At 44.0% G+C, this 122320-nt stretch overlaps 4 protein-coding genes across 5 annotated transcripts; 2 read left to right on the plus strand and 2 right to left on the minus strand.

Moving 5' to 3' along the window:
- Window positions 1-27736: 27736 nt before the first annotated feature.
- Window positions 27737-71258, plus strand: MRPS5 (mitochondrial ribosomal protein S5). The gene is made up of 11 exons (XM_048937741.1): window positions 27737-27867; window positions 31853-31990; window positions 41351-41476; window positions 41778-42011; window positions 46897-46931; window positions 57750-57840; window positions 61585-61631; window positions 62141-62198; window positions 63460-63522; window positions 70017-70153; window positions 70676-71258. The coding sequence occupies exons 1-11, from the start codon at window positions 27798-27800 to the stop codon at window positions 70898-70900; spliced, it is 1224 nt and encodes a 407-aa protein (XP_048793698.1). The 5' UTR covers window positions 27737-27797; the 3' UTR covers window positions 70901-71258.
- A 3107-nt stretch (window positions 71259-74365) lies between these two features.
- Window positions 74366-80682, minus strand: MAL (mal, T cell differentiation protein). Its single transcript, XM_048937744.1, has 4 exons — window positions 78583-80682; window positions 75791-75958; window positions 75490-75609; window positions 74366-75277 (listed from the first exon to the last, which is right to left on the minus strand). The coding sequence occupies exons 1-4, from the start codon at window positions 79027-79029 to the stop codon at window positions 75203-75205; spliced, it is 810 nt and encodes a 269-aa protein (XP_048793701.1). The 5' UTR covers window positions 79030-80682; the 3' UTR covers window positions 74366-75202.
- A 4014-nt stretch (window positions 80683-84696) lies between these two features.
- ENTPD6 (ectonucleoside triphosphate diphosphohydrolase 6) lies at window positions 84697-99606 on the minus strand. 2 transcript variants are annotated; one of them, XM_048937740.1, is made up of 14 exons: window positions 99497-99606; window positions 96869-97206; window positions 95998-96074; window positions 95141-95284; window positions 93919-93994; window positions 92323-92358; window positions 91131-91219; window positions 89740-89819; window positions 89032-89096; window positions 88586-88687; window positions 87480-87620; window positions 86878-86934; window positions 85714-85826; window positions 84697-85487 (listed from the first exon to the last, which is right to left on the minus strand). In XM_048937740.1, the coding sequence occupies exons 2-14, from the start codon at window positions 97125-97127 to the stop codon at window positions 85398-85400; spliced, it is 1329 nt and encodes a 442-aa protein (XP_048793697.1). In that variant the 5' UTR covers window positions 97128-97206; window positions 99497-99606; the 3' UTR covers window positions 84697-85397. The 2 variants fall into 2 exon arrangements, with proteins under 2 accessions (XP_048793697.1, XP_048793696.1); XM_048937739.1 differs by lacking the exon at window positions 99497-99606 and adding an exon at window positions 98579-98707.
- Window positions 99607-118067: 18461 nt separating this feature from the next.
- Window positions 118068-121594, plus strand: VSX1 (visual system homeobox 1). Its single transcript, XM_048937742.1, has 5 exons — window positions 118068-118470; window positions 118596-118674; window positions 118815-118938; window positions 119748-119928; window positions 120423-121594. The coding sequence occupies exons 1-5, from the start codon at window positions 118068-118070 to the stop codon at window positions 120686-120688; spliced, it is 1053 nt and encodes a 350-aa protein (XP_048793699.1). The 3' UTR covers window positions 120689-121594.
- The last annotated feature ends 726 nt before the right edge of the window (window positions 121595-122320 follow it).

A 122320-nucleotide genomic window follows, 5' to 3' on the forward strand; every position in this document is an offset into this window, starting at 1 on the left:
AGCCTTGTCAATGCAGCAGATTTATCTCCTGCTATTGAAAGCATGCTCACCATCTACTGGAGATACTCTTCTGTGCACCCATGAGGTGGTGGGTGCACTCTGCACCCACTCTGCACCTCATATGGGAGTTGGTCAGATACTGCTGCAGAGTTCCACAATAGCCTGTGCCCATTACATTATTTTCCCATTATTTCCCACAGCCTTAACAAGCCTACAGAGGAGAAAATCCCATCTGATTTTGTCTCCATGGGTAATGTTTTTACTCAGCAGCATTTTCAATAGAGTGAGAGAGATCAAGCAAAGGCCTCGGTCAGTGAATCAGAAAATGAATATCTTCAGCTCTGTATATCTTAGATTTTCATCTTAGTGTTTTGCTGTTAGCATTTTTCCATGCTGACAACCATGTTGCTGGAACACTCCTAGCAGATACCTGAGCACTTTGGAAAAACCCTCCTGGCCACATAGTTCTTAAAATATGTCCTAACTAGTGGAGTGATTCATTAAAGTGGATGGAGAATTTCTTTAAAGAGCAGAGAAGGAAATAATAATCGTGGGGGAAAAGCCTTAGAATGTGCCAAGGTCAGACCGTAATGACCTGACCGAATCTGACCTTGGGTAAGACATGGAAATATCAGTATTAGAAAGATAAAAGAGTTCAAACACCTGGGGCAAATCACTCTTGCTATGCCTCTCCTGTAATTCTCCCCAAGAATGGAAAAAATGTGTGAACCTAAGTTACCTGATATTTAATTTCATAGCATACTGGAATCCAGAGGAATCTCTGGTTGCTTTCTTACATGTCCTGATATATGACTCTTGGTGAAAGTGTCTAGAATACACAGGTCACTACTCATCCATGCTTAGGGTAGGCTATGCCCAGAGCTCAGAGACCTTCAGAGCAGAAATTGTTTATAGGTGGAATGAGTCCTGTGTGACATGTAGTGATCTAGATAAGGTTGTGCATCATAAGCACATGCCAACATGAGCAATTTGCATCAGTGAACTGTCCAGAGCCTCAGTGGAGCTTGAATATGATCTCTTTGGTTAGGAGAAGCAGTGCTGGACCCTAGACAGCAGCCGGAGGAGCCAAATGACCTATGGCTGCCTAGTAAAAACTTCTGCACATCACAGCCTTTTTGCACACATCGGGCATGACTGTTTCCAATGAGATGCCATCTGGAATAAGAACAGGCAACTTCAAGCATGTATTTGAGCATTCAAACAAGTTCAGAAAGCAGACAGGAATGAAGTTAGCATTCATATATTTCCCAGGCTCATATACCTAGAAGCCAAATGTTCCAGCTAAACAGATTGTGCCCTATTAAAACAGCACAGCGACAATCACTTAGCCCACAAGATGTCATCTGGCTCATCGTTACACAACAGTGTGTCCATTGGCTATGCATACTTTCCTTGCATTCTTAATAAAAACGCTTACGCCTTGCTACCTTCCTTGCTCGCCCCATCAAGGGGAAGAGGGATTACTTTCACAGGAGGACAAACTGATTTCTACAAATAATAACAACACCAACTTTCCTTTTTTCAGAACAAAACAAAGGAAATGCCAACTAATATAGCTGATATTTTGCAGCACTCTCAGATTAGAACTGGAGCATAGTTAAAAAAAAAAAAGAAAGAAAGCCATGTTCACATGACATTTATAAACCCCACTTATTCACTGAATTCTTTATTCTTGTGATAGGTAGGTCACACTGGAGATCAGTCAAACTGTGACGAATGACATAAACTAACATCTCTAGTCAGGGAAAAGACACACATTGCATAGCAGCCAAAGGGAGTGCTCAAAAGAAAGGAACCCGCAAGCAAGATCAGGTGTCTGCTGAACAGCTGTGTAAGGTGCTTCTGTACGACCAGTGTTCAGCACTGAATATCTGAAATTTCAGACTGCAACTCCATCCCATCAGCTGGTGCTTAACACTGAAGAGGCCACACTTCCAAGAGTTTGTTTCCGTACATTCCTGCTGTCCTGCTGAGAAGTGCTAGGGGTGATATGGAACATCAGCTTCTGACAGCAAACCCTGAGGACAGCAGTGTCCACTGGGCATCCCATCAGAGCAGGCTGACTGTTACAGTAGAAGCGTCACTGAGTCCTGTTAGTGCTTGACACGCAAATCATGATGAGATAGGCTGGGTTTTGCTTAAATATAGGCAAGATGATAATGACATGAAAGTGCTAGAACAGGACTCTAGAGACCCAGATTAATTTTCTAGATGTGCACAGATACCCCTTGTATTTGTTCTTTGCACTCTGGCTGCTTCATCAGCTCTGCAGACAGAGGAACAATCCCTTTTTTTTTTTAAAGAATGCTCTTGGCAAGGGCCTGGCTGCTGCTGTGGCCAACGTTATCTGTCCATCCAGTTCTCTATGTACTCTGTGTCTGTATCTCTCCTTTCCATTTGCACTGAGACTCTTTAGATCAGGACTGATCTTTTGCTCTGGGATGTGTCTGTGTTCTTCAGATAGCAACAAGAATGCTGTAGTCCTCATCCATCTCTGGGCAACACTGATAAGTAGCTATGATAATCCACCACATTTCTGAAAATAAATTTGCAATGACACCTTGCTTAGAACAGGAATATTGTCTTAGTGTATTCATACAAATATACAATGCACTTATCATCATGGTATCTGGATGACACAATGGGTTTAAAACAAGAGAAGAGGCCTGGGGCAGTCATTTAAATTTATGTTTTGAAGGCTGAGATGGGATGACAGAGAGATGCCAGAGGTTTAGAAGTGGCATTCAGAAACCAAGGAGCCACTTTTAAGTAATTCACAGCCAAATGTTGCCACTATTTTGCCAAAAGGGTTGCTTGCACCACTGAATACCATGTGGTCCTTCCTCCAATGTCTGAGCCAGTAGACCAGGGTGGCTCTGACTGAGCCATGCCAGGAAGGAACAGGCATGAACTGCGATATATTCCCATGTGAACACACAGGGGAACTCCCTAATCCCCTACTCACTCACCAAGTTCACCATGGCATGAGGGGATTTGTCAAACCAAGAGAACCAACTTAAGCCTTTTTCTACTATGATAAAATGCTTGGGAAGAGGGAAACAAAAAAAGCCAACCCATGACAGCTTTTGTTGCTGCTGTTCCAGATGAAGAGATTTTTGCATATATCCATGGTTAAAAGACTGGCTCACAGCAGGGGACCCCCAGCACCCCAGCTAGAGCAAATACAAGAGCATGGTGTATCAGCCATGCCTGAGGAAGATTTATCTGAGAAAATGTATATACTGGAGCATGAACTGGCAACCCAATTGTCATGGGCCTGATTTTCTGAGGCTCAAATCACAGCTACCTCTTGGAAGCCTCCCCAGAAGGCTTCTGCTTCTGTGCACCGAGATGTGCCGTGTGTTTCTTGTGATGAGCACTGCTCAGGGTGCCTCTGGGTGCGCTGCATCTGGAGGGAGAGGGGCAGGCTTCCATAGTCCCTTGGCTCCTTCTTCATGGCTGCAGGGCTGCAGACAGCCCCACAATGACACCTATTTTCCCTGTAGTGCTTGGCCAGCCAAGTGCATCCTTTCACTCCTGTCCTGTGGCCTCAAGAGTTTGCAGTTGTGTAGAGCAAAGCAAAGCCCAAGATGCTATCAGAAACATTAGCCTTTTCTTCACCCATTCATTTAAAAACGCCTCTTAACATTTATACCCCCTGAAGGCTGCTGCACTAAATCCAGTCACCTCACTCTCCTCAATAACTGGAGCAGAAAAGGCTCTCTTTCTCTGTGAAGTATCATGTCCAGCTGCTGGCGGAGTTTTATTGTCCTTTTCTCTGGTTTTTCAGCTGTCCTTGAAGGAGCACAGCCCCCAGACAGGCACAGAAGCTGCTCAGCACAGGCCCCTTGCCACGGCTCACCCTCTGCACACTGTCCCTGGCACAGACAGAGGCTGCAATGTCCCTCCTGATCATAGTATCCCAGTAAGGCCCCCTCACCCTTCCTTTTCTTGTGTCCCACAACATGACTTATAGGTATCCATGCTTTCAGAACAATTGAAAGATCTGGAGTGGAAGGGAGAATTCCTCTTCCAGAAGCAATGTTGAAGGATTGCCTTTTCTTCCCACTGTGTGCTTCCCTGAAGTACTGAAGCATCAGCAACTACTGCAGAGTGGAAATTCACTGCCTGACTTAAAATGCAAATCTTTGAATGTGATGCACTTGCTCTGTTAGGTAAATAAATTGCCCGTCACCATTACTACGTATTGTATTGTATGTTTATTACATTGACCTGTGCTTGATCCAGAGGTCAACAACTCTGTCTGCAGCAAGGGGTTGGAACTACATGATCCTTAATGTCCCTTCCAACCCAAGACATTCTATGATTTTATGATTCACGTAGTTCCTTGTTGTCTCCTGTTCACTTGAAACATACATCAGCATAACACTAACACTAACCAACACTGATTCAGTCACATAGGTAAGTCGTAATCCTTCCAGCATGGTGTTTGTATTCTCAGCCATCTGACCCATTCTGCCCCATTCCTGTTCCTCTGCTTGGCCACCCTGCAGTGCAGTACCTCAGCCTGGCTTTCTGGCCTTTGATGGGCAGCAGGAAGGGATGGAGAGTGCTCATCAAATGCCGAAGTTCTGGGTTTGCTGGACAAAATACCAGTGCCCCTCTGCTGCCCAGAAGCATGACACATGCCATGCCTTCTCCATCCCCTGGTTCCTCGTGCACCTGCTCACCACCCAAATCTGCCCCAAGACCCCCACATCCTGACTGGCACCACAGCACAGGGCAGGGCTGTACTTTCTATGTTTGGCTGCACTGCCTGGGAGAAGTGATTTAGTGCCTTGATTTTTTGTTTCTTTGTGTTCTTCCTAGGCAGTGCTTAAGATTGAAATTGGAAGTGCAGAGCTAACATTGTAGAGGAAAAATTCAAATGCCAGCATTTTAATAGTATGGATTATTTTTCCATTTTATTGTTCACATCAGAGCCTTGCTCTGAACCTCCATACCTGTTCTCCTGTGAATACTGATCAGGTTTAATATGAAACATCAATCATTGCAGAGCTCTACAAATGTGTCAGGGTAGAATAATAAGTAGCCTTTTGGCTAAGGCAGTGCAGTATGTGCTTAGTCTTTATCACCATCATCAGAAGGGCACACTGCTGGCTTGTACTGGTGACTGGGGTTTTTACACACACAAAAGCAAAGGACAGGGCTCTGCAGCAGTAAAGCTAGTCCCGGGTACAGTGTTATGTGCACTCTCTTCCTCCAGAACAATCCCCACATGAGATGACACCAAGAAGAAGCTGTGGGACACCGCAATGAAGTGGGGTGGCTCACTGCAGTTCCTTTTTCTGTTTTGATTGGAAACATTTGTTTTCAATCTTTCTAGACAGAGAGCAGATGGGGAGTCCAGCAGGGCGTATTTCCAGTTTCCTAATGCAGTGTTGTGTTCTCATCTGTGGTGACAAGGCTTTGCAGACAGGAGAAGCGTGTCTGCTTCAAATACCCAGCCACGGCTGCTAATTAGCTCCTCATAGATCTGCAAGGAAGATGACTGAATCACAGAGCTGTAGGGACTGGAAGGGACCTCTAGAGATCTTCAAGTCCAACCCCCTGCTAAAGCAGGTTCCCTACAGCAGGTCACACAGGTAGGTATCCAGGTATGTCTGAGTATCTCCAGAGAACAAGACTCCACAATCTCTCTGGGCAGGTATGTTGGTGGTACGGCAGCAGAGGTTGAACCTTCCCACCAATATCCTGTTACATTCTGTTGCTGTGTGACAGATGGCAGTGGAGGGGCAGTCTGACACAACGGTGTCTGACATGGAAGTGTGTCTGGAGCAAAGGTGTGAAATTGAATTCCTCAACAACACTATCAAAGCAGCTGTGAAACAGTGGATCGCTTCTGTTGGTGCAGATTGTTACAAGCATAGTGTGCAGGCTCTTGTTCAGCATTGTCAAAAATGCATAGCTAATGGTGGTAACTGTGTTGAAAAACAGTGTTCATAGCTGAGAACTTGTTCTATCAGAAAGTGTTACTGTATCTATGGTAGTTTTTGTGGAAATAAATAGGAGGCATTACTTTCAGAGTGACCTACATATCTAAAAAACAAATGATGCACAAGCAATTGCTCACCACCCGCTGACCAATGCCCAGCCAGTCTCCAGGCAGTGGCTGCCTGCCCTGGCCAACTCCGCACTGTTTTCAAGGTTTTACCACATGCTATCATACAGTTATGTGACATAGTTGGCCAGTTCAGGCAGTCCTGGTCCTGCCCCCTCCCAGTTCCTTGTGTCCCTCACAGCCCCCCTCACCAGCAGGACAGTACCAGAAGCTGAAAAACTGCAGTGTCCTTGGTTCAGTACAGCACTGCTCCGCAAAAACTAAACCATTGGTGTGCTATCTACATTGTTTTTTTCCTAAAGCCAAAAGATAGCATCATTCCAGACACTGTGAAGGGAAAATCTACTCCATCCCAGCTGAAAGCAGACAAATTGTTGTAAGCATTGATAAGATCCCCTCTCAGCTTTCTCTTCTCCAGGCTGAATAGTTCCAAGGCTCTCAGCTTTTCTTCCTACAGGAGCTGCTCCAGGCCCTTCATCATCTCTGTGGCCCTCCACTGCACTCTCTTTAGGAGATCCCTGTCTTTTCTGACCTGAGGAACCCAGAACTAGACTCCAGATGTGGACTCCAGAGCAGAGCAGAGGGTGAGGATCACCTCCATTGACCTGCTGGTCACACTCTTTAATGCACCCTAGGATCCCATTGGCATTCTTGGCCACCATTCCACACTGTCAGTTCATGGCCGACTACTCCTGTGAAGGGCTCCTTTCTAGCAGGCCAGCCCCTAAGCTATACTGGTGCATGCAGTTATTCCTCTCCAGGTGCAAGACCCTACACTTACTCTTGTTGAATCTCATTAGGTTCCTCTTTGCCCAATTCTCCAGTTTGTCCAGCTCTTGTTGAATGGTGGCACAGCCTTCAGTGTGCCAGCCACTTGTTTCAGCTTTATATCATCAGCAAACCTGCTGACGATAGATTATCCCTCCATCCTCATCACTGATGAAGATGTTCATGTGATCATTTTTCTTTCATGAGTGGAGTGGGTTAATATGATCTCTCACAACAAAAAAGGGAGTATTAAATAACTGAGATGAGAGTGTGGTCAAATCAGAAGGGGGAAGAGCAGAGAGGTGTTGCAGCCATGTGGGATGACATTCTGTTTGCAGCTTGAAATACAGAAAAGGAGGAGGGCATAGGCAGCCCTGTTTTCTCTCTTAGCTGGAGAAGTTACTGCTTTAGATAGTACCATGGCCTAAATTAAAGAGACTTGCTCTTCTTAGTGTGGTATTATTTGGTGTTGTTGCTTTGCTAATTACTTAGGGTTATTATTTTTTTTTTACAATGTGGTTGTTGTTGTTTTATTTTTGTTTTCTTTTGCCAGGTTTGGTTTATTTATTTATTTTTAAAATCAGATTATTGGTTTTGTGTAGTAGGGAGTTGGGTGAGCTGTGAGTTGAATGAAATTCTTGTACTAGGTGGAATGAACTCAACACAGAGAAAAAGAAAGAAAATAAGCAGCTGTGAATACTGCGCAGCAAACAGTCCTGCATGCTTTCAGGCATACTCACACTTTAAATGGACACATTTTATAAAGTTCAGTCACATGAAAAGACTGATTTTTTTGTTCTTCTCCCCAAGTAACAGTGACAAGATGAATTATCTCTCCCGAGGTTAGCAGCAAAAAATCATCTTCATCTTTTTCTACCTTCATTTTAGAAACCACCTGTGGAAGTCGGAAATTCCAGTTTCCACCAGCATGTAAGGAGCCTTAATGTGCCATTTGCCCTGAGAGAATATGGTCTCTCTACATGCCAAAAGGATCTGGGTGTGATTTCCCAGCGTTCTACTTAACCACATGGCCACAGGATAAAACAGAGCCCTTAGAGAAAAGAAAAAAAGAAAGGCAATCATAGAAGCATAGAATCATTGAAGTTGGAAGGGACCTTTAAAGGTCATCTAGTTCAACTCCCCTGCAATGAACAGGGACACCTATAGCTTGATCAGGTGTGCAGAGCACTGTCCAGTCTGACCTTGAGTGTCCCCAGGGATGGGGCATCCACCTTCTTGCTCTGCAGTTTGACCATCAGGTCCCGATTCAGCCATGCTGGTCTCTTGCCTTCCTTTCCTGACTACACCACCCCGATGTCACCAATCAGTTCACTTACACTGATGAGCAACAGATCCAGTACTGCATCCCCCCTGGGGGAGAGTTATCTATTACTTGACTCAGGAAGTAAAACTTAATGCATTCCAGGAGCCTCTTGGATTGCCCACAGCTTGCAATGCTACTTCTCCAGCAGCTGTCAGGGTGGTTGAAGTCCCCCAGCAGGACAAGCACTTGCTATTGCGATGCTTCCTGCAGCTGGAGGTAGAAGTCCTCATCATTAGGCTCTGCCTGATCTAGTGGCCTGTTGTAGACACTGATCGCAGGGCTCCCTTTGCTGCCTTGGTCTCTAACTGTCACCCACAGGTTTTCTAGTAGCACAGTGGCATCCAACACCTCCTGTTTGTTTCCCAAGTTGTGTGTGTTGGTGTAAAGGCACTTCAGCTGAGAAGCCCACCTGGTCACTTTCTTGGAGGATAACCCCTTCATTCCTTTAAAGTATTTTCCTTGAGTTTCCCTGTTTCCTTCTCCTATTGCTGTTAGGATACTGGCAGATCACTAAGGTTAATTATAGTATCCCTATGCAATGGTTTGGAAGGTAGCAGAACATGACACTCAGCTGTTTAGTTAGTGGATCTTACATGGTATTACATAGTGCAACACCATGCAATTGCTCAAACGAGACAGGCTGTTAAACTAGAAGCCACCTGTACTAAGCAAATGCTACCATTAGCAGCATTTTCTCTTTAAAAAAAAGACCAGCTCTTTAAAACGGCTACTTTGGGCCCTCCTTGTCATGTAAGCATGCATTCTGATAGTCTCCACAAGAGCCCTTCCCGTATCTAACAAGTCCTTGCAGATGGAGTGTTTGTGTCTTATCTCAGTGCCTGCTTGTGAAGGATTTTTTCAGTTACCTAGATTTGCTTTGAAGCTAAGATTTTCAAGCCATAATCATAAAGGAAATGGAAAGGCTTGATGGGGGTCAGCAACTACTTCTGCCAATCTTCTCTTACCAAATGTTTCTCAAAATGACATCTGCTCTCCAGTGTTATTTGGAAGGGAGGCAGTTAAAAAAGAAAGAAAAGAAGAAAGAAACAACTTTCAAATTTTCAGTAAAAAAATTAATGAAAAAGACTACATTTCAAAATTATTTTCAAAAAATAGTAATTTATTACTGGAACAAGGAAAAATTACTGGCATTTCAGGAGCAGATGAAAGCAGATGTAAAGTCATATAACAGGGACAGAAAGCTCCTATCTTCATGTACAGAATGATGGGTTGTGAGCTGGTTGTTACCTTTTGAAAGGGAGGGACTGATGGACATGATACAAACAAGTCTTGGGAGTGCCACAGCTCAGTGCATGGTAGCTGAAAGAGCAAATCAAAAGGTTGTAATTAAATGGAAAGGAACAGAGATAAAATAAAGGATATTTGCTGTGCTTCTCAGAACAATCCATGGACTGCAATCAGGCTGCATACAGCATTCAGTCCTGATCCCAATCTCCAAAAGGATGGAACAGAATGGGAAAAATATAGAGATCTGTAACAGCCTCCCTAAGAACAGTGATAAGTCACGTAGGCTGGGATTCTTCAGCCTGGAAAAGCAAAGCTTTGGGAGGACATGTGGTAGAGCTCTACCAGATCTTGAGTGGTCTGAAAGATATTAATAGTGATTGACAGGGTAAGAGCCTGCAGTCATAAAATCATTCTCCTTGAGATCAAGTCCAGAATAAGTCAAAGGAGGCAAGTCAGTACACTTTGGTTGTAAACTTGCAGAACTCCTTTCCAAAGGGCACTCTGGGTGCGGGGCTGCACTTGGAAGGTGTTTCTGTTTGGTCTATTAAAAAATAAATTGCAGCTTCAGGAAACCCTCTGGGTTAAAAGCAGCTGTCCAGAAGTATGAACAGTGAAGGTATTGCGTACGTTTGTCCTCTTGTTGTTTTGAAGAAGGTCTGTGCTGGATGTGGAAAACTCAGCTGACACGGAATGGCATCACTGTGTTCTTTATGGAAGTAATATCTGAGGGCCATAGTATTTCTGAGTAAAAAAACATGTGGCCAGTAAGAAAAATATAATGCTGTGTCTTGTTGAGTTATGTCACTGTTAGGACCTTTGTGTGCTTGCAATGAAACGAGTGTCCTCTGAAATAAGACAGGTAAATCAGGAAAGAAAATCACTGAGCCTCAGTCATGCCAAGATCAGTGGCAAGTCCCCTGACTATAAATTTGGCACTTCCTTCGTGACATACCGAAGCAACCAGAGGCAAGAACAGAGGCACTCAAGAGAAACCCTGCTATTTGCAATCGAGTTGCTTTCACCAGGCAAGGATGAGGAGAACGAGTTGTCCTAGGGCCCCAGCTGCCTTCAGCAGGGCAGGATGAGCAATTTTAGGGTATGGCAGTGTTTTCCTGTGAAGGAGAGGTACCCTTCTCTTCAGTGCTCCCAGAAGTGCTGGTGGGAGAGGATTCCAAGATCTTCCAGTCCCATCCCCTGCTGTCACCGACACCAGATCTGAATAAATTCTGAAAACCTCCAGGAACAGAGAACCTGGCTCTCTGATAGGTTGTCCCAGAGTTGAATTACAAACCCTACAGCAAAGCAGGGCTATCCAGTTCTTACCTATAGCACAAGACCAACCTTAGATGAATGCACTGAGAGAAGAAAAACTCTCAGGAATTGTGATTGAGATATTTTGGATATTAGCTGCCACAATTTGAAAGAAAAAAAAAACCCAATCTGGTAGGGTTGACTTTGCAGTTTTGGTGAGTTTTACTTGCAGCCAATTTCAGACTCAATTCCAGGTCTCTTTCCACCCTAAGAACAAAGTAATACTAGATGCTTAACAGGGGGGACTTGAGATTTGAGGTTGTGAACAGGCTGATTTTAAGAGCATGCAGATGCACCTGGGCCTGGGGCTCTGTGTCTGCTTTGTACAGTCAGCCCCACCTCAACGTGCCAGCTCTTTCAGGAACTTTTCTCCCCACAAATGGAGACTTTTTTGCTTGTGCATGGCACTGCCACAAGAGCTTGTAGAAAACAGCCATCCCCACAGAAATCCCAGTCCCCTTGGCCTGCGGGCAGCAGGCAATGTCCTTCTGGATGTGAATGGGACTTCTGACTGCTGCCCAGCCATTGACTACCACCTATATCACTTGTGCTGGAAAACCACATGAGGTTTGAGGGTCCAGGTGTTTCAGCATACTGACTGCTTCACCAGCACTCTTCTGGCAGTAGCATGCTCTGCTAGGCACAGCCAGCCCAACCCTCTTCCTTTCCACTGGTCTGTGCAGAATGGTTTTTTAATTTGTGCTGTGATGCTGCCTAGTGCTGGGCTGGTGAGGCAGAAAAGCTCCTGACTTACTACAGGGAACCTGTCAAAGAAGTATTTCTCTATCTGGGAATGAAACCATTGTGGAAGCTTATCAGCCTGCGAACTCAAGGCAGGGTTATCAGCACTTCAAGCTTCTCCCAGTGCGGGGAATGCTCTGAACTCCATGCTTCCAGAATAAGCCCCTGGCTCATTCTATAAGCTGTGACAAGCCACGTCCCATATCCCATTCCTGACTGCTGCTTGCTGGGAAAATCTTCTGAGAAAATGCAAGATGGTGAAAGCTGTCAGTTAGCTGCCAGCTTTGCTGCATTCTCAAAGTTGTGGAGGCCAGGACTGGGGGTTACCCTGCAACCACGATTCCTTCAAGTTGATTTGTAGGTGTTGTGGTTTAAATCAGCAAGCAGCTAAACAGCACACAGCCGTTTGCTCACTCCCATCACAAGTGGGATTGGAAACAAAAAAGTTTTATCTCAAGTCACGTCAGCAATCCATCTCAGCCACAGCTAAGTCATCGGTGTGCTATTAATGCTGTTCCAGCTGAGGACATCCTACCAGGACAGTAGGATAGGGGCACAAAAACACTCAGATAGATGCTAAACCCATGAGGGTGAGTGTGGCCAGATGGGGCTGTCCGACCCTCCCTGCTGAACGGCTCTGGAAGCAGCACTGTTTCCATAGCCAGCCTCCCTTCCAAGGAAGGCAAGCTGGGGAAATGCGTGTTTCCATTTGTTCATTCAGCAGTGAATACATTAGAGGAAATGCAGTCTATTCGTGGCTTTTGTCAGCTGGGAAAGCGATTGAATTCATGCAACAAATTATTCAGGAGTTATTTGCCAGAGTCTCATTATGAGCTCTATAGAACAGAGGAGTTGAAACATCAGATGTAATTAACTTCATGTTATAAAACCCTTTTGGGATGTAAAGCCTAGATCCTGCCAGCCCTACCCTACTATAAGGGCCTGGCTGCTGATGCTTTTAACAGGAACCTATGTCTATCTGGCCTGCATATTTCTGCATGTAGCAACATCCATGAAAATCCCATGAGATCTCATCCAGAATATGTCTAGAGAACAAAGCGACACTTCAGACCAACACAAGCAGAATTCAAATGTGAGTTTTGAGTAGGAGTAAGCATCCCTTGAAGGAGTGAAATATCAAGCCTATAAGCATTAGTACTGAAAAGGAGGTTCAAAATGAGTTGCAGTTAGCAGGATTTCACTGAGGGCGAAGATAGACCGGCACCAGTGTTCTCTCCTCACCTGCTCCTTAGTGCCAAGGCCTTAATAAGTCTCTCTGGGACAAGACACTGCAAGAATATGCCTTCTGCTCAGCACAACGTGGGGTCTGTGGCCAGAGCAGCAGCTGACGGTCTGTAAAGCAAAGAAAGCACAACTGCTTCATAAACATGCAAAAGCAACACATCAGATTCAGCTGACACTACAATGTCCTACCGAGTCTGTGCCATTTTCACCAGATTGCTCACAGCAACTCAGAAAATGTTGATCTTGCCTTTTTCAGTGCACCGCATTGGGCTCTAAATGCAAATTTATACTCTTGTCAACTTCTATTTTTAAGTTGTGTTCCAGCTAAAATTCACTGGCCAATGTGAATGCATGTTTAGTTTTTAGGGACCTCGCTTAAAAAACAAAAAGGGTAATGGAAGCTTTATCTTTAACTGTTAAGGAAATGAAAAATCAGTTGGTTGCACAGCTCTGGATAGAAGCAATGGGAGAAAAAAGGGAGAGTGGGCCCTGCAACTGTGTAGAAAGCATTTATTGAAGCATTAGAGAGGTTAGGTTCATTGTAAGTGCTCAAAGGCAAATACTGTCTGTTCCTAAGGAAAAGTCACATCAAGCATTGCCAGTATTTATGGCTGACATTTCTTCAGAAATAAGATTTTAGTGCTTTTAAGGAAAATGTTGATTTTAGAATAATCAACAAAGCTCAAAACAATGCTTCCATTAGCATCTAGTTAAACAGTGACTCAAATCTCTGTGCTTATCCCCCCAAATCTCACACAATAACATCTTCCACCTCCTCCTCCTTAGAAAGGGGGGAAAAAAGCAATAAAGGAGAAAAGCCCTGAAGGAACCTGCTGAACTGCAGGCCTTAAGAATAGTTTTCTAGACTTGTGTTTGTTTTTTTTTCTACAACAGCATCTGTTACATTGACCCTTAAAATAAGCCATGGTGATGATTCAGCTGTACAAACAACTTTAAGCAGCAAGGATTGGATTTATTTCCCATCTCTGCACATTGCTATGTGGGACAAACCCTCTGTAAAACATCACCTATACCTACTGTTAATAAACACCCATCATTTCGCTTTCAGCAGTGAGCTTGTTTAAGAAAAAGTTGAGACCTTGGCTGTGATGGAACTGCACCCAACTGCCTTAGATAAAGGAAGGTTCCTAAAGGGAGCTATGAGTACCCAACAAGGAAATCTGTGTGGAACAGTGTGCTAAAATAAGGAGTCAGGGTGGCTTGGACCAACCTGGGCTGGGACCAGTGCATCCTCAAGCCATGAAGGGATTTTAGGAATAAAATCAGCTCTCAAGAGGGGTCCAGTTCTTGCAGTTTTGGCAAATGCAAACTAGATTTTGCAGCCAAGAATTCTGTGAACATGGCAGCCAGAAGACTGTAATTCTCAAAAGTGAATTATTTGTTCTGCATAAAAATGAGGAATGTAAATGTTGCTCTGCATTGGACAGGTTGAAAGTGGAACGGAAGCTAGCAGCCACATTTCTTGGGCACCTAAAGCGTTCCTAAGAAGCTCCTGTGGGTGTGCATGTGGGGAATATTTGTGCTGTGTTTGGGCAGCTGTTGAAAAGAAAGCAGAAAACACTGAACACCATGTTAAAAGGTTGAAATAGTTTTTGGAGCAAGGTCAAAGCAGATGGAAGGAAAAAAAACACAAAGTCCCCATGACTGATAAAGAAGGCAAGAGCAGAGCATATCAAGAGTTAGGCTGGTTTCCTTGATCTTGCCAAGATGCCCTTTTTCCTGTGGAAAGTCTCTATGATGCTTTTAAACAGGGATAGGAAAGCAAAGGGAAATATGGTGACTTTCACTGAGATGCCCTGTAATGGCAGCTGCATCCTGGGCTGCCTGCTTTCATGATGATTTGCTGTGTTCTAATGGGTACAAAGGTACCAGGCTGAAGCAAGTGTCCGTCCTCCTGCTCTGGGCAGGTCCAGTTGTATCAAGATGGTCAGGCACATGTTATGCTGAGTTCTGAATACCTGCAAGAATGGAGATTCCACAACAGCTCTGATTTCTGTTCAGGTGTGCATTGTGAAAAATCCATTTTCCTCTAACATGGAGAGTCTCAGAAATACTGATTTTGGACCATGGCATTTTCCTGTACTAATAATGAATCCATATTTTTCCTCACAGTGTCAGAATAGTAAAAAACAGTTCAACAAATAATAACACATGAGACAAAATATTCCAAAATGATTTTTTTCTCATTTTCACTCTACAGTGTATGTCAGAACCACACCATTCTCACAAGACATTTCTACTTTAGCAGGAAGGAGAGAGAGCCAGAGATACTAAAACTAGTGCATCAGCCCATCTGACCTGGAGAAACATGTATAAAATTAGTGCCAGGGGAGGCTCAGGTTGGATATTAGGAAAAAAAAAATTCTCAGAAAGAGTGGTAATGCATTGACACAGGCTGCCCAGGGAGGTGGTGACTCCACCATCCTTGGAGGTGTTCTAGAAACGTGGAGATGTGGCTCTGAGGGATGTGGTTAGTGGGTATGGTGGGGGTGGGTTGGCAGTTGGACATGATGATCTCAGTGGTCGTTTCCAGCCTTAATGATTCTGCAATTCTGTGAAAATTATGACTCTGAAGAGGGCAGACAGCCATCTCCTCTCTGCTCAGTCTAGCGCTTCATGTGTGCTGTGTGCCCAGAGGAAAACCTGCACTGAGCCATGGGTATAGCAGAGGAAACAAGACCTTTACATTGGGTATGAAGGATGAGAGCAACTTGTTGCTTTGTGGAGCTAAATGCTCTTTGCCACTTTGTAAGTGCCATGCAAATTCAAGCCCTGGGCTTCTAAAGGACTTAAGGAATCACAGTTGGCAGAGTCAGGGAGCAGCTGCTTCTCTTTGTTCTTTTCTGTGTTCTGTGCAAGAGGCTGTTGCTTGTGGTAGTAATAGCACAGAAAAGTGAGATGAAGAGCTTGATTCAGCCCCGGCATCAGTCCAAAGGGTACTACATCTGCCTTTGCAACTATACTGCTCTTAGAGCAGCGTCACAGCAGCCTTTCCACCTCCTCTTGGGGACAAAATCTCATGGTTGTGCCTTGAACCCACCTGATGCATTAGTGTCACAAAAAACAAGACCACATATCCCACTGGTTCTGTGCTTTTCTTACCCTCTTTTTTTTTTTTTTAAATAAAAATATAAAGATAAAATAAGGTTTTTTTTTAACTTATATACACTATCAAATTTTTATGAGAACTGCTCTGAAAGTAATGCCTCTTATTTCGTTACATTGGCCCACAACACCCACAACATCAGAGGAAGATGGTGGTGGTACGGCAGCAGAGGTTGAGCCAATATCCCATTACATTCTGCTGCTGTGTGACAGATGGCAGCAGAGGGGCAGCCTGACTGTGCTGTGTCTGACATGGAAGTGTGTGTGGAGCAAAGGTGTGGAGCTGAATTCCTCCATGTGGAGAAAATTGCACCCATTGACATTCGTCAACACTTGCTGTACATTTATGGACACCAAACAGTGGGTGTGAGCACCATGAGGAAGTGGGTGGTGTGTTTCAGCTGGTGCAGATTGTTATGAGCGCAGCACACAGGCACTTGTTCTTCACTGGTGAAAATGGTGGTGACAGTGTTGAAAAGCAGTGTTCATAGCTAAGAATTTGCTCTATTAAACAGTGTTATTGTTCTCTTTACATCTGCTGTAGTTTCCATAGAAATAAATTGGCGGTATTACTGTTGGTGCCACCTATGTATATGCGGCCCCAGTTCAGCCAATTCCTCTTCAGCCAACGCAGCACAAGCAAGCCAAAACGTTGGACACTAATGCCGTAAATATTGCCTCTTCCTCCCTCCATGGGTTGATGAGGGACAGACTCTCATCCTTCATCTCCTTTCAGTTTAGCTCTTGTATGACAAAGATTTGGCTGACCTCAGTTTTGCTGTCCTCTTCCCTAATCTGCGTCTCCCTTTTTTAAGACAAATCAGTCTGTGCCCAGAAGGCAAAATGCTTCAATAGCAGAAAAAAGGGAGAAAAAAACACTGTTCTCTTTAGCCTGGCAGTAACCAGGAAGAGCTGTAAGTCTCTTGGGAGGTCTTGTTACTGAAGATCAAAGAGGCTCAGAGGAGATTGCCTGCATTGGAAAAAATCTCAAGAAAGCTCTCAGCTCGATCCACGAGTCGTTTCCCATCCAGCAACTAAGCCAGTAAAATATCTTGTGAGCCTCCTTTAAAGTCATGAATCGAAAAGAGCAGAGGATGAAGTGGGATTTTATGGCCCTACGTATATTTCCAAAATATGCTTGTACTTCTTCTGGAGGCTCAGCATGAAATTTTAATGCAGAGTGTAGATGATATAAAAGGCAAGGTGGGGAAGCTTCTGGCTTGGATGGAAGCTGCTGAACTCATGCTATGCTCTGCTTCCCAGGCGACAGAGGTTGCAGTTTTGGGCAGCCATTGAAGCAGTGCGTGAAGCTGTAAGCACTGACATTCATAGCCCTTCCTCGCAGGTGAGCGATAGAAACCTGAGCAGAGAGCCATAAAGCTGAACCAGCTCGTAACGAGAACATTCATCAAGAGATGGAGCTAACAGGCCTGGCCACCACTGCTGAGCAAGCCAAGTCTGGATTTTCCTGGCACACAGGTGCTTTATTTCTTTTTGAGCATAATTCCACAGAAAACACTCTCTCCCCCAGGCATTAATGGCTGATGACAGGACATAAGTGTAATTGCATAGTTAAGATGTAGCTCCTGCTGCAGCTAATGGTTTCTGTCCTGAAGAAATGATACAGGCAAAACGTTTGCAGTCGGCCCTTCTCAAGTATTCTGAAAATCAGAAAAGACTAAAACGTTTTCTGTGTGGGGAATTTAATAATGTATTCACAGTTTATATTCAGAGCACTGGTACTTTATTCTGAATGAGGAAGCAAATAGCAGGAAGGCAGAGTATCCATCAGCCTAATCATGCAGAATGTGCTTATGCCGGTATTTGTAACGCAAGGCAGTCTCCACATCTCCACAGTCAAAATATTTGGCTTTGTTTATAGATGTTTAAAACATCTCTGGAACTCGGCTTCCCAAGTGACTGGGTTTCTTCTCAGAAAAGGTAAACAAATGCTTCTCAAGGTGTTCTCAGATCTCTGAGTAATTCAGGTTGTCTCAATCCATCAGGATACAGAAAGTCAGTGTGTGGCAGCACAGACTCCTGGGGCAAGTTTTCAGAAAAACACTGTCAGTGAGGTGCCCCTCTCTGCCAGGCAGCTGGACCCATAAATTGACAATTTTCCAACTGCAGCGAGATACAGAACTGTGACTGCAGACCGTCTTCAAAGCTTAAATCACCCAACCCAGCAGGCAGCAGGACTGTCTGACCACCTGCAGAGGTACACCGGAGGTGTGCAGGACTGGGAGCGCTCCAAACCTGACACGGGGTGAGGTGCTGGCAGGCAGCGTGATGAGGAAAAGCAGCCCTCGGATCCATCTCAAGTGCCTGAATGTGGAATGTGCATGCAGTCTGGGAAGCCAAGGATTGGAGGAGAAACGCTCGGGAAGTGGGAGCGTGCCAAAACCGGAGGAGCACATCCCAAAGGCATCGGGGCATTGGCTGCCTGCAGTCAGCAGCTGCCGCTTTGAAGGAAGCTCCAATAATCTCTCCCTTGGGCACTCTGAGACTAACAGCCTGCCTCTGCACTGCTCATTTCCCATTTCCTGTGGCCACATGCTCACAGCGTGCTTAGGAAGTGACATGGTGCTTAAGGTGAGCTAATCAGCACGTGTGCTGGTCTGTACAAACTCTGAGGGTGGTACAGCCTTCTACTCTGCAAAGCAGATCTCCTAGGTCTACTCAATCGGTCCAGAAGCACGAGGTGGTTTCCAGAGCTGAGGCTCAGGAAATGCACGCTATGACAGAAAGCTAAAAGAAGCAGAGGTCGACTTTGCTCTCCTGCTCTATTTAACCTACCCTGGAATTGCCTTCCCTGTCACCAGCACAGCTGGGCTCGCAGTCTGCCCTGAAGGCTGCACACTAGAGATAAGCATAAATATTTTAACATTTCATACTAATGAAAATGACTGTGTGCCCTAAAGATAATAGCCGTTGAACTGTCACTCACAACATTTTAGGTGTGAACAGATACATTTTCCCCTGCAGCAGTTTTCCTCTGTGAGAGCAACGATATTATTAAAGTTTGCCCAGCGAACACTTTAGCAGCTCATTAAACACAGCTGCATATTTTGTATAGCATTAAAGCAATTCGCTTAGTAATTAACTAAATGCAGGATAAGACTTTTCAACTAATATTCCTTTTCTTGTGCAACTGCCTTCCATTCATCTCGTTCTACGGGTGGCACTGGGGAGGATTCCCTGCCTTGTGGAAGAGGGACAAACTCGGCAGCCACAATTCCTACGAATATTTGGGATATTCCCTCAATTTAAAATGGACCCCACCACACCTCAGGACAGGATTGAGCATGTGTTGCTCTGTAACCAGTCTTTTTTCCTTATGATGTTTGCACTGTTCATTCCTGAGAGGTCATGGTTTTTCCCCACGTTTTTCTGGTTTTTCACCAGCATTAAAAACATTCTGGCAGTTCCAAATGGGAGGCCTATACATTAAAAACCCCTTGAGTGCCTGCTATAGATCAGCACCTGCCATTCTCACCATGTTTGCAGCAGGTTTTTACTAGCAGCTTGGATAACCCATTTTTGTACTAAATTTCTCCTGGCTGGCCTAATGATTAAAGCTTTCCTAAAAATGAATTCTCTTCCAGATAAATTTAAACAGAGGAATGGTTTAACTTCTCAGCGATGGTTTCTTCTTATTGTTATTTGAAGTTATCAACTTCTGGTGATAGAGCAGGTAGCACACTGGTTGTTAATTGGGTTCGAAGCTGGTGATATTTTCAGGCAATCCTTCTAGTCTTTCAATGTTAAGTCTCCAGCATTAACCTATTACTGCATTTTGATTCTTTATACTACAATAGATTTTTTATTTATAAGAGGCAGAGGAACAGTCTCAAAACAATTTTTGATACACAGTTTTCACAGATGGTCAACAGGACTGGGGCATCTGGGTTCTTGTGAAGCATTTGAGATCTCCACAATCAATCCTGATCTCCATCTCCCAGCAGTGTTTATCTTTCACTCTAAGGGCTCATCCTTGCCTCTCCTAGTAGGGAACACATATTTCTCCATAGGCCTTTTATTCACACACTGAAGACAATATATCAGGCAAATAAGAAAAGTAAAATAAAAATGCAGAAAGCTTCAGACTCTGGCAAGGGTGATACGATATCAACATCTTCTCAACGGCCTTTCAAAACAAAAGAACAAAATCGCTTTGAGCTGAGTGGCTTAGCTGAGTTTGTTCTGGAAATGGGAATAACTGTGCTCTCCGTTCTGGAGCCTGACCACACAATGAGTAGGGCTTTGTACCACAGTGCTTGTTCCTTCCAGGAATCCTCTCAAATGCACTGGAGATGGAGAATATACAGAGGTACCTGGCACAGAGCTGCTGTTGTTTGGAAATGAAGTGCGTGAGGACATGATACGCCTTAGTAAACAAAGACCTCTGTTTTCTGCCTAATGACTACAGGTGATCTGGCATGAAGACCATAGCTTCTTCTAAAGTTTTATACTTCAAGCCTCAAAGCTCCCCAGATGTCAAACTCCAGTTAATGGCCTTGAATGTTCCCTGCCTTGGGACTCCACGGGCAATTAATCCCTCTGCCCCGATTCCTCCCTTGTAAAACAGAAGTGTTTATGCCCCCTGACTGGCTGCAAAGCCCAGCACTGACTGAAGACAGCTTACATACTGACCTTGACTCGGTTGTCAGTAACGTCGAGGTTTCCCCTCTCAGGCTGAAATGTCCTTTGTTGGGCCAACCAGGCTGGGTCTGACCAGGAGCAGAGAGGAGAAATAAAGAAGTGTCGTCAAAATAACCTGTGGAGTCAGTAGGGCCATTCCCTTTCCCACGGTGAAAGATGTAGTCCTCTGTGCTAAAAGCAATTCATGGATGGAGTTCTGGAGTGGGGCAACCAAAAGGTGCTATTGAAAACCATCCCTGTCAGTGATATGCAATGACTCAAGCAACTTTCTACGCAACATTATTTAAGTGATTCACTGTTCCTTATTTAAACTGCATTGCTTTACTTGAGGTGGAGAGAGAAGGAAAAGCTACAATAAGTAGTGATTCTATTACCAATTCTAGACACACTGCAATAGCAACAACAAGTATCACTTTTACTGGAGTTCCAGTCAAGTTTCACAGCATCATTTACAAAGGCAGACAAATGACATGAGAAATAGATTTCACACTCTGACTCCAAAACCTGGGAAACATGTCTTGGTTGAAGTCCTTAGATTCCACCCCATTCTTGGGGTCAGCAACATTCAACAATCAACTCCAAGAGATTTTTGAGGGTAGCTCTTGTTCCTATTCAGCTCTCAGTCAGCTTTTTAGTCAGCTTTTGTAGCCAATTTGAAGGCCAGTTGCCTGGAAGAAAGTATAAATTCACATATGTTGTGCCCCCTGCTCTCAGGTACAGCTTTGTTACCTCCAACTTCACTCTCCTGCCATCATCCTGGCTCAGGAACACACGTCTGTGGCTGCTGCATATAGAGTACTTGTTTTGCTATTTGTCTGTTCTCTGGGAGATTTTGGGAGCTTGTTTTGTGTCCTGGAATGTAGCACTTTGTAACAGAGCTGGTAAAGTAGCTCAGGAACACAGGAACACCACTGCCTGTGTTTTTTTCTGTGTTAAAGCTTCAGAGAGTTGTGCAACGTGAACACGAACAATGCTACATGCTACAACCTCCATTGTTGTGGCACCCGAAACCATGCATATCAGAGCTTGAAAGCAAATTTTCTTATTAGTACTAACAGAGAAGCGTGCTGAATTACTGTCAGTGCTTGTTGAGATGAAGCATTGCTGGAACCAAGCACTGCTGCAGACTCCAAAACTTTTGGATGCTTTCCATCTTCGGCACCTGCAGCAAGTGAGGATGTGGTGTAAGGTGAACGCAGTAAAGCTGTAGGTCAGAGTCTGCCACCTGAAATACTTTGATTTTTTCTCCTTTAGTATGTTTCCACAGGCTGGTGCAATCTTCATCTCTATATGGAATATTTCAACAGCTTCTTTTGAAGGATGCTATGCAAGCAAAAAAATACGGGGGCTGCTCTGAAAGTAATGCTTCCTATTTTATTATGTTGGCTCATGACATCAGAGGCAGATGTTGGTGGTTGTATAATCAAGGAATATATAGATGTTATAATTAAGAAATATACAGGAAAGTTAGGCTAAGTAAGATTATTGCAACAGGAAGATAATAAGTGGAAAATGCTTACTGATGTTGTAGGCTCAGAATATTCTCCTGTGGCTGACTCATTGCTTGCCTCAGGTGGTCAATCAGAGGTTCAGGCCATGATTCAGCAGTTCCCATACACTGGTACAACAGCAGAGGCTGAGCCTTCCCACCACTGTCCCATTACATTTTGATGGCATGTGACAGACGGCAGCAGAGGGGCAGTCTGACAAAATGCCACGTTCTGGATGGCCATGCACGGCTGTCACAGCACCAAATGAAGAATGTCTCAATCAGCTAATCCACACAAATGAGCTAACGGTGCGGGCTATGTTGAAAAACAGTGTTTTGTAGTTGAGAATTTGCTTTACCAAATAGTGTCACTGTGCTCTTTGTATATGTTGTCATTTTCATGCAATTAAGTAGGAGGCATTACATTCAGAGCAAGCTACATATTACATATATGACTATAATCATTTTTAATTTTTTTAAACTGCTCGAAGAAACCTTGACAAGATGTGGCTATGAGGCTGTTCCACTGATTTCCAGTCAGCCTTTACATTCCTTGAGGTCTCAGCCAGGGTACCTTCAGGAGTGCTGCCTTGTCTTTTGAGTAAACCTGCACTGGAGACAAAATGTGGAAAACACAGATAAGTGGGGAGCAGTGAAAAGGAGGAACAAATAAGCAGAATGTGATGGAATTTCTTCTAAGTATTTCTTAGCCACATTTCCCATCCAGGCTGCATCGAGAACATCTCCTAGAGTGATGCGGGTGGCAGAATCCCAGAGGCACCCAACACTGAAAGCTACTCTTGGCTTTAGTGCTTTCTCTTGGTGCTCCCAGGAGCAGGAGACAGAAAGGGTCTTTGACTGCTCTGCACAGAGCTGGGGGTGCTGCAGCGAGCACTGGCAGTTCTCCACACCCTTTTCTACAGCTTGCTTATTGTGCCCAGGGGAGAAGGGCTTGTTATTCCTCTCCAGATGCTGGGATGTCTGAGGCAGAAAGCAGAGAGCAGTCTCAAATGTATTCCATTCATGTGAGCTCTGTATTTCAGACATGGCAAGAAGCAGCTCAGCTGGCCCTGATAACCTCCACCAGCTCACAGGACCTGCAGACCGAGCTTTCATGAATTGCTGAGTGTTGCCTTAATTTTAAATTTCCTCATTTTATAACGTCAGGGAGAAAAGGAAGGAAATCTCATCAACTCTTTTCTCTAGAAATGTAGATTAAAGAGGAGATGACAGTATGTTTTAATTTTTTAAAAGCTCTCTCAAGCAAAATGAATATTTGCTTTGTGCCTGAAAGCATCCATTTTCTGTGCCATAACTTCTAGGCTCTGTTATAAGCTGTCCTTCAGTTTCTAGACATTCCTTAGGGATATCCTGCTCCCTGGCAACATGTTACTTACAAGGACCGGCTTCCACAGACCTTGAGGGGCTTCTGGGAGGGCACCCGGGGGAGTCTCCAGGAGGACAAGAGAACCTGGCTCCAACTGCTGTGGGGGAAGCAGTCTCTCAGCACCAGGCTTTAGTGCTACTGCCTCTTTCATTGCATGGGAAAAGGGAGCAGCAGACACAAGAGCAGACATTTTGCTTGACTGTTCACTGTGCTTATTTCATGAAATATCCATGACCACAAAACAAGCTGGGTGTTGCTCAGCCGAGTCATGAGGAGAGCAAGGAACTAAATATACAATGCTTGGTTGCCAGATGGCAAGACAGCACTGGACAGCAGTCCAAAAGACAATGACTTCTGAGTCACTAAGTTGCTCACACCATAACGGGTAGGATGACCAGTATCCAAGCTGCCTATTCTGTTCTTTGCTGCTTACACTTATACAGGGTCAAGGCTGGGATCTGAGCATGTGAACAAGAGCTTGCAGCTTTATTTCATTTCCTACTGATAGGTGACAGTGGATCTCGCAAGACAATCTTTGCAAGAGGAAACTTGTAGATGTGAGCCTCAGCTTAATCCCAGCCACCATTCCTACAGGATTTCTAACTGTGCCTTCCCTTTGGCCATCAGCTCTTGGAAGAGCGAGCAGCTGCATGGCAGCAGTGGAGGCTGGTCCAAAGACCCCTTGTGATCTCCTGCTGTTGGCATCTGCTCATGCCGGCACAATGCTGGGGATGGATTTGTGCCAAGAGCTGGGATAGGCTGCACTTGCTGTCACTGCAGCTAGTGCTACCAGGATAGGTATCCAGCTCCCCCAACCATGCTGCTGGAAGGAGCACAGCAGCAGCTTCTTGGAGCCTGAGTGTTAGCAGGTGGGTTTTACAGATAGCAGCTTGCTGGCTAGCAAATGATCCATGCCAGACAGGTGGAGCATGGTTTGTTACTGCCAGCAGTGGGAAGGAGAACACATAAATATCACAAAGTGTTGAATAGTTGTTTTGTTTATTACTCCAGTATCTCTGGCTACTGCCAAGCAGAAATCAACCGTGATGCATTTGATGCAGGGTGGCAACAATATTTAGATCTCACTAGAAATGCATTTCTCCTTCAAAGATGGAAAAGTGCTGTCAGATGAATGCTAACCTGGCTGAGAGATATATTTGACCATCCATCTGGTCCTGTCAGACCCTGTTTTACATATATGCTTATTGATAGTCTTCTCTTCTGATTGTACAGCCTTCAAACTAGGTGCCTGGCAGTAACCACCTATTTCAAGGGGCATACAAATGATGTTCTGTCCTGCTTGCCATTCAGTGTACCTTAACAGAGCTGTCCACATGAAATCTTCAATTTCCAGTTTTCTCTTTGGCTGATTACTGATGTGCACATTATAACACTGTACCTCAGCAACACTAGAGGAATGATGGCAGCAATCACATTAACCGTTCCCCCTGTGCATAATCAGCTACATGCCAGTTTCACGTGGCTAAGAGTCTGGCAGTGGCTTTGGGGACTCACAGATGCCATCTCAAAACAATTAAATACTGAGGAACATCATTGCTGAAAGACTCGTAACAGCAATACATAGAGAAGGCAGAAATGCACACACACCTTCCAAATTGCAAGTCTGTTTATGACCTTTTTCTGCCTTCATTAGCAGTACTGCTGTGCAGTTGCATGCTAACTGGATGGCCAGTGCACCTGCTCATTTCCCTGCTTGACTCTGAGCACAACCAGTAGTTGCAAGGCCCATGCAGACCTATGTGTCAGGAGTGGAAGAGCAACCAAGCAGAGCAAACAGCAATTGCTCTAGATGAGTGTGTTGATGTAATTTCATATTTGGTCATTGGTCGCAGAGATGCAGTGATATCAAGCATTGGAACAGCTGCCCAGGGCAGTGGTAGAGTCCTCATTCCTGGAGGTATTTAAGAGATGGGTGGATGTGGCACTTCACAACATAGTTTGGTCAAGGATGATGGCTGGACTTGGTGATTTTGCAGGTCTTTTCCTACATAGGTTATTCTGTGATTCTTTTTCTTTTTTTTTCCCAGCATGATAGCCTTCATGCCTAGCAGAAGAGGAAATGAAACACCATGCAAACTGCAGGCAGGAGCAGCATTTGTGAAGGGAATAGCTGATTTCCCTAGAAGAAGGCTAAGGAGTGACTGGGGAGATAGCATACTACAGTCACTCATTCTTAGCTTAGGAGAAACATGAGGTTTTGGCAGAAACCCCAAAAGCACTCTTGTACTAAAAGGCAGCAGCAATCTGGCAGGTATGCCCTCGTGGATACTGCTGATGGCTTCAATCCAGTCTCTTTAACAATCTCTCCAACAATCTCTTCCTCAATGGTGCCCATCAGCCCCCAACATGCATCAAAGCAAACTGTGGGAGCGCAGGTTTCCATGGAGAATATATTATGCTTTCTCCTGGCAACCCTTCACTAGGCAACAAAGGGAGCCAGTGACTGTGTGTGCAGAATGGAGCTGGATGCAGCCCATCAGTAAGGAGCTGGAAATGGGGTCTCGTGCACGTGCACCCATAGCCTGGGGTAAAGGAGGGCCTCAGGGATGACAGTTGACTGGTCCCTTACTGCACAGTGGCTCTGTCTCACTCACCTTCAGTCCCAGCAGCCCTGGGGAGTGCCTGCCCAAAACATCCACCTTTGCTTCTAGAGCTTCTGATATTTTGGAAGGTTTGGTTTTTTTTTTTCAATCAAAAGCCGTTGAAGGCACTATCCTCTCTCCTGCTGACCCATCATTCTGATTATACCAAGTCTCCACTCTCACATTTAGCTTTCGTTGTTCTTGTTGTTGTTTGCTGCAAATATGCTGTGCTGTTTCTTTTTGCACATCTGAAGTTCCTAGCCAAGGGGAGCCAAAGTAGTAGAATGTACTTATTTGTCATTGATGCTATGATAGGAAAGTATACATTGGAGAATAACTTTAAATAATAGAGATTTACGGGCAAAACAACTAGGGCAAAAAATAGTGTCTGTATTGCCAGTTGTTAGAAATTATCAGTCTTGCTGAAACAAATGAGCTAGATTGGGACTTCGCTATTATCCAAAGATAGGAAAACCCTAATTGAAATCACATCTCTGAAACTTATGTCTGCTCCTATTAGATCACACTATTTATCCTTCAGTGGAGCAGGCAGCCTACCCTGGAACAGTCTGTTATCAGCCTGCATCGCTGTTCCTCCCAGTGGCAGTACTGTTCACACATCAATGACTGTTACTGGTTTAAATCTGTTCTACTGCCAAGGCATTCACTTGACACTCATGAAAAAAAAAATAGGCCAAATAAAGTCATAAATGACCGTATGCCCAAATAATTGCCTCACCTGCTTTCAGTCCTGGGGTGACAGGATTTTCCCCTGTGAAATCCCTATGACAGGATTTTACCCTGGGACAGCAAAGAAACAGCTGATAACAGCACACAGCTAGAAGCACTATGGTGCAAGACAGGTCAGGACTGTGTTCTAGGGGGGTGCAGCAGGGCATGGAAAGCTCACGCTGGCTGAGCCCTGGGAATAGGGCCTCTCCCACTTCTGCCCCTCCCCACAGGGAGAACTGCGTGGAAAACAACTGGTTGTTTTCAGCCAGTCACTCCTTCCTTTCAACCTGAGAAAATAATGGTTGAGAACAGATGGAAACAATTTTAAGGAGGGTCAGATGACACAAAATACCCTAAAATCATACAGGGTCAGTTCACAAGTTCTTTGTATTTCTTTATTCCATGGAATGTACAGGAATGAGCCAGGAATGGGCCTTCAGGACTGCGAGTCACTTTTCTTCCTTCCGTCTCCTGCAGCCCATGCAGAGCACTCAGTGCACTCAATGCACACAGCCTGACCTTCACCATCAGGCAGCCCTGCCACAAGGCTTTGGTGCTAAGCAGCCCTTCTTGCATGGCAAAGTTCTCTTCTCAAATCACCGTCCAGCAAGGGACACGGCCAAAGCACGAGGGCGGCCACCAGCACCACCCTAACCCAGTAGCAAACAAGATGGCGGCTCTCCTCCCATACCCGTCGGCGAACAAGATGGCGGCGCGAAGCCCCGGCCCGCCGCCTGGTGGCCCCGCCCCATCCACGTGACCACCTGTCGCTGGAAAAAGCCCCATGCCGAGGTTGTGCACTCGGTGGGGTCCTGCGGAGCGTTCCAAGCTTGGGGCTGTTCAGAATATGCCTGTCGGGAGGATAACAGTGCAGCAGCTTGTGGTAAGGGCGGGGAGGAGAATTTCAGCGTGGCTTCAGCCTGGAAATAGGCGCTACTTTCCAGTATTCCTCTTTGGTCTTTCCGTCGCGAGCAGCTCTCTCGTCGCCCTCGCTTACCCATCAGGCAGAGCGTTGGACAGCTAAGTACGGTGGCCGGCTGCGGAGGCGGGAAGTCAGCATGGCGGCGGCGGTGGTGGCGGCGGCCGGCCGGGCGTGCGCCTATGGTGTCGTGCGAGCGGCCTGGCGAGGTGCGGGGGCAGGGCGGGGGGTAACGTATTTGCGCCTATGGGGGGCTGAGCTGCCGGCCGGGGGGCGGCTGAGGAACTGGCACGGGGGCGGTGCGGCTCTGGTTGTCCGTGCGCCTGTGTGGCGGGAACCCAGTTGTTCTCACAGGTATTCGTGATGAGTCCCGTAGATCGTGCTCTGCAGCTGCAGACTCTGGCTGCATGGCTGACGATTCGGAGACGTGTAATTCTGCTGTAGGTTCTGCGCTGCGTTTCGCTGTGCAGCAGTCGTGCTTCTCGTCAGATGCTAACGCTGTTACGCAGCGCTATTAATCAGCGAGCGCTGCCGGATCTGTGGGAAGCGAATGTGAAGCGGTGTGGGCTCAGAGACAGCGCGGTGCTGAGGGTCCTTGCGCTTTTTATGTTGCTGAAGACCCTTCGTCTCTGTCACCGCTGCGTGCCCTTCTGCAGCTCTGTCTCCATTTGCTCAAGCTGCTCTGGCCTGGGGCAGAGCCCTGGGGGCAGTTTTTCCCCCTCTCATTGTTATCTTTAAGGCTTGGCAGCAGTGAATCCCGTGGTGGATCCTCCAGTTGGCAGCAGTGAAAGATTCTCATCTCCCGCCCTTTGTGTTCTTTGGGATTCCTTAGGGGCTGCGATAATGTGTCTCCATAGAGTTTAACAGCAAACACCATGCATGCACACAGTCTTAAAGGGAAATCTTAAAAGAGTCTTAATGTAAAGTATATACATACTATGGGATATTTATGTGAGGGGAAATCATCTCTTGTATTGGAAACTACCTTGACATCCACATTCTGTCTTCCTGGTTCTTTCTGTTTTCCCTTTTCTCCAGAAGGGACTTCTGTCACAGCAGTCCATGTGTGGTACCAGTCACAAATCCTGCTAATAAATTTTTACAATCTGCTGTCAGAACCCTTTATGGAACTTAAGTAACTTGATGAACTGAAGTCCTAGGCACGGCTGTCCTACAGGGAAAGCCTCTGAATAATAAATATTGCTGGAGACTGAGGTGGGAAGAAAGGCCAGAGTAATTTCCTAAAAATATATTCAAGTCTGGTGTTAGAACACTTGGAAGCTGAATGTGTTGGGTTGTTTGTGTTTTTTTGTTTTTTTGTTTGTTTGTTTTTAACTTTTGACAGACTTTCCTTCTTTCTCCCTTGCCTTCAGAGCCAAAAGGATGTTTGTTAGTATTTATTTATTTTTTCAGCGTCCAGGAGCTTCCTTACCTTCCTTTTCTCTGTTTCTAAAAGGAACAGCTAAGTAGTTAATACATTCCTGGCCTCCTTCTTCAGGGTAACGTATAATGAAGTGATGTTCGTTCTTTAGCCAATAAACAATTACAGCTTGCACGTTCAAGAATGTTTGAAAGCAGTTTTTGCATACAAAATTTTTCAAAGTAGATGGAGGTGGTTTTGTTTTGTTTTGTTTTCTGAGAATCACTTAGTGCAGAGATTTCATTACTACGTGAGCTCTTGTGAGATGACATGAGAAAATAGTAATAACTCCAAAATATTTTCCCACTGGAGATTATTTGTATGAGTGTGTAATTTCTGTGCATAACGATTTCATTTGAATAAAAAGCAGCAAGCAAAATATAAAACAAAAACTCCATGCAAGAAAAAAGTTCATTGCCCATTAGAGATTAACTTGACAGCACTTGATATCTTCAGAACTGCAATTTGGAATTTAAATAGACACACCTCTGTTTTTTTGGATATATATATATATATAGATATATAATATATATATATATTTTAAAATTTTTTTTTCTTAAGAATGATGTGATTATTTCAATCTAGAGCCTCCCATGTGTATGCCTGTACCTGTACTCAGGCAGTTTCTGCGAAGTTCTAATTATAATGCTGCCATAAGCATTTCAATGGCTGTTTTTTTTTTTTTTTTTTTTTTTTTTAATAGGCTTTCTTTTGTGTGTGTGGTTGGTTGTTTCTTTATTATTTAACAGAGCAGTTCTCATGGCTGAAACCAACTTCTTGCAGTGTTCCTTTCTCTCAAGTACAGAACTAAGAACAGTTCTCCGTATTTAACTCCTGTGGAAAATAGTTACAGAAGCAGAGGGGTTTACTGAGTAGTTGCCATTTGTTTAAGAAAAAAAAAAAGCTGGGCTCAGGTTTACTGAACAGTGCTTTCATGATGAAAATGCACGGGTGTTTGGGCTGCTTGCTGCCTTTCAGGATGTGGGTGATGTAGAAATCAAATGCAGTGCGTGCCAGTTCAGGGCCCTGAGCATGGGGAAAGGGAGTGTGCACTGTGTGTAAGTCTATGAAAGGTGATTTAACCAATGTGTCACTTCAGTGGAGGGTAACAAGGTTTGGATGAAATGGGCACATCAAATTACTTGTATTGTGGTTGCTGTGTAGGAAATGGAGGACGTGGTGCATTAACTGCATGCGTGTGGGTACCACAGTGCAGTTTGATTGAGATAGAGCCATAGAATTTTTAACATGGGAAGTGACCTCTAGGATCATCTACTGATGTTTTCCACTGTTGACCTTCCATAAATATATATTTTTTGCTCTGCTTTTAGAGTGTTTATTCCCTTTGTAGCAATGTGCGCAGAGGTATGTGGGTATGCTTCCTTAAATACCAGCACTCAGGGTTTCATGCACTGGGAATTGTGGAGGTTTCTTGTGGGTGCTTTTTTTTGTTTGTTTTATTTTTCTCCAAGCGTTTTCCTGCTCCTCTTGTCCTATTGCAATTTGGACCAAACCAGTTATATGTCCAAGCATCTAGAATAATGTAACACAGCTCTTAGGATTTGTTATACATAAAAGCTGGATTTCCTGCTCAGCTGGAATTCTCATGCTTCCAGTCTTCAAAGTGTGAGTTCGTAATGTATGGTATTTTAAAGAAGACTTAATCCTTAAAGAAAATGTTGCTAGGAGATTTTTCTCTTTGATTTCAGAGAAACAGGGATCTCACCCTGCACTTCAAGAGCTTATGTTACAAATCATAATTGTCAGATGTTGTAGCACTTCTATAAAGCTACTTTGAATCGTTACACTTCTTGAGATCAGTTGGAGATGTCATCTCCTTTCTGTAACACTGGTGTTTGTTTGGCTTTGGTTTTTTGACATCTGACCTCTTCTGTGCCCTGACCACTGTCAGAAATGTTTTTCCGCAGCAGTTGATGTGATTTTACTGCCTAGTGATTCTTCTCTGTTGTCACTTTGTTCTGATTCTGTTGCCTCTGTAGGCTTTTCCTTGTATTGCTGTCAGAATCTTAGAAGGTGATGGTATTTAAGTTATGGAACTCTTCTTGGCCCGTTTTGTTTTTGTGTGTGGAGCCAGGAGTTGGTCTCAGTGATTCTTATGGGTCCCTTCCAACTCAGGATATCCCGAGTTTGGATTTGTTCTGTTTTCGGAGAGGCCCAGGAGGGTGATCCAGTTGATGGGCTCTGCATGATTCCCAGCTGGCTTTTTAGTGGAGTCCCTCCCCACAGGCTTCTGAAAAGTTCAGCAGGTATGGGATGTGAGAGGTGATTTGGATGTGGATAAGTAATTGGCTGCAAGGAGAAGTGGGGCTCCATTAGGAGGGAGGTCGGCTGTGGAGCTCCACAAACATCTGTGTTGTTGAGCATGTTCATGAGCACTCAAGGCATATGGGTGATACAGTGCTGTATTTATGTCTTCCTGTTGACATGTTTTAGAACATTATTGCAAGTTCTGTTACCAAGACAATTTATACCTTCTGAGGGTGCAGTCTCACTCTATCAGCAACTTGTTAGAAGCCTCCTAGCTTCCTTCTCTCTGTGACACTTCCTATTACAGTGGTCCCACCCCACCTCCCTCTGCAACTTAGTGCTTCAAGGCAGAGGCTTCACATCTGATTCCCTTTAGTTTCTAAATCATAGGAGTAAATGTTACTGGGAGTTATTTGTGTTTATATGGTGTGTATACTTGAGGGAAATGCTGTTTTCAAATTAAAATGTCCTTTATCTAAACACTTTTTTTCTGTTTTTATCCCCAGGGTTTGCTTCTGTACCAGTGAAAGGGAATTGCTGTTCCTATTCTAGCTTGGCATGGGCTTTCCAGGTGCGGTGTTCCATCTCTGTCCCCCAGAATGTGACAGTACAGCAATGCAGGCAAAGCAGTTTCTTCAATACGTGTAAGTCTTGAATTGGATTAAAATTACTGTCTGTAGCAAACAGAAAGAAAGAAGTTTGCTTTGGGAAGATCACAAAAATCTATAGTAATTTTTTTGTATCTCATAAGATTATGGTCACACCTACATTTCTTGATGGAACTGCATGCATAAAGTTCATTTCAATAGCAAGCAAGTATTTGATTTGCATCACAATGAATCCATTCAAAATACTTAATTGTATGGGAGGGAAAGACACCTTCCCCTCTATTTCTTAGTCCTTTACTGACAGCGTGAGCTATGTGTTTATTTTCCAAATGGTTTTTGAGCCACAGACAAGATGTACTATTTAAGCTGTTGTGTCTCAAAAATGAAATAATTAAAACACAATAATATGCTTAACAGAAACCGTTGATAATGTCTTGCTGATTGTCAGCCCAGCTACAGTATTGTCCTCCAATCCTGGAAGGAATTAAATGCATGGTTGATGTAACTGAGGAATGATGGCTGTTATCCTATTTTGTGGTTCCTTGTCTGTGGCATTATCCCACAGCGCAACAGGGGGAATAGTAAGAACATAATTTCTGGAGGAGATAACTGAAGTTTCAGAGTCATGTTGGCACTTTATAACCCACGAGCTAAAGAACAATGGTGTTTTCCAATCTTTATGACATAAATGTGGTAGAGTCGTGTATGTATTTTAAATACAACAGAGGTTTAAGTGATCATGCTGTCTGTCTGTTCTTATTCAGTATATTTTGGCTGTTGGCGGATTTTATTATTTTTTTTCTTTCCAAACAAATGATGGTAGAAGGGGCTTGAAAGACCTGCCAAGGGCTGCAGTGTGGAAGCTGATGGGGAAGGTTTTTGAGGATGCCAGCTGCTTAGAGCTTAGGCACTAATGGCAAGATAAAGCTATCTGTGAAGCTAAGCACTCTTTTTGTTTTCATAGACTCACAGAATGGCTCAGGTTGGAGAGGACCTTAAAGCCCCAAATCCCTGGCTGTGGGAAGGGCTGCCCTCCTCCCCAGCTCAGGCTGCTCAACATGGCCTGGAGCCCCTCCAGGGATGGGGAACCCACAGCTTTTGTGGGCAAGTGATTTTGTGAATCTTAAATTTAAAAATATAACTCCACAAGGTATTTCCCTGTGATTATTTGTAGGGTAGATGTTACCCTAATTTGTGTTTGTATTCATAACATCTAGATGAGGTCTGTTTTATGAGAAATTCTGCCAGCTGCCTTTTAGGTGACTTAATCAAAAGCATTTATTGTAATGGCATCGTTACTGTTTGACTTAATAAAATTTTAAGGAAGTTATATTTAGGCAAGCTACATAAAATTGAACTTTAATAAGATACAAGAAATTGGAATAATTGAAGTACTTCTTGTATGTATTCAGCAGAGATGGAAGCTGGAATACTGAGAGTTTCAAAGTATGGTTGTTTTAAGAACAGTTTTTATTCAAGAGGTCAGTCTGTAGGGTTCTTCACTTTTAAGAACCAGACTGGATAAAATCATATTACACTATCATTTGGAAGTAATGTGCTACCTTACTTTGTAGGCTCTTTTGTTAGAAAGGCAGGTTACAAATGTGGGTTGAACATGATAAAATAGTACTTGGTGCTTAAGAACAGTTTTATGCATTTTTTCAAAGCAATCAGAAAGGCTGGATAAATGAGGTGATCCCATAGGAACCTAGAGAATATAGTAATTGCTTTTTCTTTGTGCAATTCATCATGCTGTTTGTTAGGAAGCGTAAAATTTTATGCTATTGATTTCAAACATGAGCCAAATCTGCTGAGTTCCCATACAAATAAGATAATGATAGATGAGGTGTACAGTGCTAATCTTGGCATTACGATTACTCTCAAATGTTCTGTTCTTTTTCTGCTTAGATGCATGCAGTGGAAAGATAAGCCATTGAGTTAAAACTGCAGCAAAACTTGGTGCAATTCATTTGTTCAATTTGTGAATGTAGCTGTGAGTCTTAAGACCTGTTGTTTTCTAACCCTGTCTATACTGGGCTTAGGATACAGCACCAACCTGTTTTATTTTGTGCACCGTTTCTTGAAACTCATTTGGGATCACCTATTCCTGGAACTGAGAAATGGGTGTCAGGAACAGCTGTATCTGGCAATGTTTTTAGAAGGAAAATGCTGAGGGAAGCAATGGACAGTGGAAACTCAGAAAGTTCTGTGTGTACATAAAGAAATGCTACTGTGGTGGAGATTGAGAACTGGCATAGGCTTTCCAGGGAGCCTGTGGAGTCTCTATATTTGGAGATGTTCAGCAGCTGCTGGATCTGGGCAGCCCTTCTGGAGGAGGAGTTCGAGGGGTGCCTTCCCACCTGAGCCATCCTGTGAGTCCACGTGGGATTGCTGCAAAGCGCTGACTCACATCTGAGGGCATCAGGTGGGTGGGAAGCTCTGGGACCTTACTGATCTGAAGAGCTGACTAGAGTGGGGCTCAGTGGGTCTTGTTTATTGTGGGTGTGGAGCAGAGATCAGTTGAAGCTTAGCTACTAGATCCTTCTTGACATGGTTTTGTGTTCTGCTGTGGTGGTGTAAATGAAGAATTGGTAAAAGGAAAACGACACTTGTCAAGTGCAGAGTACTTTGAAGAGCTGCCCTGGTGGCTGTTCAAACACCTTAGCTGGGTGCATGAATTTGCTCTGCCGTGAATGGACAATGTGTGGCTGTCTGCATGCTTCCTTTTAGTAACACCTGTGAGAAACATTGGCTTTTCATGCTGTTCAGTCTCCTTGCACACTAACTACTGCATCTCTGGGTTCCATCAGGGTTTTAGAAACATGCCTTCATATGTTGCTTTTACTTCTCTGAAGCATCATTCTTCTCTAGATTCTCTAGAAATACTTCTAAACCAAGAAGGTTGGTTTTGGTTTTCCTGCCTGGTTTGGTCTGGTTTTGTTTTTGTGGAAGGCTGCTGGTTTTGGGGCAGGTCTTCTTGCTGAGTTGTTGTTTCCACTTTCTTTTCTCCCTGGTAATTAACAGCTGGAGTTTAATAGTTCAACATCTTCAAAATTCAAATGAAGTATGATATTAACAGTATAAATCACATTATGGCACTCATATCCTTTAGTAATGTGGTTGTTTCAGTAGAGCGGTAACATGGAATGATCGTATCTGCATTTTTAATGTGAAATATAATTTTCAAATGAAATGTCAAATGACAGTTCTTCGTGACTGAGAAAGTGATGGTACTTTTGTGTCTCATTAATGAAGGCTTACTTCTCTTCCATCATACTCTAAAAATTGTTGGCATGCTCTTGTTAGCAGGGTCACCTGTACCCTTCAGCTTGATCTTTAGTTTAACTCATTTGAATTGGAGGAATTGCAGTTATCCTAGGCAGTCTGTGGTCCTGGTCTGTATAGCTGGCTGCTGCACTTTGAAAGGGGCATATGTTGGGATTTGGTTTTGTTTGGTGATATACTTCAGTGAGTTTGTGATGAAGTAATTTAAAATGCTCTTGTTATTTCAGGATTAAATGCTGCCCATCCCTCCCCTTTCCACCCACCCCATATGAAAAGCAATTATGTTTGTATTTACTTAACGATTTCATGTGCAGGAAGGACCTGATTTTGTTTCCTTCAGATGATGATTGGAAAATGAATACCTCCCTCTGAAAAGCTGTATCTTAACAAACCTGGCATAACAGATAGTATTGCTTGTGCCTGTTTCCATCCAGCTTTTGTGTGAGAAGATAGAGCACTCTTCCTTCCCTACCTCTTTTCACATTTACGTGCTCTTATGAGCAAGCAGGCAGACTGGAGAGTGTATGTGTGGGTTGGAAATGACCTTCAAGATCACCAAGTCTGACCATCAACAAACCAGCATCTGCACATCTCTTAAATCCCCCCCAGGATGCAAACACCTCCACGCTCCTTAGCTTTCTGTTCCAGTGCTTGGCCACCTTCTCCTTGAAAAAATTCTTCCTAATGTCCCACCTAAACCTGCCCAGTGCAACTTGAGGGCTTTAAATTCCAGTGCTTCTGGCTTTTCCCACGCAGGTGCTTGAGCTTGTAGTTGTTGAGAAACGTGGCTTAAAAAGTGCTGTATACTTCATGGGAGAAGTATGTATCTGTGTGAGCAAAATGTGAAGTAAAGACCTTTACACTACGGAATTGAGTTGAAATATGTAAGCTGCCATTTCTGAAGGCAGCAGAGGCACACAGATGTGTCACAAATACCGAAAGGAATTGTCCCCCATCATCCAAACCTTTTGGCAATAACAGTAAGCAAAATTTCTCCAAAATCTGTTCTGTATCCAAGAGTATACGAGACTAAAGATCTTTTATTTGAGCCTGCAGTTGTACCACAATTATGCTTTCCCTGTCAGTGTTAATTCCATTAGTTACTGTTGGGAAAAAATGAAAAGAACTTGATTTCTCTGTTGCTAGGTGATGTTTCCTTATAGGTTAGAATACAGAGTGAGAAACACAACTATCTTTCAGAGCTCATAGAATAGATTGTAGCAATGAAGAGAGAATCGTATTTAGACCAACAATATAAAATTGTACTCAGAGTAACATGTGTTGTCTTTGGAGACTCTCCTTACTGCAAGCAATTACACTCTGTGTAAATCTCTGCATTTGTGTTCTTTATTGGAAGCATCAGTTCCTGAAAGCCTACGTGTTAATTAAATTTGATATTAAATTTTCCCAGTCCTATGTGAATTGTCTTCAGATTAAGTAGTTCATTTTCCTGCCTTGCCTACTTGAGAATCAGAGGAAAAGAGATCGTTTTTCAGGTTTTAGTTTTTTTATTTAATGAAGTATGACCACTCAGAAAAACAACTAATGAGTTACCACTTGTCACTGTCAGTAGCAGCATATGGAGAGGTTCCTTGTTTCCGCATTGAGGATGTCAAGATCTCCAAAATACACATTGCTCAGTTTTATTTCCTCTTGTGAGGGCAATGCCTCATGTATTTATGTGTATGTTGAAGACATGTGAAGCTATGAAATCAGACTTCTCCTTATGTTTCACTTATTGTATATGAAATGCCTAGTTCTACAGCAATTATAAGGCTGTCTCCAGCCTTGGTAAGTATTGTGCTTGGAAGTAGAAGTTAACATGTGCAATCTGAAGTGACACCTAAATCATTCACCTCATGTTTGCTTGGTGTTCAGCCACTGAAATGAGTTGTAGCTTTTGTTCTTACCACAACTTACCTATGTGGGTTTTTTGCCCAGCCACTTCTATGTTAACTGCTTTGGTTGTTGTTATTAAGCAGCCTTTGAAAGTTTGAAACGTTGTTTCAGCGTCTTTGTCTTTTATATGTTATGCTGCCCATATGCTGCTTTGTTTCTTAATAAAAGTTCTTTGGCTAATTATACAGGTAAAATTGAAGCATTGGGAACGTATACTTACATGAAAACAGAGGAGAACTAATGGAAGACGAATTAAATGTATATTGTTTAAGACTGTGCATAGTCTTGATTTTTTTTTATTTTTTATTTTTTTATTATTTTTTTTTTCAGGCTTTGTATCTCACTAAAGCTTAAGATCAGAGGCTTAGAAATCAGGAGTCCCTACTGAGTCCATACCATTGTTTCAGAAATGTCTTCCAAAAAAACCAACAGATTTCAAATATGAAAACTGATCCATTAGACATTACTGTAAGGCAATCTAGGAGTTAAAATGGACCTTTTACAACATGACGAAATTCTTGCCTCATTAGACCAAATGTCTGTCTGAGCATCCCATCTCCAGCAGTGGCATGTGCTATGGGAAGAAAATGAGAATTGGATGAGCACGTGGGGATGGACAGCTGCTCAGAAAATTGTAGAATGGCCTGGGTTGAAAAGGACCTCAGAGATCATCTGGTTTCAACCCCCCTGCTGTGTGCAGGGTCGCCAACCTCCAGACCAGGCTGCCCAGAGCCACATCCATCCTGGCCTTGAATACCTCTGGGGATGGGGCATCCACAGCCTCCTTGGGCAGCCTGTTCCAGTGTGCCACCACCCTCTGTGTGAAAAGCTTCCTCCTAATATCTAACCTAAACCTCCCCTGTCTCAGTTTGAAACCATTCCCCCTTGTCCTGTCACTATGCACCCTCGTAAACAGTTGTTCCCCCTCCTGTTATATGTTCCTTTCAAATATTGGAAGGCAAAAAATCCTCGCAACATTCAGTGATTTACAGTGTGCAACTTCTGTGTTTTGCATATTTGAGTGTTTTTTCTTCTGTGAATTTGTTCACTGCTTTTCACCCCTGTAACACAGCAGTGGTACATTCTCTTTTCTGGAGATGGAGAAGCTTGTCTTTACAATAGAAGACAAGGTCAAGGAAATGTCCTCCGCGCTTGGGCGCATCGAGGTCTGTGATGTGTTGGGTTCCCAGAGGAGCTGGAAAGCCTTCAACGTGCCTCTGAGGAAAAGAAAAATTACGTTTTTCATTAAGCATCTGAGTCTAGGCTCTGTAATTTATCTTGTCACTTGTAATAGAATATGTAAGCATTCCCTTTTGAGATGCTTTCTCATATTTCACGTGTGGAGAATTTTTTTTCCAAATTTTGTTTTCCTTTTGATTGGAAAAAGGAAATGGCTGAAATATCATACCAATTTAGAATTCATCTGCGTACAGAAGTTGCGTTTTAATCCAAGCTGAAGCCTGAAAATGAATGTTAGTGATTGGAAAGACCTTACAAAGTTCCTTAAGAGAATATGGATGCACAGTTGTAATGGCACTGACAGGCAACAACGTACTAAAATAATTGTGTTTGTTATAACACATTCCTTTTTTAATGTTGTTAATATTAATGTGGATTTGTGGTGTTCTGCTGCTGGACTGTTTGTCATCAAAAAATTGAAACAGAAGTTGCTTGTCATGTGGAAAAAATGAGCGTTCGCTCACAAAGTTAATCCTTTCTTCTCTTTTTGTTCCCTTCCATTTCCCAATTTACTGCTATTTGTATTTCCTTTCTTTTGGTAGTAAGCAAGCTCAAAACTCTCATCTTTCTTGAGGCAAAGAAATCTACTTTTAATCTCAGTTGATCAGATCTTGATTCTGTTTTCAGTATGGTTTACACCAAGCTGTTTTGGTAATGCTTGCGAGTTACTGAGGTGTGACCTGAAACGCGTCTTCTGAAGCAAGCTCTGATCTGAAATCGGAGAACAGCATAGAAGGGCACAAAACCAAATCCTTTTCAAACATTACAAGAACCTTTTATGTAAATTGAGTAAAACAGTGGCATCTTCACTGTTGGTAGTTGTTGATGATCAGCTTACCAGCAAACATGCTTTCAGCAGTGGATCGGTTTTTTTGGCCATACAATAAAATCTTAGATATCACATATTTCCCTTGTTTGTAGCTTTGTGCTCTTCAGTAGCTGGCTAGATCTGTGTGGTGAGTTTGGTTTTACAACTTGGGCTATTTCAGCAGTAATGGAGTGCATGCAGCTTCCCATTTCACTGAACTGGCGCTGAGGCAAAGGAAAGATAAAACCACAAATCATTGATTGCAGACCTAGCTGTGCTGTCTTCATTTCAGAGCATTTTCTCCAATGTGAAAAATAATAAGGTTACTGGCATTACTATTACCTCTGTGAGATATTTTTCCTGCAGATGTATTATGTATATGCTCTCCAGTCACGTTAGTGCTTTGCTGCCAAGTCAGATCGACCTTTCTATGATCAGATTTTGATTTTCTTAGTTGCTGTGTTGTCTGTTGTAAGCTGTGTCCTCACCATTGTAATCTTCTTGACTGCCCCTATCCTCTCTGTATTCTACTCCTGTCACTGTCTTAAAATCACTTTGGTATCTGACATCTTATAAAGAGCTCTCAGCTCTGAAGCCTGTAGGCTTCTGATATTGCATTAAATACAATTGCTTTCCAAGCAAGTGATGATACTGCTAGAGATTGATTAGATAGCTACACTTTGGTACCAAGTGTGGTGTTTCCCTCTTGTTCTGATATTATCAGATCCTGCTGTGTGATTGAGGCCAAAACGAGGTTTGTTCTGACCTCATCTTGCTGGATCTGTTGACATTGACTTGTATCCTTTGCTGCAGTACAACCTATTTGTTCTGTGACTTCTGCTGCTTTCCTTGTATTGTCAAGAAGCAGTGTTATGATGTAGACATTTAGATGCTAAAAGGCTCAGTGGGAGCAATGTTCAACCACTGAATTCATGCCAACTATCATAGTCTACATGAACGTGAGAAGTCACATCATACTTTACCTGCTTACCAGCAGTCTTTGTGTGGGTCTGTAACACAGTATAATCTTAGGGTATTATTAGTATTCATGTGCAAAAAAATCAGGTATCAATCAGCATGTATTTTATTAGAAGTAAGGAGAGCATCACATTTGGTAGCGTCTTGTACTTCGCAGTGTTTTGTTTCTTCCTCTGTGCTTGCTTTGTAGTGTTCTGAGTGCCAACTATGGGATTCAGGATTGGCCTTCGCAAAAAAGAGTTGTAGTCAAACATCCCAGTTGCGTTAAGGACTTTTGCCTGGAAAGGTGGGCATTATCCTTTGAATAAAGCCCCCTTGACCCCGTATTTGAACTTACCCAATGCAAGGAAAGCTAAGTACTGAACAGTAGCTCTGGAAATAGTGGCTAGCTCCTCATTCTCACCTTGATGTCAACATAGCAGGGCTCCCCAGCAGCGTAAAGTTTACTATCAAATCCGTACCTCCTCAGCCTCCTCCAGCAATTCTGTATGTTAGATGAAAAATCATGCAGTGGGTGAGGCTGGAAGGGAACTCTGGTGGTCAACTGATCCAAACATGTGCAGGCAGTGAATGTTCTGCATGATCACCAAGTGAGAAGGCCAGCTGAGTTCTGTGAGGAAGCAGTTTGGTTGTTTAGCGCACTGCGTTCCTTCCTCCACCCACCATTTCCATAAGCAATAACAGAGTGCTTTGTGTTTAATTGGAACATGAAAGTATCTGCAGGTTTATGTTGGTGGTGATTTGTATTTTGTGGGTTTTTTTTAAGCTTAAATATTTTTTAGAAAAAAGATGTTGACTCTCATGAATGCGTGACCTTGGTCAGGTGCTTAAAGGTATTGCTGATCTGAGCTCCTAATGAGTGATTGTCTTTATTTACCTAAGAGTTAGTACCTTACTGGTACTGGTTGGGATTGTCTGCCCTTAAATTGTTTCTGAAAATCCTTTTAAGAATGATGTACCTAGCTGTGTGCATGTCTGATGGCAGTCATCAGTGGCAGAGGCACATCTACCTCTGCAGCAAATACACGTGTATGTAGTAGGAAATTTCTTTCTCAGCAAGGCACTAATCCTACAGTTTAAATCCCAGTCATGGTAGGGTTAACTCTGTTTTATTGTGGGTTTTTTTTGGTTCAGTTTCCAATATATGAGGTAATTGTACATTACTTACAAAAACTTTCCTATTTCAGCGACAGCTGAGGAGCTATGGAAAGGAGCTTTGGCAGAAACTGGTGTGGGAGTAAAGAAAGGAAGAGGAAAGAGAAGGAAGAAAAAGCTGAAAAAGAATCTCAACAGAGGCCAGGAGATTGGGGAAGGTAGGTTCAGAAATAAAGGGTTGCAGAATATGTCAACCTTTTCACATGCAGTGTCTTTTGATTTAGCATACAGATAAGTTGCTGTTAATTTCTGTGATGTCTGAGCAGCTTGAGGTATCTCTGTTTTCTGAAAACTAAAAATCCTTGTGCAGTTGTTTAACGCAGTTCTTTGATTTTTAAACACAAATTGTGTCACAGGAAGCACTTCAAATGTGTGAGTACTTTGTGTTTTATTGCACTTTTCCAATGCACGGATTTCAGTCCTTGCTTGACATAAAACTTTTTTCCTCTTATTTTCAAGGACGTTCCGGTTTCCTCTGGCCAGGTCTTAATGCTCCTCTGATACAAGGTGGGAGAGTACAGGCACTTAGTCAACGGAAAAAAGAAGAACGAGACAGAATTCAGTCTGAGATTATTCAGCAGAGAGATACATGGGAGAAGAAGAGAAAGATAAAAATGAAGAGAGAGGGAGGATGGAGTGGAAAGTGCTGGGGAGGTGTTCTTCTGGATCCTCCTGATCCAGGTCCTAACGGAGGTAAGAAGACTGAATTCATAGCTTTCTTAGTCTTATTAGCCTTTTTGTCAAGGGGCTGGGTGAAAGGGAGATCCAGGCTTCCTGTGATTTGAAAATCCAGTTTGTACTTAGGTCTTGGATGCCTTTGTGTCTGTACATATGCTGATATGTTAATTAAGACAGCTGACTCAGAACAAGTTGCATTAACTCAAGCAAAATTTGTTAAATCTCTGCTGTTAGGTGAATGTGTTATGGACTATCTGATGTTATACTTCACTGTGGAGTAGTGTGTCATGTTACAGCCTGTTACAGAGGCTTTGGAGTGTGGAAATATTTTTGTGTTTTTGGCATCATTTGTCTTGAGTATGAAATGCAGCTGTGTTTTTGCATTGTTTCTTAAAGGATCTGTCCTGTTAAATCAACTTTTTCTTTCTAGTAATGTAGTGAAATATGGTTTAAGATGATGCAGTTTGAGTGTGGCTACTAAGTTCTTTATGTGCTAGAGAAATACCATAGTGAAACTAGAGATCTTAGAGTGGACAAGTAAACTGTTTTTTTTTTTTTTTTTTTAAATCATGCTGTTCCTCAGACCACTAGGGAATTTTCGTTAGCTTTAACATCTAAAACTGTAGCCCTCTTCAATTAAGCATAAAAAGAAGTTGCTACATTCAGCTGAGTTTTCCTTGTGAAGCACTTTATGGTGCTTGAGGATGATGTTTGTTACTGTTTTTCTGTAGTCTTGTATGTCACATGAGGTAAGAATGACAGCTGATTTCTCTCTAGCACTTGTTTGTGACAAGTTTCAGTCCCTAGTTCTCTTAACTGTTAAGCTTGGTTCATATCTTCATTACCCAGAGAAAGCTGTGATCTTGGAACACATGTTGCAGAAAGTCTTTATAAATAGGACTTGCTGCATAAATGGAAATCCCCAAATGAGTGAGAAACTATGTATGTGGAGTGCAGTAACTTTTTTTCTGTTCTCCTTGCAGTCAGCTTTGTTGCTCAGTCTGTCTACCTGCTGTGTGGTTTATGAATTATTCTACCTGCTTATTTTCTGGTGATGTTCTATTGGACCTTAATTCAACATTCAGGCATGCTTTGCACCAAGCCATAAGTCAGCGAGAGCGTTGTCTTTCCAGAGCAGCATAATGCTGTTGTCCATGCAGAATGAAGCTTTGTTGTTGTTGTTTTAATAGTTTTTTGTCTTGTAAATCCAACAGCACATAAATGTGTCCCACACTGCTGTCTTACGTTTCTCTGCTCCCTTGCCAGGCCTTCAATTCCTGTAGCTGGAATAGGTAATTCTGTGGCTTGTGTTGCTATGGTGTCGCAGATATCTTGTTTCCCTCAGACTTTCCTTATAAACTGGTGGAGCTCTTACCTTCTGATCTCATCAGAAGCTAAGAGATCAGAGCTTTTTTTTTCTATACTTGATTATAAGAGTAACTTGTTCTATTTCAATATCAGCCTAATACCATAGAGTATAAATGAAAAAATTCCTTTATTCACTTATCTGTGTTTCATTTTCTTACCTTGAGAGCACATGTACTGTGGAAGGCAGCAACTTAACAATGGAGGAGGCAGCCTGTCTTTCAAGTACAAACCAGAAATTTGAGAAGTTAATGAATTGTTCCAAATTCCTCTAAGCTATTGTTGGAATATGGAGGAAAGTCAAGAGAATGTCATGGTTTGAGTTCTGTGCTTTAAGTACAACACTGCGTTACTTTTAAAATCAAGTGTGTTGTCAAGTAGTTTATTCTGTCAGAAGTAGCAGCTGCAAATAGTGTTAATGTATGAGCAAATGGCACTCTTTGGTATTTCTCTACATTTCAGTGTGATTACTGATTACAGAATCATAAAAGTAGGAAAAGACCTCCAAGATCATCCAGTCCAGCCATCCACCTACCACCAGTTATTTCTCCCACTAAACCAAGACCCTTACTACAACATCTAAATGTTTCTTGAATACCTCCAGGGACAGTGACTCCACCACCTCCCTGGGCAGCCTGTGCCAGTGCCTCACCACTCTTTTGGAGAAGAAATGTTTCCTAATATCCAGCCTGAACCAATCCTGATGCAACTTCCAGGCCATTCTGTCTCGTCCTTTCACTGTGTGTTATAAGTGTGCTTGAGAAGAGCAGTTTCTGATTAGCATACGCCAATTCCCTCTTAGTTCATTAAAAACTGTGGGGATTTGCAGATCCCCACATTTCAATCTCCATCTCTTTATTCAGAAGAATAATGAAATGACTTCATAGGACATTGTGTGTGAGAGGACGTTGGCTGTGTTCAAAGCCCTGTCAGGGTGGTAGAAGAAGCAGACTTGAAACTGTCAAACCTTATGAGTCTGTTTGTCCTGAGACTGGCATGGACAGATTCCATGGTGTCCAGCCAGGTGTGAGCTGTGGTTTGAGATGCTACCATTCAACCCTGCCTACCTGGTATTCTGGGAGGCTTCCTCTGAATTGTACTGAGATGATGACGTTTATAACAGTCCATATAAATGATAAAGCAACACCTGAGTCCCTGTTTTGTTTTTTTTCTCCCCCACCATTATGCTGTTTTAAGCTCTTTTGTGACTATGCCAAATGCAAGAAGTGTTTAACACTAGTCTTCTAAATGGTGACATTAACACTAGTGTTGTAAATGGTGAAAGCTCTAGTTCATAAAGTAAACGGAAGAAGCAGGAGGTTGGTAAGATCTCCTGTTTATCCTGCCTCTTATACTGAGATGCTGCATTTTACCCTGTTGCCCATCGATTTCTAAGGCAGTTATTTTTCTTTTTTCTGGAATAAAGCAGTGTGTGTCAGGGTGAAGGTCTGTGGATTAGATAAGATCTTGAGGTGCTTTTGTTGGCATGGTTTTGTGCTCTCTCTTATTACTTGCCAGCTTTGGAGTTGGTACTTACAGATGGTATGTTGTGCCCAGAGCTCTGTGCTGTTCTAGCTCTTTCCTACCTTTGTGATTTTTATAGGACACTTCAAAAATTTCTTGTTCCTTTCAAGCCCCTTTTAATGACAGAGCAGAAACACACTGATTTTAGTGCAGTGAAAAGGATGTGTTCACCATGCAGAGCTGAATAGGTAACATATACCTGAACATAGCTCCTCTTATCATCATGATGACATGAATTGAACTCCATGTGACGTGGAAGCAATGCGTAACACTTTAACTGTAACTGGACAAAATGAATGATGCTTTAGTTGTCTTTAATTGCAAAGACTTTTTCAGGAAGCATTTGAAATTGGAAGAGATTGAAAGAAGTTTGACTGTGTTGTTGTTGGTTATTTGATGTGGCTATGTTTTGTTTTTTCTCTTCTCTTGAATTTCACAGGAATATGTATTAAGAAAAGCAGTTTGAGTCTTGTTGATTGTCTAGCATGTGTTTCAGAATGTTCTGAACAGTACTGGCTGATAGTATTGCTATGATGGAAGCTGACCCATTTGATGTTTTTAACCGTTTGCAGCTTTAGCATGTTGTGCATTAAATGTGGTGGTTTGTTCTCTTTGTTGTCGTTTCTTTCACAGTTTTAGAGCAGTGTTTTTCTTTAATCGTACTGTAGACTTGTTTTTCATAGTATTTCTGCAACAGGAGAGAATTAGGAAGAATATCGGATATAATTTAATAAAAATGCTTCAATATAAGTGCTGGCTTGCTCTGATTTCCCAGAGAGTATTTCAGGTTTAATTTAGAAAGACTGTATAGCTTAACTTGTGGTTAAAATATTGAAGAGATTCTGAGGTCAGTTCAGGTTTTCATCAGCTCTGTTATTACGTACTGTGTGACGTTCAGACAAAGCTGTCGAATTGAAGTCTTGCTTTACCATTAAAAGAAGTATTATTTTTCTTCCTGTGTGCTACGCTGATTATTTAGATTGGACAATCTTTAGAGACTGTTTGCATCTTAATTCTCTTGCAACCACAATACCTAAAAAGATAATGTATAGATTCCAGTTGGAAGCAGGGGTAGCTAATAGAGCACAGTGGATGCGTATAGGTTTTCATCTCTTTCATTATGACAGGAACTGTACTGTACTTACAACAAGAGTGGTGTTACACTTTCTAGGAAGTTACCACTTGAACTGGATTTTTTTAAAGCTGGATTTCTTAATAGATGCTGATTTTTACGAAAGAAGTAGTAATAAAATTATGCATTATAAATAAAGAGTTACACATTGCTTTGTCTGTTTTAAAAAGAACGAACTGGACTCGTGTTACAAAGCACAAAGCCTGCTCCAAAATAATGCCTCCTGTTTCTTCACGTTAGCCCGTGATGTCAGAGCAGATGGGGTTTGGCAGCAGGGTTTGAACCCTCTGACAGCAGAGGGGCAGTCTGACACAATGGCATCTGACATGGAGTTGCATGTGGAGCAGAGGTGTGGAACTGAGTCCTTCCATGCAGAAAAAGCAGCACTCATTGATGCTTGCTGAGCACTTATGGAAACCAAACAGTGGATGTGAGCACAGTGAAAGCTAGGCTGTGTGGGCAACGTTCTAGCAATGGCTCTGCATGGATTGGTCTGAGTGCAGCATGCAGACTCTTGTTCATCACTGGTGAAAATGCTTAGCTAGTGGTGGTGACTATGTTGGAAAATAGAATTTGGAAGCAGAGAGTTTGTTCTATCAGATGTTTTGTTGTGCCCTTTGTATCTGTTGCAGTTTCTGTAGAAACAAGTAGGAGGCGTTACTTTTGGAAGAACCTGTATTTGAGGCCTATTTGTAAGGAAGCTGCTAATAATCTTCATTTTTAGATGTGTTCAAATCATTTTCTGCTTACTGCTGAGATGGATTTATAAATTACAGCTACATAAAATTGTGTTCGTCTTTAAATTATGTTAACTGCAGGGAGTTGTGCTGATATGTAATTAATACAAGGAAATGTAATACACTGCTTTTTCCCCAACAGAAACTTACGAAGATTTTGAAACAAGAGTCATTGAGGTAAGCATTACAAAACTTTTCAAAGACTTTAATTATAATTATTTTATATTGAACTTGTAATTATTTAACAGTCTTCACTAAGTCAGTGATACAGAAATTAGTCTGTTGTTTCAGCTGCATGACACAATCTGGCATTCTGTTCATGGAGACTTCTCTGTTGAAGAAATAATATCTGATTGGAACGAGTGGCTATGAAATGGGAAGTGCTTTCAGATAAAGCTTTAACAGTTCCCACGCAACTGTAATGCAAGCAGTGTAGATTCTAAAATACTGATCTCTCCATTGCATGTCCTTGTCATCTTTTTTCCAGCGCAGAGTAGCGCTGCTGATGTGTAACTGGTTGTGTGCGATCCCTTGGCTGGTGTGATGTGATTGTCTGGTTACTAAATCCAAGTAACTGAAGATATTTGCTCACTGTTGGCGATGCTTCAGGCTAAAAGTCAAGGTCTTCAACACTGCCAATAGAAGTTGTTTTGAAGGCCCAAATTTTTCGTGATGATTTCAACAGAAATGCCACTCAGAATGTGGTCAGAGAAAGTGCTTTTTAAAAATGAGAAAGGTGAATTTTGTTTTGAAAACAAGATAAACTATTAGTAATAGATTTTGAATAGTGAACTGTAAAGTGTCAGTAGTGCAAATGTGTGTTGTTGCTTCTCAATGGAAAAGCCATTTCTGGAGAATATAATTCATTCCAGAACAGACCATTAACAATTAGAACTATGCATGCTCATGCTGTTGCAAGTTCTTTTGTCTACCATTTATGTTATTAGTTTTTCTAACTTCAAACACGTTTGTTACTATGGAAACCATGGAATTACTTGAAGCCTTGTTGGGGCAAGTCCTGGCTTCAGAAATAAGCTCATTTCTTGTGACTCATTTGCTATCAGTCTGGAACCAAATGATGCTGAGCATCCAGAAAAGGCAGTAGCTCTGGAAGTCAGAGCACTATTTGCATTCCCTTCTCTTCTACTCATGTCCTAACTCTGTGAGATTTGTGGTAGCTGTGGCCAGCTAATTTCTAGCTCTATCAGTGTTGTATACAGCTTGAAGCTTGAAATCTCAATCTGTTGTAGCTTTTCTTGTCAGTTTATTAATACTTGATGTGCTAGAAAGGACTCAATATTTTGCTGAACTGACTGAGCTATTAGAAAGCAGAACTCAGCAAGGTGTAGCAAATTGACCACTTCCAGCTGGGTGCATCAAATTGGTAAGTTTGGCCAAGTCTGTCTTGTTTATAAGCACAGATCTTATTGGTGAAGGAGAAAGAGCTGGGAGAAATTCAGTGTTCCTTTGCAGCCCTCTTTGATTGGGTTGAAATCTTAGAGCTGCTTTTGTCTCTTGGAGCCCTGAAGCCAACTACAGGAGCACAAAGCAGGGTGAATACCTAAGAACTTGTGAGATCCTGGATTGTGCTTTTAATAAATTAAATTAAACCCTGCTATACAAATATCAGGGGCATAAATCAATCCAGTGGCTTTGTGTTGAAAGTAATTGCATAAACTTGTTTCTTCAGAGTATTCTCATGTTGCTTACTTCGGATGAAATTGCTTATAAGATTTGTCTCAGAGTTATCATCGAAATCTTATTTGCAATTAATATTTAACTACTTTATTATTGGAAAAAGTATACATGTCTAGCTGCTGCATTGAAAAGACTGCTTTAATTTCTAACCATGATCTTAGAGCTGAGATATTAACCTGGAGCTGTGCACGTTCTCTGACAGAAACATAACAGATCTCTGCTTCATACAAACGTTGTCGTCTTTCTATCACTGTGAAAAAGAGTGACTGTCCAATGGGTTGCTGCACAGTTTTAAATAAGTAGTGCTGACTGTTCATCACTTTCCCCCTTGTCATTATTACACTTTTGCTTATTAGCCAGTTATGTGAAATACTGCCTGTATTTTTAGCCAGTGTTGTGTTATACCACTGTCTAGACACGGTGTTTATACCACTCTGACTTTGAATTTCTGCTTAGTTTCACTCTGAGCATTTCATCTCCTGTTCTGCTACCAAAGCTGACTTGCAATGCCTGTTTTGGAAGGCATCATCCATTCTCTGTACCACTACCAGATACTGTCCTGTATCAATCTGTGTTTATCTTAAAAACTAAGTTGCTATTTAAGATCGACTTTGATTTGAATGAGCGAGGTGGTAGTGGTATGTACAAGTACAGATGAAATAACACACGTGTGAAAATTAATGTGCAATGTTTTTTTAGATGAATGTTTGATCACAATTCAATACATTCCATATGAAAATTCACTGGTAATGTACTTATGTGGACTGAAAAAGGAGTTGCAGGCATACCAAAAACACTGGTTATTTTTTCAGCAATCTTAAAACCTGTTTTCTTTATCAAAATGTAAAGCACAACTGTATTCTTTATGCTGTTTCCAGGGCCATGTTCAGCCAGTCTATCACAGTGCACACAACCATTTGCCGTAACAGTCAGCCTGTGCCCTTCCCCCCCTCTCCTCCCACGTGCCAGTTTCAGCCCATACCAATGGCACATGGCTGGTGGTTGTTGGGAGCAATGGGTGTGTGCCCATGGCTGTGCTGAGGGTTGGACACTGCTGTCTGTATTTGCAAATTGGTTGAAGGCTGAAGGGAGCACAATGATGAATCTTTCCTCCCTTTTCACCTTGGGCACGCTACAGGTACCTTACTAACAGTGTGTCTTTAGCCAGTGAAACACATTCCCCATAATTTAAAGGAAGGGAGGGAATTGTCAACTGTAATCTTCATCCCAAATGTAACAACAAAATGGATTTCACCTTTCTCATGTCTATCCACTTCCCAAGTGTCCCAGCTTCAAAGGGCTTGAAAACCATTTGAAGTGTTCTGCTGTCTTGGAACTTGCCATGTAGCTTACTGATTCTGACATTCCTTTTTCATACTTAAGTTAATGTGGAATAAGAATTGATTTTTAGATCATACTTCTGCTACAGTTAGTGTTACAGTAAGTGTTACAACCTTAACAAGCCTTGCAGGTCACAGTGTTTTCAATTAATTGAAAGGTCATATTGGAGAGTAGTGGCTGTTCCTTTGTCACTGTGACAAAGCAGCCAGTTTGGATTCTACATTAGGTATTTACTGAATTGGGCTGTTCTGTATCTCTGTAATTATTTACAGTTAAATATATTAAATAACAAAAAACTGAGTGCTATGCAGCACTTCCATGTGCTGTAGAAATCTTTCACTGCTTCATTATATCTGAATAATAAAAAAACACTTGAAAGGCAGGCTGGGGAGGTACTGTTATGATGTTGTGAGAAAATAGGAATGTATTTTGCAGCAAAATACAGCTGCAAAAATACAGGGGCTGCTCCAAAAGTAATGCCTCTGAAGTTACTATGTTGTGCCAGGCTATCAGAGGTTGATATTGGTGGTATGGCAGTAGAGGCGGAACCTTCCTGCCACTGTTCCATTACATTTTATTGCTGTGTGACAGATGGTAGCAGAGGGGCAGTCTGACAAAAATACCATCGAGCATGGAAGTGCATGTAGAGCAAACGTGTGGAACTGAATTCCTCCGTGTGGGGAAAAAAATGACACCCATTGACATTCATTGGTGCTTGCTGAACGTTTATGGAGACCAAATAGTGGATGTGAGCACAGTGAGTTGATTGCTGATACATTTCAGCAGTGATGGTAGCAATATGAAAGATGAGCCGTGTTCTGGATGGCCATGAAACAAGCTGTCACACCATGAAAGGAAGAGCATCCCAACGTGCTCATCCATGGGAAGTCGGCAGATTGCAACCAGGGAGCTGCGTTTGCAGTTAGATATCAGTTTTGATGCATTGGAAACAATTGTGGCAATGTTACAATATGGCAAACGCACAGGATCAGAAAGAACACCACGTGCACCTTTTTCAGTGCCTTATTGAACCAATACGAGGCTGAAGGTGACAACTTCCTTGATCACATCATTATCAAGGATTCTGTTTTCCCGGAAGCCAAACAAACCATCAGCTCTGACCATCACATTACTGATGCTGACTAAGCTGAAGGCTTCAAATTCTCAAGTTAGACCAGGGAAGAAGACAACTTGCAGTACAATAACACCAGGCCCTATATCAGTGTGAAGAGCATGGAGGATATTGCCCATCTTGGCAGGACTGCCTACCGTAGCCACTGTATAGTCTGGATTTTGTGATTTGACTTCCATCTGACCAGTGAAACAATAGCAGGGACTGTATGTAGGTTTTGGTTTTGTATTAACTTGTGCTACTTGAAGCAGGTTGCTTGTGCTATCTTTTCCACTTAATCACAGAATGGTGGAGTTGGGAAAGCATCTCTGGGGGTCCATTTGCTCCAGACCCCTGCTTCAGTAGGGCCACTTAGAGTTACTTGCCCAGGTAGATATTGTCAAATAAATTCTTATATTTTGGTCTAAAATCACAGAGGTGGCATTAAAAAATATAAATAAAAAATAAAGCCTACACGATAGCTTGTGTTATGATACCATTTACCTTGTAATGTGTTCAAAATTGGAAATGAAACCTCGTAGTCAAAAAGGCTGGGAAGCATATAAGTGTAGTGCCCCCTTTGAATTGTTCACGAATGTGAGCTTTCTAAGGATGAAGATAGAGCACTAAATGTATTTTGGACCTGACAGGTATGTTTTTTGTTGTCTGATACTGAAGTTGCCAGGTGCAAAAAGTCTGTCTGTAGAGAGCTTATTTTTTGTATTCATATTTTTTCTTTATGCCACTTCTTTCTAGTAAAGATCAGTTTACTTGAAATTGTACCTGGGATTGTACCTAGGCTACTGCAGCCTTTTAAGTGGCAGAATAATTGCATTTTCAGTCAGACAGTTGTGTTGTGTCCTGCCTTTTTTAAACCAAGGAAACACTGGTGTTTAAGTATTTAATGACGGAAAGGCAAAGACTTTAAAAAAAATAATAAAATAAAATAAATCAGGTCAGGCAATAGATTGTTTACATAGGCCACAGCATATATATGCTGGTACTGTCCTTAAAGCAAAAGCTACTTTCTGCAGATAAATGTATGTGGATCCTTGTGTTTGCGGATAGAGCGTGGTATGATGTTGAGCTGGGTACTGAGAATGAATGTTGGCATTACCCATGGCCTTGCTCTTGAAATCCAAAATGATTTCTTGTTCTTTTCAAGGCTATCTCTTTCCTATGTTGTAGGTAAAACTTCATATGGACTTTATTCTTTTATCTGTAGTTGTTTTTTTGTTTGCTTGTTTAATTATTTGGCTTGGGTAGCTTTGTTTTTTCTTTTTTGTGTGTGCTCTTTTTCTTTCTTTCAGAGTCTGTAGAAAGGGATGGAAGATGATAGGACAGAAAAATGTTTTTAACGCTTGCATACTGAAAATTACTTAACTGGTTCTTCCTAAGATGAAATCAATCCAAGTAAATTGCATTGAGTGGATTATGGGTGGATATTCTGAAAAGCATCTGAATGGTATTTTCCCAGGAGTCAAGTTATTGATGAGCTCTGCTGGAGGCTTTGAGAAGAAATAGTTTTATCCTGTAATCAATATAGTGTGCAGTAAACAAAGCCAGATTTAGAGCTTTTGCCTGAATCTTGTCTTTTTCTGTATTATCTCCAGTGGCAGGCTTTTATGACTTAATTCTCAGTTGAACTGACTCAAGATTAGGCGTACTTTGCAGAGTTGTATCATAGTATTGGCAGTTCATAACTGAGTTGGTGTAGTGAGAATTGATTCAAAACCTGTAATTTTGTAAAGGTGGCATTTTTTGTCAAGTGAGGTTGGTTGGATGGTGGTTATTTCTGTACTTTCTCCAAATGCCAAACTGTATTCAGGCATGGTTTTTCTTGATTACATGAGACCTGTTTCGATGCAGCGTTTTGCCTCTGCTGTTGCATGGCACTTTAGCAGGACTGAAGGGAACAGTCAGAACTCTGAGAGTATGGTCTGCTCGTAACTGGTGTGGGGTATGGTCTGCTCATTTGCAAGGCAGGGATAGAAGTGCCTAATCAGAAAAACATAGGAATAGCAGCAGCCAAATTGCTGGAGGTTTTTGCAATGGAATTAAATGTTTTGCATGTTTTCCATGCAATAGGATGTCACCTGAATTTACTGACTCATTCTGAATGTAGTCCTTGGCAATTATTAATGGGGACAGTGCAAGCAGCTTGGTTACCTGGAGACTCTTGACTTGGGCCACTTTAGGAATGGAGACACTGGAAACCACAAGGCTTTCTGTACCAAACTACAGAGAATTGTCTTACCTTAGGAACAGTAGGTTGGTTTTGTTTTGTATGATGAAAGTAATGTCAAAGTCAGAAATAAAGGTTTGGTGGGCCAAAGTGAAAGAACCATGTCTTCGGTGTGTCAGTATGGATTGTTACAAAAGGTACCTGGAACTGTGCAGGAATATCTGTAGGTAGTATGAACACAGAAGATTCTGTCTCATGCTACAGTAATATGTTTTGCATCCACTGAGCAGCTAAGAATTGCCTAGATGTAGCAGGGAATCATAAGTGGAATATAAGCCATAGTTTCAATTTTCTATGAAGTAGCAAGGAAACACATTCATACATGTTTGCTTTAGGAGCACAGAATTATTCTCGGTAGACTTAACACTTGTGACCAAAAGAACATTCCTTAAGACACGGTCAAAAGCCTTTATAAATCAATGGAAATAGTTTTTTAGCTGTTGTTTTTGCAAAGGGCACAACCAAAAAGGCTTGTTATGAAAGGAAATGCTGCTTGAAATTACAGTGTCTGAGATCTGTTGCTTGACATCCTTGACTGAAAAATTATATGGTATAAGTGATACTCTGAGTAATAGTTTACTTAAAATGAGATGTTGGCACATATGTATTTTGGGGTTGTAGAGATGTAGATTTTGATTTTAGAACTGCAGGCAAATTTTATGCTCCAAGTGATGATACCAGTGATGTCTTTTGACGGATAATGAAAGTTACCTGATGGTTTCTATGATGATAACATGTGAAGCAAGCTGTTATAGGACAGAACGAGAGCTCAGACAGGAAATGTAAACGTGTGCTATAATGTCTTCAGGTTGGATTTCTTCAGGAGAAAGTTTAACCACCAAGAGGGTAGTGAAGCACTGTATCGGGCTGCCCAGGGCAGTGACCACGGCACTGAGCTTGCCTGAGCTCAAGAAGCATCTAGATGAAGCTCTCGGTCATGTGGTCTGATTTTTTGGATGGCCCTATATGAAGCCAGAGCTTGGATTTGGTGTTCCTTGTGGGTCCTTTCTAACACAGGATATCCTGTGATTATTTTTTTTCTGATGTTCTAGGAGTTTGTCACGCTGCCTGCAACTGCCGTCATCCTCTGAAAAGGAAGCGAAGCCATCTCAGATGTGATGTGGCTTCAGGAATTGTGCTCAGATATGTGCTGTAGCATGAAACCACATTTAGGCCTACTCTATGTCAGTAGGGTATTTGGATTGCATCATTTTACATAGTGAGCTATGAAGGAGGATTTTATGCACGTCACGGGACAATTATCAGCACTAACCTGAGCTTTATCTATAGTTTCTCTGCAAATTGAACTTATTTCTAACTTGGATGAGAATTGTGCCTGGGATTTATCCCAAAGCTGTGATGAGTCAGCCTTTGTGACAAACCCCTCAAGTGTCTGATCAGAAACTTTCATTCGATTTGTTCAGTGAGGGGTGGAGGAATCTATTTCTGTGTAATGGTTCTTTTGCTTACTGTATGCAGTCAGCACACAGGGGATGGATGCAGAGTGAACAGGATGACTGAGGCTTCCTCTTAGCCTCCTCTTGTCTAGGCTTACAAACCCAGGGACCTCAGCTGCTCCTTGTTCATCTTCCTCTCTGGACCTTTCACCATCTTCATAGCCCTCCTTTGGATGCTCTCTAATAGTTCTGTGTCCTCCTTCTATTTTGCTTTGCTACTGATTGAATCTGGATACAAGAAAGCAGCAGTCATATCCCTCAGCCCAGCTTCAGAAGCTGGACCCAGAGCTGCAGGACCTGGTGGCCACTCCTTATATCTCTAACACTGTTCTACTTGGTGGATCTGGAAGCATAGCAGCCTGGCCTTAGTTGGGCTACTAGATTCATCTCTATCTCCTTATCAGGCCGTGCTGATATTTAATATGAATCCACTAACTTCTCCTTGAGAAGAGTAGCAGAAGACAAACTAATTTACCTTTTGATGCACTTCCCCTGCCACTGTCGACCATGTGCATGCTTTCAAGGAAAATATCTCACTGTCCTGTCACTTGTCAGCAGGACTAGTTTTGCCCTACAGCTAGCTTGTGCAATTTAAATCATGGAATGATAGAATTGCTTAGGTTGGAAAAGGCTTTTAAGATCATCAGTCCAACCACAACCTAAGCAGACTACCCTAACTCTTAACAACCAACCCATTGCCAAATCATGACCCTGAGAACCACATCCAGATGTTTTTTTGATACTGTAGTTTTATGTTATATCTGAGAGAAGCTCTGTCACTGTGGTATGCATCTACTCTGTCCCTAGTGCTTTTCACAGAGAAGAGAAGGCTGATACAGACACAATCTAGCTAACAGGAATTTGATTTTGTTTATAAGACATGCAGTTTTATTACTTTATTCTCTCAAGTGTACTGACTTCAGCCTTTTAGCTGCGTCCCTCTCTAGGATCACTTGCATGAAAAGGATTTTCTTTTAGCACCCTTCTCTTGTTTTATTTTCTATCACCTTGTACCATAGTATTGGGCCAGAGAATCTTCTGCCATGAGGTGTTCAACCTGCGTGGATGCTCTCATCAGAAGCAAGTGAGTAGCAGTGGTCACAGGTGTGGCCCAGAGGTGCCCAGATTGTGCTTTGTAGAAAGGAGGGGTTCCCATGGACAGTCAGTCGTGTATTGTTATTTTTTCTTTTTCACAAGAGGAAAACTAACAAAGTATTGGGTTTTTTTCGTGTTTCTAGCACATTACAACAAGCTGTTAAGTGCTTGGAATAACAGTGGAAGGACTGCAGCATCCTTGCAGGCTTCTAACTCCACCTTTGAAGCTTTGCTATTCCTTCTCTTAAGGAAGGTTTGAAGTGGTTTCGTTCTGCATTTCAGATGGAAGAACAGTATCTCTGTGCTTGAAAGCAAGCTTAATCTGCGTTGTTGGGCACTGAATAATAGAAACGGAGACAGTCAATTTGAGACACTGTGATTAAGGTTGAGCATGTGTGTTTTGGAATTGAAAAAATTGACTTCAAATCTAGCTTGAATTGCAGTCTAGCAAATAAGGGTAATTGTGTCTTAGTTTCAGTCACAATTTCAGAGGTCATGCTGTTTTAAAAGTGGCAAGCTGTTACATTGTGTATTAATTAATTCCAGTGCTGCTTAATGATACGCTTTCAGTTGAATTGCTTTAACTGCAAAATGGAAGGGAAGCACTTCTGAACGCACTCCAGCAGAGCGCTGATCACTTTGATGTAAGGAGGCACGGGGGTGTGCAGGGAGAATCTAAGGACACAGTTGTTCCAGCAGCCATGGCTGCCTGGGCACATTATCAATCTCGAAAAACCTTTACAGCATTTCAGGAGAGATGCAATAGCACTGATTGTGATGGGTGACTGAACACATTTTCCTTCAAAGCTGTTCAGAAACAGCTGACAAGTGCAGTTTTAAGAAGAGGCTACTGGAGAAGCTCATTGCGTGTGTCTTTCCTGCCACCTTCTGGGTAGGGTAAAGAATAATCTTGAGTTGACTTCTGCACACATCACGTTATTTGTTCTTGGCAATATGTATGTCAACCTTTCATTATGTAAAGTATGTATCTAGATTGCTCTGCACAAACTTTTGTCTTCCACCGCAAAATAGCGTTCTTTCAGTGCTCCTGGAGAGAGCGTCGCTCTGCTTCAGTCTCTTCCTTTCATCATTCTTTTGCATTTCCTGTAAATAACCTATTTCCACAGGTACTTTCATTGTAGAGTGCTTGTGTTTTAGCTTGCTCTTGTGAGCAGTGAGATTGCAGAAGGAGTAAAAGCTTGGAGTAAGCAATTAGTAAAGCTGATTATTCTTTGAAGCCCTCTACAGAGCACGTACATTGAATTTAGCAACATCTTTAATAAAAGGATGAGTGGAATTTTTCAGAAGTACTTAGTTCTAATCTGTACCCTGTGTTGTCAGTAGGTTTTGTCTTATTGTGAATTTCAGTTAAACTATTGAAGTCATATTGGAATAATTTCCTTTCAAATAAGGAGATACAACCAGAGTAGCTTACTGAATTATATATGGGGAAAAGTGGGAAGTGCTGTTTAATTTCTACACTAACAATGAATATTTAAATTAGCTCTTATTATAACATGGAAAAACCATATTGGAGCTTCAGAAAAGTAGAAAACAAGATTTTCTTGATTATAGATGTACACACACAAACACATGCATATAGACATACGAAGAAACAAGAAATAAAAATGTTCAGCACATACATACCTCAGAACAGGACAAAGGATCTCTGATAAGATGTTAGACCATGGCTGTCCAAACTTTTGGTTTGCCTGGGCCTCATTGAGTGAGGAGGAGTTGGCTTGTGCTGCGTATAAAATATAGTTAGTGTAATGTTGAACTGTTATCTGTTGCACAGCTAAACACAACAGAAGTAGTGAAATAACTTCTTGTGTGTCTGAGTACAGATTTTTAACAGCTGCTATTGAATGTCTTCAAGCCAGTGTCCTGCTGCAGTTGATGTTCACTGGCAAAGGTGGTTTATATTGAAACACTGCACTGCAAACTTCTAATTCCTCTCTAGTAAGCAGAATCTCTTTAAGAATAAAAAAGATATAAAATACAGATGGGTTGTGCTGTAACAAGATGCTTTGTGTTTCTTTCTTCAGGTGAAAAATGTGTTTTGTATGAAGGCGAAGGAAGGCAGAAAAAAATCAATACGTGCTTTAGTGGCTGTTGGAAATGGGAAAGGGGCTGCAGGTACGTGTGATTGCTGTGTCTGAAAGATTCCAAATTAATCATTGCTCGTAACAGAGCTTTTGAAGATGTGAGGAAACATTGTATGCCAGAAAAAAAAATTATGCTTTTTTCCATTTATTTCATTTATTATGTCCTCCTTAGACATGAGGATACTTCTTTGTAAGTATTACTGCTTTTAGTTACAAAGTAAGGACTGACTTACTGGTACTCCCAGGTAACACGGACTGCCTTGATTCAGAAGTTTGTCATTAATCTGTTAAGTCAGAAGACCATGAATTTCCTTCAGACTCCTCAGGAAGCTCTCTTTATTGAAGTTAATCGTAGAGAAAAGCCAGCAAACCACATTTTCCTACAGATTTTGTGTTTGTACTTTTAAGGGAAAAGAGCACTTGTGACTATTCGAGTCTATTCCTGTAGTCACTTCAGTGATTTGCAGTTTGACCCATTTATAGGTTTTCTCCATTACAGTTTTTATAAAGGTCTTTTCAGCAAGCAATTTAAAGTCCAACCTTGGAAATGCTCTTTATGACATAAAGGAAATGGGACAAATCAAAAGAGATGGGATGTTATGAAAGATCCAATAATACAAGCTATGAGCAGAGCTCTTTTCTTTCTCAGCAGAAGCTGGAGAAAGAATACTGATCAGAGGGATTCAGTTCAGTTTTATTCTCCTTGTAACAGGAGTAATTAAGCACAATTATGCTGAACAGTAGCACTTGCCAAGCTATCTCTAGAAGTAATCATACTGAGAGGATCCCATCTAATATTATGGTACTGCTTCATACGTTAGTAAGATCAATTAGAGCAAAGACGTATGACTGAGAACTGGCATGTTGTGCCATGTTCCTCTCCTCAGAAGCTAAGAATATGTTCTAAAGTAATTGTAATTCCTACTTCAAGTAAAGAGCTTAACAATCTTGGCCAGAAGAGCCTTTTTGCTGATCAGAGTTGGACTTCACAAAATAAGGATAACAAGAATTCCACTCTTCTGCAGCTTCTTACGGGATTGTATGCAGAGTAGATTTGCCGGAAAAAATCCCCAATGGTTTATCTCAGTCAGTGATCACTGCTGATGATATGGTTACAGGTTTTATAAAGGAGGAGATATCATTGTAAAACAAAACAACAAAAACAGCAAACAGAACAAAAGGGGGAAAAGAAAACAAAACTGAAATTTGCCCAAACGTTTATGTGCCTTCTGGGTCCTGCTGATATGTCTGTTGGATGGATAGGATCCAATGCTTTCATAGTAGACAGATGCAATTCAAGACATGGGTAGGTTTGGCCTTTTATTTCTTAGAACATCACTTATTGGATGTCGTTTGAGCCTTAGGAATTGTTAACTGATGTTTGTAATACATGCGCTCTTTGTGCCAGTGATACGCCTGCCCAATCATAGTGCTGCCCTCCTTGTTCTTGTTTATGTGCCACTTCTATGATTCCTGCTGCATATGCTATGTGCACTTTTATGTGCTCGTGAGGCCAGGCAAGGCTGATAAGCAGATATTAGTACTTCAGCACAGTCACACAGCAAAGCCTTTGTACATGGGATGCTTCTGGATAAATAATATTTAACAATATTACGTACTGGTAAAGCAAAAAGAGATGTTCTGTAATGTGGTGGTATTTAAACTTGTTGCTTTTTTAAAATCTCTAAAGGCTAGCAAGTGCTCACTGGAGATAGGAGGCAGCACACCTGGGAAGTGTGCTGTTTCTTACAGGCTTTCTGATCCTTTTTGTCAATTACAGAGACTATCAAGCATTCGTCATCTTTTGAGAAATGCTTTGTTTTAGTAGCCAGCATTTGAGAAGGGTCAGAATCTAAGCCTGTGGGATAAATTGTCAGGACTGCTTATAAAAGCTGTGCTGGAACCATCTAATTGTAATATTGTTTAATTGTAAAGGAATCCTTAAAAGAACTGCAAAACCACAGTGTACTACAGTGAGTTTCCAGTTGCGTTGCTTAGGAAATAGCATACATCTTCAACTGATTTTTTTCATGTAATTTTTTTTCCCCCCCAGGCTATGTTTTATTTAAGAAGGTTCCTTGAATCTGTTAAGTTTTTCTCCCTGAGGAGGTAGACTTCTTTATGTAAATACAAACTAATGTACATTAAAATTCCTATTAGATGTCAAATAAGCTTGCAGATAAGAAGTCTGTGCAGAATTAAAAGAAGACTGCTTAAAAGAAAAAAGTGAATAGCTATAAAGTAAATAATCCAAATAATAGAGGCAGGAATATGGGATGGTGACAGAGTATAGGAAATTAAATTTGCATTGTTATATGGATGTACTAAAGAAAATTCTATTTTCAGTGTATGTGCAGAGCTTCCAACTGTTGGAAGTAAGTAGTCTCTTTTTATGACGAGCTTGATAGATATCTCTGATGAGATGTACGTAGGAGCTTTATTAAAACAGCCTTATTTCCAGTTGAGTATATTTCTTCAGAACTTCATCTATTTGAAATATTCAAATCTGGATGGGCTCCTCAAGGTGAACGTTAGCTACAATTTAGAGGGGAAGAAAGGAATGTATACACAGAGCAAGGTGTCTCCAGCAGAACGCAGTTGCTCTGAAAAGCTCTGCTTATCTTTTCTTTGAAACTTTTTTTTGTGAAACATTATCATGTCCTTGAGGGCGTACTTTAATCTCAAGTGAAGATTGATTGAATTGAGCTTGACCAAGCGATCTCACTTCTGGAGTTTTCTAATGCTGTGTGTGACTTCATTGTTGATACGTTATTAGTGAGCTGTGTGTGCATAAAAGGATAGCACAGTTTGCTTGCATTTCCTTCTGCAGGAGTTAAAAAGTGATGGAGAGGTCCTGGGTACGTAGTGTGTGCATAGGGAAAACTATCAAGTGTTAACCTTGACCTTCTGCTTCTTATGATATTAATTTCCAGAATTGTGGTGATGTCCTCTATTGCTTGCAGCAGCACAATAGTTGGGATGCTTTCTTAGATCTCTCCCAGTCCATTTCTCCTGTAATATCTGAAAGAAATTAGTGAGTTGATATTGGCCAACGAGTCCAACTGCATTGATTTTCTTTTTGTATGGGGCGCCGTGATACAGAAACCCTGAGCCTCAGCTGACACAACAGAATCATTAAGAGACCAGAAAAAGCTTAAAAAAAAAAAAAAGTAAATATTTTTAACTCAATCTGTCTTGACAGCAGTGGATTTGAGAGTTCATAAAAAACAGTTGTCAATCCTCCTATTCGTTCCATAAGCTCAGTTGATGCCCCACTTTCTTTCTCTGTTCTGTTGGAATATATATTTTGCAAATACACAGTTCTGTTTATAAAACATGTTTTTAATGTTTTCTATTTTGCTGATATAAACCCAGCCTCCTTTGTTTTTAGGGCTTTCAAGGTGTCATTTGTACAGATGTAGTTCATACATCTGTCAGCTTCGTTATTTCCTTCTTTCATTTACTTCCTTTTAATCAGAAGACTGATTTTTTTATTAGATGAAGCAGCCATCTCTATTCAGTTGTTTGAAACATGTGTAGAGCAAATAAAAGAAATAAGCCTTATTTATCTTTGTTTAACAACAAGATATTCATAGCTCTAAAGTTTTTACTTTCTGAATGTGGTTTTCTCTGGGGCTTTTTCTTGATATCATCTATGTAATGGATTGGAAATAACTGGTAGTAGTCTTGGTTGTGAAATTCACTGTTTTTTCCCCCTCTTCTAAAGACACTGCTTCACTCATTTCACAGTAATAAAATACTTTTTGTCTTTCAGGTTTTGCACTGGGGAAAGCAGGCGACAGGATGAATGCTTTACGGAAAGTATGTTGATTAAAAGCAAGTACAAATATTTCATAACAAAATATAAGATGTTATATATTTTTTAATTATTGGTATATTTTTAGTCTACACAAACACGTAAGGCCATGCGTACATACAGTCTGCTTATAGAGTGCTGTGTAGGACTTTCTTTTCCATGTGTATAACGGCCTTAAGGAGGCTTCTTTAGGCTTCAAGTGTTTATTTATCCATCTACCTTAATCTAGTTTCTGTTTCAGTGGTCAACAAAACATCAAAATGGCAATGCTAAAATGCACAGTTCAGTTGTTAGTACCCTGTGAAGTCTTTTGAAATGTTCAGTGATCAGGAGGGTACAGTTATTAACTTGAATGTTTTCATTTCCGTAAGTGGATCAGATCTGTCAGGCCAGCTTCTGAAGTTTTCTTTCTTGCTTTTGTTTTTTTTTTTTCCATCAGGATAACTAAACAGTGGTAAATTTCCAATGCTTGCCATAAAAATTCACAACAAAACTTTTTTTTTTTTTTTTTTAGGCAAAGAACAAAGCCATACGCAGCTTACATTTCATAGAGACATATCAGAACCATACAAGTAAGCACTGTCCTTTTTGACTCTTCAGCTTTCAGCAAGCGATGAATGCACTATTAAAAGCTGATTGAAACTAGTTGCAAAGTGTAAAAAGATAACTAAAACCTTTAATTTTAGAATAATTTAATTTTTACTTTTAAAAAAAGGTTTAATTCATTGTATTTTAATTTGTGTATTACTTAGTTTCTTCAGCATGCTTTATGAGATACTAGCCCCAGATTGTTTTAGCTAGACAGTAGTTGTCTACTGATCCCTGTGCAAAATAAACTGCTATTAACTGCAGTGAATATGATTTGGCTCTTCTCTTTCACTCAGGTTTGTATCAACAGATGTAGGATGGTCCGTGAAGAAGAGTTCTGTTAAGATTTCATAATATAAGCAGATGTTGCTAAAATATTGTAGAGAGATTTGTCTTCCTTCTGTTCTCCTATTCTTCAGTTCTTTTTGAATGCTTAATGCATAGTATTTCAGGGGTTTTAAAAACATGTGGCAGTAATAGCAAGAGCTGATCTCTGCTGTATGGATGTCAGCTATGGCTGGACATCTTTTCTCTGTAGTGGACCCCACTGTGCTTTTTCCCTTTTGCCATTCAAACGTGATTCCCTGTTCACTCAATCCATGTATACAGAAAAGTCCCAGAAGGGCTAGAGAACACCGTGGTGTGTTCCATGGTAGCTTTTTGTGAGTTTGGTTTAATGGCATACAAGTCTGTCTGATACCAGGTGTGATACCACTATACCACATACTGTGTTATCTTTTGGAAAAAAAGATAATTTGAAGATGGTACCTTACAATGAACATCTTTAACCGTGTTATTTACGTAGATAAATGTTCAGAATAGTACAGCTTTGTCTTACAAATATGAAATTGCAGTTATCCTTATGAGTCTGTCCCCGACCATTAATATTTCACATTAATAAATTTGGGATTTGATTTAAAAACTAGTGGTGTTTTCCCCATGCTTTCTGGTCTGCTTAATGTGAGCCATCTTGTCTGCAGTGTAAGAATTCAGTGTGCACAGGCCGAGTCACTGAATCAGATGTGAACAGCAACCACCAGAGGAAATCAGTTTGGGGTTCCTTTTGAAACAGGAAGACTGAGATGGCAAATTTCTGTACAGAAAAATCTAAGAACACCAAGGCCTAATGGAGCAATTTTAAGTTAAAAGCTGAGTTATCAAGAAAATCTAAATATAAAGAGGAAGATAAAATTGCATCACAGAACTTAGGTGTAATGCCTTTGTTTTTTTCTTTCCCTCCTTTAGTTTATCATGACATTACTGTGAAATTTAAACGCACAAACATCCGCATGAAGAAGCAAAACAAAGGTAATTAAGTTGCTTGGAAATGTTGAAGTTTTATTAATGGGCAACTGATATTTATTTGATGGAGTTAAATCTGTGCAATATTCATTTACTTCAGCAGTTGGTAGATGGAAATGAATGATGTATCTCTGAAGATAACCAGTGATAACCAGCTGTCTTTCACTAGAAATACCTGCTGTTGATGACATGGCTTTATTTTTGTGAATCAGGATTTGTTCCTTATGCACTGGTGGGAGCTTTGCTGGCTTTCTGCTGCCCTTCATGCTTCCCATTGCAATTCAAAATACTTGTACTCTACAGTAGTAGTAAATTGCTGTCAGTAGTTTGAAATTTGCAACTCAGCATGTCTGATGTCAACAGTTCAGCACAAGAGAAGGCAGGCAACTTCACCCAGGCTTCTCTGATCAGTATACTGGTAAAATATGTCACTGAGTCACAGTAAATGCTCAGATATTTATTTTCTGATAGGGCTGTCTCCTGGTCAGTGATAATAAGCAGTATTTCATTCCGTCCTAAATGATGGCACTTGTGTGGTTTATATTACATGGTGATGAAGAAAGTGTACTTGCTCACAGACGGGTTTCTGCCTTTGCCATTGCTCATACTCCAAAGAAACAAACAAAAAAATAGAACCCTGACTGCAACAGTACAGTTTTTTATTTGGAGAAGTTCTACTGTATTGTCAGACTGGAAGTTGAGAGGTGGACATGGCTGCATTCTCCTCACAGCTTTAGCCAAAGGAGATGCGCAGCTTACCACGCATCATCTCTGTCTGCTGTCACTGATAGCTTCCAGCTGAATGCTGAACTTTTGAAGAGGCATTACTGACTTTCTGCCATCCCTTTCCTCCTCATCTCCAGAGCTGTTGCAGTGTATGCTTTACCAGCTGTTGAAAATGATGGGGATATATCCAGAGCAACCTTGTATCTTGATGTCACCTTCCTCAGGATTGCAGTATAGGAATTCTTACCATATGAAGTAGTTCAGTGAAGTAATAGTTAGCTTATTTCCAATACACTGCAGTTTTCAGTGTGACCTTTTTTTTTTACCTTCTAGATTCTTCCCGTTTTTAAGTCATTAATGGTGATACGAGGTCATTTCTTTGCATGAATATTGGAGTTAAACATTTGTATGTAGAGTCATAGAATAGTTTGGGTAGGAAGGGACCTCAAAGATCATCAAGTTCCAGGCTCCCTGCCACAGGCAGGATTTCCAGGTGCTAGATCAAGTACTAGAAAAAGATTTGATTCTACTTGTTTAGCTTAACTTTGCTTTCAAGATGGATAAAGCTGCTATTTCATAGAAAGTGGGTGAAGTTTGCTACTGAGTGCTCTTAATTGGCACTCTAATATTAATATACAAACAGGAAGCAAATTAATCTACATGACTAGTTGTAATTCACTTCAGATTCGTTATGATAAGACCTAAATTGCAGGAAAATGTAATGATTAACTCATTTATGAGAAACAGGATTGCTTTCCAGTTAGAGAACTGTTATTGTGTTCTCCTACTTTAATTCATTAATTCCCGTAGCTGAATAAGCTGAAACACTGACATTTTTTACATACTCCTTGATTTTTTTGTGTGTATCTGGTATTCTTCTGCACTGTCACATTAGTAATACGAGAAGATCATAACTCTGAACATTACTGATGTATTTCAAAAACGTCTAAAATTTTGGTGAATTTTCAACAATTTTTATTAGATGACGTCTTGATTCTGAGATGAGGGGTTTTTGTTCAGTATGACAGTAAAATTTAGCACAGGCTTAGAAAAATCTTTACAGGTCAACAAGAACAGCGTTGGCTGTATGCTTATCTGCAGTTCTGCATTTAAGGAGCACTCAGTTGAAAATTGGCTAATTTGGCCTGTAATTTTTTTTAGGGTAACTGCTTTGAACTAAAGACTTACCTGCTATCTAAACTAGACTAATCTAAAAACTACACTGCAATTTAGTCTTTAATATGAGGGAAAAACATGCAAGGAGCAGGAATAACACAACTGAGCTACGCATTTAACTATGCACTTATAAATAATGCTGTCACTGTTCAGTGGAAAGGAAGATTCTCATTAAATGCTGTTATTTTCTTTCAGTAATACACAGAATAAGACATACCTTCCAGTCTCATCTAGTGTGGCACTCCTGAGCCTCAGAAGCAAGAACAGTCCAGTAGTGCTACCTTCTAATTAATATTACATAATCAGACTGCTGTCCTCTTTTATTTCCATTTTATTAGTACTTTTGAGAAGCACAGTGCCTTCTCACTGCTTTTTGTTTTTTCTAGGGGGCATCTTTCTGTAGCTCGCGTGTTATTACTGCCCTGTTCAGTGAGGCTTTTCCATTCTTAGAATCATAGAATTGATTGAGTTGGAAGGGCCTTTTTAAAGGTCATCAACTTGCTTACAGTGAACAGTGACACCTACAGCTAGATCAGGTTGCACATAGTTTGTCCAGCCTGACTTTGAGTGTCTCCATGGACAGGGATTCCACCACCTCTCTGGGCAACCTGTTCCAGTACCTCAATACTCTTATCACATAAAGAACGTTTTTTCCTCATATTCAGTCTAAATCTCCCTCCTTTTAGTTTGAATCCATTTCTCCTTGTCCTTTCACAACAGACCCTGCTAAAGAGTCTGTCCCCTTCTTTCTTATTGCTCCCTTTATATATTGGAAGGCCGCTGCTCTCAGGTCTCCCTGGAGCCTTCTCTTCTCCTGGCTGAACAGCCCCAGCTCTCTCAGCCTGCCCTTACAGGGAGATGTTCCATCTCTTGGATTATTTTCGTGGCCCTCCTCTGACTATGCTCCAGCAGTCTCTCCTGCACTGAGGACTCCACATCTGGATACAGTATTCCAAGTGAGGTCTCACAGTTTCAGTGTGTGCTCACTGCTTCTTGTTCTGGCACTGGGCACCCCTGCCAAGAGCCCAGCTCCATCTTCTTTGTATTTCCCCTTCATGTGTTTATGTACATTGCTAAGATCTCCCCATACCCCCTCTTCCCCAGCCTGCGCAGCTCTGGCTCTCTCAACATCTCATAGAAGAGATACTGAAGGGACTGAAGCACGTTGGTGACCCTACGTTGGACTTTCTCAAGTAGCTCTTTCATACCAGGGAGCCCAGAATACAATGTGCTTACTCCAAGTGTGACCTCACCTCTCTCAACCTGCTGGTAGCAGTACTTCAGAATAGAATAATTTAATCCCAGTCGAAAGGTACTTACAAAGTACAACTTCAGGGCTAACCAAAAGTTAAAGCATATTACTGAGGGCATTATCCAAATGCTCCTTGAGTACTTACAGGTATGGGGCATAAACCACCTCTCTGATAAGCCTGTTCCAAAGTTGACTACCTTGACAATGAAGAAGTTTTTCCTAACATCTTGTCTGAACTCCTGGCACAACTTTCAACCATCTGCATGTTTCCTGTCACTGGATACCAGGGAGAAGAGATCATCTCCTTCTGCACTTTCCGTCCTCAGGAAGCTGTGGAGAGCAGTGAGGTTGGAGAAAAGGAGGCTAAGGGGCAAACTAGACACTAAAACCAGACCTCAGCCACTCTTCACAGCAGATGCATTCCAACTCTTCTGCCAGCTTTGCAGTATTCAAGATGAGGCCACATCAAGTGCTACTCCTCATCCTTGGTGGCAGCACATTTATTTTGTGGTTGTCTTTAGGTGGAGCCAGAGCTCTATCCAACCTGGCCTTGTGTGCTTCCAGAATGGGGTATCCACAGCTTCATTGGGCAGCCTGTGCCAAAGCCTCACCACCCTCACTGTACAGAATTTCTCTTTAATGTCTAATATAAGCCAGCTCCCTTTTAAACTGTTGCCCCTTGTCCTATCTCTGCTTGCCCTGATGAAGACTCTCCCAGTTTTTTTGAAGACCCTTTTATGTACTGGAAGGCTGCAGTGATGAATCCTGTGGATTCCAGGAGCCATCTTTTCTCCAGTCTGAACAATTCCAGCTCTCTCAGTTGATCAATGTGCTTATGTGGCTATAAAGCCCAGCACTGATACCCCATAGCTGTAATTAATATGCATGAAAAATATACAGTTATTCATAGTTTTCACAGTAGACCATCTTTTATAAGATTCCTTCTGCTTGCTGATGACATTACAATTATATGGTTATATATGCTGAAGCCTCCCACTTTGCATGATATCAGCTGGCAAATTCAGTATGTTCCCAATTCCTGCACATAGGACTCAGTCAATGACCACAACAAAGCTTAATGTTTTAAGAAAAAAATAATTAAAAAAAAAAAGTCATCACTATAATTAAATGTCCTTTTCTTTGTTCCTAATCCCTGCAAAATGTAGAAAACCTCTGTCAGATAATCAGGATTACATATTAAACAAGTAGAAATCCAAGTTTCAAGAGTTAGGTAGTATGAATATCTGAATGTGAGCTTAACTCAGCATAGTGTCTTAGTGTGGGCTGGAGTAGGTTTTCTTTCCAAGCTCTTGTTAGGGGCTGCCCAGAAAGGCTAATGTAGGTTGCCCATCACAGCTTGTATTAGTTAGGAGGACTGCATTTTAAATGCTTTTCTTGATTACCTTTTTATCAAAATTCAATGTGAGAAGATTAGTTATGTTTTAAATGACCTTATCCTCTTACATAGACCCTCCTGAATTAAACTGCAGTACTGCAGCTGGAGTGCCACAGGCAAGTTAGAAAATGTCTGAGCACACTTCTACTCCAGCTAGAATTTGCAATTGGAATCTTGTGCTTTTGTGTTTGGCATAAATTTTGTTCAGTAACTGATGGAGCAATTTGCTGGCTTCTGAGTTTCGTGAATTAGCAATCTGCAGAAACCTGGTTGAATGGTGTAGGAGAGAAGCAGTGATGCAAAACACTAGCAATAAAATGCTTTTTGTCACTGAAAATGAAAGTTTGACAAACAGCTTTCCAGAAATCATTCACATGTGTCTACATTTTTACTTTTATTGTAGCATGGAAAGCAGTATTTTTTTGAAAGACAGAACAAATGACTTTGAATGGTTATAGTTTATTTTCCAATTACAGGTTAGAAAAAAGAAAGGAAATATTAGTGCTGTAAAACATGTGCCATTAGAATAGGGTTTGGTTTTTTTCCTCATTTACTCCAGCAGCAAAACTGTTCTGTAGAGAGGATTAATCGATAAACTGGCTTTTCAGCTTTTAAATAAAATACATTAGAACTATCAGAAACCAATTTGTGAAGATTAATAGAGCTAGGCCGCATGAAACAAGTCTCTTGGGGAACCAGAGAACAAAATTGGATGCCTCAAAAAGTAAGTCCTTCATTAAAATCTGGCAAGTGTAAGAAGCCATTTGTAATTAATGCTAATACACTGTAATTATACCTTTGAGATAATATAACACTCTCAACTGAAGATGGAGCAAACTTCTGTTTTTTGTGGACTCTGGAATTTGTTTGTCTCTCCCTCCCACTCGCCCAGGTTTGACCTGTGGATTGCACTTGTGCCCACGTGTTCTTTCAGTGATCTTCACTGCCCTCAAGAAGAAGAAAGCAATTGAGGACCATAGTGCTCATTTGTCCTTTAACCTTGATAAATTCATGCCACTTTTTGAGCCGAGGTGGAGTCTGTGTTTAAACCACATTTTCCTGTTGGAGCATTACTGACTTCCCTTTACCTTGCTGGCCCTTCCCAGTTTCTCTACCTATGCTGGGTTGGAAAGGGGTGGGAGATTCTGACCTTGCTGCTTCTGTACCTGTGGGCAGCAAGTCCAGGAGGCGGCAGTGTTTGAAGCACACCAGTTGTTTTCAGCTGTACCTTCACAGTAGGAAATGAGTTCAAATCTCTATAGATGAACTGAGACTTAAAGTCAGATTTATCATCGTTAAGATTTAGTTGTTGAAACTGCAAAGGAAGCAGTTTTGAAACTATTGTAGGTATTATTTTTTAGAAGGTGTGGTGTGGTTCTTGTTTAGGCATCTCCCCTTGCAATGGCTTCATTTTAATACTCTTTTAAGTAACCTTAAGTGATCTTGCTTCTCTGCTAATCATCCATATTTTTTTAATCTGGGGAAGTCATTTATTTCCTGAGTGGCAGAAAAGGATTACCTTTTCTTTGCTGAATGTTCTTGGGAGAGGTAAGGAAGTTGTCTGTAGAAGACTTCTTAGTATGTTAATGGCACTTCTAGGAAAGTAGAATGCTACTTAAACCTGAGGTATTAAAACAAACAAACAAAAAAACCCAAGAATGGTTTTATGGTTTGAGTTTAAAGGTGGTGATGTTTTCATTCAGTTTTGTATATTAATAAGTGGAATGTATTTACTACAAAAAGAATGTGATCTTTGTTAACATGCCAGCAAAAATTGGGAAGAATAGTCTTCCCAGATTGGTTTGACCATTTTTAAGATACTAGTATGTTGTAACTTAATAGGTAACAGACACAGATGTGAGAAAGTCTTGGTTCTATTTTTCCTTAGCTAAGTTATTATATGCTTACAAGTAATCATGTAATACTAATTTATACTTTCTTTCTTTACAGGGTATGGTCTTCGTTGCCACCGAGCTATTATTACCATCTGCAAACTAATTGGCATTAAAGACATGTATGCCAAGGTTACTGGATCTAAAAACTTGATTAATATTACTAGAGCTCTCTTTAAAGGATTGACAGAACAGGTAGATTACATTCCTTGTGGTTCTGTTAATTAAATCAGAGGACAGGATGGGATTGATATTGTAGTAGTCTGTGATTTAAAAATGTTATATTCTGCATTAATGCATGTTACTAACATATCAGTGTGCATCCTTATTAGCAAGATGCACTTTTTCTGGCAGCCAGACCTCTTCCAGAATCAATTTCCTGTAGAATAACATGGTAATGCTAATTACCTGAATCCCTGCTGCTTATTATTAGCTTATTTGAAATCCACAAGGATCCTTCTGATGAGTCTTTCAGTTTATGCAGCGTTGAAAATGTCTGTTGGTAAACATTTTTCCTACCCCATATACTGTGTATGTATTTGACCTCAAGTAAGCCAACATCATGCATCATTGCTCCTGAAGTTAATGTTTTCTTAGGGATGATTTAAATTGGAATCGGCCAGAAGCAGGAAGCAAAACAGCCTTTCTTGTAATATTAATTAGCCTGAGACTTTTAAAAATAGTTTTGTCTTTTTCCTGCTCCCTCTCTGCCCCCAGGAGACTCACCAGCAGTTAGCAAACCAGAAAAACCTCTACGTGGTGGAGTTCCGGGAGGAGCAAGGCCCACTGCCCATCGTCGTGGCACTGCCCGAGGGCACCATCCGTGAGGATCCTGAGCCTGAGGATGAGGTTCCAGACACTAAACTGGAGTGGTGTGAGGTTAAAGAAGCTCAGGGAATGAAGAAATCGCCCTGGGCAAATGTTAGGCGGACAGTATGGTAAAAAATAAAATAAAATCAGTACCTATATCTCTTCTGCTCAGAGATGCGGCTGTGAAAGCCCAGCCCAAATGGGCAGGCTTACATTTCAGAAGATGCCTACAGTAGATTTCATACCGTTCGTGTTGCTGCTCTCATTGCTACCATTCAGTAGCAGTTTGCTTTCCCACAACTCTTCTGATCACTGTTCAGCTAGGAACATACAGGAGAAAGCAGCCAATGGACATGACATTGACTTCAAGCATGCGTTTACTTGATTCCTGCAGATGTGTAATCAACAGATCCCGTGTTTCCTTCATAAATTCTTGGGAAACGACTGAAAATACAAGATTGTGGAAGCAATAAAAAATCCTCAGAATGAATTTGCTGGAGGAGTTGTCGTCTTTTTTGCAGCGTAGTGGGGCAACTGAAATCAAGAAGGTAGAAGATTTGTAGCTCAAAGGAGATAGGCAGTGATGAAGGGCAACAGCTGAATCTGTGCGAACACTAGTTGTGAAAGTTGGGGGAGTTCCCCAATTGAAGCAGAGCCCAAATATCTGAAGACAGTAATCTCTCAATCTCCTATTTTAGCTGGTGTTGGAAGCGCAATCCAAAACCTGCAATCACATCTTTCTTACAGAACTTGACTTTCCTTTGCATATGTGCTGGGATAGGACTTGGCTTTCGTCACTGCCAATTTGGTTCTGAGAAAAGCAGTATCTTGAGCTCTGTCCAAGACTTAGAAAGTGTTACAGCTGTTGAGATGAAAGAAAAAAGAGAAAGTTTGTGATGTGCTTATTCTCAGAGAAGGAGTAAACCACTTCATGTAGTGGATCTCCAACTGAAGCATGCAGAGGTAGGTGCTAGAAGCTAGAATAGCTCAGTGGTTGGGAGATCTATCACCCAAGAGCTGGAGGAGGTTTAAGGCCCTCCTTGAGCCCACAAGATAGTCACTCATGGTTGACTCTGCAATGCATCTGAAGCAGTGCTTTGTCATTGCTGTCCTCAGAGTTAATGGGGTTTTGATGCTTAATTAACTATGAGAGAGAGAGCAGAGTGGGGCTGATGGCATCCATGTGATGATCGGAAGTGGGGAATGGTCCAAAAGTTTGGCTAAGGAGGGAGAGAAGCAGACACAAATCAGGCTCTGCTCCAGACCCACGTAAAACCTTGATACTTTCACAGAAGTTAGCTTTTGTGGGTTTTCCATTTTCCAAGATTATTCATCTTAATACAGATGATTGTATAGGTGTCTTTACCTAGCATACAATTTGCTCATCGCTCACTGACAAAGCTCGCTGTAAAATGAGAAACAGCAGGCTCTCCTGCACTTTTTCATGGTGCTAATTGTAATTCTCTGTTCAATTTCTTTGCTTTCAGACAAAGCAAATTCTGCAATTTGGGAGAAAATGTAAGTGCTTCTAACTCAGTGCATCCCTGGAGGCAAGGTAATTGAGGTACCTGTATGCAAACATTTGGGTAACCACTAACATTACAGCTAAGGCATTCTTCAATTTAGCAAGAACAACCGAGATAACAATCTGGACATAGTTAATGAATGATATACGCCTGTAATCTTGTTTGCATCAAAAGACCTGAAGTTTTACATACCTTCAAGTGGCTGGTTTGTTTTTAACTACAGTATAGTTGCCTGATCTCTACAGTGCATGCTTGCAGACCCTTGTTTTGCTTAGGAAACTGGATTTTAAATGCTCCCCGAGAAGGCTGGTTTATGGCTTTTTAAATGGGCTCTTACTGACTTAGGTCTTCAAGGGAATTCTGCAGATGGAGAGGATGCTAGAGATCAGGTGCTAGGGGTCCAGAAATACCTGACTTTTGCTTTTTAGGAACTTATCTTTGTCTATACAGATATCCAGATCCCAAATGGATGTGGTCCAAGTGGCCTGGTGAAGCTTTGGGTGAACTCTGTTGTGAGCTGCCCAGCTTAGAGGGCATGACAGACCTCATACTGGACAGGGAGGATGGAAGGGCTGGGTGTGACAGGCAGTGGAAATCTTTGAGTGCTTTTTTCTGTTTTTCTTTGCATGGAATATGCCTGTTGCTGCAACTCACCTGCAGCTCTGCTGCATCTCCCTCTCACCCAGCTGTTCCTGGTGTAGGAACACTCATTAGCCTCCAAGCTGGTTGGCTGCATGGGGTTCAGTTTGGTGCCACACAGGGGGTTTCAAAGCCCTGTGCTTTTGAAGTGCTTTGAAGTGCTGCTTCGTAAGATGTTTGTATGGATGCTCTTGACCCCATGGTGGTCCTAGGCAGAGGCTTCCCCAGGTTTCCCAATCCCAAGCCTGCACCCTCAGGCAGGCTGAAAGGAAGGGCATGGACAAATGAACCAGCACAGACTGGTGCAAACTGGTGTGTTGCAGGGAAAAGAACAGTAAGGCAAAGTGAGGTGGGGAGGGGACAGACTAAGTGACAAGATGCTGGCTGCAAATGGGATAGTTGTAGTGCATAGGGATGCAGAGGTGAGGGAGACATAAGGCAGCACTTGGAGCTATGGTGTCGGCCGTGCCTGGATGTGAATATAACACAGGCACTGTGTTCCAGGCTGCAGAGTGTGACCCCCAAATATTTGCAGAAAGATATTTCTGTGCTACGTTCAGAGCAGTGCAAATTGTGACATCAGCACCTTCCCCATGACGATGTGATGTTGAAATAAGTTTCAGCAGGTGCCTTGAATTGAGTAGTGCCGTCATACACAGCTCCTGAGTTGCCTCCCTGCTCTGAAAAAGGATTTTTTTTTCCTACATCTGTTGCAATCAGCTCATTTTTGTTACTAGCGTGAAAAAACAGGTCAGGCTGGTTTTCAGCAAGGACAAAAAAATGAATCCAGTGTTTTCTCCATACTGCAGTTTAAAAGTTTCAACCCTCAAAACCCTCAGGACATGAAACAACAGAGGTGTTTCTATGTCCAGTTCTGCTTCCCTTCCCTTCCGCAGTCCTTGTTGTTATTCATGAGTTTCAGACTGAAGGTAGCCCCACAAGCTTAGAGGACTAATCTGCTACCACTGCATTTTAGGTTTCTATTAAAAAAAAGCACCCTTTTTTGGGTATAATTCCCCCATTTAAAATAACTCACTTGACATAATACTCTGGAGTAAATTATGTGATCAGATGAACATCATCGCTGACGCTAGCTTGTGCCTGTAGCAATTGGATAAGAGGTAATGATTAAACTAAAAGAGGGGAGATTTGTAAGACACGAGGAAGAAATTTTTCACTAACAAGGCAGTGAGGCACTGGGGCTGCTGCCCATAGAAGCTGTGGGTGCACCATCCCTGGAGGTGCTGGAGGCCAGGTTGGATGGGGCCCTGAGCAGCCTGAACTGGGGGGGCAGCCCTGCCCACAATGGAACCAGTTGGTCTTTGAGGTCCAACCCATGTTATTGTAGGATTCTTTTATTCATGCCTGGATTTGTGCCTCGTTCTTGGGCACTGCCCTGCTACTGTATGCATCAACTGTAAGGGGAAGTTAGTGACAGTGGCCTTTGTCTGGTTGTAAAATCATAGGAAATCCATCTTTATTAATGACATAGTGCCAGTATATGTGAGAACAGTCACATGCTGAAGACAAGAGCTAATTGCCTCTGCTTATCTGAGATGTTATTCTAATTATCCATATAATTCTGCTGTAGTATCTATAGTACGTTTCCTTAGTTGTGTTTCATGGGGGAATCTGTGGCAGCAATAATTCCTGGGGTTGTAGTTGTGTCTTGTAATTCAGCAGTACCTTTCAGGTGTTGCAGGGAATTCATTGCACCTGAGGCAAATTAAATGCTGCCTTTACTCCTTCTCACAAGTCACAAGTGGCATTTTCAAAAATGGCATGGAAAGTTCTTTTGGCACAGCAAATGAGGAAGGCAAAGAGGTTTACACAGATGCATGTCAACCAAAATGACCAGGTTTCATTCTTCTGCTGTGTAGCACCAGTTGTTCAGGCTTCCTCTGACAGTTTGGAGTCAGAGACTCCACTAAGACTGTGAAGTCATAGGGGTACATAAAGGGTTCAGGGAGATTTTGACATTTTAAATCCAACTGTATTGTTCTAATTTAAGCTGGGTTTTCTGCTGAGGCCCTGGTTACCAGCATCAAGCTGAACCCAACCAGGAGACTGAAGAAAAATAGATCGTGTCAGCAAACAGGTTTCTCTGACAGGCTCTTGGTCTTCATTGCCATGGTTCCACATAAAAAGCTGCTTGTTTATGGTATGTACATTAAAAACCAAGCCCTAATTCCAGCCTGGAAACTGCGGTCATTGGATAACTTCTGTGTTTGTAGGGTGACCACAAGATAGAACATGCAAGGACAGATCATTAGGATGATTTCCATCGGCGGAGAGAGTATATAATGTGGATCACATACAACAGAGTAGCTATGAATGCAAATACCTACAAAGGAAAAAAAACATCAGGCAGTTATTTTTTATTTATTGCATCAGTTCCTGATCTGTGCAAATACATTGTAATGCATTATATTTTTGTTAACTTTTTGCGCATTTCAAGACATTTGAGTGTAATAGAACTGGTCTGATTTCCTCCTCCCTCCTCCAAAAGGTTTGTGTGAGTCAAGATTGGCCCAGGGGGCCACCCACAGCACTCACCGCGGCAGAAATATTCTCCCGGTGAAACAGAGTTGCAGCCGGCATGTTTTTGGTAGCAATGGCTTCCAACACAGAAGCACTGAAGTAGAACAGAGCTGCTGTCTCCTGACAGATGACATCCTAAGAAAATAAAGATTACATGCAGTTATTCCCAAGACGGGATCACGCTGCAGAGGAGAAAGCAAAAGGAACCCACATGAACAAATCCCAGGCTGTGATTCAGAGTGCAGTAGGAAAAAAAGGAGACAATCATTACCAGTGATAAAAGGAACAGGTCCTGAGGTTTGCTACATGCACTTACCAAAGTGACCCAGGAGCTACTGCCCCTATGCGCCCCGCACATGTAGAGGAACAGGAGTACAGCAGTCAAGACAAAGCAGAACACAGAGACAAACATCACCCAGCCCTGCAGTGAATCATCTGGAACCTTCGAGGAGGCAACAAGGATCCAGACAAGGCCCCCAAATATCTGCAAACAAAAGTGAGAGAAAGGTGAGTGTGGAATGCCTTGCCTACTCCACAGCTAAGCAAAAAGCCATACACGCTTCTGGTACTAGCACTGTATGTGGCAATAGTCTGGCAAGGCCTTTGAGTTCTTCCCAGCATCTACTTGAATGTGAGTACATAGCTGGGAACATCTGCCTCTGATCTGGGCCCCAAAAAGCACCATCACCTCTGGGGTTCACTGTTCATTGCCCCCCTCCCCACCTTGCTGTGCTCAGCAGTCTGCTTCAGGCTATTAGCAAAGGCTGGTTTTGAAAACAAAGGTTTATTTTAGGGCACATCTGTTTCACACCCAGAGTCCCTGAAAGGAGTGGAGACAAGCCCAGCCCACTGACGCAAGCAGCACAGACATGTGGCCTCATGATCACCTTCTGATGAGGTGGTCATCACCTTTGAGCTGAGTGCCTTAAGAATGTGATTCAGGGGTGGAGTTGGTAGAGTTGATGGTTGCATGGGATGAGTCTTTTCCAAACTAAATGATGCTGATTCTATATAACCAGTGCTGCCATGCATGCTTGTGCCTGAACATCAGTTGCTCTTAATTTTCCTGGCTAACCTTCAGAGCTAAGATTGTTCCCATCTCTTGGCATACCCTCCTCAAGCCTTTGGCAGCCTCCAAGTGTCAACTCATCCCAATCATGGCATTTTCATTTCCTTGGGGTACTTCTGCACGTCGAAAAGAAGTTTGTGATTTATGGCACTCAGAAAGCACTGCATCAATCATGTCACCCCAGCTTTATAGAGGAAAGTTCCCTGGAGACTTCTCATTTCTCATGGTTTCCCATCCCTCCTTTCTCTGGGATGTGATTACTCACTCGGGTAAATGTTTGACATGATTTGATTGCTGGCTTTCTGATTTTATGGTGTTGCTGTTCCGTTGACTCGTAAAAAATCAAGACTGGACCAAGAGGCTTTCAGCAAAAATTCACAGCGCATTGGTGACTGCAGTCTGAGAAAAACTTAACTTTAAATAGCCTTTTAAAATACAAGCAAATCTGTTTTCAGTTTATTCCATTTTCTTCACTCCACAGACACAAGTGCAAGATTTTGTCCAGATATACAGAAAACTTCAAATACAATAGATGCTAAGAATTAAACCCAACCTCTCAGAATACAGATGAGAGGTCAACACCCAGGTGTAGTCATCTGAGCTGCGGGCAGAACCTTCTGCAGCAGCTGTAGGACCATTCAAAATGCTTCCCCCCCACACCCTGCAGTTGCACTGTAGGCAACCTCGGATTCTGGGATTGAGAACTCTTCATCCTTCTCCTGAATGCTATGATTTAAGGAGCCACCTCCTTTGTACACAGTGGAAAAAATACACCTGCACAGCCCAGAACCCTCTACCCCACTGACAGAGGACCCAGTTCTGCTGCATTCCTCTTTCCCTGGGTGGTGCCAAGCCTTTAGGACATAAGTTTCCAGACGTCCCCAAGCCATGAGATGGGCTATTTCCTTATGGCTCATTAAACAAGCTGCATGCCAAATCCCCTGCAGTCAGGAATTACAAGCAAACAGCTCAAGGTACAGCCAGTACCATAAGCACGCCTCAGTGGGCATCAAGCTCAGCACCAGAACAGCCTCGCCACTGTCAGCCTAGCCAGAACCTCCACAGGACTTTGTGTACTCCATGCAGCTGCAGGAAACCCGGACCTTGTTCTCAGAGAGGGACCGAGTCTTCAGAGCACATCTAGGTGGCCAGAGGGAAAGCCTTTCTCTGCACGGTAATGCCTGCTTTAGCCCAATTCCTTTTTGCTTGCCTGATATCCCTAGGAGAAAATCAGTGCTCTAAATCCCAGGGATGTGAACTGGGTAGAACTTTGGTTCCAGATGGCAAAATTGAATTTAGGGTGTGAAATCATGAGCTCTGTCCTACGGTATGCAGCCAAACCACTCAGTGCTGAATGAAAGTGTTCAGACATAGGAGAAAGCCTCTTGAACTGATGTGAGAAGAGCAAATTTCATCAGCAGGAAACAGGAAAAGGTTTCTCCTTGAAACTTTCAGTCAGTGCTCACAGCAACAGCATTTAATTACCTATGCCAAATCCTTTAATATACTGATCTTCTTCCACTCAGTGAGAATAGAAGGAGCGAGCAAGGTGCTCACTCACCCTTCATTTAGCCCCATGCCTAGCTCCAATGCTTCACCTCCAGCCCAGGAAAACTGTAGCTTCAGCAGCTGAAGCTTTTTGCTGATGCAGTTATCTCCCTGCTTTAAAAAAGCATTTTATCCTTTGTGTGCATCTGTTGCTAAAAATCACCTACCAGTTGGGTCAATCTGACTATCTACCTTAAAACCACCAGCAACCCCTGCAAATCTGTTAAGCAACAAATTACAGAAGGTTTTTAAAGGTGCCACGACCACCCCCCACAGACTGAAGGGAGTTATAGAGCCCCCAGTTAGGGCTTGTGACTTTCTTTAAGGGAGAGCTGCGGGCTGCCCCCAGATGCTTGCAGCTCAGGGCCCTGTCTGGGCCCCTGGACCACATGCTGTCTGCTGAGAGTCATCCCTTGGACGCCCACAGCACCAAGTGTGCTGGGGGACCCGTGAGCAGCATCTGCCCTTCCCAGGGAAAAGCTGGCACTCACCATTTCGGGGATGAAGAGAACATCTGGAAAAGTTGTGAAGACGGACAGGCCGCTGGGTAAAGAGCTCCTGGAAGTTGCTGAAGACATTGTGAAGCTCTCCCGCATTGATGGTTGGTCTCCCTGGAGGCAGCTGCCAAATACAGTCTCCTTCCCTCCCTCTCTCTCTTCCTTCTTCCCTCCCCTCCTTCTTGCTCTTCCCTCCCTCCTTCTCAGTGGCAGGCAAAGACAGCTTCGAGAGCCACAGACGTGGCCAGAGCCTGTGATCAGGTATAGCTCTGTGACTGGTCGTGGCCCGCAGGAGGTTTTCAAGAGCTGTGGGCAGCCCTGGGGCGTTTCAGTCACAAGCAGGGACACACCATGCAGGGCAAGTCCTTGGGCGGTGGCGGGTGGCACTGGTTTACATCCAAGGCCAACAAGGGTGATCTGTGCTGAGCCTGCTTGCAGCATCTCTCATTCCCTCTGTTTGCACAGCACTTCAGCTTGTCCTCCACCCTCATGAGCTGGCCACAGAAAGCACAGTGGCAGATGGCAGAGCAAACCAAGGCGTACCAGCTCAGGGCTGGGAGATATCCCATGGAGGGATCATGCATCCTGGGATGGTCAGGGGTAGTTGTAAGGCCACCATCTTTGTTGTCTCAGGTCAACATAACGAAAATGGACTAAAATAATGAGATTTACCAAAACATTTGGCTTCGTCTGTTCTACTTTTTTAGCCTGGAGTTCATGGGAGTGAGTCATTTCCCCTTCCCTTTATATGGAGCATTAACTTCTTATTACCATGCTCAAGTCATGCCCAGCAAAATCACAGCATTGGAGACATTAAACATCAATAAATGGAAAGGAACAATGTGGTCATTGTGGCCATCCATTGCCAGAAACCAACAACCCATAAAAGAAATGCCTGTCAGCTTGTGAATGCTGCTCATACTGCGGCAGCTGCTCCCAGCCACGGGTCTTTGGTGTGGGCTCTAGAGCAGGAGGTAGGACTGATTGCCTCTGAGAACATGCTGTCGGATCCCCATGCAGCCCCACCAGCCTCCTTGCAGTGGCAGTGAGGGACACATTCAGTTGTTCACATTTTGTTTCTTGTGACAGCAGCAGTAGCTGCTCTCTAGCCCTTGGACTGAACAGGTATCCTGAGCAGCCCTCAGCATGGTGGTGAGGCTGCAGGAGGTGTAATTGTGGTGTCTGTGAGTTGGTTGCAGATCTTTTGAATCATAGAATGATCTAGGATGAAAGAGCCTTCACCATCATCAAGTGCAGTTGTCACCTTGACTTACTTAGTCCCATCATCAAACCATGTCCCTAAGGGCTTCATCCATACGTCTCCTAATACCACCAGGGACACCACTTCCCTTGGCAGCCTTTTCCAGTTCTCCATGTAGAAATTCTTCCTGATATCCAATCTATAGCCTTCCTGGCACAACTTGAGGCCATTGCCTCACGTCCTTTCACTTGTCGCCTGTGAAAAGAGGCTGACATTCTCCACACTGCAACATTCTTTCAGGAATTTAAAGGGAGTGATGGGATCTCGTCCAGACTCAACAACAGTTGAGCAGTTTGCTCAGCCACTCCTCAAGTTCCTTCCAGACCCTACACCAGCTCTGTTGCTCTCCTGTTTACAACTTGGGCAACTCGATACTCTAGTTGCTTTTGTAGCAGGTTGGCGGTCAGGTGGGAATGGAGAGAGCTCAGCAGGGATGGAGTAAATGCCTGTCCTGTACTACAGGACACAGATTTGGGGTGAAGAGTACAAAAAGTGCTGCCTGATGGCCAGGGGTCACCCCTGTGTTCCAGTTTGTGCCTCTGGCTTCTTGTCCTTGCACTGAGCACCGCTGAAAAGAGCCTGGCTCTGCCTGCACCCTTCCTTCAGGTATTTATAGACATAAATGAATGTACAATGCTGGCCCTAGCACACACCCAGGGGTGAGACTGCGAAACTGCCCTCAAAACACAACTTGAACCCAGGGCAGCTTAGTGGGAAGAGCTGGACCAGTCCAGCCACCTGCCAAGGAGGAGCCTTAAAGGTCTGAAAAAAGCTGCATTCCCCTGGGGATTCCTGAAGAACAACGAAGAAGCTGACATGACAACAGCAAAAAATCTGTGTTTCAACCAGCAGAGCCTTAGCATGGAGGAGTGCAGGGCTTGGCACAAGGGAGGTGGCCAGGCTCAGAGCTAGTGCGGATGGGTGTCAGCTGCTCCTTTGACCTGAGTCTTCCATGGCTGAGGGAAAAGCCCAAGGACTATGCATGGGGCTGCTGTGTCTGGAGGGAACAGCTGCCCTGGGCACTACATGGAGCTTTTCTTGAAGCTGAGTCCTAGTGCTCCACTTTAACAGTGTACTCAAAGGGAGTACTGGACAGCTTTCTGAGTGCTCACTACTTAAGGACACAGAGAGAGATAGGATATTAGGTAACAGAGGAACGGTATTAAGTCTGGAAACATCAGTGGACAAATCTACGCTTACCAAAATATTCCTTTCTAAATTCTGGAATGGCAGGCAAGACCACTTGGCTTCCCTGGCTGTTGGAAAGCACCAATGAAACCCACTTGAAAAGAGTTCTGACACTAAAGACATGACAATCTCTTACTGTGTATTATCACACACCAATGTCCTCAGGAAATCTCTCTCTTTTTCTGTGTTTTCAAACTGAGCAAATCTAAAGCTGAATAGCTGAAAGGAGATTTTCCATGTTGTAGAATCAACGACACAAAATCTGCAGAAGATCTCAAGTGAAGTAGCCTGAAGGAAATGAAACTGTCTTCAGATGACTACCTAAAAAGACCCAAAAAATCCCAACAAAAAACAAGGCTGATGGTATGCATGGGTGTGAAAATAGTTATGTCTTCTTGAAGGTATTGTTGCCACCCACTCAAGAATGACATCAAGTCACAGTGACTTTCCAGTCTCCCACTGCTACAGCCAGCTTTGCTGTGCTCTAACTACTGCACAACCAGCCGCTCTGTGAGACTGTGCAGTTAATGTTCCAGCAGTTGCTTTTGCTTTATTTACACAGAGCTAATCCATGTAGAGCTTGGCGTTTTAAGAAAGAACTAGATATGAGATTATCACTCAGAAATTACCATCTTCTTTCTCTGTCAACAGAGCCTTGACTGAGGCTGCCCACACAGCTATAGGTGGGGTGAGGTGGGGTTAAATGGGGCTAGTTGGTGTTGCAGATTGAGTCCTTGGCTTTCAACCTCATGTTCCCTTACTTGACCTCTGGTAAATCTGCTGAATGTAGAGGCAGTGCTGCTGCAAAGTTCTCCTTAGCTGGGCATTCCATAGCATGACCAAAAGCAGAAGAAACGTCATTGTACTTTGATACCTTCCTCCAATAATGATTAGATAAATTCATGGGCCAGTCCAACTGCAGGCATACAAGAAGAGGTTTAGAGCAGTCCCATTAAGGTTTCCCCCAGACCTCCTGCAGAATAGGGTGCTAGCGTTAGTGTTTCATTTGTTCAGCAGTCAGCTAGTCCACAAGCAAAACTTTTGTGTCACAAATAGCGGAGTGAAAGATCATGTAAACCCACAAGATGGCAGGAGATACTCAGAAATTTACCATCAGCTAGAAGGGCTTGTAGGCTTTTGTATTTCTCCTTTGACATGCCATTGATTTGGGAGAAGTTAAATGAAACCATATTTTTAAATAAAATAGAAGAAGCCTGGTAAAGGTATGTCAGCAAGTGTTCATGGATCTCTTAGGAGCAGTGGGATGCTAAGCCTGGCAGGACTAACAGACCCATGTGAGTTATAATTAATGTGGAAACAAGAAGCATACAACTAAGTTATCCTGTGATGGCAGGGTAACCATTTATAGGTCAAAACTCCCCACTTTGATGGCCAAAGGATCCCCAGCCCTAACCTGCCACAGTCACCATTTCAGCCTGGATGAAGCTTGCTGCCTGCAGAGGTGCCAACCAGGCAATGTGACAGGGACACCAGTCCTTCCATTCTGAAGTAGACAACAGTTTCTCATTATGCAGTCCTGCAGTGTGTCTGCAAGATGTAATGTTAAAAAGAAAATCTTTACGCTCAAAAGGTTTTAGCTGCTTGCCATTAAGTCTGCATGGTCCAAATCTATGAACATGACCGAGAGGCCCCACAGCACATTTTTTATTTCTGCTCTGTCAAGCCTTCCCTTTCAAGTTATCTCTTCCAAGTTTTTTGTAGGGCTGAAGCCCCTCGCAGGCACTAGATGCTACTTTATACATTGCTTCAATCTCCTAACTTAAAGTACATTTTAAAAATATGAACACTACAATAATGACTTTTTTTTTTTTTTTCCTGTGCTGCATCTGGAACATAGGCATGTATTTACTCTGATCTCCTCTGCGCTACTTCAGTGGATATATTTTTGTATCTGATTTGTACCGAGTAGGATTAATTTTTATCCTTAGACTTTCCAGAGACAGATAATAGTATGGTGCTGAGCGTCTTTGATTAACTCATTCCACATAGGACTGAGTGCATTATTTGATGAATACTGTCTGTCCCCATGTGGCCAGAAACCAGAGCACATTCAGCCTTCAGATTTCTATAGTTCACTTGCCTTGATTAAGAAGGAACAGCTCATTTTGCTGAAAGGGGAAGTTATCACATAGCATACCAGTCCCTAGAAAGCCTTAGATTTAATTAACACGGAAATAATTTTCATATTCAAAAGTCAGATCTTCAAATATCCTGAAAACCAGTTACACTCACATCTGAACTCTGAGTTGTGTTATCAACCATTTTCAAGAGAACTCTGGATCCAGGACTGAAATTCAAGTAACTTCAATGCCTGAATCACTATAAAGGGACAAGCAAAGTCAAAACTAAAGGTTCTGTTTCACAGATCCTCATTCAGAGTGGAAAACCCACAAAGTTTGATTTACACATCCTGGCCTCTAGTTCTCTTGTCCTCTGTCACTCAAAGACTCATCACCTCCCACAGATATGTAAGCATACAGGCCTCCGGGGCCACCTTTGTGCCTGAATGCCTCTGGGACTCAGCCTGAAGGCTGCTGGGCATGTGTGCCTCTAGGTTGGCCTCTTGGCCTTCCTCTCACATGGTGAGAGGCCATTCATTCTCCTGGACTCTAGGCCTCCCTCTGGATCTCGAGTCTCCTACGCTAGTCTCTAAGTCTGTAGGCCTTCAGGCATCCTTTTGGGCCTCAGGACATCTGGGCTGATGTGTTAGCCCTTTGGCTGCTCGCAGTCTAGCTCAGGTGGCATCCTACCCTCACAGACGACCGGCACCGAGGCCTCCCGGTAGGCCACAAGGCTTGTAAACCTACCTCAGGCCTCCTGATGTCCAGTCTTCCCTTTTGGGCCTCAAGGCCTCCAGGCATCCCCCTTGACCTCTTGATCTCTAGGTCTCCCTCTAGGCCTCAAGGCCTTCTGGGCCCACAGCCAGCCTCTGGGCCTGTAGATGTCTTTGCCCCCAGATATTTGTCTTGGCCAATAACTCTCTTGCCCTCCAAGCCTGCCTTTTAATTGAAAAAAATGATTTCAAGGTCTCTAGCCGTCTTGGCCAGCTTCTCGTTTTCCCTCTTGGTCTCTTGGCCCCTACGCCTCAAGGCCTCTAGGCCAGCCTCTAGTTCAGGCATGTCCAATCCACAGCCATGCTTTCTATTTTAATAAGGAATGCAGGTTTTAAGATTGCTGAAAAGATGATCAATTTTTTGGCGTATTCATGACTCCATTTTCAGTTGACATAAATACATTACCTGTGAATTTTCAAATGCAATGTACAGAGTTGCAAGCCGATACTCAACTCAGATTTTCATCATGTCTCTCTACCAGACCTCTGTTGGTCAGACCTCTTCCTCTTGCCAGAGAGAAATACCCTTCCCTTCACAGTCACACCTTATCCATGCCATCACTTTTTGGCAGTACGTACATCTGTGAACAATGGACAAAGCACAGGAGGAGTAAAACTTCCATCAAAAATCTCTGACAAACACCAGTGAGCTCATTATGAATTGCAACCATTGCCATCAAACCTGACTGATGTGTTTATGTCACAAAAACAAGGTCAAACATCCCACTGGTTCTATGGTTTTATTACTTTTTTTTCAATGTTTTAATTAAAAAAAAAAAAACATATATTAAGTATATTATTTATTTTATATGTGGCTCAAGGCAATTCATCTTCACTCAGTGTGGCTCACATAAGCCAAAAGGTTGGACACCCATACTTTAGTCCTACAGCAGATATAGGCTCTGATTCATGCCTGTCTGTATCCTGCTTCTACAGCGCTCCCAAACTTTGCTGCTTCATCAATTGAAAACCAGAGCTGAGACTTCCACACTGCATTTCAAAGCTGCTGCCTGTCCGCAGCACATCTGCGTAAATGTATTGTATTCACATGCACACTTAAGTTCTTTTTCAAACATCCAAGTAGCAAAATAAAAATTATCACTGGAAACTGCTGACAAACAGGAAAAAACACCTTGAAAAGAGCATAAAGAGTTCCCTCTGTATTGACCATTTACTACGTTGATTTCAGCACAGTACAAGTGAATAGTACAGGCACATTTCAAAAAGGTGTGGTTTTCTCATAGAGATCATAGGTGTCCTGCAGAGTGCTGGTTCTCCTTCAGTGATGATCAAGTTTTACAGGAATTTGACAACAGATCTGTACAATCAAGGCTTATTCCATAGAAACTGCACTATGCACTGTAAGAAAAGAGCTTGTGATGGATGGGACTTGGCAGGGAAGGAGCTGAGCTTCTGAGAACCTCCCAAGGGATTCAGGAAGCCAAAAACCCTTCCCGTGTTGTGCTTCCAAAACCCGACATCCCCAAAAGTCACCTTCAAGGAGCTTTAGTACTGCAGTCTATTGAGTGAGTCAATGTAATGAAAGGTGGCTCCCAATGCCCAGCTCGTCTCAACATTGTTGATTTTCCGGGCAAGCTGGAAAAAAAAAAATAAAAAAAAAGAAGTTTAAATATAATTTTCTGTGAGAACAAAAACGTAAGGTGAATATAGTGCTGAAGGTTATGACAACTAGTTAGCACCATTATAGTGTCACTCCACCCTAATCATAAAGCGTGTTGTAGCAAGAAGGGAAATCCGAACTACTGGCATGATGGCTTGGCCATCTTCTGCCCACTCTCAGTGATCTGTTTTTGTGCACTACCTTAAAGACTTGGGTCTTTGGGAAGCCCAGTTCTTGCAGGAGGAAGGTGATGTATGTGAGGTCCATGCAGAGAAAGGGGCTGCTTCCAGGGCTGATTTCCATGGTCTTGCACACTAAATAAAAAGAAAGAGGTGTCAGAATGTTCATGGTGAGCTCAGGCCTAGCGTCAGCCAGCTCTGAAAAACCTCAAACAAATCCTTAGACCACTTCTTGTAACTTGTGTTCCACATCTATGAAACCTGTTAAAATAGCATTCCAACGACATCCTTGTGTTTGCAGATGCCCAGGAACTTGGGCACACAAGAAGAAAGAGTAAAGCATTGCCTCTCTTACCCAAAGACAGCTGAGTTTACTGTACTTCCAAGGGCAAGTAGAAAAATGGGCCTCCAACTGTTCTCATGTTTACTGTAAAACTTTAAAATATCAACAATTTCAAGTGTGCCTACATCTGCTTTGTGCTGAAAAAAAGTTGTCAGCAACTTGGAAAAACAAACATTGTGAAAACTCTCCACCCTATCCCAATAAAGCTTGAATGCTGAGCAGTTTGTTTTCTTCCCATTAGAAAGTTCCTCAATCGTATGCATTCAACAGCTGATGAAAAAAAATAACAAAGAAACTTAAAATAAAAAGCAGTTCCTTTCTCAAGATGGATCATACAAAAAGTAGTTCAGAAGTTAGAACTGCAACAATTGCTCAGTGATTCATAAAGTTTACCAAAAAGTCCCAACCCAGTTTGATCAAAGCCTGTGCAGTAAAAAAGGAATGATTACGTTTGTAAATCTGAGGCAATTCTCTCTACAGCCAATGAAGCAAAAGAGGCTACGAATCAGCTTCCTCTTGTTTCCAACTAGCAACCAAACACATGAACAAATCATGAGAAAAAAGAAAAAATACACAAGATTATTAGAACAGGTTACTTGCATGCAGTGTTAACTGGCAAGTTTACTAGTAATTATCAAGAGAGCCTTTAAATGTGTTACAAGAAAACTAAATCTCAAAAATAAAAAGTTGAGATTTTCAGAAACAAGCAGAAATAAGCACAGATTCTCCAAAAAGAGGTGCTCAGTATTTACTTAAAAAAAAAAGAGAGGCTTCTTTGCATTTCAGACATTTGTCACGTAAATCTGCACACAATTACTAGTCCTGTTTGTGTCTTTTACTTACCATACTTAGCTGCAACTTCAAAATCATTGGCTGTTAAGCTTCCTCCCTTTTCTTTATCTAAAAGAAAAAGAGTCATAAGTTTGCTTTGTGTAAAGGCAATAGTAGGTTCAAGTTGTAAAAAGAGGTCATAAAAGTTGTTTGGAAGTAAGCCTGAAATCGATGACAAAATTCACAGTTGCTTTAAAGGTACAAGAACCTTTATTAAAGATTTTTAGACTGAAAACCTCATTTTATGAAGAATTTAGTTTCCTAAAACTGGTTTCCTAAAGAAACAGTTTAAAGACTTTTCACACTTCCACGTCTTTACTACCCTGTCCTGTGATGCTTGCGCACTGTTAACACCTTTGGCCAGATCTAATATATTAAATCTGAAATTATCCATGAAACAAAGAGGAGGGGTTAAGTTTGTCCCTCCTAGTCAGAGGTCCTATTTCACAACCTCAGTTTCTTCTATAAAGAAATGCAATAGCATTCAATATCCACTTGAGATCAGTGTACCTCAGTACCCATGACAGCTCAGGACAGCATCGTGATGTGTATCATTACTACCGTCTGTTCCAGAACCTGTCATTTTAAATGAAATGAAATGAAAACAGACATACCTATGAGACCAACCTCTGCTGCACAGTCATAGTAGTAGGAGAAAGCATAAAAGTCCAAGTCCTTCACTTCCTCAGCTTTATGTACTTTCTTGTAGAGCATCTTTGCCACTTTGTTAGAACAAGATTCATACAGAGGCTCACCTAAAAGAATGCAAAGAATGCAATGACAGGTAGGGTAAACAAACACAATTGCTGTAGGAACTACAAAAAGACAGGCTCCCTTTCACACAGTAGCACTTCTTGAATTCTTACAGGTTCTTAACAGAGAACTGAAACAACACACCTGCATCTTCTCCCAGTGTTAACTCTGACCGTCCTCAGGTTGGAACCATATACGTGACACGTATATTGGGCCCCTCACTGCAAGAAAGACATTGAGGCCCTGGAACGTGTTCAAAGAAGGGCAACAGAGCTGGTGAGGGGTCTGGAACACAGGCCATATGAGGAGAGGCTGAAGGAGCTGGGAATGTTCAGCCTGGAGAAGAGGAGGCTCAGGGGAGACCTTATTGCTCTCTATAACTTCCTGAAGGGAGGTTGTAGTGAGCTGGGGGTCGGCCTCTTCTCTCGTGTCATTGGTGATAGGACCAGAGGGAATGGCTTCAAGCTACAGCAGGGGAGATTCAGGCTGGACATGAGGAAGTATTACTTTTCAGAAAGGGTGGTCAGGCACTGGAATGGACTGCCCAGGGAGCTGGTGGAGTCACCGAGCCTGGGGGTGTTCAAGGAAAGGCTGGATGTTGTGTTGAGGGACATGGTTTAGTGGGAGCTATTGGGAATAGGTGAACGGTTGGACTGGATGATCTTGAAGGTCTTTTCCAACCTTGGTGATTCTATGATTCTATGATTCTATGACATCAGGGATGAACAACACAATTTGAGGCAGATGGATATCAAAAGGGAGTGCCCAGCTCCAACTGCATTACTACTAACAGCTTTACTGACTGGACAGACATACCACAGCATGAGAGGCAACATTTGTAGAATGCATATCAAGAAAGTTGGACAGAAGAGTACACAGACAGATAATTTCCAAGAAGCTGAAAATATATAATTTACTTTGCTACTAGCTGGCCTAGACAGGAAGAGAGAATGATAAAGCACTATACCTGCCTTCTGTCCTTTAATTTTGTACAATATCTCAGCATGTTGCCACTCAGATTTGAAGCCAGGTGGTAAACAAGGGCTGATCAGTTCCTCACCTTCTCCTACTGCAGAAGTAAAATAAAGGCACTTTAAAGAAAAACACAGGGAGTTAATTTTAGCATCCTCATCCCCAGCCCTGCTTTTTTCTGAACCACATGCTTAGTAATGCATCTCTAAGCACCAGTCGTGGCTTTAGGGCCCCACAGCCTCTAAGGTTGTCAAGAATCCATGTCTTCTGGGATCCGTGTCACCTTGTACATTTGTCTCAAATACAGTCAGCCATGGCGACAGGAATTTGCCACCACTCAGGCACCTGCACTTCAGTGGGAAGGGGACAGGTGACCTTTTTCTCTACAACACAGCAGTGCACTCTCTACCCAGAGCCAAGACTTGAGTGCCTGTAACTTACAGGGTTTTCCTTCAACTCCTCCTAAAATGGCGAGCCTTGCTGACATCAGCCCAAGTCCCAGGTAACTGCAAAGGGAAGAAAAGCCTCTGTGAACAACAAACATCCTTCCTCTGATACTCCACTGACAGCTTAGGTAGGACATGCCTGTTTCCTCTATGTGGTCCCAGCAAAACAGCTCAAGTCGGTTGCTAATGTCCATAAGGGGAATGGTGTGACAGCCCACTGTCATATTATCCTTACCCAGAAGGATAATCTGTCCTTGTAAAAGCACAGTGAATAGCTGTCAACTATAATCTGTCTCCTGAAAGACTGGGAATGCTTCAGGCATTCTTCTAACCTTTCTCTTACCCTCCTCAAAGTCAGCACAACCTCCAGCACGTAGCATTGACTTTTTCTAAGCCCCAAAACATTTCACAGCAAACACAGGTGGGAAGGAGCTGCTTCCCTCTACCCAAAACAGCAGGTACAGAGGCAGTTTCAAAGCAAGAGGTGGAGCTACAGCCCCTCACTTTCTCAGCCATCAGACTGCTTGCCTGCCAGTTGATCTGCACAGCTCCCTCCCTACTCCAAGAGCTTGTGTGGACAGTGACCTGACTCAGGTTTCTCCACTTCTCAGGACTCATCTGAACTTCAGCAAAATGCCTGGGTCTCACTGGCTTCACTGAAAGTAACCTATTTTTACAGTATGGCCTCTTTCTCACAACTGACCTGTAGGAATACAGCTTGTAGGTGCTGTTAAACATCTGAAATGAAGTTGTATGGCCAGCTGGTGATGTCTGGAGAGTTGCCTGAGGGAGAAAAAGATGGCATGGCAAGGTTACTGCCAGCAATGGCAAACATCAGCAACACAACCTTTCAAACCTTTCAGCCTTCCAAATGTAGAACAGTCCAGGCATGGTTCAGAGACAAAGAATGACTTCTCGAGTATTTTAGTTTGACCGCTGACATTTAAGATGACCAAAAAACCCAGACTTGAAATATGGACTTCACATGAGAGTAAGAACTGATTACATCTATATCCACACCAAAATGGTCCGTAATTTTAATTAGAAAGGAATCCTTATTCCAGCTCTTAACTGCTTTTGTCGAGTTGATACAGAAACTGCTTCTTCATATGATCTCTATGAGGTAAAACTATGGCAAATGAGAAAACTGGGCATGTAATTCTCCAGTGAATTCAGCTGCAAACTGCCATAAGTTGGAGGAAAATCGCATCACTGTGCCTGCTAAGAAACAGAGTGAGGACCTGCCTGTGGTCTGAGGAAATGAAAGGATAATTGTCTAAAGCAGTGTGCAGCCTCTTTTCCAAGAGCACCACATCAGCAGGGGGCAAAGCACAGGCTGCTCATGCCTAGCTGCTGATATTTGTCACCTCCTCTGAGTCCTCAATTTCCACATCCCGGACTCCTCACATCCCAGCACTCTGCTGTGAAAGCACAACACCTTGATCAGCTCAGGTTTGTGCATTTGGATACAGCATCCTTATCCTCTGCTTCTGCACAGCTTTACTACAAACTCTGCTAAGGCCAAAACCTCACTACTCTATACACACAGGTCTTCCTGCTCACTGAACACCTAAAATAATGCCACCACAGGAACACAGGAAGCTGAAATGACAAACATCAGCATGTATTTCTAACTGCATAATGAGAGTTGCTCCTAAGAAAGCATTCATTGCATTCATTTGCAAAACAGTGAACTCAGGAAAGCTAGAAACAAGGATGGAGAAGGAATCTTATGTTCTTAAAACACAATATAAGGCAAATGTCAGGCTTGGATTCATTAACAGCATTCCCTTTGAGGTCTTCACTTTACCCAGAGCAAACTGAGAGTCAAAGATTAACACTCTCAGGATGCTGTATTGCCCCTGACACAAAGCAGCCCTGGCAGTTTCACCGCATGCACCAACCCATGGAGTTGGAACAAGACAACCAGCGGGATGTGAATGCCTCCATTACTGCCTGTAACAAGGTGTATGTGACCAACTGATAAGGGCTCTTCTGTCAGAAGCAAGGCTTCACGTCACACCCTTGGCCTGTTTCTAAACCTGAGCAGTTACTGATTTCTGCACCAACATTTCCATACAGTGTTCACATTACCTCAGTGCGTGGAAGGAAGGTGATCTGCGTTGATCCACCACCCAAATCCAGCATTCCTACACTTCTCTTCTGCGGATCATTTAAGCTACCTAAAATATGTGACAGAACAGATAAAGCCACAGTGGACACAGTGAGAATGAAGCAAGGAATAAAACCAGAAGTAGAGCTGTAAAGCAGAATGACAATCTAACTTCATTGGTCGGCTTCCAGCCAGCACTAGATCATAACACTGACTGCTAGTCATTTACCTGTGCTTTATGAGGGTGACATGAAAATCTTCCAAGTGGCACAGTTTGTGTTATTTCCCTGATGGCTGTTCAAGCCCTAATTACAGCAGCTTTGGTTACTGGAATCATAAACATTTTTCAGTGGATGCAAGGACCCTTTTGCATACTTCACTCTCATAACCACTTTGAAATGCAAAAGAACGTGGTTTTCCTGGCCATCTCTCCCTGGTCTCACAGCAGTATTTTGTAGCTTCATAAAGCCAAGGGGATGAGAGAATGAAGAGCTGGCCTGACACACTGGCCTCCCTTGGAATTCTTCTTGCTGCTAACCCATACTTCTCATTTAAATCCAACTCTTCTCAGATCAATCTTTCAAACACACCTTCCTGACAACCTCAGTGTGTGCCAAGTACTGGAATATATAGCTCATGAGAGATAATGCTGGAAGATCATTAACCTTTCTGATACTTCCCGTGAGCAAAAAAGCTTTACAGCACTTGTCGTAAGGCTCTGCACACTGTGCTGACTGCTTGGAAGGCAGACTGGTCTGCTTATTGCCAGAGCAGACTTCAGCTTAGTTTTTCTACAGCCATCCCTTCCTATGTGTAAACACTGACTTCTATCTTATAAATCTGTAGCAAAGTACAACACTACTTTCACACTGTGCAAGTGTCAAGCAGTTCTAGAAAATTACTAAAAAACACAGAGCTTGTGGGGAACTGTTAAAAGGAATTAAATGCTCTGTTACCTTATAAGAAACTCGAAGAACGACTACAGGAACATCAAGGGAAAGGGATTAAATTCCTCAATCCTAATAACTTAAGTGGTCCACCACAAAAACAACTGATGACTTAATCCTAGATCCTTCTTTCTACAAGCCAATGAATGAACAAATACTATACAGGGGCAGAAGACAGTATACATTTCACAGCATCAGGCATATTTTCATAGATATGCAAACATACCTGTTAAAAAATTTATTGTGATCCAGGCTGAAATACCTAACAAGGAAGAGATTCAGAAGATGCACTGTTAGATCACATAGCTTCATTTTATCCAACAGTAACAACTAAGATGAGCCATACAACAAGGTGCTCCTGCTTTAGTATCTTTTTAGCTGGAGGTATTTTAAGGTTTTCTCACATGCTTTCACTGCACCATCTAAACAAAACAATAGCAAACCACAGCTAGTCATCTAAGCACAGAAAGAGACACCAAAGACTATCAGTCACAAGCTCCTTTGCCCCTGTTTCACAAATGGACAATTTCTAATACAAAGTTCCCAAACAATATCTAGCTGAGAACTGAGCAGGAAGGACTTCCAAGAGGAGCAAACAGAATTGGTTCTGCTGAGCTACTCTGACCCAGCTTGCCCCAAAGCTTCCACAACTGTCAATGTCCATCAAAAGCCAAAATTAGATGCCTGGAACAAATAGAATGACCTTCCACACCAGAGCTTATGTGGTGCTAGGAGGAGAAGCCCTGTATACAAAATGCCTACAGAAGGTGGTTCTTCACTGGTCAAAAACCTCAGTTTGAAGTCCCAAAGGCTTCAGTGGCTTCAGTCCTTAGCTATGTAATAAGGAAATTACCTACATTCACACTGTTCATTTTCTAGAAAAATACCCATTGGCAAGCTTTTGTTTGATGTGAGGCATTTGATTTTTCTTTTGAATGTTAAGAATTTTCATCTTTTCAGTGTTTAAATTTTTCCTGTTTTCCTCAAGGCACTTCTGCAAACCACACTGTTTCTGTCCTTTTATTGTTTTGTAAACCTTTCCGCTAGGAATTAGGTGAATTAATGGCCTTTATGTTAACAAATTAAAATATTTATCCATTTGGTTAAAATTAAGGCACACTGAGGAACAAGTTCTTGTTCAACCTTGGCTAAACCAACTGTTAGAACTATGAACTTAACATGAAGACAATTAGTGTCTTTCTTCCATGAAGCAGTAAAAAAGAAACTCATAAGCAGTCCAAATCAGCAGCTACTTTCAAGTTTTGCTTCTAAGTAAGTTAAAAACACTTCAACACTAAGTAACCCACAATTTAGAAATTCTCCTTTGAATCACTTCAAGTGAAGACTGATTCTGGGTTCTGTCCTCAGCTCTTTTTTGATAAACATCAGTGTACTTTAATAGCTATTTTCTCTATATAACTTTTTTTTTTCAGGTTCAATTCACAATCACAGTTATTAGATCAGTTGTAATCAAATATTTCCAGCAAGCTCAGATGAGTATAATCCAAAGCAGGGTGTGCAGAAGCAGTTGTTGAAGCCCATCTCAACAAGCAGATATACAAAAAACCTTCCTAAAGTGCTGACTGCCCAGCGGCCTCCTGCTGATCCCACAGGAACTGCCTGGCACTCAGACCTTTAAAGTCAGGACAGAATTCAGGACTCAGAAAATGGAGCACGAAATCTCTTTGGCAGGCACAGCCTGAGGCAGTATAAAAACTATCAAACCTGCTACTTACAGGTTCCTACTATCCTCAGTGAGGTCCTGCCACAGTGCAGTAGGAATCTCAAGAACTGCAGAAAAGTTCCTCAGAAGTAAACCTACCTTCATCAGTTCCATTCATTATCGACACACAGTTGTCCCTCACGAAGAAGGGGGAAGCCTGAAAAATCTCCTTCACCTGTAGTTCAAATAAAAGCTACACTCAGAGAAATCTTTTTCTTTCCATTTGAAAGGAAGGGTATTTGTTTAAACTCTGGTTTTACACAAGTGTTCCTTTTCTTGGGCAGGATTCCTTAAGTTCAAGAGCTCAGTAAGCATCAGGCTGTGCTATACTATAGAAAGTCAGTGATTTACATGCAGTTTGGTGAAGAGACAGAACAGACAGGTGGGTGTTCAAACATGAAGACCGCTCAGAAATGCTGATAACATGGGTAGGGTATGGTGGTAGATATGCTGATAACATTTCACTCTTGCAGTGAGCAACACATGGGGTATGAATACCTAAAGGAGAGAAAGGAAATGGACACTCATGGTTTCAGAAATGCCCAGGGGATGGCATTTTTTAACATGAGTACGTTGGCTGTTAGGGGTCTGCACTGCACCCTATAAGAGGCAGTAAGACCCTAGGTTTCTTGTGTCTCCTAAAGCAACTGCTTTAAGAGTTGCATTAGTTCCAGCTGAAATTTGGTACGGAAAAAAGAACAGACTGTCTTGTAGGCAGCAAAGAACAATATGGACAATATTGGTTTAAACCACAACACATTTCTTCCTTCTAATCACTGCTTAGAAAAAGAGTACATTTAGGGCACTAAATTTTCCAGCAGCTGTAAGATCTAGGACATAATATTTGTATTTTTTAAAATACTTGTCATGGTTTAAAATATCAAACATTTTATGTGCCTGTAAATACAATTCACATTATTTCTAACCAATATAGAGCAGAGGAACCTTGCAGCAGCAGGCTGATAACATGACAAATCAAATAGGAGAGCTTTTCCCAGAACAGCAGGATTCTGGTCAAAACCACCAACAAACCAGTGCACCAACAAGTCTCTGATTTCTGTTAGAAGTATCACATTATGCTTGTTATGGTGCATGTTGTTTCCAGGCTTATTTGGAGCTGTCATTATTCCTCTATGTCTGTACTCATACAATTACTTAATCTGAACCCATCTGAGATCAGGTGACTGTGCAGCGCTTTCAGAGTAAAATGACAGGAATGACTCATACATACGAAGCATAAAGGAGCATGTGCTTTACACAGAAAGGAACAAATACTGTCATAGAATTTCTGGAAAGGAAACTGAAAGACAAGAAACAGTACCTTATCCAGCAATTTCTGAGCCTTTTCTCCTGGCAGCAACCGCAGGCCAGCTGTAGCTTTCAGGACCAGAGGAGTAAACTTCCAGAGTTCCATAGGAACTTCCTTCTTCGCCACCTCCAGGAGCTCTCTTATTCCTTGTCCACTCTGAGCAGAGAAAGAACCCCCAAAAAAGGATCTTAGAAACTCTTAAGATTTGCCTTTCTTGGAAGGGCAAAAGGGTGATCAGAGGAATCTAAGTGTGGAACAGGGAGAAGTAAAGACCAAAAGGAGCCAGAAGGCATATAGGTCTAACTGGGTTTATCCATCAGCAAGTCCAAAAACAAAAAAACTCACTCTCAAACAGTGCCACTGCCAAACAATACCAGAGGTTTGGCTACAAAAATCAAAATCAGTGTGATAAATCCTTGGGCAATAAAGCCCTTTGGGGCTAATAAAACACTATGAGCTGTGTTCATGTCTGGCTCAGCAAGTCTCCACATCCCCGTGAGTCAGAAGATGAGGGAGGCAGTGACTTGATACTCGGCGTGTTGGGTTTTTTTGATTCTTCCCCTGAGAATCCACTTCTAGTCCCTTTTGGAGATGGCTCAGCTCCAATGCAACCTCGCTCTTTTGTCATATTCTTAAGCACACAGAAAATATTAAGGCAGGGATAAGAAAAGCATCAGCTCTTCTTAATTGATATAAGCGAGCAGGATAAGATGCATTTGGTTCCTTGATCCTCTGACAGCTGACCAATTTTTCCTGTGGGTTTGTATCATTTGGAGACTGATCTGAGACAGTTCAGCAGAGATGATCTGCATGGCATATCAAGAACAGGAGGCTTTAGGGCACGTGAACTCTAAGAGAAACAAGAATACCTTTTCGACATCATCAGCGTATGCAGACAGACCTGGCTTCAGCGCTTTAAACGTCTCATGGGTTAACTTGGGAGTCTCTGTTCAAAAGCAGTATTCCAAAATAAGTACTGGTCCAAATCATTTGGATACACAAAAAGAAAACCATAGTACAAATTATATCATTAGGCACTAATGAGAATAAACTGAAGCCTCTGCTTAAAGAACTATCAAAGGCCATCAAACCTGTTAAACACAGCCCCTGCTGTGGAATTAGCTCTCTACAAAACTATTTGTTAGAGCTGATTGTGTTGGTGTGCACCATACGTGTATTTTTTTGCACACATCATTAGATGACAGAATCATAGAACTGCTCAGGTTGGAAAAGACCTTAAAGATCATTGAGTCCAACCACGACCTAACCATACTACACTAACAACCCTCCGCTAATCAAGCCCCTGAGCACCACATCCAAAGGTTTTTAAACACATTCAGGGATGGTGACTCAACCACCTCCCTGGGGAGGCTATGGTACAAGTTCTCTCTAATCCCTTACCCCTTATATAACCCCGTTATATGCAGCCTTCCAAACTACACAGGTAACAAGGGCCACACGTTTCAGCATGCTCAGCTCTGGCTAAATTTGACTCTAACAAAAGTCAGTGGAAGTTTTACCACCATTTGCAATGGCAGCAAAGAGTGAGACCTAAGCATTTTGGAAAGCTGCAGGATAGACAATTACATGAACGTGCAGGCAAGGCAGCATGGGTCCCTCTTGGCGGCTCTAGAGAAAGCTGAAGCACATTTGTGCAAGTACTCCCTAGAACAGAACCATCAGTAGGCTGCACCACAATTTATGGAGGAGTTTGCATATTGCACCATGCACAAGCCATACCTTTTGGCTGCTGTGTAAATTTAAAAATATGGATGCGAGTTCCTGTGCTTCCCGCATCAAACATGATTCCATAGAAGACTGAGAGATCTGCGGTCAGCGCCTGACGGTTCAGTTTGTCTCCAGTGCTTTCAGCAATTCCTTCCGTTGCTGCCACAAGCGCTTTGGAATCCAAGTGCCATTTCATGTATGCGACGTAAAACACTATGCACGCCAAAATCCCAAACGCAAAGAACCGCTTTGATATCTTCATGGCTTGCATTTATCAGATGTTTTGTTTCCTTCTGTTACCGAATGCTTTATTTCTGTTTCACACAGAATAAGTGGTTTCCCCATCACTCCTACATCCAACAGAAAAGAAAGATGTGTTTTACTTTCTAAACCGGGAGAAAGTATTCTACAAAGAAAGAGGTAAAAGCATGATGATTATTTGATGATAGACTTGTGGAAGTAAACTTGACTTGAGCATTAGTTAAACACTTAACTGTCAGTGGTAAATATGTTCATAGCACCATAGAGGTGTTTGAGTTGGAAGGAACCCTCAAAGGCCATCTAGTCCAACCCCTCTGCAATGAACAGGGACACCTACAGCTCCATCAGGTGCACAGAGCCCTGTCCAGCCCGACCTTGAGTGTCACCAGGGATGGAGTTTCTACCACATCTCTGGGCAACTTTGCCAGTGTCTCACCACCCTTATTTAAGAAACGTCTTCCTTGTGTTCAATCTAAGTCTCCCCTCTTTTAGTTTGAAATCACTTCCCCCTGTCCTATCACAACACACCCTGCTAAAGACTCTGTCCCCTTCTTTCTTACGTCCCTCCCCTTTAAATACTAAAAGGCTGCTCTGAACTCTCTCTGGAGCCTTCTCTTCTCCAGGCTGAACAGCCCCAGCCCTCTCAGCCTGTCCTCGCAGAGGAGGTGTTCCATCCTTTGGATCGTTTCCTGATAGTTGGGCATGACTGTCAAAGAAAGCAACTGTCCACTGCAACAGAGCGTGGAAAAAAGCCTTACACACAGTGACAGAGGCCTGGTTGCATGTAAAAGGATTTATGCCTTCAGCTTCTTCAGTACTTAGAGTGAGACTAAGGTATCGGCTAAACTCTTCAGAGATCAAATCTATCTTGACAAATCCAGGGAAACTTGCAGCTAGATGTGTAAAATGACTCTATCAGGATCATGCAGTGTCCTGCATTCATAAAGCTGGGATTATGCTATGAACTGCTTGTAAAATTGGTTCTAGCAGCAAATCCCTCTCTCATGCTGCCTGTCCCAGACATGGAAAGCCTCCACGGCAGCTGGATGCCTGTAACACTGCACACTGCTTTCCCACTGGTTCAGAAGGTGTATTTCCATTCTTCTTCAGAACGTCACTGAGATCTACAGCAAATTTTAAGATGTGAAATAGCATAAATATATATATTTTTTTCCCACTCTTCCTGAGGCCTACAAAAGAACTGAGAAAGGAGAAACCAGAGAAACTGGATTTCCTGTCTATAGCAGGGGTTGGAACTAGATGACCTTAAAGGTCCCTTCCAACCCAAACCATTCTATGATCCTATAAGCTTAAACTGAGGGGGGACGGAACCTTGAGAGGCTTCCTGTTCAAATCACAGGCAGCCATGGGGATCCAACAGTTGCTGAGGACTTTACCCCCATTGGATCCTACACAAGGATGTCCCTCCCACAACCTCTCTGAGCAACCTGAGTCATGTACAGTTATCTTTGTTTGTTCCTGGATGACAAAGGAGTGCCCAGGAGACTGGACTTGGGTGTGGTGGTGATGGGCTGCCATTTGGACACGATGATCTTAGTGCACTTTTCCAACCGCAATGACTCTGTGACTCTATGAATGTAAAAACAGTGTTTAAGGAAGAAGATGGAGGGAGTTGGGCTGGTTCCCAACACCAGGAAAGAAACTACAGCAGAGCACAACAGAACACATGTACAGGTGTCCACGCAGACACCTTGATGATTAAAAAGCAGTCAACGGTGATTTAGGGTGAAAAAATTACTTATCCTTACTTCATTTGGCAGTGTAATGAAAAAGAGGAAGGAATCCAATCGCTGAAGCTGACTTCAAGGAGGTTTTGACAGTGGCAATCGGTTGATGACAGGAATTTAGGGGATAATAGAGGGCGAGTGGGAGGAATTTAAAATTCAAGGGGATTGTGGCATGCTGTCAAACGTTCTAGAAATGGAAGGAGGTGAGACTGCAGGCACAAACACAACCAGGAGCGATAATTATTGCACACAGTCCAGCCTTCCCGGTCTGAGAAAGGCCTCGGCTAGAGTTGCGGTGCCCAACGGCTGAAAGGAAAGCAGAAGGAGCCGGATCCGTTCCGGACGCAGAGATGTGCGTGAGCTGAACGGGGAGCGGAGCAGGGACAGCCCCGAGCGCTGCGCACCTCACGCCTTTCTGCCCGGCACAGGGATCGGCTCCTCCCGGGGCTGGCCGGGGGGCGGAGAAGGGGACGCGGGGTTCGTTGCCGCCGGCGGAGCCCCGCGGGTCCCCGCCCGCTTAAACGGCGCCGCCCGGTAAACCTCCCTGCGCTCGGCCCGGCCCCGCCGCCCGCCCCCGCCCCCGCGCGGCACCCGCCGCCCGCGCCCGCCCGGCCCCGCCGCCCGCACTCACGCCGCCGCCGGCTCCGCCATGGCGACACCGCTGGCACTGCGCAGGCGCGGGAGGCCGCCGGCAGCGGGCGAGGCGGTCGTCGGGTGGCCCTGCGGCGTGCCGGGCATGGCGTGCTGGGTTGTGTTGGGCGCGGTACGAGAGCTGGGGCTGATGCCGCAGCCAGGCGCCTTCCAGGGGTGCCCAGCGCACCTGGGGCCTGTGTAGGAACGAGTGCTGGACGTTCTGTTCTGTGTAAGGAAGAATTCTTACATGGAAAACGAGTATGCACAGAAAGTAACCTGGACTAGATGAGAATCTCGTCTGGTCAAGCAGAAGCTCCTGTTGGCTCCCAGTTGTGGTAGAGTAAGGTCATCAAAGAGATAGTCAATAGGATTCCTACAGCCCTTCAGCGTATCTCGTCAGACCCAGTCCTGACAAGAACTCTTTACCTGCAGGTTTTATCCAGCTGTGTTCTGGGCACAAAGTGTTGGTACATGGCAGCCAAGAGTCCATCAGACGGCTGCTTTCCTCTGGAAGTGTTCACTGTTCTGCTTGAGTCAGGTTCTAAATGGCTCTTTCACTTCAGTCACTTTGTGTTTTCCCAGCAAAGATGACACTGCTGCAGTGCCCCTGCACCTAACCTGGGAGAAGAGTTGAAGTGGGAATCATAGGATCACTGAGGTTGGAAAAGACCTCTAAGGTCATCACGTCCAACTGCTGACCCATCCCCACCATGCCAACTAACCCACATCACTCAGTGCCACATCACCATGGCTCTTGAACACCTCCAGGGACAGCAACTCCACCCTTGTTTTTCTTAGCAATTCAGTTTTCTACTTTTTTTTCAGTCCTAACAGAAGAGTGCTCCTTTCATTGCATCTTCCCACTGCAAACCACACATATCTGTAGGATTTGCTGAGACACTGCCAACCTCCACATCCTCCCTGTATCCCTGAGCTCTTACCCTACAGGTAGCTCTGTTGTCCCATCACTTACTGAAGCCCTGGTGGCACATGCTGATTCCTCTGATGACCTCTACTATGTTTCCCCATCATTTCTCCCTGACATTTCCAGCAAGGCAAGAATTGGTGTAGATGTGGCTTTTTCAAAGCTGTACCCATCCCAGCTATGCTATCAGACACACCAGACAGATGTAGAGTGGCCATTTCCCACAGAGAAGGCATAAATAAGATACTTCTCTGTCTCTTCTGGGTACCCACCAGTTTCTGATGAACTCATAAATGTTAAATCTCTCTGAAACATTTATGTTTCTGTCATGTATGGCTGAAACTATTAAGAGATTCAAAAGTTTCGTAGGGGCAGCAGGTGGGCAAAACAACCATATAAACCTCCTATTCTTAGAAGATTGGGATTAAAACATGCATCTGGCATATTAGCGTGTTACTCCTTCACTGGCTGCTTTGTCATTCTAGCTCTCCATCTTTCTAATGATGCTGCAGTGATTTCTGTGGCTGAAGTATTATGTGTTTGATCTTCCTGGCTTCTTCCAAACTAGGCTATCATCCAGCAATAAACTCCAACTATGAAGCACTCTAGAACTGAGCCAAATTTGCAATCTGTAGGCTGGATGCAATACAGTATGATAGATGATGTTAGTTGTTTCAAACTGGATTCATCTGCAATAAATGCTGAATGAGCTCCACTGTTCTGCAGTCAATTACAGTGTCCCGGAAGACATCAGTGATATTTTCAGTGGTGGCTCTGGCTGTGCTACCAGAAGACACAAACAGCCCTCCGTGTTGTTTCTTCCTGCTACTCAGTGAGCTGTGCACAGAAATGAGCCATAACTTGGAAAATGCTGCCTCAGCGTGGTCTTGTTGGTGTCCTACAAGACAAAGTTCTTCACAAATTTATCGTGACCTACATAATTGACCTATATTATGTGTCTCTTTGTTAAATAGGTTGCACTAATTAGAAACACAAATGGGAATGGCTTAGTGGTTATTTATTTCTGTGGAGGTGGGTGCCTGCTGTCCGCAGTGACGTGCGGGAGGATCGTGTCCAGACTTCCCCCCTCTGGCCCTCTTCCATATTTGACCTGTGCTTGGATTATTGCAATAAATCTGGAAATGCTTCTGCTCTCGAAGAAAAACAAAACAAAACAACTCCATAATATTATTTTTATTGCTCTTCTGGACAAGGAGATAGATCTACATGCATGTCTGAATGCAAGACAGCAAGCATGAGGGAAGAGATGCAGCAAAACTGAAGTCCTTGACTCAGAGATCACAGAGTGGGAGCAAAATGTGCTTTGCACTTCAGTCACCCTATTAGGGCACACTTCTAAGGCCCAGGACTGGCCAATAACCTCACAGCACCCTGCTGATCTTTGAACATTTGGTGACGAATAGGATTATTCCAACTTGCACTTCTGCCCCGCTTGCAGACTGATAGGAATTGTTTGAAATCTGGACTTATGGCTGTAATTAATCAAACAGTAAGTAGTACCTTTGAGTTTAATGGAACTGCACCTGCTTCCAGCAAGTAGGAATTGTGCTTTGAATGTTTTAGAACAATGTCGAAAGTCCACCTGATTGGCCTCTAGGGGCAGATTTGGATCACAGCTTTTAAGCCGATGTCTGCTACCACAACCCCTACTGGTTATATTAGCAGTGCTGTCAGGCGGTTGCCACTGCTGTGTCCTCATTCATTCAGACAGGGTGCGCAGAGTGTAATCTAATTAAGGACAAATTCCCCAGATTTTTTTCATATCTCTTATCAGTGCGTTTTCAACTTCTTCATATTCATTAGGAATGCATCCATCTGTGGGCTGTCACACAGCGCTGTGCTGCATATCACTCCTTCTGTGTGCTTGTTTTGAGGAAAAATGGAGCTGGATGGAGAGGAAAAATGAAAACAAATGGCTCCTGTTTTGAACTGTTCATGTTTTCAGGAATTGTTCCCCGTGTCTCATGTTAAGGATGGATTTATAGACAGTTGAAAATGTATGTTCTGCCAGTGAGTATGTGAACAAAGCATATGTTTGAAAATATCTACCAATCGATGCTCAATGGGACATCTAGTGATACAGGTCTTTCTAACTGAACAGACAGCCTGTGCCTTGGAGTCAGTTTTGAACATTTAGAGTGAGAAGAAAGTCACTTCTGACCTTATGGTCAACTTCACCTGCAGAAAAATGATTCCAGTCACTTCTGTAAAGATTCCAAGAGCAATTATGGCTTGATGTATCACAAGGTTGAGAAAGTTTTTTGGTAAAAATGCTTTGATTTTGTGCATGATATTTGAATGCTAGAAAAATTTACTGACCTCTTGAGGTTCCTCTGCTCAGACAAGGGCCAAATATGAAGTTTGGTCAGGTTGCCCATGGTCTTGTCCAGATGGCCATTTAGCATCTCCAAGAGACCCAGCAGGCCCTGTCCTGGGACTGGACCACCTATAATTTTCTGATATCTGATAGAAATTTCCCATGTTTTTGCTTGCGCACATCACTTACACTTTCACTGAAGACCTTTGAAAAGGGCCCAGTTCTATCTTCTTTACTGTAGGTAGCAATAAGATCTCCTCTTTGCCTTTGCTTCTCCAGATTGAACAAACGTACTGAATGGAGGGGTAGGATTACCTCCTGATTCTGCTGGCTCCCCTCTGGTTAATACAGCCGAGGATGCTGTTGGTTTTGTGCTCTACGAGGGTGTCCTGCTGATTTCTGGCCAGCTTGGCCTTCATGGCCTTTTCAGTGGAGCTGGCCCCTACTCTGTCCCCCTGCAAGGCGCCTGACTGTCCTGGGTCAGGGCAATCCTAAATATATACAGACTGGGAGAACTTGAGAGCAGCCCTGTAGAGAAGGACTTGGGGGTCCTGGTGGATGAAAAGCTGGACATGAGTCCGCAGTGTGCACTTGCAGCCTGGAAGTCCAACAGTATCTTGGGCTGCAGCAAAAGATGGATGGCAGCAGGGAGAGGGAGGGAGGGATTGTTCCCCTCTGTTCTCCCCTCCTGAGGCCCCATCTGGAGTACTGCATCCAGGTCTGGAGCCTCCAGCATAAGAAAGATATGGAGCTGTCTGAGTGGGTCCAGAGGAAGCCACAAAGATGCTCAGAGAGCTGGAGCACCTCTCCCATGAAGACAGGCTGAGGGAGCTAAGCTAGTACAGCCTGGAGAAGTCTTAGGGGAGACATCATTGCAGCCTTCCAATATCTGAAGGGAGCTTACAAGCAGGAGGAGAACTGACTTTTTCACATGGTTTGATAGTGATAGGACAAGGAGGAATGGCTTTAAATTAAAAGAGGGGAATGGCTTTACATTAAAAGAGGGGAGACTTCAATTTGATGTCACGGGGAAATTTTTCACTCAGAGAGTGGGTAGGCCCTGGCACTGCTGCCCAGAGAAGCTGTGGGTGAATTGAGGCAACATATTTTCTGGTTCAGCTAATGAACAGGAAATGTGCTGAAAGTATTTATAAAATTCTGGGTGTTCTGGATGAAAGAGCAGATGATCCCCATCTTCACCTTCCCCATGCCCAAGCTGCATTCCTCTAACTAATTTCACAGACTGAGATGCCTGGGAACCAGAAACCACTGCTGGTGGATATGTGAGAAGCAACTGTGTAGGCCAGCAGTGGGTGCAAGAGCTAAGAAGATGAAGGGGAAGACGTGAAGCCGTGTCCAGCAGCCTCTCCTGCCCATCGGGACCTTCTTTGCAGCCCATCAGAGCTACTTGGAAGTGCAGCAAGACCCAAAGCTATCCCAGAGGCTGTAAAGTTTGCCTGGACCAAAAAGCCAGAGGATTAGGCTGGTGAGGATCTCTCAGCAAAGCTACTCTTGCAATCAGTGCAGGGGCCCTTCAGCTGCTGAAAGGACGCAGTGCCCCAGAGGGACAGAGGACGGATGGCAGGTTCATGATGCAAGGGAAATACTGCGTTGGGGTTGACCTGCCATCAGTCTGGCTGCTCATCTCCTCTAGAAAGCACTTCACCTCAGTCTCATCCTGATGAATAGCAAGGGTTTGAATTTACCAAGTGAAGTGGCCGGCCCCTCCGGCCCGCTATTCATTACTCCAATTAACAGTCAGTTGCCTGAAAAATGGGCCAATCTGTTTCTTGGGGAGCCACATAGAAAAACCCACAAGGCAAAGGCAATTAGCATACGTGCCAGCCCTCACCCTCTGGGGAATTTCATTTAACTACTTGGTTGATCTAAGTACCAAAATATTGTTGGTTTGTTATGGAGCATATAATGTTTGTTAAATGACTGCAGTCCCCTGAGGCCCATATGCTGCTGATATTCTGCTTCCTCCCAAGCCGGGAGAGGCAATAAGGCAAAACTGTTGCATTGAACACATGGCCCCACATTTTCCTGACAGAACACAGCAGCTGGACACGGGCAGAACAAACCTTCACCACCCGGGGTGGGCGGAATAGCTTCCCTATGAAATAGTTGCACACTTGAGCAAGCCCATTGTCTGCCCAAAAAGCATTTCAACCGCCTCTTGTCGGGCAGCCGCCGCGCACAGAAAGCACGCGGAGCGGGCACTCGGACAACCTGTCTATGCTGCATATTGTGTGGGGCAATTAGTTTGCAAATTGCCCGTTTGCACATCCGTGCATGAATCGGTAAGGTTGCTCCCACAGGATTTGTTATTATTATCACGATTAGTAAGCGAGGCCCATGAATAAATAAGGCAATTTGGCCGAATGCCTTTCTCCCCGCACACATACGGTGCTTGCCTCTTCCACAGCAAGGAAAGGGCGAGATCCCTGGGTGGAAAATGCAGTGCCCGGAGGCATCATTTGGGTATTTCTGACCCTCTGAGTTGATGCCTGTGTGATGGCGACATGTGCAAAGTTTTTTTGTCCGTTTAATGGCTTTTTTCTTTTTCCCAGCCAGAAAAAGTATATCACAGTTGTTGGCTTGTGCTGTCATTGCTGGTGCACGTGTACCAGCTCTGAGATGTGACCCCACTCCTGCAGCTGATCTGCTTCTTCTTTTGTGAAAAAATCCCATGTTGGGATTTCAATGGCCAAAAAGTGCCTGTGCTACCAACCTCAGCCATTTAAGTGCAGGCAAAATATACCTGGCTTGATTCAAGAATATCAGGTTAATTTTGGCCTGAATTTGCTGGAGTCCTGTCACAGAATCTTTAAGGTTGGAAAAGTCCACCAAGATCATCATGTCCAAGCACCAGCCCACCCCGCCATGCCCACTATGCATATCCCTCAGTGCCACATCTTCACAGTTCTTGAACACCTCCAGGGACAGTGATTCCACCACCTCCCTGGGCAGCCTGTGCCAGTGCCTCACCACTCTTTCAGAGAAGAAATTCCTCCCAGCTTCCAACCTGAAGCTCCCCTGGCTCAAGCAGAGGCCATTCCTTCTCGTTCTATCACTATTAACCAAGGGAAGAGGCTGACCTTCACTCCACCGTAATCTCCTTTGCAGTCAAAAGTAAGGCAGCCTGACTGGACTGTCCCTCTCAGTCTTAATGATGCATTCAGTTCTGCAGTGCATAAACCCAACCTGCAGATCACTGCTACTGAATCAGCAGATGAAAAATATGGATGAAGTGTTACTCTGTCATACTTGGAGTTTTGGTCAGGTATTTAATTTAATCGATATGTGTTTAGTAACAGGAAGTTAAAATCTGACCGCCTGCAGTTTAGCACTCAACTCATGAATCCTCTGCAAATCTTATGGAAATCCATTAACATTCAGTATTTCTTTGCAGCCCATTGGTTAGCTCAACACTAGTTGGTTGAGATTAGGCTGGAGGTGTTGAATCCTTTAGTGTTGATTTGGGGATTTTAAGTTACGTAGATTAAAAACCAGTTAATAAGAGCACAACCAATGTTGTGTAACACTCATTTATTTTTAAAATGCAATGAAATTGAATTCCTTCATGAAGCTGTAGCATTATTTCATCAATATGGTCACATTCTTTGAGCCAGCTCCTAATCTGATGAACAAGGAGCATTTGTATTTTCTGAAACCATACAAACCTTACTTCCCCAGTGTTATGTCCCGAATTGTTTGCAAATCAACTCTTACCTGAGCATTGCAGCATTTCCTGATGGAAAGTTAAAGAGCTGCTTGCTCACTGCACTTACCACCAAAAAATGTGATCACTGCTTCTTTCCTTGTTTAAAACTGCAAACATATTGACTAGAAGTATAGATATATTCTGAATCATAGATGGGACCTTAACAATCACTGTGCTGTGCGAAAGTTAACAAGCAGGGGGCACATGGTAAATGTAGATACTTTCTTCTTAATCTCTTTGACTGCTTTTGTCAGGGCCTTTTTCGATGCTGTCTTTACAGCGCTGTATCACTCCTCTCCATTCCCCACCTGTCAGGCTACGATTCCTGGTGCAGTGATTTTGGTGGAGCTACTGCATTTTAAAGCAATTGGGGATAGGATCCTATGTCTCATTTGTTGGCAGTCCCAAAATGTGAGGAGTTCAGGCAGTGCATGGCGTAACAAAGAAACATAGATTTCTTGGGGTAGGTCACCATCCTTTGGTCACAGCTGTGGTCCAAATGCTTTGTGGAACATGTAACTGCTGCAATTTATTAAAGACATGCAACCAAAATGATAATCGGATGAAAAGATCATTTATTGTCAAACGATTATGGAGCTGCATTATGTGATTTCATATCTTTTCCTTCAAAATCTCTGCATTTCAAACCAGCTTGTGGTTTTACTCCGTGCCATTAACACTTTGGTATTACACAGTATATTTCACATGGTAAATTCTGTGGAATATGGATTATGTTATCAGGAAATAAACGCAAATTTCTCAGGTTGGCCATGGCTTTGCTGGTGGTAATCAGGAAATTGTTTGTCCTTAAGCTACGACAGAGAATTGGATTCTTAAATAGGGAAAAAATGCTTTTAAGGTGATTTCTTTACAATAAAAACATGATAGTCTTAAAGCTCAGTGATAATCTTTGTGAGTCTGTTCCATGTGAACCCGGGGAGCAAGCGGGTTCCCAGCTGATGTAAGTCAGCGTAGTCCCATTAGCTGGCAAAGCTGGGTCAGCACGCGGCAGCTGAGGATCCAGCCCCTGTGCTTGCAAGGAATCATCATCTTGCTGTCATAACCAGGGGAAAAACTATAAAAGGATTTTGTGAGGGCAGATAATATTAGAGAGAAAATAAGATGGGCTGTGAACCAAAGTGGAAGGCTGGTTCAGTTGCCATTTACTGAGAACTTTTTAATTGGAGCATGTACCAACAGGAACAAATTGTTTCAAAATGCAAGTCAGGGCTGCTAACCTGATGCAGTACTATTTAGTATCTCTCACTACAGCAGGGTTACACCCTCAAACAGTGCACCTTTAATAACAAAACTCCTAAATTAATCTCCTTTAGAGGTCTGTGTGACATTGCTAGCTCTAATCTAACCCTTCCAGGTTATTGTCAGTGCACTTATGGGCGTAAAACCTTCTTTGGGAGAATTAGGCATTTTCTCATTATGCACACTAATAACTTTTCTCTGAATATCACCAAATTTCCATGAAAATCTGGTTGACATTCTCCGATAAGTTGCAGAGTTTACTGAGTTGATAAAAGAAGGTCTTAAGAATTATCTGTAAGAAGTTGTCCTCTAGCTACTTTTTTTCTGCAGGTGAGAACTGCTCTGATGAACTGATGAAAAATAGAAGTATTCTTTAGAACAAGCAGATGTGGGGTGTGTGTGGAGGAGAAAATCCTGAAGCAGTTGAGTCCCTGTTGGATGCAGACCTCTGGGTGATGGTTGCCAGGCCACAGCAGAGGGCAGGGAGCCACACTGAGGCAATGGCCTGGGCATGAAAGCACCTGTTCCTTGCTCTGTCCGTGGGATCTCACTGCTGTGCGTCGAGGGAAAACGTGTGGCCAGTAGAGCTGGCTGTGGGCATGGACATTGCCGTGCAGCTCAGCATCAAGGGGGAATCATAGAATATCCCAAGTTGGAAAGGACTCACAAGGGTCATTATGTCCAACTCCTGGCTCCATGCAGCACCACTCAGACCCTATGGCTGAGAGTCTTGTCCAAATGCTCCCTGAGCTCATGCCCACCACCCAAGGCAGCCTGTTCTGTGCCTACTGCCCTCTGGGGCAGAACCTGTCCCTAACTCACCACAACTCTCCTCTGACACAGCTCCGTGCCTTCAGGAGCAGGAAGGTCCAGAGATCTACTCAAGGATCTCCTCCAGTGCACCCAGATTTAGCAGTTTTTTAAGGTTTGAGGGGCTGGATGTAGACACCTAAAGTACAAAACCAAGCCTAAAGCCTGTGTTGGATCTGATCTTCAAATCCTGTGCGTCAGCTTCTTCAGGGAAAATAATGTACCCTTTCCCTGCCCCTCATATGTGCAGATTTAGCAAACTCAGCAGGAAGGGGACCCTCTCGTTTTGTCTCTGTCATGCTAACAATAAATAACTGCAGCAAAGAGCTGTGATTGCCGATCTTGTGTCCATCTGTGCTGTAGAGCAGTCCATGGGCAACAGGGCTCTTTAGGTCACTGGGTATCTGTCCCCAGGTGCAACCAGTGCCAGCTCCCTCACTTGGTCACAAGATGGATCAGGGAAATGAGGTCACGGCAGAGACAGGCTGCAGCTCTGCCATCTGCAGAAGAGTTTGCGAGAGTCCCGCACGCAGGGTTGGTGGCAGGTGTCCAAGGCACAAGGACTATTGGATGCTCCTGTCCCTCCTGGTTAGGAAGGACAAGGAGGACTTTGCTGGCAGATGGTGCCTGCGGTGTGGTCTGCAACATCTGCACCCGTGTACAGCTGCAAACCCAGCGTTTGTGCTCCTGAGATATCACATGGCTGGAATATTCACGTTAGAAACCTTTGTTGAGCTCATGGCTGAGATGTGATGCCATGCCAAACTCCAGAACACTGTGCATGGAACAAGCTGGTGCGTCCTCATTTCCCACCACTTGAGTGGTGGCTTGAGTGCAGTTGTGGTGGAGGAACAAGGCAGAACATTGTGCAGAGTTTAGAACTGCGATGCTTATATGCTTTGTGTCAGCTGTGTGAGGAGGAAGGCCTCAGCTCTGAGGTGTGACCATACAGGACAGGCCTGGCAGGGCTGTCTCTTCCACCTCCTGTTGCCCAACGGCTTGTTAAGGGCTTGTGGACGGCTGAAAATTGAACCAAAGCCCCTCAGGTGCCCAGGACAACTCACCTCACCTTCCCTCAGTGACCAGGTCACCTGAAGCACAGCGTGCCATCCAGGTTTGGCATCCACCCGACACTGCAGAAATCTTGGGCTGATCCACCATGCTGTTGTCAAGTAGTTTTGCCTTGGTTTTAATTCTTCGCTTTTCCTTGACATCAAATTGTTCAACGTGGCTTGGCTTGAAGAAGGGCTGAAATTCCATCGCAGGCTCTGCACTGTCTGAGAGGAGGCATAATTAAGCCCCAAATACACGACCCGCCTTCAAAGAATCAGGGAAAGTCGCAGGAAGGGTTAAACACTTTATTTAGATGGCTTTGTTTGTTACGTTAGTGCTTTGCTTGTTCTGAGAATTAACAGAAGATAAGCTAAAAGTTCATTTATAAGAGTATTAAAGGATAATTATGATGGAGTAAATGCAGCGGGTCAAAAGGCATTATGATGAACAGAATCATAATATAGGGCTTGGGAAAATAAGCTAAAATGTACAATGCCTAACATCACTTCTGAACGCTATGGAGGGTGGACGTCTTTGGTTTTCTCTCTTCTTCATTTCCACTCTAAATTAACGTTTCCTCCATCAACACTGCCAGTCGTGCTCGAACACATAATGATAATCAATTGCAGCAACTTAAATTAAACTTTTGGGCAGGCACAAATATGTGACCTTTTAATATCAACAAAATGATAAAAAAGATTTGGTAGGAAATCTGTTTCAATCAGATTAGAGGAGAAGTGGGTAAAGCTGATTACAAGACCGCTAAACACAGTATTTGGGCAGTATTTGTTCAGAAACAATAGCGTTAATTCTACTTTAACAAGTATTATCTGAAAAATCAATAATTAATGGGAACCCATTATCAACTTGTAATTTAGCGCTCGGATTAAGTTGGGGGAGAAGTGAAAGCGAGCAGGCAACCTGCTTTTACTTGACCTGTCGGCCGATGGATTAATGGGGTGAGGGCAGGTTTCGTGCTGACTTAAAAGAGAGGAGGTGGAAATTCCTCTATTTGTCCCCTTATTGCTTGGTGTCGCTGCAGCCCTCGGCAGACATCTTGAGCAGTGCAGTGGAACCATGCCTGCAAATCCTCAGAGTGTGTGGAGCTGGCCCACCGGGGAGATAGGTGCCGTTACCTATTGGCCCCCTCCTTAACATCTCTCTGCACCTCTGCAGCACGCTCGCTGCCGTGCTCCCCTTGGCTGATCAGCGACGGCATATGTGAACGCACGTGTGCTGCCAGATCCTCACCAGCCTGCCCCCCGCTGCCCCCACCACACCGGCTCTATTTGGAGAAACAACACGATTTGTCCTTAGATGTCATGTGTGCGGGGGTCCGAAGTGCCGCACGTGCCACTTCCCACCAGAGTAGGTCATCACAACAGATGCCTAACACCATGGTTCTGCAAAGATAGCGTTCTTGTAGAGGACGCAGATGTTCTGATCTCAGTGTTTTTGCTGGAGATGGCTTTGAGAATAGGAGCATCATTGCTTGTGACATTTCGGGTGGGCAGCATTAAGCCAGCATTTCCAGCTTGCTGCCAACCTGTCCGTGTTCTCCTCCTGGCTTTTCTCCACAGTGGATCACCCACCTGGTTTAGAATCACAGAATCATTAAGGTTGGAATGATCTGTAAGATCATCATGTCCAACCACCAGCCCAACCCCACCATGCCCATCAGCCACGTCGCTCAGTGTCATATCTTCACTTTTTTTGAACCATTCCAGGGACAGTGACTCCCCCTCTCCCTGGGCACCCTGTGCCAGTGCATCACCACTCTTTCTGAGAAGAAATTGCTCCCAGCATCCAACCTGATTCTCCCTCGGCACTACTTAAAGCCATTATCTCTTGTCCTATCACTAGTAGGGTTAGGACAGAGTTGGCAGACTGCTGAGGTTCAATGCGATGAGGGATTGAACACCAGTATTTGGGGATACTAGGAAGTGCCAGGTGGCTTGTGGGCACATGGATGGAACTGGGTGTAGGAGAGCCACGGACTGATCCCACCAAAGTGAGAGGGATGCCTGGGGTTGGGACAGGGATTCTCAGAGGAGCACAAAGGCGGGATGCTCTCGGCAAGGGGAACAGATTGAAGGCAGATTGTGTGGGTGAAGCAGCACCGTGCTCCGCAGCTAGGGAGTGGCTTCAGAAATGGCATTTAATCATTCAACATTAACACAAGACATCTGTCACCGTCCCCGGCAGTGACGGGGCTACACGACAAAACAATATGTTCTGGTGCTCCTAATCACTGGAAAAACACTACTTTTTGCGGAGAGTTCTTTTAGTGCCCAGCACAAATCCTTCTATTTTATTATAGCAATCCCAGCCAAATCCTCCAATAAATGGAGTTTTTATTAATGTGCAGCTGTTAAATGAGAAAAAAATAAAACTCAGAAATAAAAATGAATCCCTGAATAATCAGGCTGATCCCAGGCAGTAAGAACAAGCAGGCCGACCAAATACTTACAGCTCTCTGGTATTATTTAAAAATACGCTCGGGGCTTTTCTTTCACCCTCTATTTCCTACAAAGGTTTGATTAGATTTTGCTCGGTCCCCACCACTTTGGTCCTTCCCTGCACATGGGTCCTGTTGAATCCCCCTGCCCTACAAGGTACCCGAAACCCCTGTGACATGAGCAGGGAGCCTTGCAATGAAGGGAAGAAATTTCCTTTTTGATGCTCACTGTTCCTGCTCTTCCTGGCTCACAGCGTGGCCACGATACAGCATGGGTGTGGGAGCTGAGTAGTGAGATGGCCACCAAGGAGATGGCAATGAAACAGCCCCAAGAAGGGTACTGAGATAGCGGAGCTGTGGGAGACCTGATGGAGCCTCCGTCAGATGCATGGCATGCTTCCATCATACCCACTACGTGTTTCCAAGGAGCAGAGACCTTGGGCAGCCTTGAGAGCCCACCCAGAACAAAGCCTCCAATAGAAGGGTAAAGCCAGCCCGGCAGCTTCCCCAGCTGTCCCACCTGGGATGCTTAGAGCTGAGCTGTGGCCACTAGGATGCTGCTTGCTGCCAGCCATCAGACCTTGACCATCGAGGAGTACTGATGGGGGAAGGTAGAGCAGGGAGGAATGCCCCAGGCAGATAGTACTCTGCCCATGAAATGGCATGACCACCTCTGCTATTCTTTCTGATTAAATTAGAGCCAAAGTAAAGCCCTAATTCTTCTGATTAAAGCTTAGAAGTTAAGCTCTTTGGGCAGGATGCGTGCCTTGATCTGCGCTCTCCTAAAACACTTTGTCCACTTGATGATGAGACACTAATAATACACCCCTAGATCTTTCTTCTCAGACACGTATGAGGTCTGGTCCTTAGGATGTATGATGTCCTGGGGGCATCCCATTACTCCTGTCCCAAAAGCAGTGTTTGTGTCACCACCCAGCTGTTTGCAGAAGGGTGAAGGTGGGAGAAACAGCTCCAAGCAAAGGAGAGGTGCAGATCTGCTGCGGTTTGGGCTTTCCACAGAGAAATTGCCTGAGGAGAGATACCACAGCCTCCAACTTCTGCCTCCAGCGTTCTGAACATCTTTGATCCCTCCTCCTCCTCTGCACCACAGACAGAGGCACAGCCGAGTATTGTTTGTCCCAGATCAATGCATTTACCCATGTGGAAAATTGTTATTAGCTCGGCTTTTCTTTCCCCTTGAGCCACTCCTGCAGAGCAAAGGGCATCTCCCAGGGTTTCTGCAGCCACCGCAGCTCCTGCACCTTCACATGGATGAACCTTCAGGAACAGTCAAGGAGGGGGAGCAGAGGGTCCTGAAAGGAACTGATGGCAGGCAGCCCTCCTGCAATGACACCAGAGCTTTTTGAGGTGCTGAGCAAAAGGAAGCAAGAGCACTTGCTGCCATTTCCAAATCGGAATAAAATGCAATTTGTGACCCCACAAGGGAGATGATTATTTCTTCCTCTTAATCTTTTTCCTCCTCCTTTTTTCCTCCTCCTTTTTTCCCAGAGTGTGACAGTATCCATCGTGCAAGTCCCTGTTTGAGCTGATTAGGTAACTGTTCATTGTCAGCAACACTCAATCTGTTCATTTTGGACAATATGGCCCCTTTTGGCATCGATGTACCTTGCTTATGTTGCAGAAATCACTTCAAAGCAAAGAGCAGAAGCTGGCAGGAGAGCTGGGAAGTCCTTCATGCTCTGTACCCTTTCTAATAGGAAAACTGAACCACACAAAGAGCAATAGCTGTGCTTTGCCTGGTGCGTGTTTTACAAAGGGGGCTACCAACCCAAGAGCTGAAGAAGCCGGTATGTCTTCACTTGTACGAGAAGCAGGAACCACACATGGGGTTGCATTTGATGACATTTCTCTCTTTTCTCCACCTGGTTTCTTTGGGATGGGGTTGTTGTGGCAGAGGGCCGCACTGCTTGTGTGTCACCTCCCAACTTTTGAATTTGCCTTTGAGCACTGGGCTGTCAGGTGGCGATGGCCAGAGCCTGGCCTGGTCCTGTGTTACAGCACCTGTTTGGTTCAGGAGAGAAGTTCTAGAAAGCGGCGTTGAAGGGAAGAGTGAGAGTAGCTGCTTGCATGCACGGTGTCCCCATCTTTAATTAGGTTAGCTACTTTCATGGCAAGTGCTGTCATACGGAGCTGAAAAATCAATACCATATGGCACCACACTCAGATAGCAAACTTGGAGATTAATTAAAGGAGAAGGAACTCTGTCAGGTCTCGTAGCGCAGCGCCTACGATTAGGCATGGCTGAACTAGTTTGGAAATGCAAAGGATGACTGGGTGACACCTTCACCCCAATCTCAGCTGGGCTCTTCTCCATTTGGGGGCAGAATGAAGGCAGATCTGCCTTTCCCTGCCCCTGGCAGAGTCGCTGGAGATAGCAGAAAAGCCATTTCATGTGTTCTACTAGATCTCACCGTGCCTAGATCGGCACCTGGAGGAAGAGGGGGAGGTGGCAGTGGGGTGGATTGAAGTGGCAGGGGGAGAAAGGAGGCTAGGAGGTGGAGAAGGGCAAAAAAGCAACCTTGAAGCCACCCGTGAGCAGACAGCTCTCAGCAGGACCTCCTGCAGCCAGCCTCAGGCACTTCTCCATCACTCCTCCACCTCCTGGACTGATGTCTTCCAAGACAAACCAGCTTTTCCAAGGTTTGGCTCAAAACTTCCAACAAGTTTCATTGTCCTCAAATGAAGTCCTTAATGGGACCAAAAAATTCTCTCTCAAATGTGAAAGATACCTGAGAAGCTGGTGAAATGCTCTTTTTAAATTCTTATTTCTATAAGACAAAAAATCTGACTCCATTGCTTGGAAGGTTTCATTTCCAAGGCTCGGAGCAGAGCGGGACAATGTATACCGCTCTTTTGGGAGATGCTGATATAATGAATGTGGCAGCTATTGTGTGTGCTTGGGAGCCTCGCAGCCGTTTTTCTGCTGCTTATATTTTCTTTTCTTTTCTGCTTTAACGAGTGTTTCTCTAATTGACTTGATGATTTCTGTTTAATTAGCACATTTTGGAGGAATGATCAAAAAATAATAAGATAAAGTAATCGGACAGGCATAGTGCGGAGGAAGAATAGCTCCTTTGTGGGGCTAATTGGAGTGGACAGTCCATCGGCTAGTTTGGGCTCTGCGTGATCAGACCTTCCCAGCTCTGCCGTGCGCCCAGGACTCCAAGCATCCACACAGACCCAGCTCCAGCAGTCAACTCAATTGGCTCTAATGAGCTGTGAGGGAGCACCCAGCCTGGATCCGCCAGGTTTTGCTGTTGCTCATGTTTTGTAGGACGCCGCTCCCATGGAAACAAGTGGACGGGCGCTAGGTACCACCAAGCACAGCATCCCCAGCTCTACTTGCTGACCACGTGCCCACCACACCTCCAGCCGTGGCTGTAGGTGTAGCACCTGGATGGTCATTTGTTTGCCCCATGTTTGGCTAGGAATTAATTAGGAGATCGGCTCCAGGCTTCTGTGACAGCTGTCTGCGTGCGGCACTTCCCAGCACTTTGATTAAATCTGCAGCACTCCAGATGTGAGAGCCCTGCGTGTCGGCGCATTGCTCTTAAACTCCACTTAAACCGTGACTGCTCTTCTGCTTTTAATCAAAGGCAAATGTCTTAAGACAGAAAGCTGTGCAGAGGAATTAGTGAGGATGTCTCTGGGGCGTGTGTGGTAGGAGCTCCACTTGCTGCACTCTGGCACGGCAGGCAGAGGGCACGGCCAGATGTGGCCATGCCACCTGTCTCCGTGAATCCATCGCCCCAAAATGGAGATTATTTGGCCATTGCTTCCACAGAACATGGGGGAGTTGGAGGAAAACCTCTTTTCCTTCTGCCTGAGTTTACTGATGCAGACACCTGCCCTCCAGATTCCTCCCCTTGCCAATCTGAGTGTCCCTTCCCTCTACCCCAGCAGGAGCAGTGCAGGGCTGTGGCATGGAGCACTGGGGACCAGTGATGCTGTCCGTGCGCACGGGAGACACTTCCACCTCCAGCAGTCACAAACAGTCAGAGGGTTTGGGCTGTCCTTTATTATTGACCTGATTCATATCTAAAGCAGGAAGGTGAAAGCTGCCTTATCCCATTACAAATCCCCTAACTGTCCCTTCCATATTCTCCTCCTTCATTCCCCTGCCTCCCTCATCTTTACAGAAAGTGGACCCATGACGAATGCGCATCCTTCCAAGGTTCTCCCTCACATCACTGCAAATAGGGAACTCCAGGGCCTCCCAGCTGCTGGCTCAGGGCTCGCCAAACACACATCTGTAATCCCACAGGGCCTTGGCAGGGCTCACACCAGAGTTCCAGCCCTGGGCATCCATCCCAGCAGGGCCATGCCAAGGGTGTGCAGGGCCTGGGGCACGGGACCGGATGCTGGGGCTCCCGCTCTGGCTGGCACATGTGGGAGAAGGGGAGGGGGGGGCGCTGTGGGGAAATTAGAGCAAGAGCGATGTTTGATGTTCTGCTCTTTAAGCGATTAATAATCTTTCGGCATCGGAGAATCAGCTGAAAATCTTCCCTGGAAAATAATGAGCAGAGAAACATTTACTGATTAGTCTAATCCCAGATAATCCTATCTGATGAGCGTATATCGAGATATCCTTTAACTGATTTATTGTCCATAGGGCTGGGGGAGATGCCCCTCGGAGATGCCCCTCTCCACCTTGGTGGAGCAGCTCTGTATCCCCCCACCCAACCCCACTCCTCCCACGTCCTGACACACCGCAGGGCATCCCATGGCATTGCCCCATATCCAGGCCACGGCGCCGGCACGGGGAGATTTAATCGCTATTTCCATTTCTGCGTCTATCGGCTTTCTCTTAGGTTTGGGCTTTTATGTTTCATAAACTGATTAGGAGCAATTATACGCGCTTTATCCCCAAACTTTCCAAATGACTGGGCCATATGCATATTTAAGGCTTCATCATCTCTCCCAACAGCTCAGCCTTCACGTTAAACTGCTGAAATCAAGCTGATTCTGGGACAACGTCAAAAATTAGGGGTTTATCTACTAAGATCGGCTCGGACAGGAAATTTGTTGTGGGTGGTGGCCGGATTAGGGCTTCTAATTACTGCGGCAGATCCTCCCCGCCCAGCAGTGAAAGTCTCCCCTTCCAGCAAACCTGCGCTAAACGCGCTCGGGGGCATAGAGGTGCCCGAGGGGACGTCGGGGGGACGTCGCTGTGCCCAAGCCCCGAGCATGCTCGCATCCCACACTGTGGCTTCGGGGACGCGTCGCCCCCCGCCCGCCACCTTCCGTCTGGGGTGCGAAGCGCGGTCGGTTGTCGCCCCCCCCTCTCCTCCCCCCGACGGCCCCCAGCGCCGGGCACGGCAATTATCCTAAATGAAAGTTATTGTTCTGCTAATCCCGGGAACAGCTTGCGAGGAGAGATTTGGGTCTTTCTTTAATAATGCAAAGTTAATGCGGAGTCCCCTTGTAATTATCTTTATCAGAAGGACCCTCGGTTAATCTGACCGTCCAGCGGGAAGGCCGGGATCAGGCGGCCCGTGTAAGCCGGTTGTAAATCGGTTCCATAAACAGATGAAGGGAAGGGAGAAAAATAAAATAAAATAAAATAAAATTGCAGCCCAGGTGCCAGACTCTGGGAGCCAAAAGGAGGGAGGATGCCAGGCACCTCCCAGCGGCCCCGGGGGGCGAGGAGAAGGTCCTGCCCCAAACGGACGGGGCATGTGGGGGAGGAGGGGGGGTGCCCCGTCTAGGATGTGGGGCCCGCGGACGGGGGGGCACACAGGCGACCGCGGACGGGGAGGGCCGAGGGGAGAGTCCCGAGGGGGGACCCGAGGGGACGGCGGGGAGGGGCCGCGCGGGGGGGCCCGAGGGAGGGGCCCGGGGCCCGAGGGCCGCTAATCCGGGGATTGGGAGCGCTCCCCCGCCGCCCCGGGCCGCGATTGGGGCCGGGCCCGGCGGCGGGCCGATAAAAGGGGCGGCGGGCGGCGGTGCCCGCTCCGGGCCGGGCCAGGCGGCGGCGATGCCGGGCCGGGCGGAGCCGTCGGGGGGCCGCGCGGCGGTGCCGGTGCCGCTTCCCGTCGCGGTGGCGGCGGCCCCGGGGCCGGCGTCGGTTCGCAGCGCCCTCCCCGAGCGGTCGGCGCGTCCGGGAGGAGCGGGGCTGCGGGCCAAGGGCTTCGCCATCACCGACCTGCTGGGGCTGGAGGCCGAGCTGCAGCCCCCCCCCGGGGCCGCTCCCGGGCCCGCCGGCGGCTACGAGGGCGGCGGGGCGCTGGGGCTGGGGCTGGGGCTGCTGTGCGGCTTGGCGGGGCCCGGAGCTCCCTGCCTTCTGCCCGCCCCGCTGCCGCTGCTGCCCGCCCGCGGTCCCCGCCCGGGCGCCCCTGGGCCGCCGTCCGCCGCCCGCCGCCACAAGGAGAATGCCTCCGGTGAGCCGCCGTCCCCCGCCCGCGGCGCCCTCGGGTCCCCCGAGGGTGGTGGCACCGCGGGGAGCCCTTGGCGGGATGGGATGTGACTGTCGTACCCCCTCCCTCCTTTCCCATGCTGCCGCCAGATGAGGACAGCCTGTCCGGGGACGCCAGCGAGCTGAAGATGCCGGCTTCGCAGATCAAGAGGAAGAAGCGGCGGCACAGGTGACCGCCGGCCACCCCCGTGCGTCCCCGTGGGTGTGCCCGCGAGGAGCGGGGCATCAAAGCTGGGGGAGGCGGGAGGGGGTTGATGCTATGCCCTGCTCGCCCGGAGCCCGTCGCAGGACGCTGTTCGCTCTCCGCAGGACGGTGTTCACGGCCCATCAGCTGGAGGAGCTGGAGAAGGCGTTCAACGAAGCTCACTATCCCGACGTCTACGCCAGGGAGATGCTGGCGGTGAAGACGGAGCTGCCCGAGGACCGCATCCAGGTAGGCGGCTCCTCGCTGCCCGGGCGGCCGCTGGCACCGGGCAAGAGAGTGCGGGCGGCAGGGAGGTGGTGGCACTGGGGGGTTGATCTGGCGGATGACAGCCCTGCACACCGGGGCAGGGAGTTGGAGTTGGCTTTAAGGTCCCTTCCAATCCAGCCGTTCTGTGATTCTATGATTGCATTGCCCGGGCTCCGAGTGGAAGTGCAGACGAAGGGACTCAGTGCCCTGCTGTTTGGACAGGAGCTTGGAGCAGTGCAGGAGGTGCAGGCTGCTTCCCACCTTGCTCACACAGCTCTTCAAGAGGCACTTTATGGCCCAATCCTGCCTTGTTGCGGAGCAGCTCATTGGGGTGGGGGTTTGGGCGATGCTTAGGTTGCATCGACACCTCTGGAGGCTTTAAGAACAAGAAGGAGATGAGGAGAGGGACTCGAGCATCCTCTGCCATCATCCGTGAATGCTATATGGACCCCTTTTTCTGCATACGCAAATGGCTTTGCACAGAAGGGCTCTGCAGGCGGGTGGCATGCAGGGGCTGCCCTCAGTGACTCAGGCTGGGGACACTTCCATAGGTCAGGATCAGCCTCGTGTAACGTCTGCTCCCTCTCCCCCCCCTTCCTCTCCTCCCTCACTGACACCCACATGTGCCTTCCCCAAATTCCCCACTGTGGCTCTGCCCTGGCCACTCTCGCACTGCCAACTCTGCGTGCCCCCAACCCCCTGGCCGCCCCTGGGCGCACTCCACCATGGCTCGAACGCCCATCTCCTCCCCATCCCACCCCTCCGTGCTCTCCTGGCTGTTACCCCTGAAGGTTTGGTTTCAGAACCGAAGAGCCAAGTGGCGGAAGCGGGAGAAGTGCTGGGGCCGGAGCAGCGTGATGGCTGAGTATGGGCTGTACGGAGCCATGGTGCGGCACTCCATCCCTCTGCCCGAGTCCATCATCAACTCCGCCAAGAGCGGGCTGGTGGGATCCTGCGCCCCGTGGCTGCTGGGTGAGCCTCAGGCAAGAGCGGGGCATGTGGGAGCTGCAGCGGATGGCAGTGTTAGTGCTGTGTCAGAGCTACCCTGGGGCTCCGGTGTAACAAGAATCTGGAACTGTTGGAGTGGGTCTCTGCACACGACAGGGGGGTTGGAACCAAGTGATCTTTAAGGTCCCTTCTGACCCAAGTCATTGTGACCCTGGGGTCCTGCATGGAGGTGACACTTGAAGACGGGGCTGGGATGGGCTGTCACAACACCTCTCTGTCTTCCCTGCTGAGTGGGAGGGAAATGTACAGATTGATCCTGTTGCAAACCGTCCTGAGCGGTGCAGAGAGCAGGCTGCAGGGTCTGGGCTGGGGATTGTGGCATGAGTTTTCCTCTGGATGTAAGTGTGAGCTGCGGTAGGCAGCAGGAGGGCAGAGCAGCATGTTCCCCTCCCGCACTGAGCAGTTGCAGGCAGAAATAAGCAGCCAGCTCCTTTGGTTTGCTCTCCCCCCTCTGCAAGGCATGCACAAGAAGTCCATGGAGGTGAGCAGGAAGGCAGAGAGCCAGGAGAAGCCGACAGATGGCTGGCAAGCAGAGCAGGATGGAGAGGAACTTCAAGGGAAGCAGGCCAGTTCTCACAGGAGCTCCGAAAAGCTTGGCCCTGCGAAAGATCCTGAAGACACAGCCATCGACCTCTCCAGGACAGCCAAGCAGGAGAAGAGGAGCGTACTGAGGCAGTGCGTCAACGGGGAGCCTGCCACGGAGCAGAAGGACAGGGACCACTGAGCTTGGGCAGCCCTGGAAGAGGCCAGAGCTCACAGCTTTCTGGGGAGATCAGAATATTTATTGGTTTATTGATATAGCTCTATATTTTTCTGAAATAATCGAACTTCTATCTGAATTCAGGGCATTTTAAAACTGGAAACCCTCCTCCCGACTCTGTCCCCTCACCTGTCAGCAGAGCACAGGAGAAGCCAGGGTGGAGCGTGGGAGGTGTGTCCCAACACAGCCGAGAGCAGTGTGAAAACAGGACCATCCTTTGGGCAGCACAGATGGCTGCTCAGGAAGAGCCCCCCTTCTCCTCTGGGACGTGTCCCAGGCTATCCAAGAGCACAAACAGCAAGAGAGCCGTGGGAATCGCTCTGATACCCGGGTGCAGAGATAGTGCAGGTCATGGATGCCTTCTCTGAGCACTTCCACCCCTGCACAGCACCCATGTGGTGATTCCCTCTGCTTCAGGCACGTGATTCTTTCACCTCAAGGAGCAGCAGGGCTTTTAAACGCAGTAGGGTCCATCCTCAGGCTGGTGTAACTGGACCAGTTTATACCTCCTGAGGATCTGGCCTGCCAATGCAGCCTTACCACTGGATTTACACTGTGTAGTTTCCTTAACTCACGTTTGGGAGAAGGGGGTAAAAACATTTTTGTTTATGCAATGATTTTGTACACTCTTGAATGTTATCTTCCATACTATGCATAATAGAACAGAAAACCAAGCCATAGCACCCTGGAACAATTGAACAGTCTTGGGAACTGACAGAATACTTTGTAATTGTCTGTAAATAGTGTAATGTCAGAGCTGTTTCTTGGTCGTCCTATATTTATGTCTTAAAAGCACTTTAGTGGTCTGGATTTTTGAATGTGGCTGTTCCTGTTCTGTCCATCATTTATTTATTACACATCTTAAGTAAAATTGTGGCATATCTTTGGTTCTCATGCTCCTCATTGGTGATTTTTCAATTTTACTTTGGCGGATGTCACAGTAGTTGCCTGGAAGTAGGGTCCTGCACAGACCCATGCCTGAATGGAGTTGGTCACTCCCCTGAGGCTGTGCAGTTACCCAGGGGAGCAGAGCAGAGCCCTCATGTGTCTTCCCCCAAGCTGAGTTCCAGTTCAGCAGATTCTACATGCCCAAAGGCAACTGACTGTTGCTCATCAAAGACCTCAAATGCCCATCCAGAAATGCCCAGTGCACTGGAAGGTGCAGAGTTGGGCCCTGTGTCCCTTGTGGTTAAACATAAGGAGCTTGCTTTGGGTTAGGTGAATGGATGGTGGAGGCACCTGGGGGGGCACCTCAGCCTCCCGGCAGATACGCTGAGCAGGATGGTGCTGGGAGCCCCATGATCATCTGCAGCCACGTGCAAGGGTGTTGTGGCCATCTAGGTGCTCAGACTCAAGCTGCAACTGGTCCTCCTGCTCGTTGGCCCAGATATGCACTGTGACAGCTCTCCTGGAACACCTCCAGCTTTCCCTGCTGGCCAAAACCTAACTGAAAATTATCAGAAGGTTTTATTACAATCTGAGTAATCCCAATTTGGAAAGTTTCCTGATGCAGCTCGGTGTGAGCACAGTCGTGTCATGATGTTGTCACCTGTCTCTGCTGCCAGGATGCTCCTTGCACACTGGGTGCAGTGTGGA

This window comes from Lagopus muta, chromosome 2 (genome assembly GCF_023343835.1).
Source record: "Lagopus muta isolate bLagMut1 chromosome 2, bLagMut1 primary, whole genome shotgun sequence".
In the NCBI taxonomy this organism is placed as follows: domain Eukaryota; kingdom Metazoa; phylum Chordata; class Aves; order Galliformes; family Phasianidae; genus Lagopus; species Lagopus muta.

Bases quoted from the DNA above. Each gene is read 5' to 3' on its own strand.
- MAL (XM_048937744.1), bottom strand. From the start codon at position 79,029: ATGCTGCAAGCAGGCTCAGCACAGATCACCCTTGTTGGCCTTGGATGT. The intron at 75,959-78,582 runs GTGAGTGCCAGC...TTTTGTTTGCAG, and splicing joins TTCTCTTCATCCCCGAAATG to ATATTTGGGGGCCTTGTCTG. The intron at 75,278-75,489 runs GTGAGTGCTGTG...TTTCCTTTGTAG, and splicing joins GGGAGAATATTTCTGCCGCG to GTATTTGCATTCATAGCTAC.
- ENTPD6 (XM_048937740.1), bottom strand. From the start codon at position 97,127: ATGCAAGCCATGAAGATATCAAAGCGGTTCTTTGCGTTTGGGATTTTG. The intron at 87,621-88,585 runs GTATAGTGCTTT...GCATTCTTTTAG, and splicing joins AATTAAAGGACAGAAGGCAG to GTGAGCCTCTGTATGAATCT. The intron at 85,488-85,713 runs GTAGTGCACAAA...TTTTTTTTCCAG, and splicing joins CAAAGACCCAAGTCTTTAAG to CTTGCCCGGAAAATCAACAA.
- VSX1 (XM_048937742.1), top strand. From the start codon at position 118,068: ATGCCGGGCCGGGCGGAGCCGTCGGGGGGCCGCGCGGCGGTGCCGGTG. The intron at 118,675-118,814 runs GTGACCGCCGGC...CGCTCTCCGCAG, and splicing joins AGGAAGAAGCGGCGGCACAG to GACGGTGTTCACGGCCCATC. The intron at 118,939-119,747 runs GTAGGCGGCTCC...TTACCCCTGAAG, and splicing joins TGCCCGAGGACCGCATCCAG to GTTTGGTTTCAGAACCGAAG.
- MRPS5 (XM_048937741.1), top strand. From the start codon at position 27,798: ATGGCGGCGGCGGTGGTGGCGGCGGCCGGCCGGGCGTGCGCCTATGGT. The intron at 31,991-41,350 runs GTAAGTCTTGAA...TTCCTATTTCAG, and splicing joins AAGCAGTTTCTTCAATACGT to CGACAGCTGAGGAGCTATGG. The intron at 63,523-70,016 runs GTAATTAAGTTG...CTTTCTTTACAG, and splicing joins CATGAAGAAGCAAAACAAAG to GGTATGGTCTTCGTTGCCAC.